A 144,179-nucleotide genomic window follows, 5' to 3' on the forward strand; every position below is an offset into this window, starting at 1 on the left:
TTGAGAAAGGTTTCTTGTAGAATATGGGATTTTTCAAGAAGACTAAAAAAAAGAAAAGGACCTTTGAGTACAAAATGAGCTCTTTTAGAGGTAGCCAAAAATAGAAATTTAGAGTGGCTAAACCAAAAGGTGTATATGATTGTGATGGAATACTTTTGTACTTTAAGAAATGATGAGGGGTGGCTAGGTGGCGCAGTGGATAGAGAGAGCACTGGCCCTGGAGTCAGGGGTACCTGAGCACAAATCGGGCCTCGGATGCTTAATAATTACCTAGCTGTGTGGCCTTGGACAAGCCACTTTAATACATTTGCCTTGCAAAAACCTAAAAAGAAATGAACAGGATGTTCTCAGAAAAACTTGAAAAGACTTATATGAACAAATTGATACTGAACATAGTAACAGTAATATTGTAAGATGATCTATCATGAATAATTTAACTATTCTCAGGAAAACAATGATCTAAGACAATTCTATAGGACTTATAATGAAAGGTGCTGTCCATCTCCAGAGAAGAACTAGTAGAGCCTGAATGTAAATCAAAGATATTTTTCCTTTATTTTTCTTAGGGGTTTTTTTTGTCTGTTTTCTTTCACAAATAATTTACATGGAAATGTGTTTTGCATGAGTATACATGTATAACCTGTGTCAAAGTATTTGCCTTTTCAATGGGGGAGGGAGGGGTGACTAGGTGGCACAGTGGATAGAGCACCCACCCTGGAGTCAGGAGTACCTGAGTTCAAATCCAACCTCAGACAATAATTACCTAGCTGTGTGGCCTTGGGCAAGCCACTTAACCCCATTTGCCTTGCAAAAACCTAAAAAAAAAAAGTTCTTCAATGGGGGAGGGAAGAGAGAGAACTGGAATTCAAAATTTGAAAAAAAATTAAAATTACTTTGACATAAAATTGAGAAAAAATAAAATATAAAATAAGATAAAAAAAAAAAGATGACAAGCAGAGAAAATGATGAGATGGGATGTGTTTTCTTTAGAACAGCCAGGAGACCAGTGCCACTGGATTAAAGAGCTCACGTCTAGCAGTAAAGGTATAAGAAAACTGGACAGGTAAAGAAAAGGAGGGTGAGATAGGAAGGGTTTTGAATGAAAGATTTTATATTTGATCTTAAAGGCAATAGGGAGCCACTGATGTTTATTGAGTAGGGAAATGTTGACATCAGAACTGTGCATTAGGAAGCTTACTTTGTTAAGCAAAGTGACTTTGACCACATCCTTTCTCATCTCCAAATTTTAGTTTCTTTAGGTAAAAAATGCTAGTGTTAGACTAATAGATTTCTAAGGTCCTTTCCAACTCTAAACTTCGATTCCAAAACTAAGTGAAATTTGAGCATGATTTACTGTCATCTCATTCCAAGCATGAAGACTAAAGATAAATTTTTTCAAAAGTTACTGGGAAGGTGCAGCTAGGTGGCACAGTGGATAGAACACAGGCCCTGGAGTCAGGAGGACCTGAGTTCAAATCTAACCTCAGACACTTAATTATTACCTAGCTGTGTGGTCTTGGGCAAGCCACTTAACCCCATTTGCCTTGCAAAAAAACAAACAAACAAACAAACCAAAAGTTACTGGGGAGCAAGGACAAGGCAGGGGATGATTTGCCTGATTGTGCCTAATCAAATCAACCAGGTAACTCCCAAGCCTCCATTTCATTTGCTGAAAAGTTCATAATTAAATCTAACCAGTGGTGATGAACACATTCATTTCTGAACAATGTCTCTAATACTTGAATTGTTCAAACAGTCTCCTCTCTAACTCCTGGTTCATCATACAATTTGCAAAAAAATCTGATTGGATCTGGAGCGAGAGGAAATGAGTTCAAATTCTGGCTCTGGTATTTCTACCTACAGAATCTTGAATAAGTCAAATCCCCTCAAAGGACCTCAGTTTCCTTATTTGTAAAATATAGGGATTGGACAAGATAGTCTCCAAAATCCTTTCAACTCTTGATCCTAAAGTAATATACATCATATAACTTCCCTGCTTTCCTTTCTATAATCTTCTGACAGGTTTTTAGGACCTTCTTCATTCTCCGAGGCAGTGAGATGGCTCAGTGAATAGAAAAGCAGCCCTAGAGTCAGGAAAACCAGAGTTGAAATCTAGTCTCAGACACTTCCTAGCCGTGTTACCCTGAATAAGTTACTTAACCTGTGCCTCAGTTTCTTCATGGGTAAAATGAAGGTATTGATTGCACCCACTTCTCAATGTTGTGAGAGTAAAATAAAATAATATTTGTTAATTAGCACAGAGTTAGCATTCTGGTTTCTTTCCTTCGAATTCCTGCCTCCCATTCATTATGTTGTCCCATTTATAATAATGTCTTCCTTCCTTTTGTCTATTCAAATCCTACTCAATCCTATCTCTTTCATACACATGTTTTATCTCTTCCAGGAAGCCTCCAAACTTTACTGATATCTCTTTCATCTAAACTCCTATAGTACTCAGTAAGCACGTTTGAGATTTAATATAAAGTACTAAATTGCATGGTGTGGAAACTGAGCTGTTAGTCTTGCCTCCCTTACTAGATTACAAACTTCTTGAGAGCAGTCATATCATCTATTTCTAAATTTCTGATAGCATGTACCATAGGCTGCATACAGAGTTGCTCAAGCACTTGTTGGTTGATTGAAATTGAAACTGAAAAAATAATTAATTTTATATAATTAAATAATAATTTTAATATTATAGGATATCATGGATTGTTACATGTTAAATATTAATATTATGTTATTCTACTAACATATTAATCATTATTATCATTAAGATAGTATAAGTCTTCCTCCCACACCCTCACTCTCTCTCTCTGCCTGCCTCCATTTATCCCCTTACCACCCACTCATTCTTCCATCCCAATCTAATTTGGTTTCCATTTCCACTATTCTAAAAGAAACAGCTCTAGCCAATGATAGCAATTATCTCCTGTTGCTAAATTCAATTTCTTTTTTGGTTCCCGTCCTCATTGATCTTTCTGCAGCATTTGATACTGGGGAGAATCCCTTAAATTTAAAGCATATTAAAAGAAACAAGCTATATGACATGGGATCAGTGTTTGATATACAATTCCCCTCCTCTGGCCTTCTTTGTATAGAAATGTTGATGTTTGTGCTTAAGATTTTTCATAATTATTTTTTAAGTTTTAGATATTCATTTTTTTCTTCAGGTTCCATGACACTAAGCTTTCATAATTCTCTTTCTCTCTTTTACTATTCCTTCTCTCCTTTGCTAGTTCTTCTTCCTCCTTCATTCCATCTCTTAAATGAAGGTGTCCCCTTAAATTTTGATCCTTGGACTGCTCATTTACTTCTTCACTCTCCTTTGATTGTTGGTATTTCTGTGGTTTCAACTATCATCTCTATACTATGACTCCCCAAACTACATCTCTGCCTTCCAGAGCTTTGCTCCAATTATCTCCACCTAGATAGTCTGCTGGCACTCCAAACTCATTATATCCCAATCCAAATTATCTCCCCTCCAAAAATGTAACTCCTCTCCCTAATTCCACTGTTTTTATGACTTGCATATTCAAAACTTAAGGCTAGCCTTGACTTCTCCCCTCTCTCTCACCACTCATACCCAATTAGTTGCCAAATTGAATGGACTCTCCTTCTTCAATAACTATGAATAACTAGACTCTAAAGTATGAACGGCCTGTGATTCACTTTGGTGGAAAGAGTTTGCACACCTATGAAATTGCCAATCTCTTAGTATATTGTAGTATTTAAATATTTTTACTACTAGTAGTACACTTTTTCTAGTAGGAAATTCTTCAAGACTTTCACAGATGCTCCCATTTTTTTCATAGGAATGGCCCCTATTTGGTGAATGCTTTACTGGGGCTTATATAGAGATAAAGATAGAATATGAACATATTTTACTTTCCTAGATTGTACTTCTATTTTCTAGAATGATCATTTGTAATTAATATGATCCTTAAAAGATGGTATCTTTAATATTGTATTGTAAACTTTGCTAAGCTACAACTAAAGATACAGTCATTTTAAAAAAAGAGCAAATGGTAAATGTGTTGATTCTGGCCATTTTTATACTTTTCTTGCTAAAGTTAAGATTATGGAGGGAAAATGGTTAATTAATATTTGTTGTTCATAGTATCTGAGTCTTTTTTTGATCCCAAATGGGATTTTCTTGGCAAAATTACTGGAGTGATTTGCCATTTCCTTCTCCACCTCAATTTTCATATGAGGGAACTGAGGCAAATAGGATGGAGTGACTTGCCCAGAATCATACAGCTGGTAAGTGTCTGAAGTTGAATTTGAATTCAGGTCTTCCTGACTTGTATTCTATCCACTGTGGCATCTACCTACCTCATTAAGAAACATATTTTTCCTTTATTAAAATTTTCAGTAACCAGAGATGAAGCCATGAAATGCATTGTTCTGAGAACAAACAAATAGTCTAGAGAAAAGAAGGCACTTGGTGCTGAGGGACCTTACAAATCCCACTCAGACACCAGTAGTTATATAAGTTAGTCACAACTCCCACACCAAAAGGTCCTAATCTGTAAAATGGGAAATATAATATTGGCACTATCAGTTTCCCAGGGCTATTGTTAAAAACACACCTTGCAAATCTAAAAATGCTATAGAAATGAGAGCTAGTTAAAAAGAAAAGAAAGAAATGTGAACTAGATAAAAGGAAAAGAAATAAATGTGAGCTGGCAATAGTAGCAATAGTAATAGTAGTAGTAGTAGTAGTAGTAGTAGTAGTAGTAGTAGTAGTAGTAGTAGTAGTAGTTTAGTTTGCTTTTATGTCCAGACCTGTGATTTCCATGGCATGAGAAATGCTGGATACTAACAGGTCTGCACCTGTTGTATGACTAATGTCCTGGTTCAGACAGCCAGTATGTTAGAGGTAGGAATCATCAATATCATCAACAAAGACATTTACATAGCTTACTATGGTCCAAGCACTGTGATGAAGGTTTTACCACTGTTCTCTCATTTGATCCTCTCTACAACTGAAAGAGGTGGATGGGAGCCAAGATGGCAACATGAAGGGATCGAGTCTTAGGAGCTCTCTGATAAAAACTCATAAACTAAGGACTCTAACTAAACTTTCGAGAGACAGAACCCACAAAGGGACCCAGTGAGGCAGTTCTCCTACTCAAGGTAAACTGCAAAAGAGCAGAAAGGCTCTGCTCCCGGGGCGGAGGGGCAGCCAGCCAGAGGGGTGGCCCGCCAGAGCCAAAGAACTTCAGCCTCCCAGAGGCAGCCCCAGGGTGCTGGGAGGCTCAGCTCACAGCAGCGGGGGAGTCTCCTGAGCTGCACCCCAGGGAGCACTGGCACAAAGTGGGGGAACAGCGGGGACCTCTGCCAGAGCAAGCACGCGGAGCCTAGCCCTCAGGGCACACAGCCAGCAGCCTGGTCTTTCAGCAGCCTAGACCCGGAAACAGAAGCAGGCGGAGCCGGTAAGCAGGAGCCCCCAGGGCATGAGCCCATTGAGCTGAGGGAGGGGAGTGAAGAGAGACTGCCCAGCTCTGCCCCTTGAACAGGACTCTGGAGCTCTGACCACATTCAGATCCTGATCGAAGTCTAGGGCCCCCCATAGAACAGCAGGGCCCCCCCCACCTCAGCCCCGTGGCAGAGGGGGGTGCTTATGTTCATTCACAGACCAGGAGGGAGGACAGAACCTCACACACTGAGACCCTTGTGGGAGTGTCCCAAAAGCTCAGGAAGCACCCCCAAAAAACAGGCTTAGGCTGGTAAAATGAACAAAGAAACAAGAGGAAGACCATTGAGAAATATTTTGCATATGAGCCCAAGAAGGATGAAAATACTCAGTCTGAAAATGAGGAAGCACAAGCTCCTGCATCTAAAGACTCCAAGAAAAACAGAAATTGGGCTCAGGCTATGATAGAGCTCAAAAAAGACTTTGAAAATCAAATGAGGGAGTTGGAAGAAAAACTGGGAAAAGAAAAGAGAGAGATGCAGGAAAAACATGAAAATGAAGTCAGCAGCCTAGTCAAGGAAATTCAAAAAAATGCTGATGAAAATAGCATGCTAAAAACCAGCTTAGGTCAAATGGATAAAACAGTTCAAAAAGTTATGGAGGAGAAGAATGCTTTAAAAAGCAAAATTGGCCAGATGGAAAAAGAGATAAGAAAACACTCTGAGGAGAATAAATCCTTCAGACAAAGAATAGAATTCAGGGAGATTGATGAATTTATCAGAAATCAGGAACCAATACTTCAAAACCAAAAAAATGAAAAATTAGAAGAAAATGTGAAATATCTCATTGAAAAAACAACTGATATGGAAAACAGACTTAGGAAAGATAATTTGAAAATTATTGGAATACCTGAAAGTCATGATCAGGAAAAGAGCCTTGACATCATTTTCAAAGAATTACTACAGAAAAATTGCCCTGATATTCTAGAAGCAGAGGGCAAAACAGAAATGGAGAGAATCCACCCATCCCCCAGAGAAAGAGATCCCAAAAAACCAACCCCCAGGAATATTACAGCCAAGTTGCAGAACTCCCAAGTCAAAGAGAAAATATTACAAGCAGCCAGAAGGCCACAGTTCAAATATCGTGTTGCTGCAGTCAGGATTACACAGGACTTAGCAGCAGCTACATTAGAAGCTCGTAGGGCTTGGAATACAATATACCGGAAGGCAAAAGAGCTTAGAATGCAGCCAAGAATGAACTACCCAGCAAGGCTGAATGTCCTCTTCCAGGGAAAAAGATGAACTTTCAATGAACCAGGGGAATTTCAAAGGTTCCTTTTGGAATGGCCAGAGCTGAACAGAAGGTTTGATCTTCAGATACAGGACTCAGGTGAAGCATGGAGATTGGAGGACAGGGGGGAAATATGAGGGACTTAATGAAGATGAACTGCATGTATAGAAAAATGATACTGATAATATTCATATGAACCATCTCAGTTAATAGAGCAGGTAGAGGGAGCTTTTATAGTTGAAGCACAGGAGAAAGCTGAATTCGAAGATAAAATATGGTGTAAAAATGGAGTCAATAAGAAAAAAGGGAAATGGAATGGGAGAAAGAAAAAGGAGAGGGGGGAATAGTCCAAGCTATTTCACATAAGATTTTTTTTTATTACAATGAGCTATTGCAATGATATGGAAGGGGGGAGGCAAAGGGGGAATGAGGGAACCTTTGCTCTCATCAGAGATGGCTAGGAGAGGAAACAGCAAATATACTCAATGGGGTATAGACAACTGCAGTAAGAAGGAGGGGGGAGCAGGGGGAAGGGAAGGGGTGGGGATGTGAATAAAGGAGGAGAGGATGGACCATGGGGGGACAGTGGTCAGATATAACACATTTTCTTTTTTTACTTCTTGCAAGGGACTTAGATTGGATGGCCTGCCCAGGACCATAGGGCCAGGTAGATTCTGGGGCTAAGGGGTGGTATGGGGGCTCAGGGCTTCTTGGCCCCAGGACCAGGGATCTGTATGCTGTGCCACTCAGCAACCCTACAGCAGAGTCAGAGTGAAAGGAGAGAGAAAATATAGTACATGGTAGTGGAGAAATAAGAAAGGAGGGAGTTGCGATCAGCAATGGCAATGGTGGAAAAATATGGAAGTAACTTTTGTGATGGACTTATCATAAAGAATGTGATCCACTCACGACAGAGTTGATGGTGTTGGAACAAAGACTGAAACACATTTTTTGTTATTATTATTTGGGGGAGGGTGCAGGGCAAGTGGGGCTAGGTGGCCTGCCTGGGGCCACATAGCAGGGTGATCATTGGGTGTCTGGGGCCGGATTCGGACCCACGTGCTCCTGGCTCAAGGGCCAATGCTCTGTCTGCCACACAGTCACCCCTACTATTATTACTATTTTATTTTGTTTTGGGTCTTTTTTTTGTTCTTTTTGGTTTTTGCAGGGCAGTGGGGATTGGGTGGCTTGCATGTCACATAGCTGGGTGATTATTGGGTTTACGAGGCTGGATATGGACTCAGGTGCTCATGGCTCCAGGGCTGGTGTTTCGTCCATTGCACCACCTGGCCATACCTACAATTATTACTATTATTTTTTTTATTTTAATTTTTTTCTCCCCTTTACTTTTTTGCCCAAGCAAGTCTATCTATATTCATGGGGGGGGCGGGATATTTTGGTTACTTGTAAACAAGTATATTTTATTAATGTAAAGAAAAACATTTGTACAAAATGAGAATAAAAAATAAATTTAATAAAAAAAAAAAGAAAGAGGTGGATGCTATTCTTATCTTCATTATTCAAATGGGGAAACTGAACAAACAGGCTAAGCAACTCACCACAGTATTTGAATATAAGTGATTATCACCCTAATCTTGGTCCCTCCACACATCTGTAGTAGTGGATATAAATGCTTAAATTTATTGCTAGATTTGAGGCAGCTGAGTGGTACAGTGGATAGCGTTCTGGGCCTGAAGTCAGGAAGACTATTCTTTCTGAACTCAAATCGACCTCAGATACTTACTAGCTGGGTGACCTTGAATAAGTCACTTAGCCTGTTTGCCTCAATTTATTCATCTGAAAAATGATCTGGAGAGGAAAACGTCAAAACACTCTAGAATCTTGGATAAGAAAACCCCAAAATGGGATCATGAAAAATTGAACATGACTAAACAACAACAATAAATGTCAGTTCAAACTCAACTAATACTCTAATACTACCTATACAGAGATGTCCTGGAATCAGCTCTCACTGGCTTTAAAGAGTCAACTGCAAGATTTTACTATGAAAATTTATACTTGAGAAATTGACAATAGCTACAAATCAGAACTTGATTTGCTGTTTTTCTGATTGTATAGAACTAAGAAAGTGCTAATAATGTAAATCAAATTTAAATCACCTCCATTTACACCAAAGAGCCAGGTTGTTAAACATTTACCAGTTCGCTCCTGAATATCCCTATAAGAATTATTTGAGCTCAACAGTACAACAAAAGACTGAGAAGTAAAGTTTTCATCGTATTGGAGGCCTGGTGACCTGAGGAGGATAGAGGATGGAGGAGGAAAAGAAAGGAGAATGAAGATGAAGATGATGGTGGTGATAGTGATTAACTTGCATTTACAAGTACTTTGAGGTTTACAAAGTGCATTACATTCATCATCTCATTTGATTCTCACAATAACCCCTGTACCAGTAATAACTTTGAGCAAGATAGTTCCCCCTCTGGAACTTTGTTTTCTTATCTGTAATTGAAGGGATTAGAAAAGAAAGTTGCTATGGTTCCTTCCCACTTTATGATTTCACCAGTAACCCAACTCTTATAAACTAATGTTTATGTACATTAGTCATATAGGGATAAGTATCCCCAATTCCTACCTTCTGTTCTTTCATACTTATCCTCCTTCAACTGACCATAAATATGTCCTATTCTTATCCCATTTACTTTCCACGGTTCTTTACCATAATTCCTATTCCATTATGAACAAATTTTCACTCATCCTAGACTTCCTTCTCTCAAACTTTTTCCATCTAATAGCCCTCATTGAAATTAGGCTTCTGCTTAATCACAGTGCATCTCCAGTCATCTTCTACAGCACTGCTGTGTATCTTATCTCACATCCTATCAACAACACACTCCTCTTAGAGTTGAAGTCAAAATACTCCTTGCCTCCCCACTGTCATTGCCAGATTCTTCCTTCATCACTTCTCATTATACATCTACTTGATCCACATCTCCTCATCCTCAAGAGTTTAGCAACAGCCTCATCATCTTCCTCTCCTCTGCAACTTCTGCCTTTTTATTAAAAGACTTCAACAGTCAATTGATGTTCTTTCTAATTTTTTAACCTCCCAATTCTTCAGCCTCTTTAAATCTCAAAATTCACTCTACTTCAGCCATACATAGTGATTGTCACATTGGGTATCATCATTACCAACTAGCATTCCACTTTCGAGGTTATAGACTCTGATATTCCTTTCCCTGACCTAAACTCCTATGGGGGAAGTTAGGTGATGCAGTAGATACAGTCACAGATGTGGAATCAAAAAGACCTGAGTTCAAATATGAATTCAAACATTAGTTGTGGGGCGGAGCCAAGATGGCGACAAGAGAGGATCCTGTCTTAGGTGCTCTCTCATAAATCTTCAAAACTAAGGACTCTAACTAAATTTTCGGGAGACAGAACCCACAGAGGGACCCAGTGAGGCAGTTCTACTAAAGGTAACCTGGAAAAGAGTAGAAAGGCTCTGCTCCCCGGGGTTGGAGGGGCAGCCTTCCAGAGGGGTGGCCCACCAGAGTGTCAGCCTCCCAGAGGCAGCCCCAGAGTGCTGGGAGCTGCGGCTCACAGCAGCAGGGGATTTTCCTGACCTACGCCCGGGAGCACCAGGCACAGATTGGGGGAACAGCAGGGGGACCTCTGCCAGAGCGAGCACTTGAAGCCCATCCCTCAGGGCACATAGCCAGCAGCATGGCCTCAGCAGGGCAGATGCAGGAAACAGAAGCAGGTGTGGCCAGTAAGCAGGAGCCCCCAGGGCATGAGCAAATTGAACCTAGGGAGGGGAGTGAAGAGAGAGAGAAAGAGACTGCAGAGCTCTGTCCTCTGCCCCTGGAACAGGACTCTAGGGTTCTGACCACATTCAGATCCTGATCACAGTCTAGGCCCCCCCCAATAGAACAGCAAGGTCCCCCCCACCTCAGCCCCATGGCAGAGAGGGGCGCATATGGTCATTCACAGACCAGGAGGGAGGACAGAGCCTTACACACTGAGACCCTTGTGGGAGTGTCCCAAAAGATCAGGAAGCACCCCCAAAACAGGCTTAGGCTGGGAAAATGAGCAAGCAGAGAAACAAGAGGAAGATCATTGAGAAATATTTAGCATATGAACCCAAGAAGGATCAAAACACTCAGTCTGAAGATGAGGAAGCACAAGCTCCTGCATCTAAAGACTCCAAGAAAAACAGAAATTGAGCTCAGGTTATGACAGAGCTCAAAAAAGACTTTGAAAATCAAATGAGAGAATTAGAAGAAAAACTGGGAAAAGAAAGGAGAGAGATGCAGGAAAAAACATGAAAATGAAGTCAGCAGCTTAGTCAAGGAAATCCAAAAAAACGCTGATGAAAATAGCATGCTAAAAACCAGCTTAGGTCAAATGGATAAAACAGTTCAAAAAGTTATTGAGGAGAAGAATGCTTTAAAAAGCAGAATGGGCCAGATGGAAAAAGAGATAAGAAAACTCTCTGAGGAGAATAAATCCTTCAGACAAAGAATAGAATCTCAGGGAGACTGATGAATTTACTAAAATTCAGGACTGAATACTTCAAAACCAAAAGAATGAAAAATTAGAAGAAAATGTGAAACATCTCATTGAAAAAACAACCGAAATGGAAAACAGATTTAGGAAAGATAATTTAAAAATTATTGGAATACCTGAAAGTCATGATCAGGAAAAGAGCCTTGACATCATTTTCAAAGAATTACTACAAGAAAATTGCCCTGATATCCTAGAAGCAGAGGGAAAAATAGAAATGGAGAGAATCCACTGATCTCCCCAAGAAAGAGATCCAAAAAACCAACCCCCAGAAATATTACAGCCAAGTTCCACAACTCGCAAGTCAAAGAGAAAGTATTACAAGCAGCCAGAAGGACAGTTCAAATATCGTGGAGCTGCAGTCAGGATCACACAGGACTTAGCAGCAACTACACTAAAAACTCATAGGGCTTGGAATATAACATACTGGAAGGCAAAAGAGCTTAGAATGCAACTGAGAATCAACTACCCAGCAAAACTGAATGTCCTGAGGGTGGCTGGGTGGCCCTAGTGGATAAAGCACCGGCCTTGGAGTCAGGAGTACCTGGGTTCAAATCCGGTCTCAGACACTAAAAAATTACCTAGCTGTGTGGCCTTGGGCAAGCCACTTAACCCCATTTGCCTTGCAAAAACCTAAAAAAAAAAAAAACTGAATGTCCTCTTCCAGGGAAGAAGACGGACTTTCAATGAACCAGGGTAATTTCAAATGTTCCTGTTGGAATGGCGAGCTGAACATAAGGTTTGATCTTCAAATACAGGACTCAGGTGAAGTATAGAGATTGGAGAAGGGGAAAATGAGGGACTTAATGAGGATGAACTGCATGTATTCCTGCACAGAAAAATGACACTGATAATACTCATAAGAATCTTCTCAATTAACAGAGCAGGTAGAAGGAGATTTTAGATGAAGCACAGGAGAAAACTGAATTCAAAGATAAAATATGGTGTAAAAATGGAGTCAATAGAAAAAAGGGAAATGTAATGGGAGAAAGAAAAAGAGAGGGGGAATAGACCAAGATATTTCATATAAGATTTTTCTTTATTACAATGAGCTATTGCAATGATATGGAAGGGGGGAAGGCAAGGGGGAATGAGGGAATCTTCTCTCATCAGAGGTAGTTAGGAGAGGAAACAGCATATATACTCAATGGGGTATAGACTTCTGGAGTAAGGAGAGGGGGGGTAACGGGGAAGGGAGGGATGTGAATGAAGGAGAGGAGGGACCACAGGGGGGGGGGTGAGTGGTCAGATATAACACATTTTCCTTTTTTACTTCTTGCAAGGGGCTGGGATTGGATGGCCTGTCCTGGACCATAGGGCCAGGTGGATGCTGGGCCTAAGGGGTGGTATGGGGGCTCAGGGCCTCTTGGCCCCAGAGCCGGGGCTCTGTCTGCTGTGCCACTCAGCTACCCTACAGCAGAGACAGAGTGAAAGGAGAGAGAAAATATAGCACATGGTAGTGGAGAAATATGAAAGGAGGGAGTTGTGATCAGCAATGGCAACATTGGAAAAATATGGAAATAACTTTTGTGATGGACTTATCATATAGAAGGTGATCCACCCACAACAGAGTTGGTGATGTTGAAACAGACTGAAGCACATTTTTTATTATTATTTTGCGGGGGGTGCAGGGCAAATGGGGCTGGGTGGTCTGCCTGGGGCCACATAGCAGGGTGATCATTGGGTGTCTGAGGCCAGATTTGGACCCAGGTGCTCCTGGCTCAAGGGCCAGTGCTCTGTCTGCCACCCAGCTGCCCTTATAATTATTATTATTACTATTTTGTCTTTTTTTTTCTTTTTTTTTGGTTTATGCAGGGCAGTGGGGTTGGGGTGGCTTACATGTCACACAGCTGGGTGATTGTTGGGCCTACGGGGCTGGATATGGGCTTGGATGTTCCTGGCTCCAGGGCTGCTGCTCCGTCTGCTGCGCAACCTGGCCATACCTACAATTATTACTATTATTTTTTATTTTCATTTTTTTCTCTCAAGTGAGTCTATATTTTTTGGCGGGAGGAGGTATTTTGTTTACTCTTAAACAAGAATATTTTATTAATGTATAAAAAATGTACAAAATGATAATAAATATTAAATTAAAACACATAAGCTGTATGACCTTGGACAAGTCAGTTAACCCTGAGCCAGGCTTTTTTTCTCTTCAATGTTTTCAGGAAGTCCAATAATTCTCAGGTTGCCCCTCTTCAATCTATTCTTGAGGTCAGTGGTTTTGCTGATGAGCTATTTTACATTTTCTTCTATTTTTTCTTGGCTCTTGCTGTCTCATGAAGTCATTAGTTTCTGCAGACTCCATTTTTTTTAAGGTTTTTGCAAGGCAAATGGAATTAAGTGGCTTGCCCAAGGTCACACAGCTAGGCAATTCATTCTTTTTTTTAAGAGGAGTTTCCTTCATTTACCTTTTGCAACTCCTTTTCCAATTGGTCAATTCTATTTTTGAAAGAGCTTTCCATTTCACCAATTGAGGTTTTGAGTTATTTTCTTTTTGCATTTGCCCAATTGAGGATCTGAGAGAATTATTCTCATTTTGTACTTGTCCAATTGTATTTTCAAATGATTTGTTTTCTTGTTGCAAGGTGTTAATCTTCTCTTGGGTTTCTTTTCCCGAATTTTCCAATTGATTTTTAAACTCCTTCCCTATTTCTTCAAGGAGGTCTTTCTGTGCTGGAGACCAGATCATATTCTCCGCAGAGGTTCTAGGTCTCTCTGAATTATGAGTCTTTTCCTTCCAAGAATTTTTCTATGGATCCACCTTTCCACTGACCTTTCTTCATTTTGCTAAGACCTCGAATTGGGGAGGGGCTGGTATTGGGATCCCTAGAGGCTTTACTGAGTGCAATACCTCCAGCTGGCCAGTAGGAGGTGCTGGTTGCTTTCTCTGTAGTGTGACCTTGATTGAGCACCTCTCCCTTGGCCTGGAGGGAGAAATTAAAGCTGTTAAAATACTTGTCTTCAATCAATGGTGGGCTTTACCCTGGGCTGAGATCATTCCTCTCCCTATTGTCAGCTGAGTTGGTTCTTCTGCTCACCCACCAGTGCCCAGCACCTCAGAAAACAAATCCTGAGGTCGATATTTTCTCCTGGATTTTCTTTCTGGGTTTTGTGGATCTGATTTCTGTTAAGGTTTGTTTCATATCAGTTACAAAAAGATCAGGAGACTTTAGAACTGTGCCTGTCTTCTCTCCGCCATCTTGGGCAGAAGTCCCTTGCTTAATGTAATTCTCTCCAGTTTTCTCCAGAAGATTGAAACAGTAAACATTCTTTCACTTCCTAAAAATAGGGTTTTTCCTATTTATCTCTTTCTCTTGTTTTGTTTGTGCAGAAACTTTTGAATTATGTAATCAAAATTCTTTTTGTGATCTCTATCCTGTTTAGCCATGAACTCTTCTTGTATCCACAAATAAAAGCAATTCCTTTCTTGCTTTTTTTTGTATCACTTAGATTTTTTTGTCTAAGTCATGTCTTTTATGTCTAAGTTATGTCCCCATATGGAGTTTATCTTGGTATATGGTATAGTATTTTCTATACTTAATTTCTAACACACACTGCTTTCCAATTTTTCCAGATAGACTGTGGACAAATAGTGACTTCTTAACTGGTATCTTTGGGCTTATAGCACAGGTGGATAGAGCACCAGCCCTAGAGTCAGGAGTAACTGAGTTCAAATCTGGCCTCAGACACTTATTAACTAGTTGTGTGACCTCAGGCAAGTCACTTAACACCACCATCTTAAATAACAAATTGTTTAGGTTTTGGCAAGGCCAGCATACCAAGGTTATTTCATTATGGTGATCAGTTTTCCTTGATTTGTTCACAAGTAGAAATTGGGACAGAATCCAAAAACTAAATGATAGCTTTCCAGGTGCTGAGTGTGGTGGACCAGACTAGGCCCCTTCTTAAGGTGACTAAGAGCTCTCTAGACACCAAAACCATTCCGATAGAGGCTCCTTTTATCTGTGCTGGGTTCCCAACACAAGCTTCAAGAGGCTTCTGAGGCTGAATTTTGCTTAGGGTCTTTCTGTCTCAGCTTGACTGGGGCTACTGGTGCCTCTCTATGCTGGCCTCAACACTGAGGCTGCTGCCTCTGCTAATCTGCAGGTGGGTTGGTGACATGATGGGATTGGCCTAGTTTGAGGATCTGCCTCAGGGACTATCCTGAAGGGTTCCTTTTTCTTGAATATCCTTTCTCCCTCTTTTTTACCTACTAGATTCCTACTTATCTAAAGGGCAAATCAAAAGTCATACTTTCACCTCCCCAGGCATCTTTTCCTCTGCCTCATCCTATCTTCTCCCTACCAGACTGCAGGTAAAGTGTTTTTATCTAAGCCCCAGCCAAAGAAGAAAAAAAGGTAGAAAAGAAAAATAGAAATGGAGAAGCCTGGTGTAATTATTAAATTGACTTTCAATTCTATGCACCAATAAAAATATTCTGTTAACATTATCAAAATTATTCATTTCTATTGAACTCTTATGGTTTTTAAAGGCACTTTCTGAATAGACCTATATACTTAAAGCATTATTACCCTACAAAAGTTTATCCAGTCTCATTTTGAAAACTTCTAGTGAGAGGAAATTCACTATTCTATAGCAGTCTACTCCACTTTGGGACAGTTTTAATTGTTGGTTTTGGGTAGCAAAGTGCCTGGCCTGAAATCAAGAAGACCAGAATTCAAATCCAGTTTTATGATCCCTACTAGCTGGGTAATCCTGGGCAAGTCACATTTGTATCAGTTAGATTAGAAAATGGTAAACTGCTCCTATATCTTTAGTCAAGAAAACTCCAAATGGAGACACAGAATTGAACAATAATTGTTGATTTTTCGTTATATTAACCATAAATCTGCCTCTACTTCCATGTTTTGCTCCCACTCCTGACAACTTCATTGGGAAGAGCATTGGATTCTGAGAAGAGAACCTAGGCTCAAATCCCAGCCCAGTCACTTAAAAATCTCTGAACTCTCTTCTAAGCCTTATTGGCAAGAGTTGGTGCTTTAGTGACCTGGGGAAAGTCACCCAACCTCCCTGATCTGTTTCCTTTTCTGTTAAATGATCCAGCTTTTAACCAACAGCTCTTAAAATCCTCTTCCCAATTCAACACCTCATTTAGTTTGTCCTCAAAGCCCACCAGGGTTTGGGCCATCCTCTGGTCAAAGAAGACTCAAGAATCCCCACTTTTTTGGGACACATTAATCTTAACAGTTAACCTTCACATAGCACTGTAAGTCTTGAACATTGTTTCCCAATGTCTTATTTGTTCCTTATAACATCCTTTGAGGCAGAAAAAAGAAGCAATCATTTTATAAAACAAACCCAGTGCAATGACTTGAATATTGTCATATAATCATCAGAAATAGGATTCAAATTCATGTCACTTGATTTCTCAAAAGTGCCTTCAATGTATGTTCCATTATATCACTTTCTCTCAATGTAGTTTAGTGTCAAATTAGCTATTTTGCCGTCCATGTCACATTAACTCATGTAGTGCTTATATAATTTACTAAAATCTCCAGATCCTGTTCAAATTTCTATATAGCTATGATACCTGCTTCACTCCATCTGGATGTGCTTTTTAAAAAATTTAAATGTAAAATTTTACATTTATGCCTATGTAAATTCCATCATATTTAAGTTCAGCCAGTCATCTTTCAGGATCCAAGCATTCATTTATTATTAGCTATCTCTCCCACTTATGTGTCATCTGCCAGTTTGGTAAAAAAGATTTTCAATATTCTGTTTACATACAAACAAGTTTTTTTTTCTCTTCCATCAAAAGTGAATTCAAACAAAAACACAACTTTTGCTTAGTCCTGATCTATCATTTTTAAGTAGAAATTGAGAAAAAAATAGAAATCATTATAGTGCTAAATAAAGACCAGAAGCCAAAATTGCAAAACACCAAATCTATATTTACATCCACATATAATAACATACCTTGACTAAACTGAAATATATCATAAATTAAACGAGTAATGTCTACTGCTTGACAAACTTAAGTTTTAACAATTAAAATAAATCAAACTGAAATGAAATAAATACAAACAAAATTTCAACAAATTGTACCTCTATATAAATGCACTGTTATCTTAAAGGAAAAAAAATACAAAACCAGTAGTATCCCAATAGTTAATACTGATGGGCAAAAAAGTACTTTGAAGTACAGGGCTGTGGAATTATTGACATGTTATGCATGTAAGAAATAATGGTTAAAAAGTAAAAATCTGAAAACCCCTGAAAACTGCAGCATAACATGAATTGATTGTTTTCGAATAGATTTGGTAATTTTTTTTTAACAAGTTTAAATTTCAGCCCTCTGTCACACAACCCCTTAAGATTTGAATATCCTCATGACATGCATTCTGTAAGACTCAGTAAATCAGGCAAATATTAGGCCAACCACCTTCCAAATGTGTTCATTTTGAAAAATAGGCTATAAAAAAGTGCAAAACTATGAAAACAAAATCTAGATTATGTACATATGGCTCAGCTTATGAACAGGAAAAAAGGTAAAAAGTGTACAATTTCCTGATACACAGCACTTCATTACAATGCCAGTTGACTGATGTCAATTAGGTCCCCTTTAACACAGGAGTTAAGACATATCAAGGATGTCTTATGTTGCATAATGAAAAACAGTATTTCTAGGTTTTGCTACTATAGGACATTTACACTTTCTATGTGGAAGAGAACAGGGTAAAAAAACCTAACAGTGCAAAAATTTTGAGACAGTTTCTTACTAAAATACAGCATGGAAGCCAAAGCCATGTATATGCTGAATAAATCTTCAGCCAATAGGCTACAAGTAGAGGTAACGATGAGCAAAAGTTAAAATATTCAATAAATCAGTTCTGCTGGCTGGTGGCTGCCCTCCTTTTAAAACTCAAGTTGAATGAGCATAGAGGAAAAACCTTGTCATTTCAAAACAAACACACACAAAAAAGGATGGGAGTAGGGTTGTGGTAGAGGAAGGGAAACAATATATAATCCCTTCACCAACCCTCTACACAGTGGGCAATTTCTTATTCAGAATCAATGTGTCTACAATTAACTTCAATGTGTCTTCAGTTAACTAAGATTCCAGAAATACCAAAAAATCTCTAAATACAAACATAAGATGCACCAAAAGTCTTTTATTTTAAAATTGCTGCCCCATATTGTAAGATTATATATATATATATGTATATACATATATATAATTTTGCACTCAAACTTAACCAGTCTGAGTAAATATATGACGTCAAATTTTTTAAAAAATGATTTTAGTTTGCTAGAAAACAAATTTAAATAAATTCCACATATTACTTTGTTCACTATTAGCAAAGATTTGTCTGCTCAGAGTAAAGGGTTCTCAGTAGAGACATACTTAAAAAATTCCACAAAACCACCATACCCCATCAATTTAAAAAAAAAAAAAAATCACCAAATAAAGTAGTCTGGTGGTTCCAGGACAATTTACAAACCATAAAATAGTAACAAGTAACATAACTCTCTCAGCTAACATGCTGAAATAATTTGAAATAAAAGAGAACTGAAAATTCAGAAGTGATCTTATAATATGCAGCACAAACTGGTAGAGAGGGTCAATACTTCAGTTAGGTGTACTCACATGAATTTGCATAAAGACAACAATGTTAGATTTCCTAGGATTTGATATCCACACAAATCATTGGAAATTAGTTTTAAAATGAAACTTATCCTAACTGAAAAAAGCACAAGATCAGAAACTGCTCAAAATGATGAGCTATCTTGGAAGTAGCAGGAGAGATGCGCGAATAGAAGAACCACAGTATTTAAACAAGTAGATATTTACAAAATTTTACCTGAGGTGCAAGCATTATATACTCCCTCCCTCCCCCAGTTACTTTTCAGCAGCTCTCAAGTATTCAAAAAAACTACTTAATATTTGGTCAATTCTAAAAAAAATATTATTTAAGGTCAAAATAGAGATATACATTCTCCACTTTTACAACCCAACTTTTCCAACTACAATTTTTATTGCTATTTGGTACAAATTTTAAACAGAACCAACATTATAAAACTGTAGTGTTCTTTATATGTACAGTACAATCACAGCTTATTTCAGTAGCTTTCACCATTCATTTTCTCAAAGGATGAGCTGAGGGTAACTCCACAGAGAATATGTATTTATGTCCTTATAAGACCTGGGAGGGTAGAAAAAGAAAACTGATTAAGATGAAATTACACAATAATAGTTCAAAAAATCTAAAACTGAACAAGACTAAGAAAAGTAGTAAAAAAAAAATTTTAATGGCAATCTAAGCCCAGGTTCTTACAAATGAATAATGAAAGATGCAATTAGAAATTTGTAAAGTAGCAGTGAATCTTATGTACAGAAGTGTTTTGTTTCATACTCAAGTTAGTTACTTAAGTGGTTAAAGAAAGATTAAGCATCTAAGAGTACAGTATTGACAGAACAAAGGCCAAGGGAAATATGCAATTATCCCCCAAAGTGCACTTTGAAGGTATAGGCATGAAGATACAAAATTTATAGGATGAATCAGGGTTAAGTTATTTAACTAAAAGAATGATATTAGAGGAAAAACTAGAACTTGGTATAATCTTTCTTAAAAGAATGGAAGCTAAATGCTTCTAAAACCTAGTATTTCTAAAACTCTTTCTACTAGAGTTGGTAAGAGGGCCAAATAACAGCTGGGTACAGTAGAATACTATTCTAATTGACAGAGAAGAACAAAGCTAATCACTTGCCTCATAGGCTAATCACATCAGAATGACTATAGAGTATGTTTCATGAGATGTAATTTGAACTGCTATAGCTACATCTGTGTAACTAGTCATATTATAGTACTGTTCTCCACACAGCCCTCTTCAGTCATTCATTCTCATTGTTAAACGAATCCTTAAGAAGTTTAAAGTAAGTATCATATCCTCTGTCTTGTTAAAACACCACTTGAGGTTGCTCTTGGACTGCGCTTTACAGGCAGCATTCATTATTTGATTAATATTAACCCCAAGAAGAAAAGTAACTCAGATTTTACATAATTTTTTTTAAAAACCTGCATTCTAATTACACAGAGAATTTTATAACTTGGTTTAATTTAAAGAAAAAGAACTGAGTAAGGTAAAGGAGAGCTCTTGGCAGTCGGTACTGCTCAGAAAGGGCAGAGAACTTGAAAGAAAGGCCTGACCTAATTTCTTAAAATTTTTCTTAAAATCCAATTATTTAATTTAAAAATGAGCATTAATTAAATAAAACTGGACAGCATAAATCATAATGGGTCTCATCCCATTGAATTTTGAAGAGAAATCAACAAATATATGATTAAAATATATGCTTACCATTTCCCCCCCAAAAAAATCAAGTTTTCTTGTCATTTGGTCGATAATGTGTGTTAGTAATAAGATTCTCATAGTTTCTTTTTTGCAGCATGCTGTTAGACAACTGTTGATAAGACATAGGCCTTTTTCCTAATTGAGGAGAAAAAAAAAAGGTTTGAAAAGGCATTTAGTATTAATGTTAAGTAAATCTGTTCTCTTACAATAAAGTTAACGGATTTTGTAACTATTTCAAAATAATGCTGACAAACAGTTGCAAACACTTCTAAAAGTAAAAATTAAGAGACCTGGGTTTCAGGTTCCAATACTCATTATCTCAGGGCCTTGCTAAGTTTGGTCATTTGCAAAATGACACCCAACCTAAACTTCAGATCTCACTAAAGATGAGTAAAGCACTACATAAATTTCAAAGTATTTTAAAAAAGCATAAATTATTATTCTAAGTCTACATCCTTGATACTGGAAATGTTAAAAACTGGATAAGCTACTAATCTGTTGAGTTGAAAAAGTCTCAACACAAAATAAAGCAAGTCTTTTTACAACAAAAGCTAACAAGAACTCTGAAAATTTTCATTTCTCCTTGGGTTTAAAAAATGATAATGCTAATAAAAAGTCCTCTAGGTTCAAGTTAATATCAACATGAACTGAAAAGTCCAAAAAAAGTTTTCAAGTTTTAAAATCCTTTATTACAAATATGCAATATACACTGATTTAGTGGATCATGAGAAACTGAAAATAGAACTTATGTAAAAGCAAAGTTTATACATTACTGAACTACAGACATTACAATGCTAACATAATATAGAAAACACAACAGAAAATAACATGAACATGACTTTAAAAAAATCAAAACTATCTAATCTCAATATTAAGTAGTTCCTTGTAATGAAAAAGGTAGAGCAGGAAAAAAAAATGATGGAACCAAAGATATTATTGCATAATACAACCCCACTGACGTAACAAGTAGAATGGAATTTGTTGTCATTGTTCAGTCATGTCCAATTCCATGACCCTGGACACTATACTTTCCACAGTTTTCTTGGCAAAAGATACTAGAGTGGTTTGCCATTTCCTTCTTTAGTGGATTAAGGCAAACAAGAGGTTTGAGTGACTTGTCCAAGGTCATACAAAACAGTTATTACATGTATCTGGGACCAGATTTGAGCTCAGGTCTTCCTGACTCCAGACCAAATGAACTTGGAATCCCCAAGCCACCTAGGAGCCTCTAACATTAATTAAAAGTTTTCTTTTTCTTTTAGTACTGGGAACAAGGATATGTTGATCATTTCAAATATCTCATTGTCAATAGTTTTAATTTCCAAATAAAATCTGTTGATGCAAAGCCAATCATTAGTTTCCTCTCTTCATCCTATCATTCCCACTTTTGCAGGTATGAGAGTGTTGGGTATGATGGGATATTCAGGGAAATGTAGCAGCCATGCTGCAAGGGCTGTTCCCTCACCTTCAGCATCTACTTCCCCCACTTCTCTCCAGGGCCTCCAAGGAGCTAAAAGCACATAGAGGCCAAACACTAGGAAAGGTTTCTAATATACCTGAAGCTAGCAGACAGTTCAATTGTCAATCAACATTTATTAAACAGCTACTTAGCAACCTAGGACAATGGCTATGTACCAATGTACCTAGGATACAAAAAGAAGGGAAAAAAAAACCAAAACCTCACTTCCTGACCTCAAGGAGCTTACAATCTAATAGAGAAGACAACGTGCAAACAAATATATAGTAAGCTACACACAAGAGAAGTTGCTAGAATTAAGAGGGGTGGAAGAAGGCTAAACTTTTAACTGGATCTAACAGGAAGCTAAGGAAGTCAGTAGTCAAAGCAGTGGATGTCTCCTGCAGGCACACAAGACAAGGAACAAGAATGCCCAGAGAAGAAAGATGGAGCCACTTCTTAGTGGTACAAATAGCCAGGAGAGAATGTGTCAGAGAGGAAGGTGTCAGAGAGGAAGGTGTAAGAGGACTCGAGGGAGGGATTAGCAACACACTGAGGAATGAACTGTATTTGAAGCAATGGGAGTCACTGGAATTTATTTATTTAATAGAGTGACTTGATCAGATCAATGTTTGAGATAAAGTCCATTAGTGGCTGAATGAAGGATGGACTGGAGGCAGGACCATCCCTCAGTGACTTGCAATAATCAAGATATGAGGTCCTGAGAGCTATATCTTTGGGTCAAAGAGGAGGAAGGGATGGAGGGCCAAACCCCGTGGATGGTTCCCCAACAATTTGGATATAGAGGGAAGAGTGGGGGATAAGAGATATTAAAGAATCCAGGCTGACTCCTAGGTTGAAAGCCTGTGGGATCGGAGGATTGTTGGGAAAAATTGCCCTAACATCTATTTTAAACAATTAGTAAAAAAGTAAAAAGAAATGAAAGCTTTAAATTAAAAGACAACAAATTAATATTTCACCAGAACTCAAAAAAAGCAAAGTCACTGGAGAATGTTAAAGCATTTGCTCTTAATTTGCTATCTCCACCAGATCAACTGGTGTCATGTTAGACTTGATAGAGTGTTTTCACTGTAAAGGTTCCTTCCCTTGAAACTAACACAAAGTGAGTGATTTTAAAGCAAGTCTTTATCTTCAAGGTAGCACAGTCCAGTATATGTTATAACAGAATTTAATCATGTTTACCTAATGGAACATGACCCCTTCACTCCTTCCTCCCATTTTATCTGCAGAACCCCATGATATCCTGATCTTACATTTAACATGCTAGGGGAACATGTTCAAGAGTCTCTTCCTTATGCTACAATGATATAATACTAGCTCTGAAAATAATTTCACTTAAAAAAAAACAATAACAAAAGCCCACCCTCACCCCAAAAAAAAACCCTCTACCGTTAAGGAAATTCCAATATATTCTGCAAGAACACAATAGTAGAAAGTTCTTTCAACATTAAACAAATATCATCAATAACTGCATATAAGATACCATTCAGAATATAAAATTCTATATAAGGACCACACTTTAGTAAAGGATAAACAGAGATGCACACATAAATACCTACTCTATAGCAGTGTGTGATGTGTCATGAGTCCAGCTTAGTACAGAAAAATATTGGACATAAAATCAGGACTTGTGATCAAATCATGATTCCATCACTAAATGGCTAATTAGGAACAAAGTTATTTTACCTCTCTATGCTTCAGTGCTCTATTTTGTAAAATAGGGGCGTGTGCCTAGATAATGTATGAGATTCCTTGAAATGGCTTTAGATTTATCAAACTTGAACTTATTCTCTTTCCCACAAAAACCTCCCCTCTTCCTAATGTTCCCATTACTCTCAAAGGTACTACCATTTTCCTAGCTGATCAGACACACTACCTAGACATCAATCCAAATACATATACATATATATATATATATATACACATAGACATACTTACACACACACACACACCCACACCCACACACACACCTAGCCCTCACCCTCCCAAAAACTGTTGCTGAGGCCTATTGATTTTACCTTTGTAACATCAGTCACATATACTCCCTTCTCTCCGCCTACCTACCTACCTACTAGTCTGATACAAGTCTGAACTACTGCAAAAAGCAACTGGTTGCTCTACCTGTTGCAGATCTCTCCCCATTCTACTCTTTCCTCTATTAGTAATCCAGCTGACTTTACTAAAATTCAATCCTGTCACCACCCCCTCTCCAATTCAATAAATACCAAAGGCTCCAAGATCAAATATCCCTCCCACATCCCATTTTCCCAGTGTTCTTATACCTTCAACCCCACTACCGCAAGGTATACTTGGATCTAGTAACACTGGGGGAATGCTGTTGTGCTCTAAAGTAATAGGTAAGGGAATAGGAGATGAGAGAATCCACCATTCTACAATACCTTCTATTGCAGAGCTTGATGCTTGACTACCACTAGATCCACAAGAACTATAAAGTGGTCCAGGACCAAATGGCTCATAAGACTTGAGGACAGTCAGTACATTTGGAGAATCAACTTCATTTGAATTCAGGAGCCCTTGTTTGGTTGGCAACACTGATGTAGGCGGACATGGACAATCCTGAGGTAATAGATTTGCAATTCTGTTTGCGACACGGTATCTGTTTATATCATATTCTCTTCTATAACTGGCTACTGTTGCAGAGTCAAGTTCAAGAGTAACAACATTAGATTTCATTCTTTTTGAAGATGGTTCCCCAAACTCCACATTAACATTGCCAACATTTCTATTGCAGAAATATTCTCTTCCTTGATTACTAGACCACGGAGAGTCACTCTTAAGAGGATAGTCAAAGGAACCATTGACATTACTGCCTACTATGCCAGACTGAGGAGATATGCTGAGAGATTTTATCTTTGTCTCTGGTCTTTTTATTCTGTCAGGGCCTGGAGAAGCACTGGTTTTAGAATGCATCTCTGACTGCTGTTTAATCACACCTGCTTGAGCTCCAATATTCTGCTGTGATCTGTGAGACTTCAGGTTACTTGGGGCTAAAGTGCTAGAGTCTATTCCTGAAGAAAGCGGGACTTTACTTGGCAACGGTGGGCACTGCTTAGCTTTCTCCGGTTGCAGTGACTTTGACTGAGTTGCTAGAGAAATTTTAGATTTATGTGAATTGGTAGATAAAGGAGGCACATCTTTTCCAAGTAAAGCTGGAGGGCATCCAGTACGCCTACTTTTGAGTGAAGATTTATTCCTACCATTTTTATGAATGTCAGGATTGTATTTGTGCATTAATCTCTGATGCATCATTAGTACTTCTGGATAAAATGTTCTATAAGTACAAAATGGGCAGGTGCTTGTTGCTAATAAACCTCTGCTGATAGAAACAGCTGCACATTCTTGTGCAGATCCAATAGATAAATTCAAAGGCTTTTCCTCCAAGTCCATGTTTGGTTTATGTTTGCAGTTAGGAGTACTCTCTTTTATTTCGCCTATGTTATTTACTTCGCTTTCATGAATATTATCTCCTCTGCCAGAAAGAACATCCTTCTCCGTTTTACAAACAGGGTTATTTGCCTGAGGTTCAATTAGCGATTTCTTTTTTAATTTGTCCAAGTATGGAGTAACTACACTTTTGTTCATTTTTTCAGCACTGTCATCAACTGTGTTTTTACTAGAATCCTGAGTATCCTTGTTTATGGTTGAATGTACACTTCCCAAAACATTTTGAAAGGCAGAAGGCATTTCTTTATGTTGTTTTGCAGGTGTACAGCCTTTAGTATCTTTGGCACCATCAAAAAGCCTTTTCAAATTTTTGGTTTGAGCACCATCAGTTGCTAATAGCATATCTTCAGTTTCCCGACTCAGTAGTGAGCTTTTGCCATCATTCTTTACTTCAGTGGTAATATCTATTTGCTTGTCCTTGTGATGTCTCTCCAAATGATACCTCAGAGAGGTTTTCTGAGCTGCAGCATATTCACAAAATTCACATTTGTATGGTTTTTCACCTGAAAATTGAAAAATTTGAAAAACATTTTTTAAAAAACCTTGAAAATACATTTTGAAATAGATTATATATTTTAAAATAGAGTTGTTGTATCAAAAAAATAGAATTATTTTTCTTTCCTATTCAATAAGAATTTTGTTAAGCCTGACCAGATATGACTCAGAAGACCAAGTTTTTCTTATCTTGTTTTGTTTTTAGGTCAATTATATTGAGTATTTGAAATCTTGCATAAAACCTTCAAAAAGAAACAATATCCGGAAGAAGACAGCCAAAGTCATGCGTATTTTTGCCCTTTCCCTTCAATCTGAATTATCTAATATGTTAAAAATGAAATATTTTAGTTAAGTAATTGAAACTGACTAATATGGGGGCGGCTAGGTGGCACAGTGGATAAAACACCAGCCCTGGAATCAGGAGTACCTGGGTTCAAATCTGTCTCAGACACTTAATAATTACTTAGCTGTGTGGCCTTGGGCAAGCCACTTAACCCCATTTGCCTTGCAAAAACCTAAAAAAAAAAAAACTGACTAATAGCTTAATCTAGGGCAAAGTGGCAATTTGGAAATAGTTTGAATGAAAGAGATTCTCATTTCATATTAACCTAAGACTCACAAAAGTTTACATTAAAATGTTTGAGGCTAAAAATATTAGAAAGAATTAATGTGGATTATAGCTGGGATATAGATTTAATAAAGTTGTAAGATAATTACAAAATATATAACGTAATACAATTAAGTTTGTATTCATACTAAAAGAAAGGACATCAAATGCAATGTGAAATTAAGCTAACATTTTATAAGTCAAACATCATTTTTGGCAAAAGTAGTAAAAGAACTTGATCAAAACAGACTATTTTTACCAAAAGTAACAACTGATTCGGTATTTATGAAGAAAATTCTAGAAGTTACCTGTATGAGTTCTGAGATGAATATTGAGGTAATAATTTGAACGGAAATACTTTCCGCAATAGCTACACTCTCTGGATGAAGCAAGATGTTTAATTTTCCCTCTTTCCAAGCCATCTTCATTTTTATCTTAAACAAAAATATTTATATTAGTAAGGAAATAGCTGAAGCACATTATTAATAAAGTATGTTGATAAATTACAAACTGTTCTAGATATTACTGGTAATTTTCATTAAAAAATTCTTCTATTAGTGTAAGTGTCATTAAAAAACTAAAAACTTTATAAATATTATTTTGACATTTTACTACAGGAAAATATAGTGGGTATGTACATCTGAACTTATTGGTTAAGTGTAATATACATAGTACACAACAAAAAAGACGTGACTGTTTTTTATAAGTATGTGACACAGTTAATGGATTTTAAAATATATATAACATATATATATATATAACTATATATAGTTGTTGATGAGATCTGGCAAAGAGATTGTAGGAAAAACTGTGACTAGAAAAGAGAACAACTTCCACAGAATAACTAATTTAGAAAATCATGCCAATAAATTATCAATTCTTCCTTTCCCAGTCATAGAAGAAATCCATTTCTTATTTAAGATCAACCAATAAGTTTACCACTAGAGGGTAGTAAGTACAACTTAATCTTTAGCAAGAATGAAATACTAATTTATGTTAAGCAGAACATGGCAGAATTTAAATAAAAATTTTAAAACATTGATCATCAGGAAGTATCATTCTGCAGAAAATATAACTCACTAAACAAAAAATGGTTTCCAAAATGAATCACACATTTTGACTTTTTTCAATATATTAAACTGTAAAATTGAAATAGTAGTCAGCAGAAAACTATTCTAGCTTATTTTTTCCTGCAGTAAGTACTTCTTAAAAATAGAACTATTTACTCTATATATATTTAGAGTCACTCTATACAAAGAAATGTCATCAATTACAAAAACCAATTTGTTCAGGCTTGATCCAACCTCAGTTCAACACAAGCTTTTCCTCCCTCCTCCCTATAATAATTCTCTTGAGCTCTAAGCAATTCTCCCCTTCTCCCCCCCTCCAAATCACAACTGATAAAAACATTCTACTATCATAATGATAGGTCAAATCCCCCAATACATAACCACTGTAACAAAATTCTTCTTCAAGTTACAGGGCTCATTTTGCCTGAAGAAAATTTATTTCTTTGATATCGTAACTCTGCTTTACACTGATGTAAAAGATTTTCAACATAAAATATATATCCAAAACATTTTATTATATAAAGTAATATTGAGCAACAGTGAGAAAATCAGGCTAAAACACCATTCAAAACATTACATACCAGGGGAGGCTAGGTGGCACAGTGGATAGAGCACCGGCCCTGGAGTCAGGAGGACCTGAGTTCAAATCCAGCCTCAGACACTTAATTACCTAGCTGTGTGGCCTTGGGCAAGCCACTTAACCCCATTGCCTTGAAAAAAGGAAAAAAAAACTAAAACATTACATACCAAAAATATGTAATGAAAAGAGACCTGATGTAGTCAGAAAACTTCAGTTTGATTTCCTTGCTACTATGAGACCCTAAACCAATCATCTCTAATCTCTCTGGGTCTCAATTACCTAACTAGTCAAATAAAGGAGTTAGCCTCTTATAGTATGAAATTAATGACCTTATGAAATATATTAAGATTATAAATATGCTTTGGGTTTTTGAAAAGACCACATGAATCATGGGTTGATATTACAGTTAAGACTCATAATTGAAAGCATCACTTAGTATCACATTCTTGGAGAATGAAGTGTTCTATGGACACAACATATTCTACTGGTATCACATAAAATTATAAAGTTAAATTTCTGTAATTTCTCACTTCAAGCTTTATATCAGGATTTATTTACTATATATTGCAATATATACAATATTTAATATGCTATTATTTTTAAAAATACAATATTGGCTACTAGGATTTTTAAAAACTATCACTTTATATATAATGTTTCAATTTTTAAGAACTCAAATACTTAGTGCATACCATTTCATGTCAAAAGTATCAAGTATCATTGATCCTATTTTACAATTGGAGAAATGAAATTCAGGATATTATGTCTTCATGCAGGTCATTAATAAAGCCAACAGTAGAACTACAACTAGCATGAAGTTCTTCACATTATAATCTAGTGAGCAATTCACAAGGCAACCATCATAAGAAATGATGAGATAAATTTTTCTTCCATACTCACTCAGATGTTAGCTTGCAATTGACTTATTTTTCAATTATAAGTCTTCTATGTCATTACCAAAAATTTTGCATACAAAATACACAAGACAAATGGTGCACAAGCATAAGGAATACTTTTTGAAAAGTTGTCACTAAGTAATGTACTTTCTGTTGTGGTGGCTTAAGGTTCTAAATTTTTAAATATTTTTTTCAGATGTGTACAACAGGAGACTTAAACAATATCTAAATTTATAGTCAGGTAATATGCCTACATTAATTACAAATTATAGAATTGAGAACTGATTTTTTATCTTAATTTTGTTTCTGTTTAAAGTATTTCTCTGTGGCACTAATTAAGATTACAACTTAGGCTCAGAATGAAGGAAAACAAAAAAAATATTTTTCTATCAATACAAAAAACTTTGAAATTGCAATGTTCTTTCTTGTAAACTCACATATTCTGAGAGAGAGAGTGTGTGTGTGTGTGTGTGTGTGTGTGTGTGTGTGTGTTTGCACGCGCACGTTAGGCTTTTGCAAGGCGATGGGGTTAAATGGCTTGCCCAAGACCACACAGCTAGGTAATAATTAAATGTCTGAGGCTGTATTTGAACTCAGGTACTCCTGACTCCAGGGCCAGTGCTCTATACACTGCGCCACCTAGCCACCCCCCCATTATATATTTTTGATTATTATAATACTCAACTCAGAATATTAGTGACATGATGGAAAGGTAATTGTATCTTAAAAGTCAGAACACTGAATTCAAAAGTCCTCTATTTAATATCTTAAGTTCTATTATTTAATATCTATATAAAGTTGTGAAAGTCACTAAAACAGTTTTTATGATTTGGAAAATGAGAGAATTGGGCTACATTATCTTTAAAGCCCTTTCCAATTCTAAATCCTATGAATACAATTATTGCAGTGCTAATGTCAGGGCTGTTTAACTAACTGACACCTCTCCATTTTTGGTGGATAGTCAATTATTAAGTGTTTACTAAAAAGCTAGGAAAGTAATTCTTTGCTGTTTATAGTTGTTTACAAGTTAGTATAAAGTTTTAATAAATACCATTGATTAAAAATTGAACTGATTTGTCAGCTTTTGACAGAGAATGAGTTCTCAAATATCTACCATATTTCCCCTCATAGACAAAGGATGGTGCTAGTGCTTTAAGTTGTTTTCCAATAATGCTGCTATATTTGTGCTGACACTTTAGTCAATTCTCATCTTGATAAATGTCACATATTTGTAGGACAGCTGGCTGAAACTGGGACTGCATATAATCTATTAAGGAATTTCTTTTAAAAAGACAAAATCATGAATTCCAGAAAATGCAAGGAACATTGTCATCCCAAAATGACACTGATCTTACCCATGCTTTTAATCCATATACATATATGTGTGTGTACATATGTATGTACACACACACACATACACACACACACCAACAAAATAAAAGAAATAGAATTTCAGACCTGGAAGAAATTAAAGACATTCATTCTATAAGGTTCATTCTATAAGTGAAATTAGGTCTCAAAAAGTCAAGTGATGATCTATTTCATAAGAAATAGATCTCCTATGGGTTATCCTGTGGTACTTTATTAATCCTCAAATAAGCAAAAGCAATATTTAAAAAAAATTTTGAGTAGGAAAATATTAAAAGCTGCTACTTACCTAAATGAAGTACTTCAGAAAGTCCATCTTCTGATCCATCTTCAGAACCACCTTCCACTCGATCCATTGTTCCATTTTCATCTAGAGCTGTGGCTAAATCTGGAGAATATGTTCTGTGTTGCCTTCCCTCAATAGAAGTTGGAGATTCAGCATCAGTTCTTCTTTCTCTTTTATGAACTCTTGAATGAAGGACTAGTTGATGGTATGTTCTAAAAACTTTGCCACACTCTGAGCAATGTGTAGGTTTCTCTTTATTATGTGTTAATTTGGAATCCACATCCATTGAAGGCACTTCACCACTAGTGTGTTTAATCTTTTCTTGTGAAAGACCAATTCCAGCACAACTGTTTTTATTTGTTTTGGACTTCCCAGTGCTTTCAGTATGGCTTTTATTGGCATTCCAAATCTCTCCAAGTTCTTCTTTATCTGAACATGAATCATCATTGTCTGTACTTCCTTCTTGTCCTGGTTCTTTCACTTCTCCTCGGCCAATAGCAACTTTGCCTTTGGTAGCCAACTGCCATGCTTGATAGGTATTAAATGGATCTAACTCAGCTATCCATTTTGCAGGTTTCTTAATTTTCTCAGGTATTGGGTTTGGTCTCAAGTTTAGAAATTGAAGAAATTCTTCCCGCTGAGATGACATTCCTCCTTCACTAGAGTCAACAATTTGTGTTTCACTAGTAGAAACAGACTCTTTGGTGTGTACTTTACTGTGCTCAATTAGGCTTTCTTTATTTGGAAATAGGAAGCCACAAACCATGCAGATTTTGTAAGGCGATGTGATAATTTCAGTTACTTGCTCCTGTACCACCTCATTGATTGTTATTGGACTATCTAAGCCTTGCTGTAGTTTGTTTCTGGATCCAGGTTTGCCAGTGTGTGTCCTCATATGATTTTTAAGGAACCAAGGTTCTTTGAATCTTCTTCCACATACACTACACCAGTAAGTGAATGAGTCCTTATGTTTTTTCATGTGGGTCTCAACATCAAAGGCTCCACCAAATGTTTGCCCACAGACTTCACAGCTAAATTCTTCATTTTCTTTGCCATTCTCCTTTAGAGACTCTGTTCTCACTTGACTTTTGTCAAGAGGACTAAGATACTCTGCTTCAACACGGAGAACTGCTGGTTCACAAAGTGTGGGTCGATGTTGCATTAAGACATGTTTACTAAGATCTTCAGGATGTTTAAAAGTCTGTTCACAAAACATACAGTCCAAAGGCATACATCCTTCTGCTTGTATTAAAAATTTATCCTGTGGGTTCTTGTAAGAAATTGTGTTGGTTCCTTTTATTGATGCATCATTAATTTCCATACGGGAATCAACTGTACTGGCTATAACATCTGGCCCATCAATATAGGCTAAAAGAGGTTGAGTTGGCATGTTTCTGACACTTTTCTGGTTCTATTTAAAAGGAATAATGTCAAAAATCCCTCAGGAAACTTCTGGGGTTATAATAAGGACACTTTTATGACATATAACCTAAACCAGGTGTCAATATTATGGCAAATGTTACAAATGTCCACAATCAATTTTATGCTTATTTTTATATGCAAGAGGAATCACTGCCGTAGGTGAAGTTATCTCCATAAACAATGTATAAAGATTCCTAAGAGGTTTCAAACTTGTTTTGTATCAAATCAGCATAAAAATTAGTTCTATTTATGTTTCCATGTAATTTGAATGATCCAGTTGAGCAGGAAGAAGTCAATCCCAACAAGGTTGATAAAGAATTTCTAATACCTATTAAGAGGAAAACAAAGGGAAAGATAAGTTTATAGTAAACCATTCTTTAAAGTAGAAAATGTAAAGCTGCTTTAAAAATCTATACATTCTATCCTGTGAAGACCATTTAATCTTCCTAATATATTTGTAAAACATAATATATGGTCATAATACTGAAATGTTAATGGATTGATAATTCTTTTTATTCCAACATTTAGTATTACCTTTCTGACTATAACCCATAGTTTTGACATTCTAATAACATTAATTTTTAAATGATGCAACAAGTTAAAAGTATTTACACATACTGCTTTAGTTTTATTAAGGAAAACCAGTTAAGTGGTTTGAGCTGCTCAGCATTCAAATCAAGCAAAGTATATTTAATATAAGACTGGAATATAAAGTTTACTTTAACTTTTAATAATATCCTAAAAAGCTACCTAGAAATTCAGATGCTTAGTCTTACCTATACTTTACAGATGAGACCAGACTCAGAACCAGATCTAGCCCAGAAACTCTCTAAGTGTTTACTTGGGTTGTTTTTTTTTTTAGATTTTGCAAGGCAATGGGGTTAAGTAGCTTGCCCAAGGCCACACAGCTAGGTAATTATTAAGTGTCTGAAGTCGGATTTGAATCCAGGTACTACTGACTCCAAGGCCGGTGCTCTATCCACTACGCCACCTAGCCCCCCCCCCCCCCAAGTGTTTGATAGAGACATGGAACCCACTTCTACTATCACCCTCCCTCTCCTTCCCAGGTATTCCTAATGTGCAGCAAAGTAGAGACCTAAAACCTATCCTAGTCCTATACTACTACATAGTAAGCAATCAATTGCTTACACAACAGACTGATCAATATGGAACATCAAGAATACCTCTCTCCATTAAAAAAAATTACCTTTACTCAAATATTCCACTCAAGGGGGGGAAAAAACTGAGCAGTTTTACCTATTTTCGTCAAGTTGAAGCCTATGATTGACTCAGGTTACTATGTAACCCTATTATAATTCTAAAAGTTTGGGCACTAAAGAATGTTAGAACTAAGCAATGCCTAAAATAATGTACTATTTTTGTAAAGTGACAACTAACTTTTCTGGCAGAAGTGTCAGAGACTCTTTAAGCTTAACCACAGACAAATTGTGAAATAAGTTGCTTTGTAAAATTATGTTTAAAATAAAATGACATATGGTAATTCACATTTATCAAAATTGTGTTCAATTTTCCTCCATTAATTAGAAAAGTAACACCTCCCTTCAATCCATATTGTGTACTGGTTAGGGGAAATAATTTTCTTAAGGTCATTACTACCCTTGGATCTGAAACTCTTAGGTTAACTTATCTAAACATATAGATTCAATTCTAATGATTCAAGCTATACATTTATTATAGATATTGGAAAATTTTATAGTTCTCTCCAAATTTTTTAGATTACTGGAATAGACATTCCACAAGAAAAAAACTTCCAGTTTGACTCCACAAGAAAAACTCATATTGACTCCTATCCTACTATTCCACTTGTTTCTATGACTTCTAAGCTAAGAGGCCACTCAGATTTTAGCATCTGAGCAAAGTACATATTGTTTTTAATTAGCCTTCATTCCCTCATTGACACTGACCATAGGCTTCTTGATTTCTTGGGGGTTTTTTTCTCAACTTTTTTAACTCCATCCCTTCCTTTTCCTCTTTCCCTACCATTCTGTACTTAGTCTGACTTTCTCTTATTTCTCTAGACCCACTAAAAGACTCCCAAAATTTTAATTATCTCTTTTTATATAAATAACTCCCAATGTACATTTTTAACTCCTGAGTTCTAGTCCCACATTCCAATTGCCCGGTATTTTCCAAATACCTTCACCTGAAGGCCTGCACTAAAATAAATCCACCCCATTTCCCTACTAAGCCTGCCATTTCCCCCCTAGGACATCACTATTTTCATAGGTATCCAGGCAGAAAAATCATTGATTCTTTCTTCCTCCTCTTCACATTTAACAGCTGTGAAGTCATTTCAACTCTCCTTTGGCAATATCTCCACCAGAACTTTCTACTTCCACCATTGTGATTCAGGGTCCCTCTTCATCTCTCACTTTTAACTATATTAAACAGTCTATCTGAGCTCCCTGCTTCCAACCTTTCTCCTATCCAATTCATCCTTCATATAACAAAAAAAATATTAGTCCTAGTGAATAAATCTAATCTTGTCATTTCCCTTGCTCAAAGACCTTTAGTCTGGCATTTAAGGTCCTTCATAGTCCCATCTATCTCTCCAGAGAAATTGTAATACTTCAAAGATTTCATGCAATTGAAGCTTTTCACATCTCCTTTCTAGTGAATGCTCCTTCAAGTTCTAGATCAGGTATCACCTCCTTGAGGAAATAAATACATCTTGACTCTCTCAGCTCCAAGTGATCCCTCTCCTCTCCAATCTCTCACCTATGTTTGACCTCTTTCACATTCATCACAAACTAACTTGTAATGTTGTAATGAGTACCTTAACAAGCTACTAAACTGTTAACTCCTAGAGAGCAAGGACTAGGGCATGTTTATTCTTTATTGCCCAATGCCTTGCACCAGTGCACTCACAAATGCTTACTACCCTGAAAATGTCTGTCTAAATTCCTCAACTTTTACTTTATTGTAATCTCCAAAATAAGCCAATGATATATAGTCAACGGTTCCAATATAATGGAGAATATGTTTTATCTAGTATTCAGTACATAATATACAGGACATGTGTTCTACTTTTGCTTTGTCATAAACACTTGGAAAAACATTATGTCATGTGCCTCAGTTTCCCTATCTTTCAATAGGGAATTTGGACCAGACATTTCTGATGTTCATTCAATTTGAAAATCCCATGTTAATGTAGTTCCCTAGATCAAACCATTAAAAAAAAAATCACAATTATTATGTACCCTAAGGTTTACAGTGTGCCATCCCCAAAATATCCTTGAAAAAGGAAGATTAATACCCAATAGGTATCTATAAGCAACACAACTTATTAGAAGAACTAGAATTTGAACCCAAGATCTCTAGAATTCAAGCTCACTGCTCCTTCTTTAACAATTATTTTATGTTAAGAGTTGACAAACCATACTTCAGATATAAGCCTTTTAAGGATGCACAATTATTATGACATGGGCACTTCTTTTTATAAGAGGCAATTAGGTGTAATGGATAGAGGGTTAGAAGAACCAGAAGACTTGGGTTCAAGTACAACCTCTGATACATGAGTGTTTTAAAACTATGGGTAAGACACTTAATTTCTCATTGCTCCAGGGTCAGTGGAATCCAACTCAAATAGAAACAAGAGCCACTAAATTTTATATATGTGTGTATATATATATACATATATATATGTATATGTGTATATGTATATATGTATACATATATATACATATTTGGATCATTGGCTGCATGACTTAGAAAACTACATAGTAACATTTATGTCTTATTGTATTTATTTTGTTAACTATCTCCCAATTACATTTTTTTTTTGTTTTTGCATGGCAAATGGGGCTATAAGTAGCTTGCCCAAGATCACACAGCTACATAATTATTAGGTGTCTGAGGCCAGATTTGAACTCAGGTACTCCTGACTCCAGGGCCAGTGCTCTATCCACTGCACCATCTAGCCGCCCCTCCCAATTACATTTTAATTTGATTCAGGATTACAGGGATATTGTCTGATACCTCTACTCTAGACTAAACTGCCTACATTGGCAAAAAGTAATTTCTTCAGCAAAAACTTCTCTATAGGAGTGGCTAGGTGGTGAGGTGGATAGAACACTGGCCCTGGAGTCTGGAGTACCTGAGTTCAAATATGGCCTCAGACACCTAATAATTACCTAGCTGTGTGGCCTTGGACAAGCCATTTAACCCTACTTGCCTTGCAAAAACCTAAAAAAATAAAGTAAAATAAAAAACCTCTCTATGGAAGTGAAATTATGTATCTGCTCTCTGTCCCTAAGTGTAATTTGAGCATATATACTAAAGCCATGAGCACTCTTTTCAAAATTTTGTGATAATTTAGATCACCTATATAAAAGCAGTTTAAACAGGATCAGATGCTAAGATCTTGAACAGGTAGCAAAATAAAAAACAGTTGCCCTACTTCATAAATTGGTGTAATAGGAGAGACTATAGAGCATTGGACTGTGGGACATCAGTTGCAAGCTCCCCACCACCACCCAAGCTCCTTAATTAACTAGTAATATAATCTTAGGCGAGAGTTAACTTTTATCCTCTGGGCCTCATTTTGCTCATCGGAAAAATAAAGGAGGGAGATGCACAAAATTATTTTTAAGGTCACCTCTAGCAATCTATAAAAATCTAAATAAACTGGTCACTCTCTGCTAGTTTCATATCATCTAGGTTAACTGCAACTGAAGCAATCAATTTAAAAAAAATGGCCAACCTAAAAACAAGGGTGGGGGGACGACCTTGAAAGGTACTTCTGAATCCTAGTGTATACCCATTTATTTTTTTTCTTTAAATAGGCTCCCCCCCTTTCTTTTGGGGACGGTTGTCAATGTCAGACTGACACACTATGCTGATACTTATTATTCCTAGATTATAAAAAGTCAATCATACTCTGAAGCTGCTATAAAATAGCTTACCATCAGGGTTCTATCAAATTCATAAAGACAACTCTCCTTCCTCCCAATCTCATGAAATACAGAATACACATATTCCTCTAGTCAGTATAATTGGATATGTGTTTGTGTATGTGTGTGTATGTATGTGCGTGTGTGTGTATATATATATAAATAAAAGAAGTTAATTCTTTGAATTGGAACTATATAATATAGTTTAAATTTCATACTAATGATGTGTGGAAGACCAATAAATATTGAAGATTATCTTTAACAATTTGAATGTCAACAGAACTTCAAGAAAAAAAGCTTAACTGATTAAAAATAATCTGTAAATTCCATACAATTAATATGCTACTAAATGATGGCATGTGCCCCATCACCTTTTTTCAGATTCAATAGGTTTTCCACATGTGTAATAAATAACTTTAATTGCATAAGTCTTTCATGATAAACCAAATGGTCTTTTTGTATAATTAAATAATTGGGAGGAAAAATCAATGTAAAAATATTTTATATGCTAGTTTAGGATTACAAACAGGTAAAAAAAAGTATCACCATGTCTTGCAGGTAGTAGGTGCTTAATGTTTGCTGAAGAAATATAAACATAAGAAAAAGCTTCCCCAATTACACAAGATTCTAAATAAGGTTAAAGTAAGTGAAGGCACATGACCTTTAGCCTTATACCTTATGACACCTAAGGTGTGTGGTTAACCAATATAACAGCATTATGTGACAGAGTTTACTTAAATACTAACATAAACAAAAAAGAGACAAGATTTTGCTCATTACAATATTTGAAATCTAACATTAATATGAAATACTTGAAAAATAAATCTGCATCTTTTGGATTAATTCTTTATAAATTGGTATATAACTAAATGTAATACCAGTAATTCTGAATCTGTAGATCTTAAAAATCAACAAATGCAGGATTGCACAATGTTTGATGAAAAGCCCAATTTGGGCAGGTCTTAGTATAACAAATTAATCTGATTGCCACATTGCTGACACCTGCTGTATTTCTGAAGCACAGCTAAGCAGATGTAATGAAAAGGATGGGGGAAAAAAGGTAAGTAGAACATGGGGTAATGGAAAGAGCCTTCAACTGGTATCAGGGAAGCTTGGTTCAGATCACCTCAGACAATTGCTAATTATGAGGTGTTTGAACAATTTGTTTAATTTCTCTGAGTCTTAAATTCTTCAATTTGTAAAAGGGGATACCACTACCTGTAAGTACCAGCCTGGGGTGATGTTAATGAGGTTATGTAAAATGCTGCTACAAAAAACACTAGAAAAAGTCCCAGAAGTCTTCATGCAATTTTGACTAAGACTTTTGGGACCACCCCATACCCATATTATCTTTCATTATTCAAAATACAAGAGATGTTAATGTTGATTTAAGAATTGTTAAACACAATTTTTAAAAAATTCTATGCATTAGGAAGCAAATCCCATCTGAACCTTCTCATCAGAAAACAAATGATCATGAAAAATTCTCATCTTTAATTAAAATTGCCATCTAGGATATCATTGAGATTCAAAAAATCTGGACACAAGAATCCAGAATTTCTGGAGCTGGAAAATGAGAAGACATTAAAAAGGACTAGTTTAAAGTCACAAAGGTAGTGTCAAAGATGGGGAATGAACACAAGTCCTATAAACTCCAAAGTGGGTGTTCTTTCCTTTACCATACTGTGGCCCTTAGAAAATCTATCTTTTATACAATGAAAATGAAATTGACATCTGTCATTTTCAAAAGTGACAAGGATGTAGGTAAGACATGCTCATTTTTAACTTAAAAAAACTTTTTATTGCATTCCATCTACTTTAGCACTAGAATTTAAAAAATACTTGTATTTGAAACCTGATCCAATTAAAAGAAAAAAATACTATGAAAAATTTACCTTATTTTTAAATTCAAGAGCCAGTTTCAATAAGTTACAGCAGGGATGTCTTCAATTTCTATGATAGGGAGAATTGGTTTAGCTATCAATATAGAGCATAAGATTTTTATCAGTATTAATTGAAACACTAATTTTTTTTAGAAGAATGTTTAAGAATATTATAACTTTCAGGGCACCTAAGGTGGCTCAGAGGATAGAGCACCCACCCTGGAGTCAGGAGTGCCTGAGTTCAAATCTGCCCTTAAGACACTTAATAATGACCTAGCTGTGTGGCCTTGGGCAAGCCACTTAACCCCATTGCCTTGGGAAAAAAATATATCATATCTTTCTATAATTTAATTTTCAAAATAAACTCTTCCAAATGTACTCCCACGTGTGACTAGTGCTGCATTTTTATTTTTAAAAATTCTATTAAAAATGGTCAATTTTTAAAATTTTAAGATGTATTTTTAAAATTGCTATCCATAAACACTACTCCAAAATTTGTTCTCCAGTTTGAAATATTAAGAAACTACAATCTGCATTTTCAAAATCACTGAAGAGGCTAAAATGTATCATATAAAAAGAAAAAATCACAAAATCAACCCAAAACTGTTTTATGTACCAAAAACTAGCTAAGACTAATATTATCACTTGACATTAGAACATACAAATTTATCAAATTGCTTCCTATAGCAAACATTGTAGATTCAGACTTGGAAGACTAGGACTTTAATAAAGTGTCATTGTTTGTCCAACTATCTAATTTTCAACCGGAGTGTAAGAATACCTACAAGTTCTAGTTATGAGTTCTGCAGCTTCTCCAAATGTAGTCCCCCTTCTTAGAGTGACTATAGATTATGCTGTATATATTTTTCTCTGAGAAGTGGAAAAACTTCTCCATAATCTACAGTGGCAATCAGTAAATTTATAACTTTAAATCATTCACCACTATTTCAAGGAAATTACCAAGGTCACAACCTACGTACGGACTAAATGGGCCAAGCTCACATTCCTAATGTAGCCATCTAAGGCAAAATATTTAAGATTAAAAAAAAGAGAGAGAAATGCAGAAGTTCAAAGCTGATAAAGGACAATATAATTTATTCTATCAGATCTAATGGAGAACTAGAAACATTCTTCAGAAAGCATGTGTATTTTCCTGAAATTACATGCAAATACATTTCGGTTATAAAAAGTTATTTGAGGGCATAAAATATTTTTACTATAATCATACTAATAAAATTTGGAGATAAGATTAGAGACAGTCAATTGTTACATACAGATTGTAAATAAAGTTCACTGTCATCTCAAATCTGATCTTAACTAAATCATTTTTAAACATTAATTTCCTACATTTTATTTTGTTTCCTAACTACATAGCCAATTTCTTAATTTTGAAGGCATTACTATCTAAACTCTTCAAAACACAAATCTCTAAGGAAAAAAACCACTCTAAATTACTGAAAAGTCAAGTTTACTTAAAAAAACAAAGATAACCATTTCTGGGAATAACCTTTATTCCACTATTTAACTTGTTTACTCTAAGAATTAAGAAGGTTGGATGGGATTAAAGGGAAGTAAAGCCTAAGGGCTGCTTTAACACAAAGCAATATAGTGATTTTTTAAATGGCTCTATCTCCATTTATTTCTTCTCTCCCCACCAAAATTAAAATACCTATGATAAGCAAACCACAAGATGCAAAATTTTACAAACTGCCATTCATGAATTGCATTATTTCTTTAACATAACTATTCCTTTTCAGGAGATAATGTAACTGTAAAAGAACTGACTTAACTAATATTTCAACTTTTTAAAATATTTAAACAATACTCAAACAACACAAGTTAAGTTGTTTAGTTGTTTTTTTTTAAGTCCCCAAAGTGCCTTCACTTAGTGGGGGAATAGCAAGTACTGTGAAGACAGTGTCTTGACCCCTTTTCAACTCATTTTGAAAAATAAGAAATAAATGAGTCTCTTTTCATGTAAACAATCACAGAATGAAAGCATTCTGTATAAGATCAATATATAACTCTGAAAATGCCCTTCCTCTGGTACACATAATGAAAGGAACTGTTTTTAAAACTATCCAGTTTACAAAATATTATCTCTCTCTGCCCTTCACCAGCATCATAAAAATGTCTACCAACAACTGGAATTTTACTGAGGGAAATTTAGAAAAATTTAATATAAATCACCCAAAGAAAACCTCAAAAGGGAATTGAAAATATATTGTAGTTACCAGAATTTTAAAATAATGTGTATTAGAACCAGAAAACTTATAACTCTGGTTTTAATAGTTCTTTCATATATACATATATATATAATTGATAAGTACATTTATAAATCTCAGTTATAAATGACATAAGTCATCCACTCAGTTGACACAATTAGTTTTTCACTAGACTATTTTAGCTTGAGGTGAAACTGGAATATGGAATGACATTTAGTAGAATCCATTCTATCATTACTTAGTGGTGAATAGTGAAACTGATATGGGTTCTATCTCCAACAAATGTATCTAACAAGGTACTTCTTAAAAAAAAAAAAAGCAAAATGAAGAACTAAAACAATGTAAATGCCAAAACATAAATCTAACATTTAAAAAGATATCTGCCTCTGCATTATTTGAAATATACATAGATTTGCCTCCAAAGATGTAATGAAAAACAAGGAAAATAATTAGACAAATTTGTTTAATTCTTTCAACAGCTAACTCTTTTTAAGTAATGTTAGGTCTTATACAACTATCATAAAATGACCAAACTGCGGACCAAAATTTCCAACAGTCTTCCTTTTGTCTTAACCCCCACCCCATGGAAGGAAGTAATGAGGATGTTAACAATATTAAGCTAATAGAAGTTATTAACATGAAGTTATCTGAACACCATAGTTATGTAGTGCTAGAGAGAAATTTCTGATGGTAACTGGATCCATGGGACTTCCCCCTACTTACTAACAATTCAGTCTTATTGCAGAGGAAGTCAACCTGTTCATGCTGGATGGTGGCTTTGATGGCTTTATGAAAGAATGGCTTTTAAAAAAAAAAACCCTCTTTTAAGTTAGTTTTCTATATACTCCACAAGTCTGATTTTTAAGTCTCTTTCCCCTGCATAACCAGATCAAGTTGCTCGTTAAAAAGGTGTTTTCACTAAGATGTAAAAAATTCTCAGTTATCCAACTGTTATAATTTTGCATTTTTAATTTTATCCAACAGTTTGAATACTGAAATCTCCACATAATCAAAATAGAATCATAATGTGACATACAACTGTTTTATTTTCCGATGCCTAAATTGAGAAAAATTCTTATGTGCAATACATATTTGCTGCCATAGAAAAAAAATGTAAAAATTCCAGTTATATAGCAATTTACATTTCTCCTAGTTAAAAAAGATTTTGTCTTGAGATAAGCAAAGATGTGTAAAATAACTACCATTAGTAGTCACATGTTTGTTAGCTCTATTCATGCTAAAAGTATAAGGAAAAAACATAACTTCACTTTCCAAATTTTAAGGGTTTTTTCCCTGAGGGGAGGAAAGAGAATGAGGGAGAAGGCTGTCTTAATAGTAATTTGAAAATTAAGTAAATCAGTTTATATTTTCCTATAATTGAAATCACCAAAGGCTTAAATAACTGCTTGCCTACATCCAATTCTCATATTTGCTTGATGAAACAATAATAAAGCTTAAGCAGGGATTTAAGTTACTAAAGGAAAATTGCTTTGTTAAAAACTGGGGAAAAGGCAAAGATTAAAGGAACTTTCTTCCTAACCCTCAACAAGGTGTTCACAATCTAGTTCCAAAAATACATTTAGTACTCTTAGTACTCTTAAATTTACTTGTCTCACCATCTTTCCAGTCCACTTGCAAAATATACAGTTAAAGGATTAACCTTAAATAATATAGGAATATGTTAGGATTAACCTTAAATGGAAAGTCAGAAATATGCAGCCTAACAGTTGGTATTATCACACTTAATCAAGTTCTACCCAACAACTCTTAAAAAAAAAAAAAAATCACAATTTGGAGTATGCCCTGGCATCACTCATTCAAGTGGGTGTGACTACTTTAACTAGGGAAGTTTAAATACCAAAAATGTGATTAAGTAGAAACAATGTTAGAAGCTTTACTCAGAACATTAAATTATCTGCTTTAGGAAACAAGCCAGATAAGTAGATGCTTTTTTTTAAATATTGAAGTATCATTAAAATTGCTCAAAAAGTTCATTTTCAACCAAATGGGTTTTTTTACAACATAGTTTCATAGAGTGGAAAAAAGTAAACTTTATAAGATTCTCTGATGTTCTAATTAAGCATCTTAGAATTAATAAAGCTACAAGGCTGAGTAAGAGCAGTCCTGCTGGATCAAAACTATATCCCTTTATATTATAAATATCTTTCTCAGCACAGAAAGATGTTGATGATTTCCTTTGTTATAAAGGAGGGGCAGGAAGTATGTATCTGAAATTGAAGAAGTTCTATTAAGTAACTTGATAGATTACTATAATCCTCAACTATTTAACAGGCCTAACTTTTAAAAAGAAAAATCAAACTAAGAAGGTAAATGTGAAATACTATGTGCTAAAGGGACCACAGGCCTATTAAGCTAATAGTAACAACCTCCTTTCTTTTTTCCCTCTCTCCTTTGCCCTTCCCATCCCCTTAATAGTTGAAAAAGTATTGTATTTAAATAGAATTCTTTAAAAAGAAAAAACACTTCTAATCAGAATTTCTGGATGCTCCCCCCCCTTTAGAATATAAGTGAAAGACAATTACATAAAATGCAACAATCCCTCAACTTTGAACTCAAATATATAGTTACACACAAGCTAAGAATCAGGATAGGAAAGGTGTTATAAAAGGTTTAAATGAAGTTGAAAACTAAGGGAAAAGTATGTGTACTTTACCTATAAAATCAGTCTTTTTTTTCCTACTTCCTCCTCCTACATGCAAATAGACTTGCAATTCTTTTCAAAAGGCTGTCTTCCTCTTCAAACCAATATTCAAAATCCAAACACACAGAAGGTCATTAAACTTGTTTTTTCAGTCATTTCACATAAATAATGAACTTGTTTTTTGCATGTAATTATCACCAATTGAACTTATTTTAAGCAACTCACTGCCTTTTAGAAACTCTAACAGCACATGTAAATGAGAAAAGGGCAGTAAATTCATTTTTCCAAGACTTCAAAAAGAATTTTCCATTACAATCAGATAAAAATTTGTCTTAAATATTAAATAAAACAGAATCCAGAATAAACACGACTACTCAAGAAGAAGGGGGTGGGGGGGAACTTAAGCTGCCATGAGGTGGACACACCTTAAATGTACTTAGCACATATTAACTATGCAAGTACAAACTAGTGGTGACTTCGTCCAACTTTTTGACTAAAAAGCAGTTAAGATATTACTATGCACTTGTCTTTTCATGTTTTTTTAAAATTTGAAAACACTAAACAACTCAGTTGTTTTCAAAATATTATAGGGTATATAATATCTTAAAGTAACATATGAGATCAATATAGCATTTCCTTACATAACAAAGTACAGTATAATGGTGAACATTTAAACTCACTACTTGACACCAGACAAAAGAAAAGGTAAAGGGCCTTCTAGCAAAGACCACTGGTGTTCCAGTACTGGAAGGCAGCTGTTGTTACCCTGCCTTTTCTTTTGTTGTGCTTAATCTCATGTCAAGTCATTCAACCAACTCAAAAGCGATGAAGACATAATTGAATCAACCTGAACTAAATCAGATCTATGGTTCTTAAATGGCTATATACAGTTTAATGATTCCAAAATACCTAGAAATATATTAAATGAGATACTTTAGTACATGTAAGAAACCATTTAATTATCCCAAAACTAGTCAATCTATTAAGACTGCTATTTATTTCATACATGTTAAAGAGGGCAGTTTCAGTCCTTACAGACTGACTCTCAAAAAGTCAAATTTTTAGGCTTACAATTTTACAATGTAACTGTAGGCCAGAATATTGAATCTAAAACGTAACTATCCTCAAGAATTTTTTTTTAGTTGGCTAAAACTGTAGAGTAAATAGTCTATAGATAAAGTAGTCAAAACTGGCAAAATAACACTTGGCAGGTCTTTCTTACTCATGTAACTAAAGTTTTAGGAAAAACTCCCCCGCTTTCCCAACCCCAGCCCCACCCTCACCCCTCCTTCTACCCGCGGAAGAATGTAGTTCACCCTACTTCATTGGCCCTACCCTTTAATCGTAAAATATTGGTTCAAACTCGAGGATTTGGCTTCTGCCCAGATTTGCCAAAAAAATGAAACTTTCCCCAAAGTGAGGTGGAAACATTTCCAAGGACCGTCCGAGCCCCTCCAGGACGACTCTGGATCAACAGACAACTGAACCTTTAACAAACAACAGTGTGCAATCATTGGCCAGCAAGTCACTGCCTGCTATTCAACTTGTAGTTAAACGTTTTCTTCCTCTCAGCCTACCAGATGATCTCACACTTGCATTTAAGCCTCGGTAAAGTATGAATAAAGACCATTTCATCTTTTATTTGAAGTTGGGCTATTTCATGTACCCTTCACCTCCTCAAAGAACACTTCCCTTTTCGCACTTTTCTGCTAACATTTCACTGTGCCTGAAGTTCCCATTTCTATTTTCAGCTTTCTCTCTATCACTCTGCTGGTTCTGCCTTTCTCCCCCCCCCTCGCTAGAACTGGAGTTGTAAAGTTATTCTTTAAGCTCTCAAGGTCATTTAGAGAGAAAAACGTGCGTTTCCTTAAAAACCTGCCTACACACGTACAGTAAGCGAAGCCTCTTCACGACGCCTTTCCTTTCATCAGTCAATCAATAACCCGCATAGCCGGGTGCCCGGGACCACTTCAGAACTAGGACTGCGAGGCGAATACTTACAGGGAGTCACGGGCACCAGATCGGACGGGGGCTCCCTAGAGCCCCCGCGGCAAGGTTTCGGGGTCTCCACCAACACACCCGGCCGCACGGCGGCGGGGAGCAGAGGCTAGCGAGCTCTGCCGGGGCCGAGCCGCGGCCCGGGACCGGCGCCCGTCCGTGGAGCGCCGGGCGTCCCCGGGTTTAAAGAGCTCTGCCCATTGTTGCTGCGGACGCCCGCTCCGGCTCATTGTTTTGCTTGCCCAACTTCCTCCCGTCCACAGTTAAAAGGCCGCCGCACGGAGGCTCGGGAGAGGTGGCACAACTCCCGGGGCGCGCTCCCCCGGGAAACACAAAAGGGGCGCAGGGGCGGGCGCTGACAACGGATCGATAAAACTTTTCATCGATGCCCCCCCCACGAGCCGCACAGCGGGCCCTGCCCGAGGATCATCGTCTCCCTTACAAAGAAATGGGGGACTCTCCCTCACGACCCCCCCTCAGAAAAAGCCATTTTGAATATTTGAACCGGGACGAGTGTACAAATGTGTTTACACACGGCCACGCAGAGCCCTCGAGGGCACTCGGCCGTCCAGACGGGCCGGGGGGGCGCCGGAGGGCAGAAAATGGGCCAAGTGGGGGCTGTGACCCGATGGGGCGGGGGAGGGGGCGGAGAGGGGGGACGGGGGAATGGCAGAGGAGGAGGAGGGAGAAGTTGGGAGGAAAGGCTGCCCCCGCCCCCGGCCCTTTACCTGCCGCTCCTGCCCCTCTGCCATCTCCTCCCTCGGCGGCCGCCAGGATTAAACTGACACCACACGAGTCGAGGGTTTGAATGAGGAGCCGGGGGGCGGGGGGCGGGGGCGGAGGCGGGCGGAGGGCGGGCGGACCGGGACTCGCTCTGCCTTTTGTGCCAACACCTCATGGAGGGCCGGGCCGGGCCGGGCCCCGGGCCCCCTGCCCCCGGCTGGCCCGCGTCCGGGCCCCCCGCCGAGACCCCCCCCCCGACACGCGCAACTTCTCCCGCGGCGGGGGGGGCCCCGATCTCCAGCCCCCCCCGATGGCCCCAAAGGGTAAAATGTGGGGGGGGAGTGGGGGTCCCCCGCGCGCGCGCAGACCCACGGACACGGACACGCACACGCACCTCCCCCCGGCAGGCTCACCTCAGGCGGGAGGAGGGCGAAGGTGGGCCGGGCCGCCCCGCAGGAGGGGGAGCGAGTGCGCGGGGCGCGCACAAGGGCGCCCCCTAATCCTCCACACCGAACTACCGGCCGGGGGCAGCGGGGCCGGGGGGCCGGGGGCAGGAGGAGGGGCGGGAGGCGGAGGCGGAGGCGGAGCTAGCGGAGCGGCCGCGGCGGCGGCGGAGGCTGCGGAGGCTGCGGCGGAGGCTGCTGCTGCCGCCGCGGCGGAGGCGGAGGAGGCGGCGGAGGAGGCGGAGGCGGAGGCGGAGGCGGAGGCCGGGCTTCTCCATTGCAGTTGGGGATTGTTTGTAAATTGTTACGGTGCAGCTGTTGCGCCCTCCGCGCCCGGGCTCGCCGGCCCCCGGCCCCGCCTCCTCGCCCCCTCCTCCCCGCCCGCCCGCCCGCCGGCCCCGCCCCTGCTCCCCCCCACGGCCGCCACGTGACGGGCCGCGCGCGCGTTCCTTCCCCACCCGCCCGGGACGTCGCCGCGCGCACCTTCCCGACTTCGTACCTTCCCAGGGAGGAGGGGGAGGAAGTGCGGGGGGGGGGGCGAGCGCGCGCCGAGGAGAGCCGGCGCGCGCCCCGGCGGTTCAAGTGACAGGTAGAAGCGGGGGCGGGGCGGGGGAGAAGAGAAAGCGGGAAGGGGGTTATGGAAAGTGAGTTGTGCGCAGACTCAGAAAGGACCCGTCCCTCCCCTCTCCCCCCCCCACCCGCCAAGGTGTGTCCGCCGTGGTGGGGACGGGACGCGCGGGAGGGGGAAAAGGGATCCTGAGAGCCCCAACTACTGTTAGAGTCCGTGCAATGCCGGGCGCCGCAGTCATCCGTTCCAGGCTCTGTTGAGGTCCTCGGAGCCGGGCGGGAGTTTGGTCACGGCAGTGAGTGATGAAGCCGAGCACCGGGGATGCCCACCTGGAAAACCAGAACCCCTCTCCCGCAGGGCAGCGAGAAACTCAAAACCAAACCTGGAAAGGGTGTTCAAACGTGGAATTAAAGTTTTTTTTTATTTCATTCGGCAAAAAATCTAGGGAATGAGCAGAGCTTGAATAGCAACTGAAGTCTCACTAGTTTGAGGAATTAGATATCAGTTGGCATGGCCAGCAGCTCCCCATTTATCAACCTGGACAATAGAGAACAGATTTTATGCTGGTAGGGCTACTTGATTTCTCATCTATGCTAAGTACCCAAGATGAAGTGTTTGCTTTTTAATACATGAGATATTGGTCCATCTCTCCCAAAATCCTTTCTAGATAAAGGCGGGAAGGGTAAAGTGGGGAAGGCCCCCTCCCCCCACAAAAATGAGCAAATTTTCTTTCCCCATGGACAGAACCTATTCTAGCCTAAAAAGGGGGCACTGAATCTGACATTATGATATTCTCCCATTTTGAGCCCTGAAGAGAAACTATAGATCAGTGTTCCCTCAGTTTCCCCATCTGTAAGATGGGGGGGGCTGTATTAAATAATCCTTCTGGACCCACTCAGTCCTAAATCTTTGTTCACACCTTTCATTTCAGATATGAAGCAAATGCAAAAAATGAAGCATATGGCTTTTTTCTTTTTTGATCAACTCAGAAAAAAAGATCACTTAAGAAAACAAGTTCTCATTTATTACCAAATGAAGAGGTTTGTTAGGCAACGATCGACTTGTTACTTGATAAGATGATTTCTTCATTAAAGTAAACAAATGAATGACTTATTTTTAACTAATCAGTAACAATGAAGACTGGATTCTATATCCCAGATTCTTAATTCTGTCCCATTCCAAGCCACCCAGTCAGCTACCAAAATGGTTTTCAAGCTCAGTTTGGACCTGTCACTTCCCTCTCAAACTCCATTACATCCCTATCATATCTAAGATCTGATTAGTTCAAAGCTCTTCACAACTTGGCTCCAATTTACCTTTCCAGCTTTATCCATATTATTTCCCCTTAATGCCCTCGAGTCCAGCACACTAGGCTTTCTTACAGTTCCTATATAAAACACTTCTTCATCTCCAGGAAATGCACTCCTTTCTTTACCCCTCCCCCACTTAGAAATTCTAGTTTCCTTTGAGACTTACCTCAATTACCACCTTCTACTTGAGGTCTTTCCTGATATCTCCTCCCCTCTCCCCCTGTCCTTCCCACCCACCCCAACCCCAGCTGCTAGTATATTTCTCCTTCAAAAACTACCCTCTACATTCTTTTTTTAGGCACATGTTTGTCTCTACATTTAGACTGAAAAAAAAAAGGGACTTTTGCTTTAGCTGTCGCCAGCACCTAACCCTTTGCTTAGCCCATAGTAGTAACTTTATAAATTTTGATTGACCGATTCAAGTATTTTAACCTAATTTAAATATAGTGACCATGAAGTTTTCTATTATATTTTTTCATTTGTTTAATTGTTAAAATGTTATTACTAGAGTAATAAAATTACTGTGGAATAAGCCTCAGGAATAGGCACTGAGGCTATGATTTCACTGGTGTAGGTGAGGTGCTTCAGGAGCTGGAACCTTCTACCAAAGCAGATAGGTTCTCTATAACTAGTACTAATAAAAAGTTGCCTACAGCATTTAGAAGTTGTGACTTGACCAGGATTAACAACCAACTAGTATCAGAGGCAAAATTTGAATCCAAGTTTTTCTAACTTTAACTTTGGACCTCTATCAGTTCTGCCATGCTACAAAAAATGATTACATAGGTAAATATATTTAGAAGCCACACTCTTAAAACTGCCATGAGTATGAAGTCATAAAGAAGTTTCATAAAGAAACATGATACTTGACTTGAAAAATTGCTTTATGGAGATTTAAAATATCTGACCAAAATAATAACCACTTGCATTACAAAGACAAGGAAATAAACAACAAAGGAAACAAGTGTACTGTATGCATTAATAGCCAACCTTTGAACTCTGAAATTGTAAATGCAGTAAACAATGCTCTACTAGTTAGGAAGAGTAGTGTCAAAATTAAGCAAAAAATCAAAGCCAATAAACTTTAAAGTAAAGGTTGGTTAAACAATCAAATGTTTAAGCAAATAATTGTTTCACTAAAGACATGGAAATCAAAAGTTATGTTTTTCTGAGCAAAATACTTCTGTTTTTCTTTATCCCTTCCTTCCCTAAACTATCTATCTTCCTAGTAACTCTAAAAAATTCTCTTTCCTCCTCCCTAATAGATAGATGTATGTGTGTGTGTGTGTGTGTGTGTGTGTGTGTGTGTGTGTAGATATATAAAAAATTTTGGCCTTAAAATAGAAAGTTAATTATATTAACTGTTTACTCTTTTCTATTGATCTTTGTAATTTAGCCAAGGATCACAAAGAGCCTTCTTTTGGGAGTAGTGCCTAATAAAACTGGAAAATCATGGCAAGGATAGCAAATGCCTGACATAAAGAGAACTCAGTCTGGTGATTCTTTCCAAGGCATGTGCCTCTTCCAGCATCTGGAAAAGTATCATGATTCACTAAACACAAATGTAAATGATTATTGATTTAGCATTTAACATTAATGGTGAAATCTTAAACATTAAATCCCCAAAACATAATTTTATATAAAAAGCTAAGAATTCCATTCCATTAGTTTTTTACAAAATGGAAATTGAGTTTTTAAGACCATATGACATAATATATGTAAAGGGCTTTGCAAACCTTAAAGCATTCTTTAAATGTTATCTATTGTTGTATGTAAATCCTTATTGAGATCTCCTACCTTCCCTGGCTGTTTCTAAAACCAGTAGAGTGCTACAGAAACACTATCTAAACAAATATATGCACTTTAGAAATTGAACAAACATAAAATGTGTTCCCTTTTTGAGAAAGTAAAAGTGATATTAGGACAGAAATTTTTAAGAGGATATTGTTTGGAGCTTGATGTGTAATGGAAGAAATGTCACTAAAACTTTTAAGCCTCAGTTTACTCATTTCTAAAATGGGAAATTGAACTAGAAGATCTTTAAGGTGCCCCTTCCAAGTTATGTCTATAATCTTATTAAATCACTTTAGTTACTGCAAAAAAAAGTTTCACTTTTTAAATGTGATTAAGTATCAGTTTCCCTTAATTTTTCATAATTATCATAACAGACAAGCAATCCCAAAGACATACTTCAGCATGTGGGAGATTATGAAATCGACACCATTAACTGTGATTTATCCCTAGTGATACACCAAGCAGCCTAAGTTAGCTATAATAATAGTTATCTCACTAAGCACTTTATAGAACAGAAGCTAGTGTCTAAAACAATATTGTCTTTGCCCACTTGCTGAGTTTAAAATTTACTCGCTTCTTGAACAAAATCTCCTGTGTACATATTAGCATATTTAATTTGTGATGAAATCATTACAGAAAGCATTTTGGAAAGTGTTTAAATCCTTGGAGTCCTTAGACACAGCCAAAATAGGAACAGAACTTGCAAGAAGTCAGCATTCAGAATAGAAAAAAGCTCAAAAGCAACAGAGAGAAATAGGAAAAGTAAAATGAAAACTTAGGTAAACCCCTGTCAGTGTTTGAAAACTACAAAGGATATTTGAGAAGGAAACAAGGACAGCCCTTTAACCTAGCAGAATGCACCAAAATAAGGCAGGACTAACAAATGGGACACAAGGGAATTGGAAACCTAAAGCCTTTTTTCTTCAAATTTTTCCTTCATCCAATCATTCATTCAACAAACATTTACTGGAAGCTTTTTCTATAAAACACTCTATCTCTCTCAGATACACATATGCACGAACTAAAGGAAATATCTTTGTAAGCAAGGAAAATCAAAATACTCACAACAGTACCAGGAACAATGAAGCAGATGGGAGAAACACATCCAGAGGCAGCTTCTTTGAATGCAAAGGAAAAAGGGAGGGACCAGAGTTTTGTCTTTCAACTTTAACACACTTAACAAGTAGGAAAGGACTAAGTTCACACCTTAAAGGACACCAGTTATCCCTTAAAAGTCACAGGGATTCTTAATATTTAGATACTAGCACTAGTGCAAATATAACCAAAGAAGAGAAGAAAACATATTTTCTTTTTAAACAACAAAGTACTGTTGTGTAGTTGGATACCAGGAAAACCATTTCAAATCCTTCCTCTGACCCAAACTGGTAATGTGACCCTGAGCAAGTCATGTAACCTCTCGATGCTTTATGCAAATCTTGAAAGACTAAATTGCAAAGGTGCCTGCCTAGGTCTTCCATGGGGAAAGTTCCTTTGTTCAAGAGTTCCCTATAGCAATGAATCTCCAAACCAGTCCCTATCCCTTTTTAAATGGCAAATACTTTTGGAATTAAATCAGCAAATTAAATTGTTATTCTCCAAGACAGAAAGAAATACACAGTTTATACCCAAATATGTTATTGCCTGGGGGGGGGGAACATTTTCAAGAAAAAGCTATAGAATACTATACATTGAGTAGACACCACATATGCTAATTTAATTATTTGGGAATGTACTTAGTAATGTTGAATTAATTAACCATCAGAATAGTACATAAAGAACTCTTGTAGAGAAATATTGAGAATAATCCATTTAAATCTTAAATTTCCAAACAATTTTTCAATTTATTGCCCTTTGGGAATGTGCATACTTATTTCTTCCTCCTCTCCCTCTCTAACTTGGTAGTACCTCAAACAGAAAAAATGAGAATAATTGGTGATGTATTGCAATAAGAATCTTCTAAAAGGAAAATTGAAGAAAAATTTTCATTTTTTGGTATTAAATTCTTTTTCTTCTAGATGGCATTTGAGTTTCTTTGGGGAGGTCAGGTAAACATATGTCAAAAATACTTAGACAATTGTGTCATATAAACAGATAACACATTACATGACCATAGGGGAAATAGCTATTTTTATGGTGTATAATGACTCACAAGTGATGCTTCCGAGAACATGTTTCTCCGGCATTTTGGAAGGAAGAAACAAACAACAAATCTGACATTCTCTTCTCTTGTAATTCAGGCCACAAGACTTGTTATCCTGTGGCCAGCATACACACACACACACACACACACACATATATACATATATATATATATATATATGCATTATATAGTCTAAAACAGGGGTGCTTAACATTTTTATTAACATTTTATTTGGACCCTTTCCCTGAAAGATGTTTTTAAATGCATAAAATAAAATACAGAGGATTACAAAGAAAAATAATTATATTGAAAGACATACTTTAAAACATTTAAAAGAAAAAAGTTCATAGATTCCAGGTTAAGAACTACTTGTGTAAAAGATTGGAAAACAGTGGCCCCCAAATCAGGAGACTTCTCATCCTGTGACCCACTGTGAATCAAATCATTTGCAGGTGATTGTTTCACAACTTTTCCCTCCCTTTTCCCCTTCCCCCCATCTCCCCTTGACCCACCCCTTCTAGTTTGGTTTAATCATCTTTTGCTCAGGTTTTTCACCCGATAATCAATAAGCTTTTTTTGTTCACATAGGAAGTACAATCCAGAAAGTGACTAGGGTGCTTAAGTAAGACTAGCTGTAGGCTAAATGTATTATAAATGTATTATATAGAACTAATAATAACAGTAATAGTAATAATAGTAATGAACATTTTGTAGCACTTTAAGATTTACAAAGTCCTTTACATATATTATTTCCTTTGATCCTCATACCAACCCTGTGATATAGTTTATGTTAAGTATTCCCTTTTTCAGATGAGGAAGCTAGGATTCAACAAGATTAGGTAAATGGTCCTCTGCCTTACAATTTACAAAATTAATTCCAGGTTTTTTACTGAGTCAAAATTCACTATACTTTCCACCATACCAGGCTATACCTCAACTAGAGTAAAGGCTATTACCCTTATTGACATTTTGCCTCAATTATTACATCTGAATAATTAGAATTATATGCATACACATATACTATCACATAACTTTTTTGAATGTCCATCCAAATATTTAATGCTTTCTGTGTAAAAGATTTTGAATGGGTATTGAAGGAATGAAAAGATAATGGTCCCTGTCCTCAAAAAAAATATATCCTTATCGGTAAGAAAGGATTCAAGAAGAAGAATAACCAACAACATCCCCATTTGTTTAAGTCAGGGTATACATAGGAGTAAGGGAAGCTCAGCATTGCAGTGAATAGAGTACCAAGCCTGGTCTCAAGAACTGAGTTCAGATCTGGCCCCAGACACTTAATTAGGTGTGTGACTCTGGGCAAGTCACTTCACCCTGTTTGCCTCAGTTTTCTCATCTGTAAAATGAGCTGGAGAAGGAAATGGTGAACACTCCAGTATCTCTGCCAACAAAATGCCAAATGGGGTCATGGAGAGTTGAGCACAACTGAAAAACAACAACCACCACAGTAGTAATGAGATGTGTCAAGACATCAAAGCATCTGTGATAGGAACTCCTCGCCTACAGTAACAAAGTGAGCCTCAATAAAGAGAATTTGAATTCATATCTTTCTTAATCTAATTCTCCATTCATACTACAAGGTCAGAGTCTTTAGTCTTAAATGAAATGTTCAAGTTATATTTGTATTAAATGACACAACAGAGATGAGAATTTAAGGTATATTTGGTTTCTTTTCAAGAAATATGACAAATATCATACAACACATGAGGACATGATCATCTTTTTAGGACTTGTAAAAGCACAGCGTATAAAGAACTGGGTGTGAAATCAGGAAAGTTCTTGAGTTCAAATCCAGCCTCATGCACACACCAACTGTCAGATATAGCAGAACAACAAAAACAATAGAGGAAAAATACAAGGAAGAAAAATGCTACATCAGTCCCCATCTTCTAGTCTCTAAAACAAATATAATAAAGAAGAAAAATATTCTGATTTTTTTTTTGGCATATTGACAGCTATAATGGACTAGGGAAAGCAAAAAGCAGTGAAATACTGCAAACACTAAATTTGGAATCAGAAGACCTTACTACTACATAATTCTGGACAAGTCACTTCTCTGGCCCTTAGTTTTCTCATCTGTAAAATAAGTGTTAAAGGAAAATCAAGTCAACAAACATCTATTAAATACCACCTTGTATGTGATTAGAAAACAAAATATATATTTTTTAAAAAACACTATGTGCCAAGGTTATATGCAAGCTCTGGTCTGGTTTTAAATCTCAGGATCCTATACTACAGTGTCAACATGATTACTATTGTTGTTCTGTGGCTCTTCCCATGCCACTGGAAAGGGCATGTTATTCAAATTCCCTATGAGTTTACTCACCATTCCTGACTTCTCAAATGAAAAGTATTTCCCTGGTCACAATTCCCCTATGTCTACTCCCTCTATTAAAACATAATCTCTTTGAGGGGAGGGACTGTTTCTTTTGTATTTGTATTCCAAGTGCCAGTACTTGACTTTATTAAAAGTCTCAAAATAACAATTTTTTAAGCTATTCATTCCTTTCTTGAACCATATAACCCAAAATGACTTGTAAGATCCTAAAAATATTTGTTTTTTCTATCTTGTTCTTTCAAAAAATTTCATATGACCATACCTTGGGATCTCTTGTCCCTTGATTTATTTACTAAAAAGGTAGCCAGAACAAATTAACACTTAGGAGCATATCATTGGCAGCAGTATAGTCTAGTCCTACTAGATAGAATGTTACAGTTGAAATCAGAAAAATCTGAGATTAAGGGTACGACCAGGAAATCCTTTGTCCAGTTTATAATCAAGCCAACATTTATTAAGTGCCTACTCATTCTTTACCAGACATTGAGGACCCAAGACAAAGATGTAACAATTTCTGCCCTCAAGGAGTTGACATTCTGACAGAAAATAACATGTACTTTGTATAGTTATATGCAAAATACACATAAAGTAGAAAGACGTATTTATACTATGCTATAATTTTTTGGAAGCCAGACCCAAAAAGTCCTAATTGCTAGGTTGAAGGGTTCAAAGCTGGTATAAGACTTCTCCACATAAGCCTTGTCTACCACATGAACTATAAATATTATATTTAAGATATTTTCTTGTATGCCTCTCCCTAGGATAACATTTCATCCTAACAATAAATTAAAATTATCATAGAACTGAGAGCCAGAAAATGCCTTAGAGCTCATCAAATCATTTAACAGAATCTTACAGAAGGGGAAGCTGAGGCCTAGAGATGCTAAGTGCCTTGCCAGAGGTCATACAAATGATAAATGGCAGAATCAAAATTTAGATTTGAATCCTTTGACTCCAAATTCACAGTTCTTTCTTCTTTCTTTCTTCTGCACACAGCTTTCTCAGACTTTTTTTAAAAGTGATTTGCACATATTGTTGACACATTCTTACTAATAGCAATCTGATGTCCTCTTAAAAATATTTCTAAGTTATGTTTTGGTTCCCACTTGCTTTTGGTAAATGTTTTAACATAATAGACAGCCATGTTAACACATGGGTTAAAAGAGTTGAGAAGTGAGTGTGAATAATAGTGTCATCTCCTATACCATTCAGAACTGCAAGTGCTATTTATAACTCTGAAAACAAAATATGAATAAATGTAATTGTTAAAAACCATACCTTATAAAAATCATTGAGGTTAGATTTTTTTAGTTACTATATTCAGTGTTTTTTCCCTTGAAATGATCCTTCTTTGTGTTCTCTTTACATTAAATATGCATCATGGGATGTCAGTAAAAATCAAATTAATGAGATAGTCTTCCCCAAAAAAAAGGAATTTTCCATATAAACTCCTTCAGGGCTAATACAGATGGATTTTCTGAAATAACTAATCTAGTCAGAATGGTAAAAACATAAACATTGTAGATGTCAGTGTATTTGCTCTACTGAAAAAAAAAGAAAGTAAAAATCCTATATACAGAAGTACCCAATATTTTCTGAGTCACTTTTACTTGAAATCTACAAATAACAGCATTCATTTCCTCAACAAAGCCAAGAAAATTTTAGAGGATCAGCTAAAGTTTCTCAGTCTTAAGCCTCTGTTAGCATAACTATAGTACCTACTACATTTACAGGAAATGCCTGCCACTGGCATAGACAATTTTTAGCTGGTCGCAAGACTGAGTATCTAACAGTATTTTCATGCGTGATCAAATCTACTAAATGAAGACAAAGTGCTCATAATAACCCATTTAAAAAAATCCAACAAAAGAAGCTAAGAGAAGGTTGGCCTCCTCCTACCTTCTTTATGATCAGTAAACATGAATGTGGAAATACAGGCACCCATCCCCCACCAAGAATGTGCTTTACTGCTGGCTTGGTAACTATCTCATTACCACATTTTCATCAAGTGCACCCGTTTGACTATATAATTAAAGTTAGTTTGTTCTTGTTTAGCAATCTTATAGAAGATGTTTTTATAGTTTTAGAAGATTCCTCTTTTAAAAATTTTTTGAAATGAAAATTACTTTATGATAAGATTAGAGTAACCCTTTAAATTCTGAAAATCCTCAGAATTCTTTGTGATGGGCTGTGGGTCTTGAAACATAAGCTTATAGATGATCCAAACCCTTTGTTCAGGGTTGCCCATAGTACTTCTGATTACTCAATCAACATGGCTAGATAAAAGTACACATTTTAAAGTCTAGGAATCTTGTCAAAAATCATTTTGAATGTTAAAAAAAATAAAGGGGAAGGGTGGGGGTGGGGGTGGGAAGACTTTTTCTGGCTTCATATAATAACCACAGAAACAAAAGAATTCTATAACAGCATGCTGACTCAGAAGGAAGGGTTCTACATTACTTAATTACCAGTATCATGAAGCACTATTTCCTGTAGTGCTTGAATTTTCCTTTCTCCTCCAACTACAGAGTTGGTTCAATCATATTCACATTATCATTTACCAGATGAAATAACAGATTGAAGCAGATCCGCTAAAGGGGTCACCAACCTGAAAATAAGAGTTTTGTTTGTTTTCTTGTTTCATAAAAATTGTACCTGGTCTTATTAGTAAACTTTTGAAATGAACAAATTATTAGGTAGATTCTACCATTATTTATAAACAAGGAGAAAATACCAGGTAAATTTCTGAAATAGCATTATTTTATAACTTGTCATTTTAAATTATGTTTAAGAACACACTGGCAATTTTCCCCAATGTAAATTTATTCAGTCAAATGTCAATTGTTATTAGTAAATATATTTCATTTAAATATTTAACAGATATAAAAAATTCTGAAAATTTACTTAAATTAGTAAATTTTGCTTTTCCTAGGGGTTTGCTAAGTCTCTCTCTGCGTGTCCTAGAATTAATTCTTTGAACTTAGAATCTTAGCTAGCTAAGCCCTTTCATTTTACAGAAGAAACTGTCTGGGAAAGGTTAAATGATTTGATCTAAGTCATGCAGGAGAGAGAGAGAGAGAGAGAGAGAGAGAGAGAGAGAGAGAGAGAGAGAGAGAGAGAGAGAGAGTGTTCATTTCTCCTCTCCTTTTCCATGGAACTTGTGGATTTGAACATTATAGCTATATAAATCGAGGATCAAACTTAGACTTCCCAGAGATAATCACACACTAGTGCAGTGTTCTATTCAGCTGTCTGTTGAGACTTCTCATTTGTTGATAAGATAATTCTTTTAAAAGATAATCAGACTGTCCCGTTTTATGGAGGTGGAGCCCAGGACAATTGGAATTTCCACTTCCCTAACAAAAAAGACTGCCACAAATTCATTTTAGTTCATGAAGCTTCTATATCATAGAATTATACAGGACAAGTTTTGATTATTATTTTTTCCTATTATAAAATACAAATCCTTAAAATGGCAATAGTGTTATACTCCAAAGAATTAAAATTACCCAGAATCAAAGACAACTAAACTTTAATTCTTTGTTGAATTATTTATAAATTCATTGTTTCCATGTTTCAATTTTCTTCTTATATTTTTCAAAAGCATTATGAAGATGACAGAAACAATAATAATTTTATTTTCATAAAACACTTTATCATTTTCAAGGTGTTTTAGAGTATATGTACCTCTATTTTACATGTAAAGGAAATTAAAACCTAAGTAACTTGTTCAAGCTCACATAGCCAGGAATTGGTAGAACTTGGACCATAACTTAGATCTCATCCTCAACCCAATTTTTTCCCCATATACTAATTCATGTTTTTGTAGTTTTTATAGTGGTTTAAGTCTTTCAAAGAACTTTCTATTCAACAACCCTCTGATGTAAGCACATCAAGGGTGACTGACTCTGTTTTGAAGAGGAACAAATTGAGGCTCAGGGATATTAAACAATTTGTCACATACATTGCATCACAGTTATTATTCAAACTCAAATTTCTTCTATCCTTGATTCCAGGGCCCTTTCTACCATACCACATTGCCTTTCATTGGTCATAATGTTAACAAGTGCAGTGTGACTAGTAATGCCTTCATCAAAATATTAAAATATAATGACCTTTTTCAAGCTACTTTTCTAACAAGATTTTTGAAAGTTTTATCTTCAATAGTTTTCTTATGAAAAAAGTACAAAGAAATTAAATCCTATCTAAAACTCTGAAGAGATCTGATTTTTCTCAGGTCATTAATGATCTTTACAATTTCTAGTGTACATCTCACATAGTTTGTTTTGTAACTCTTTAGTGTGCTTGTCACATCATATGATTTTATGTGAAGTATATTATACAACTATATCTTTGATGGATTATTCATATATTATAGACCCATTTGAGTATAGTTTTCATTGTTAATAGTCTAAGTCTTTTGAGGGCAAGGACATCTAAACTTTGTATACTGCAACCATTCCTCATGCTGTGTATGCACACAATGATGATACTGATGATGATGTTTTGTCCTCAGTCCTTCCTTTTCAAAGAAGACCATGACATCAAGGAGGTGATACCATAACAAGTACATGAACTGGATTCAAGTGAGGGTGTGCCACCAACTTTATTTTTTCCTCAGGAGCCTTCTGAGTCCAGTGGCCAGATATGAATCAAGATGACTGGAAATAGCTCTGGATATGAAACAATCAGGGTTAAGTGACTTGACCAAGATCACGCAGCTAGTGAATGAGACAGGATTTGAACTCCAGTTCTCCTGACTTTAGAACTGGCACTTCACCAACTGGGCCATCTAGTTCCCCATATAATCTTATATCCTGAGAAAACAAAATCACTTTTCAGATTTAAAGGAAATCTAAAAATCTATCATTTGTCTATAATTGTTTTAGAAAGTTTTTTTGTTGTTGTTGTTAAGGAGACTATATGACGAGATACCCTTGTAATACCTGCTACTAGTATACTCAGGAGTTCTGAACAGTAGAGGACAACTGATTTCCTGGTATTTTTATTTGTACACATTGGGAACTTAATAAATGATTTGCCAAAAAATCAAAAGTGAATGTAAAAAATATGCTCAAACATGACTTGAATTTAAAGATATTAGAATACACCACCAATATACCCCTTCATGAAGGAAGGAGATCCACAGGCATTATACACTTGTACATGTTCTCTTATTTTTTTCAGTTTTTTGGTTGGTTGTACTATTTTTCCCTCAACAAAAAAATTCTACTTGTCATGAGATGGCTTTCTGGAAAGGGGAGGAGCATGTAGGAAACAGAAAATATTAGCAAAAACTTATGTTTTTAAAAAAATGACTTGTGGGGTGGCTAGGTGGTGCAGTGGATAAAGCACCGCCTTGGAGTCAGGAGTACCTGAGTTCAAATCCAGCCTCAGACACTTAATAATTACCTAGCTGTGTGGCCTTGGGCAAGCCACTTAACCCCACTTGCCTTGCAAAAAAAAAATGACTTGTATAATTTATTATTTGAGTATATATCTCATGAATTTCATATGAAAAGAAAACTGAAGAATAAATTGTTTTTGAAATTGTCTTTTACTCCACTTAAAAAATGACTTTTCTACTTTTCCCAATATTATACTGATAGATTTGTTTCCTTTCCCTCTTTTTTTAAAAATGAACATATAAAACACCAAAACTTTCTTAGTATTGATTAGAAATTACTATATCAATGTATAGTGAGAATGCTTAATTAATAACAGAGCCAAAGTCATAAAATATTTTAAATGGGGTTAGCCACACCCACTTCTTTCTCCACATTTAGTTTGGCCTTCAGCCTGATACCACACTGTAGATAGTGTGCTAAGGGGCATGTTGGCCTTTTTGATATGCCTTTTTACCTCTTAAGTCTATCAGTGCATCATTAGATATTATAATTCCTTAGTCACAGAGATCAGCAGTTTATTCAAATGTCTTCAGAAGAATCTATATTTAACAATAATAGTATTTATTTTGACTTTTTTGCAAATTAAAAAAATCCCTACTTTACAGTTCCTTAGATTACAATTATTACCTTGGAAGATAAAATATAAACCACTTAAACTGATATCCTACAACCTAATTTCAGCCTACCTTTCCAACCTTACTTCACTCCTTCCCTCCACATGTTCATTCCTCTCCAAAGATTCTAAGTTTCATCCAGTTAGACTAGTGGTAGTTGCTCAATCTTGTTTTTCCCTATTGCACCACCACCTATGCACCCAGTACATTCTCTGTGCTTAGAAGGAATTTCCTTCCATCTTCCACCTGCTGTAATCCTTTGTCTTCAAAGCCCAGTTCTTCCTCCATAAAACCTTTCTTGAGTGTACACCTGAAAATCTCTCCTTCTTCAACTTTTCAGAGTATGTTGTCTTATATTTCTCCTTGTCCTATCATAGTCTCTCATGTAATATTTGTATATGTGTGTGTGTGTGTATTTGTGTTTGGGTGTGTGTGGGTGTAGTTTATCTATTAAATTGTAAACTTTTGAGAGTAGGGTGTGTATAGACCTTTTTATTTTTGTATCTATCACTTAGAATTATACTTTTTGTACATAGCAAATGATTTTAAATGTTAACTAAATTTATTGTTGAAACTGTAGTACTGTATATGAATATCATTGAATACTAATACTCTGAAAAGAATTACAAAAACAAGACACAAAGAAAAATGGGAAGACTTGTATGAACTGATATACAGAAAAATGAACAGAACCAGGAAGACAATATGGTAAACAATATACAAAAAAAAACCACACAAAACACTATAAAGAAGTCTAATGCAGATTAATTGCAGTGACACACCTCAGTCCTGTAGAACAGATGATGAAATATATTTTCTCTGTCCTGTTGGGAGCTTACAGAGAGTTTAAAGTTGTGTACATTTGATTTTACTTAAATGTTTTTCCCAGTTAAAAGGGAAGATTCAATCATAAGGGTATATCAAAAATAAGTGCAACATAAAAACAAGAGTTATCATATCTTTAAAAAAATGGAATAAATCTCTTATTGAATTTGAATTTGATTTTTCCTCAAGATTCAAATATATATATATATATAATTTTTTCTGCAATGAATGTCAGATTTTGTAATCCTTGAATATTTTTCCAAATTATTTATATTAAATTGTGAAGATTTATATTTCTTCACAACCTGACATACTATATAAAGTTTATAGGTTTTTGATGTTAAGAAATAGATTATAAATGAGGGCTAGTAAAATATAATGATAATGAAATGACTTTGTTGTAGAAATAATCAAGCCAAAATCCTTAGAATTTTTAAAGGAGCTTTATTAGCCAAAAGAAAAAAACTTATAAAAATACAGTAATGTTCAAAGTAGTATAGCTTGTGATAACAAGAAAGTGGAAACAAAGCATATGTCAGATAATTGAACAAACCATAACATTAATATAATTCAATAGTGTTGTGCTGTAAAGGAATGATATGAAGAATTCAGAGACATATGGAACAACTTGATGCAGATTAAAGAAAGTGGAACCAAAAGAAAAAAACTACACAAAAATGATAACAATGTAAATAAAGTCATTATTTAGAGGCAACAAAACTCTGATCAAATGTAATATCAGTGTTGACCCCATACTGCCAAAATTAAGAAAATGTCCCCTTTTTTCTATTAAAAATCAATACTGGGTTTTCCCCTCTAAGGAGAATCCTTCACTTCCTTCTTAACATTAAAAACTTTTTAAAAAATCATAAAGGTTATCATAATGCAAATGATATTGTTTAGATAATTGTTATGAAGTAGCTATTACATTAAAGCAAAGTATATCAATTTACATATTCATATTTTAAAGAATACATGCGTTCAAATATCATTAGAGGATTCAAAATTGATTAAAATGACTTCAAATTTATTTTTTGTTTTTTACACAGATGTTTAAAAATATCACATTCAAATTTAGGTGGTAAATCAATCACTTTTTCTTAGATCTTGCTGGAAGGGATCTTAAAAGCAGATTGAGGGGTGAACATTGTCTATAACTCATTTTCAGGTTTATCACAGACATCAAGACCTAACCTTAAACAAAAGCAGATCCACTCCATGCATGAAGTTTGGTGAGAGAGAATAGATTAGCATTCAATTAATTCAATTCAATGAATATTTATAGAGCTCCTACAGGGTGCACAGCACCATGTTATGCCTAGAGAAGCATCTTCCAGCAGTGTGGGAAGAAGTGTCGGAACTATATCTATAGAGATATACTTTTTGTACAGAAGATAGAATGTGGTACAGACCACTATCATTAAGTGAAAACCCTTCAGGCACAAAATAACACTAGAGATTTTTGTATTAGGATGCATATTCTCACTATGTTTCTATTCCAGAGCCTCTAAAAATGTTACATTAACATTAAAAATCACTTCAGGAGATGATGTCATATTTAGCATATATTATAATTAATAAGCAAAATTCCCAAATTGTCTTCAGTGACATCTCTCCAGGTCCCAGTTTCCTCTTCTCTTAAATGACAGGTTGGACTCAGTATTTTTAAAATCCCCTTTCAGTTCTTTTGGTCTATAATTCTAGTGGAACTGAGGTGTCAGAATTATATTTTGGAGAATATCTTTGAAAACTCTAGTATAAATAAAAATATAATAATTTCAATTGCTAATACTGATTGAACTGGAAACCATAAATGTGGAGACTCTCAACCCAATTATTATAGCTGCTTTTTCTCTCAGCAGTTGGCAGTGTATAATCAAGGCAAAAGACTGCCTCATACAAATAGTGTCTTTCACACACAAAAACACCAGCATTTGTTAACTTCGGTAGAATTGCTACACTCTTTCTAAAGTCACCCAATTTAGAAGAAAGATGAAGCCACAGTTATAAGTGTAATTACATCACTGCTCTTTTTTGAACCAATATTATTAAAACATACTTGCTATTAAACTCAAGGATAGCCCTCTATCCCACTCCCTTCCTCCTTCGGAAAAATCAGCCTTTTCCAGTGCAGTAATTCAAAAAGGACACATCATTGTAACTACTCCATATTGGCTCTGACTTCATTCAACAGTATACCTCTTTATATCAATGAAAAAGCAGTTGTTAAATAAATTGTAAATATGTCTCAGGCTTATTTCTCATCTTTTTTTTATGTTTGCTTGCTTTTGGCTTTTGACTTAAAAATGCAGAATTAAAAAGAACTGAACTAGGGACAAAAAAAAAATGGAGCAGACATAGCTAGGTCAATGCGTATGGATAGTTAAGTAGACCCTGATTGATACTAGGATTTCTACAATGCCAGCAACCTTAAAGTCATGTGTTTCAGAGGAAGGAAGCTTCACTAATGATATCCTCTAGGACTTCCTCATAGTACAACTCACACACATGATAAATTTTGATATTCCTTAAAGTATTTCTTTAAACCCATTCTGGCCATGAGTAAGCATATACTTTGCTCATCCTTGAAATAGTCTCTTAACTGGAATAAGCAATTAATTATATCATAGTAAATGTTTTTACTATAAATAGTACCTTAAACAGCTATGAAATCTGGATAATTCTGTTTTCATTCCACAAAGATAATGAGCAAATTGGGTATTTTAATTCATTGAATTAAAAGTTCTTCCAAGGTTTAACATTGGGTACACATGTTTGCCATTTGGCTTTTCCTTCTCTTGGTTTTTCTTTGCTATCTTTAGTTCTCCTTCTATATTTGGCTCTGGGTGACGTAGAAACATGGATGTCTTTTTCTAACATCTGTAATAGTCCTCTGCTATTCAGGTAAGGCAGACTTCTGTAACAGGAGTAGTAACAGGCTCAGCACTGCCCTAACACAACAGACATGAGTGACAACAAGTTTGATTGTGTAATTTTCTTGGTAAAAATGACCTGAGGCTAGTCACATGTTTTCTCTCTACATTCTACAAACTGTTTTCAATGTGTTTCGAATTTTGCTATAGTAAGCACTTTTACTTGTTAACTTTACTGAACAGTTGTGCTTTATTATGAGAATTATATTTTTTAAATGTGAGGTGAAATTTCCTTCTTTAAGAAAAAAACCAACCTGAAAATACAAATATGAGGTAGCCACAGCAACATTCTTTACTTTATTTACTGATTTAATGTGTCTTCCTTTACCAATTAAACCCTATTTGCATGCCTTTACCATGAGAAACAACATTTATTCCAGTAATGAGTCAGCTGAGACATCTTCAGTGTTTACAATTCTAAGACTGGATACCACAGGACTAATGCATAGAGAATGGATATTTTTCTACGTTAAAAAAAATCAGGATTGTCCTTATGTAGTAAAAAAAACATTGCCAAGAAAAACTTCAATATTCTCAAATTGAAATATATGCTGCAGGTCTCTCCCCTCCCCACAAACTTGGATTAGAGGTATTCATTTTTTAAATGCTTAGTTAGGTGTTTTACACACTCAGGACATTCGAGTTAGATTCTCAATCTATGCAGCTGAATGAGAGGGAGGTCTCACCTATACTGCTCCCATATTATGTTACATAGGATGTATAGTTGGGAGGGGATTTGGGGAAGGGCACTGCATTTTTTTTTTCTGAAGAGGGGCTGGTAACAATATAAATACTCAAAGTTAAAACAAAACAAAACCCTTATACTTCCTCCTCCAGACTTCCTGTTCCTTAAGTTGGAGTTTATTTATCACAGTTTATTTTTCAACAAGTACACATTGTCTACTGAATGAAATTCCTTTTAAGCTATAAAAATAAAGAGTGTAAAAGGTTGCATTATGGCAACATAAAGAGCTCCTGAATGTTACATGTACCATTTTAAAATGACTTCTGATAACAGTATATTGCATTCTTCCAAAAGGAAACACTGAGTCATTCATGAAATGGCCTAAGATTTCGAAATTTGCTTGTGTTCTCTCTCTCTCTCTCTGTCTCTCTCTCTGTCTCTCTCTCTCTCTCTCTCTCTCTCTCTCTTGCAAATGCCTAAAGCCAAGCAGAAGCTGCCTAAATCCAGAAAACTGTCAGAAGATAGACTTCAGCTCTGGAGGACCTGGGCACAGTTCCCTATGACAAAGGCCAATGAGAATAACTGCTTGCCAGAAGGTGTAAGGAATTTAGTTAACCTCCCATTTTGTATTCACTGTAGTTGAAGGCACCAAATTACATTCACACCTGCAGGACTAAGCCACAAGTGAGCCTTTGCCTCTTCCTCTTAGGAGCCTATGATTAACCTGTTCTGGGGCGGCAATTATTTGACCTGGGAGCTGGATTTTTTCCAAGTTTCTTTTGGAACAGCAGTGGGTGTGGTCCTATAGATAGGCCAGTCTTCCAAGTAGGCAAAGAATATTTCTGCCCAAAGTTCCACAGAGATTGGACTATAATAAGTGTGGTACAAATAAACCATTCTATGTTTGGCCCAAAAATATTGACTCCTCATTCCATTTTTCAGGAGCAATCTGGCATAAAGACTAAGGCTTTGTCCACAGGAGAGTAAACAAATATTTTGGCTAGCAATAAATAAACCTGTGTGGTTGTGTCGAAATCTGGGGATGAATTCTTTTTTTTCTTGTCATACATGACTGGTTAGGAAATGTGTCCTTGGTGGGGATGAAATACAAAAAGCCCCCTCACATTTCTATAAGATATAACAAAGAACTCACACACACACACACACACACACACACACACACACAGACATAATAACTATGTGAAGTAGTTATTACAGACAATGTTTTCCCTTCCTTTTCCTAAATATGTGAACTTTTAATAAATCACTACTGGCTAGATTCACAAAGACTTTTGAATGTCTATAAGAAGACCCAGCTTCCACCCAAAAATCTATTCTATTAGTGCATATGACTAATTAAACACTACAGATGGTGGAATGATGTTTGGAGCCAAATCAATATAGTTTAGAAATGTGACTCACATAGACCCATGCCACATTGGGTAATCCCTTTGGAAGCCCATGATTTTATGATTTATTCCTTCTTCATGAATTTAAGAACATTGAGTTTATGTTGTGTTTCTGGCTAATGAAATTCAAAAGGCATATTCAAGGTATGTTTCCATTTCTTAGTTTAGAAAGCCTGCAGCTTTTTTAATGTAACCAAAACATTTACTATCGTGAGAGATAAATGATACGGTTATTAATATAGCAGTTTTCTCTTCCTCTTTTTTATCTGAATTTTCTCAAGCTTCATTTTTACTAAGCTAACTTGGTAGATATAAGTTCCCTGGGCTAGGCTGGGCCTTTTTCATTTTTTTGTCTGTCTAGGGCTTGGCACATACCAGGGGCTTGATAAATGGTTGATGAACTGAATTGATAACATTTAAGTCCCAGGTGTAAATTTCCTAGACCTTTTACAGGGAATTGTTCAAAGGCTAGCTCTTAAATATTCAGAACATAACTTGCACCATGGGGTACTCATGATTAACTAGATAAGTAAAAGTATCTCACTACTTTGTGAAATGACTGCAATTGCTCAAGACCTATCTATCTAATAGTATAAATAAATTTCATGAAAGTTTTGATTTAAAATTGTTGATCCTACAGTTTTTCCTCAAATATTATTTTCAACATTGTCTTAACAGTTAGAGGGCTGGAGATAAGAAGTCTTGTGTTCAAGACCTACCTGGTCACAGAAAGACTGTAGATAACTCTCTTAACCTCTTGGTGCCCTCAGGCAATTCTCTAAGATTTCAAGTTACTGCTGAGTAGCTGAAGTGAATAGGTTGGGGAGTTTCCACTCTGGGAGTTCCCCACCATGATTAAATCACAGTCCTAAGTTCCACTAAAGGGGGATGGGAGAAGGATGAAGATGGGATGAGAGTGGCTGTTGTCTATGAAAAATCACTCTGACCAAAATCCCCTTTGTCCTGCCTTAGTCAATGTTATGGGTCGCTAATAAACTACCTTTCTCTTTTACCTTTAATGTTCTCTTTGGAGAATTCACATACAAGCAATATTTTATGTAAACTATTCAATCTTCACATTTTTTTAAGTTTGTCTTCAGGAGATGATATTTTAATTTTAATAATTCAAACCCCCTCTACCTTGTGTAATACAAGATTGCAAGGAGGATTTCATTTTTTGACCCTGGTTTCTACCCTGTCTTCTAGAACTAGTAAGATCTGTAATTTCATTAACTTGGGGAAATTCCTTCCTCTTTTACTTACAGTTAATAAAATTCAAGGACTTATTAAGGAACACAGAGTTTAAGTAACCAGTCCAGATTCAAACAGATATCACTTATCATTACAAGGTGGAATTTGAACACAGGCTTCCCAGTTCTAAATCCAACATTATATACTACATCATGCTCTAGCCCTACAAGATTTAAACTCCCCTTTTCAAGAACATTATTCTAACATTATTCTGAACTTCTTGTCTTTGTTAGTGTCACTGTCTGAAAAATATAGGGAATCTTGCATCTTTAATAGTGCTGTGTTATGCATTCCATTGGCATTAGACACAATTTATTAATTTGTTGACTGAGGCAGGTATAATGGAAAGAGCATTAATTGGACATGGCAACTGGAGAGCAACTGTGTTTGAATTCTGCTCCTGTAATTGAATATTTAGGACCCTGAACTAACTACTTAATCTTTCTGAACAAGTTTTTCTCATTTATAAAATGAGGGTGATAATGCCTTGCTTATTCTCAGAGATGTTATAAGGATTAAATGAGATAAAGTATGGGAAACTCTTTGTAAAATTAAAAGCACTATATAAACATCCCATTGTTGTTATTATTGACTAATCACCATCATTTAGTAGGAACTCTGAACTGATTTTGTCTTTGAGCCTTTAATACAAAATAGTAACACCATCAAGAAAGAATCTGTGACATCTGGGCCAAAAATTTATTTTTACCCTTTTTTATCTCCTGTAAATCTGTGTGTTACTTACTTCAGGTGTTGAAACATGAAAAACTATAAAGACACTATCTTTAAGTCAGTTAGTAAGGTGATTTCTCTTCATTTTTCAAAATGAAGGATTAAATTAAGCTACATTAAATATGAAATGTCTTTAAAGCGTTTTCTATTTAATAATCTGGAGCTCTCAGTCTTTTTAACTATAATAGTTAATAAAAACATTTAATTGAAATGTTCACTTAAGGGTGATATTAATTGCTAGACAAGAAAACTTTTTAATCTGAACCCTTGTTGAAAATCTTTCTAAAATGTAATGGAATATTTTCCCTTTTTTTAATGATGCATGATTTTATAGTGCTATCATTCTAAATATGAATTATTTAATGGGAAGAAGTAAATAATATAATTGCAAACTACTTATACTGATATATGCAGGAAATTTCTTTTTTTTTAAATGAATACCTAATAATACAGTGGGGTTTTTGTTTATTTTTCTAATGATTTGTCCCTTCATTCTCTGAATGAGTGAAGAAAACAGATTTTAATTGAGAACTTCAAGTTAGCTGAGTTCCAGTTGCTTTGATGAATCCATCAAAGCATTTTCATGGATACTCACTTTATTACTACAAATCTCAGCCTTTCCAAACTTTCCTATTCTATGTATGTTTCACTCCAACAAGCAATTTTTAGGAGCCAGAGTAGCAGGACAAAAATACATTTGAAGCAGGCAAGTCTCCCTCAAATCTATTTTTTAGGACAAAAGAATTGTGGGGATAGAGGAGGACTGGGAAGAGATCTTCTACCTCAGGACACAAGACCCAGTTTGTGGAAAGATCTGGGATATCAGGAGGTGGCTACTGCAGGTTGGGAGTAGGGCAGGATTAGTCCAGATAAGGGAGTGGCTCATAGCACACCACCTGATAGCCTCCTCTTTTAATTAATTATTTTTACTGAATAATTGCTAAACCCAATCTTTTCTAAGTACTAGTTCAGGTCATCTAGATTTTTTCATACCCTAAGGAAAAACTCAGATTGCTCTGCCCTAGGTAAGAATATAGACCACAAACCTACCCTTATTCACGGCTTTCCATATCTCTTGAGGGCCTCATCACCTTTCTAGTCACCCTGATCAACCACTCAGTCATTCTCAATTACTAGTTTTACTCTCCTCCACACTATGTCCAATGTAGTTAAGTCTCATTTCAAGCTCCACAGCATCCTTGTATCTATCCCCTTCTCTTTGCTCATCACCTACAGTCTGGACTGTTATAATAGCCTCTTCATTGATCTCCCTGCTTCAAACGTCTCTCTTATTCTCCTAACGGATTCTCCAAAATCATTTTCCTAAAGAACAGCTCTGCCTGATTATATCAACTTTACTACTCCCTTATTCAGTAAATTAATTCTAATGGCTTTCTATTACCTGAAAGGTCAAATACAAATGCTTCTCTTTGGCATTTAAAACAAATAAATAAATTAACCCCATTAACAAACTTCCTCTAATCTAGTTTTTTTTTTTTGCTAGGCAATGGGGTTAAGTGACTTGCCCAAGGCCACACAGCTAGGTAATTATTAAGTGTCTGAGACCGGATTTGAACCCAGGTACTCCTGACTCCAGGGCTGGTGCTCTATCCACTCCACCTAGCTGCCCCCTAATCTAGTTTTGCAACCAAAATTATGTTCTTTTCGTTTCTCACAAAAAAATATTCCATTTCCTCTCTCAATGTCTGGATATGTTTTTTGTCCCCCCATGTTTGGAATGTCTTCCTCTCCCATCTCTCCCACTTAGATTCAGCTTAGCCTTCTACATGAGGCCTTTCAAGATTCTCCCAGTGCAATGCTACCCCCCAATAGTTTAATTTGGGTCGGTTTTATGTATTTACATTTGTGAGCATGCATATACATGTATATACACTGGTTTTACCTGGTAGAATCTAAGATCCTCTAGGGCAGAAACTTTGTCTTTTTTGTCTGTGTACCCACAAAGTCTTATACATAATAAGTGCTTACCAAATACTTGTGGATTGTGTAGCTGAGAGGCAACCAAGTGTCCTAGATGGAATTATGGATCTGAGATCCAATATGCCTCATATACTAATAAAACTGTGTGACCATGGACAAAGAACTTAACTTCTAAAAGTTTCAGTTTCCCCATGAGGAAAATAATTGTAACTACCCCATAGAGTAGTTGCCACCATCATGTGAGATAATATATAAGTACTTTTGCAAACTTTAATACCCTATTTAAATATAAACTATTATCATTAATAGATTGGTACCTTAAAGGGCCCCCAGAGCTTTTTTGTTGTTCAATAATTTTCAGTTGTCTCTTTCTCTTCTGTACCCTATTTGAGGTTTTATTGGTAGACATACTGGAGTATGAAGAGAGTGAGACAAAAAGGGTTAAATGACTTGCTCAGGGTCATACAACTGCTAAATGTCTGAAGGCAGATTTGAACTCAAAAAAATGAGTCTTTGACTTCAGTTCAATATTCTATCTACTTTGCCACCCCTTAATATAACAGATAAGGAAGCCAAGGTATTAAGGCTCAAGTTGCTTCTGATCAATGCTTTTTGTTCCTATCAAATAGTGCTTTATAAACATTTTATGTAAGTGAAAGCTATTAGTTTAATATTGAGGACAAATATTTAATAAGACATACTTTCCTGAGTGAACTTCAATAAAATTGTCAGCATAGAATATTGTTTTAAGAAAATAGAGAAAACATATCTCTTGGAACACAATTGGTGTAAAATGGAAGCTTATGTAGCTTATTAAAACTAGCCTTCATTACACAGTTGTTTAACACTGAGTGGCATGTGGAAATGCTTATGACAAATTTAATTTAATTATACTTTCCATTATGTGTACAGTAGGTCCTTCAAGTTCTAATTGTATGGACTGCTTAATGTAAGCCATATATTAAGAAAGCTAAATCATATTATTATATGAGAGAGAATTTGGTGGTCTTTTGTTTTCTTATCCAGCATGATATATTTATAGTCATAAATCCAATTATAAGAATGACCTATGCAAATTCCTTTTACTCTGATGAAAAATGGGCCTCTGGTGTGTTTTAATACTTGCTAACAAGACCTTTCTTAGGGATAACTCACTAGGTTAAGTGTCTTCAAAAGAAATGTTTCCCTTTTTCATTTTGAAAACTCTTTAAAGACTTCTATATGTAATCTTTTGAGATTTGGGCAGCACATTAATCTCAGATAGATAGACTTTAAAGTTTATAAAATGATTAGACCAATTATGCATAAAACCACGTGCCTAACGTAGTTAGGAAAAGATTTTGTATGTCTTTTGTATGCTTGTATGTCAGTTTAAAAAAAAAGAAAAAGATAACATGGTTTATCATCTTCCATTAATCAATGGCAAACTTGAATTAATGATCAAAATGAATCTTAGGAAAACTATTTTCAGAAGATGAGCCCTTTCTGCTTAGTTCCCTAAAGAGTACCTCTGGGGTAGCTAGGTGGTGCAGTGGATAGAGCACTGGCCCTGGCCTCAGTCACTTAATAATTACCTAGCTGTATGGCCTTGGGCAAGCCATTTAACCCCATTGCCTTGCAAAAAACTTAAAAAAATAAAAAAAGAGTACCTCTCACAAAAAGGGGGAGGGGTACCAAATTTTTAGTTTTACTTTTATTATTACTCTACTTCTGACAATCTGCAAAGTGACTTATTCAGTGAATCTACTTGAACCTGATGGTTCACAATGAAATAATAAATGATTCTTTCTAGTTATTTTTCTTGAAGGAAAAAAGTACTTTGCTTAAATTTATTTTGATTTGTATTTCTAGAAAAAATTGTAAATATTTATAAGCTGAGATCTTTACAATTGAAGTGAAAACTATGTAATACCAATTATCTATAAAAATCTCAATGTTAACTCAAGAAGGTCTCTAGAGATAATAGATTAAAATGAAGGTGATATTAGGTAGAAATAAGCATAAAATAAAATGATTAAATTCCATTTTCTGCAGTTTGAAAATATTAAGACCATGGTCTTGCAATCTACTAATACCTCCAAATCTTTTTATTTTTCTTTTTTAGGTTTTTGCAAGGCAAATGGGGTTAAGTGGCTTGCCCAAGGCCACACAGTTAGGAAATTAAGTGTCTGAGTTCAAATTTGAACTCAAGGTCCTTTTGACTCCAGGGCAGGTGCTCTTTCCACTTAGCCACCTAGCCACCCCCTCCAAATTTTTTTCAAACAAATTTATCTAGTTACGTCTTTTCCATCTTAGAACTGTGAAGCTAACATTTTGAGCTAAAGTAGAACTTTACATCTATCCTTATAAAATTTCATTTAGTTGGGTCAATTGATCTAGGCTTTCAGGGCCTTGTGGATTCAACTTGTTAGCTATTCAGTTTTGTCTTATCTGAACATGATTGTCATTTTAAGTCATTGTTAAAAAAAAATACCAGTAGACACAGCTCTAATCTCAATTATCCTGGAGGCTGAGGAGGATTGGATCCCAGGAGCTTGGGAATTCTTAACTGTAGTAAGTTTGGTACCAATGTGGTGGGACCCTACTGGAACAAGGTACTTTTAGGCTGCCTAAGAAAGGACAAAATGGCCTAAGTGAAAAACTGAGTAGTTAGGCTACTGCACTTTTAGAGTGGATGAGATAGGAGATCCATTCTCTAAAAAAAATTAAAAAATAACTGACAGACTCCTAGAACATTACAACAGAGTTCCTTCCAAGCTGACATTGTCATTAATGACTATTTGGGGGAAGGGTCAACTAGTTCTAAATTAAGTACAGTATGAAGGTCTTTGGATGCCAAGCTAAAAATTTTATTCTTTATCCTCCTACCAAATCATTAGTAGTTTAATTATTAGCTTAGCTATTAATTATGAAAAGAAAGACAAAATCAAACTTTGCCTTTATCAGAGGGAAAAAATACTAAATTTAGTAATTGTTTTGTTACAGATAGGGGGCAATAAATATATTAAGTTCATTTAAATTCTACAATTCATTTTGGGGCAATATTTGGTGTCAGAAGAACAAAATAAAAACCCTGGTTGTGCTACCTACTAGTTAAGTGATTTTGGGCAAACAATTTATTTGATCTGGGCCTCAATTCCCTCACCTGAGAGGAAAGAGAAGGGAGTGGTCTAGCTAATCTCTAAAATCCCTTCCAGCTCCAAATCCATAATCCTATTAAGTACCTACTACATCTAAACAATGTGTTAGGCCATTTAAGTAGCATTTTTCCTAGGGAAAAAATCCATAAAATCTATTGGTTGAACTTTAAAAAATATTTATCAATCCAAATACCTGAAATGAACAAATTACTTTCAAAGCCAGCTATATATGGTTTTATGCATGTTAGTATGCTTTTAACTTCTGTCATTCCTAACTATACATCTTCATCAAAAATATCTGAGTCAAGTGGACTATGCTGCCCCTGGCAGGAGTTTGAGTAAGGATATATAGCCAAAGGGACAAGGTCATTATTACAGAAACTTTTCAATTCCAGTCATTGCATGCTCATGTTAAAAATCATAGGAGTGGATTTTCATTTCTTCAATATAAACCCACAAAGAAATAAACAGACACGTGCAACTATGGTTTTGTTTTTTTAATAAAGAGAAAAGTATTTATCCCTTAAAAAAAGAGAATCATAGGGGGAGGCTAGGTGGTGCATTGGATAGAGCACCGGCCCTAGAGTCAAGAGTACCTGAGTTCAAATCTGACCTCCAACACTTAATAATTACCTAGCTGTGTGGCTTTGGGCAAGCTACTTAACCCCACTGCCTTGCAAAAACTAAAAAAAAAAAAATCATCATGGAGAAGAACCAAGAAGGATCAATGAAAACCAACAAAGTCATATTTGCAGAACACTGGATAATAGAAGTACCCATGCTCTAGTTCCAGTTTTGTTACTAATTCTAGGACAAATGCTACATCAGCTTCCTTTTCTTCAACTGAAAAATGAAGGTCTTAGAATAAATAATCTCTCAGGTTCCTTCTAAAAGTCTCTGAATGCCTGGGGATTGAGATCATGAAGCTAGGGATAAGAAATTTCTGAACTACAATGTGTGGGAGAGGGGCAGAAGAGGGAGAGTTATTCTTTTTTGTGGTTCAGTTATATAGCACTTAAGTCGTAGTATTCTTTTTTGTGTGTCTAGGGACTACAAATGGGAAAAAGCTAAGGGACCTACAGGAAGTACTGTATAAGCATAATTAGCTGTCATTTTTTTATGGTTTTTTTTGCAAAAATGGAAAATTGTACTTAATGTGTTTGTTAGTTACAAAAATGAAAAAAGAAAAAGAAAAATTACAATTAATTTTAAATAATCACAATTTCCAAAGGAAGTTTGCTGAATAAAAAAACCCAAACCCCAAAACAAACAATTTTAAAAGGCTCAGCAGTTAAGAGTACAGTGCCATGCAAAATAGTGAAATAAACATAATTTCAGTTAATTGCAAACATTAAAAACAAAAGACTATAACAATATATTTAAGAAACTACCCATTGCAAAATTAAATGCTTTAGTGCAAATTTTTATTTAAGTATTGATTCATTATGTGTTTGCTATTGTGTGTTTGTTTTAAATTCAAATAATGTATTATCCCATTGGGGGAGGGGGAGAAGAATCCCTAGACAATTGAGACTTCAAAAAAACAATATCAAATGTTTCAACAACTGAAAGAAGCCTTACACTTCCTGTATTTCTGTAACTCAGTTTTCCCTTCCTTTTTCTCTTAATTTGTTAATGATCTCAGTCTATAAACTCATTCTTACACACTCCTCTAAGTAGATCAGTGGATCAAAGGTGACCCTTTTCTAAATAACTGCTGTAATTTCTTCAGTTTAGCCAGCTATTAAAAACAGACCTGTTGTGTTTTTTTAAAGACAGCCAATGTGATATTGATTTGGCAATCAGAAAACACTGTAGCACAAGCAATAATATACAAGTGCCAGTATTTCCACATAATCTCTACTCACTCAGTCCATGTGTGAAATCCTGTGAGTCTCAGCAAATGCAAATAGACCCAACCCCCACTCGCCCTGATTCTGCCTTCAGGAAGGAATGTCATTGTTATAAATTAAACTGGAAAGAGAAACCTTCTTATTTATTTGATAGTATTTCTGATTTTTAAACTACTTATCTTAATCACAACCAAGGACTACACATGTTTATGTAGATTTTTTAGAACTAGGTATTCTTAGTTATTTTCATGTTCTTAAGTAAATATCTTTATTTTTGTGTTATAGTCTATACTATTGTGATTATTCTGTTTACTAATAAGGAAGGACATGTATTTAATCCCCTGCACATGCTATTTGGTATATTAAAATCTAAGTCCTTTTTATGTGTTTCAAGTATGAGGAACTTTTTCCTCTTAAAAACTGGTGTTAAAATATAGCCGAGGCCCTCATATGATTGATCACCAGGGGCTGTAGAAGGAAATGATTCACCACAATACTGTAACTGAAACTCCTCTAGCAGCAAATGCTGGGCAAGGGAGCTAATTAACAACTCTACCTGCATAAAGGGTCAATATGTATGGAAGGACCCCCAACCTGGCCCCTAAATGTTGTCTCTCAAGTTGGCATTCTCTTTCAAGATATTCCATCTGTTAGATTTAGACAGTTCCATGTGTTAGTTCTGTTCTATGTCTGTAAATGATTGTTCATGCAAAGCTCACACACAGATTGCTGTGGGGTTACATACTGGAATGCTTATTAAGAAAGAACCCCCCCCCCCCAACTAAGGATTTTCATAATGCATCTCTCCCTGTAGATCTGATTCCAGATGGGCCTTTCCACTACTGTTGTTTTATTATTTTGCTGTTATTATTCTTTTGTAAACTGAAAGCATGCACCAAATAATGTGTGGGATAGTTTAAAGCTGAGCACATCTGTTAGTGATAAAAAGATGTCAAACAATAAAAATAAATACTAAGAGGGAAAAACCAAAATGAAAAACAAGTATTTTCTTTCCCTGGTAATGCTTTCAAATGCCATGATACAAAAGGCCAGGAGCAAACATAGCTGTGTTAGAAGGGCCATCCATTCATAAGTCTTTTCTCTAATACCAAACTGATGTTTTTATTATCTACTTAAAAAAAGGCATTTATTTCAAATGATCTAAAATGATTTGAATGTTTGACATATTCAAATTCACAAAAGATGTCTATTCTCTTCCTTACAAAGAATTCTAGAAACATGATCATTGTAAAGCATGGTAGCTTAGGTAATTTTTAGAAAATTTTCCAGGGCCAGCAATATTAGGAAAACATTGGAAATGGGAGGACATGTCTTAGAAGCAGATATTTAAGTTAAACTTGCCATACCATTTTACCTCAACTTAAAAAATATTTGAATGACACAAGGAAAAATCTTTTTTTATTGGAAAATGAGAAAATATTAATTCAGATATGGTAAACACATATAATTTTTTTTGCTATTATCTGTTTTCTAAACAACACCCTTGGAAAAAATTAGGAAAACTTTTAAAAATGGAGTAAATGTGCTTAGAAAAGGAATAGAAATGCATAAATTTGTTACCATTTGACACAAGTTTTATTTTTAAAAATAAAAATAAGCACGTGAACATTCCCAATATGTTCCCTAATCACACCAGGGACAAAGTTCATCTAGCACAAATCTTTGGATCATAACTTAAAAAAGAATTTGCTTAATACATTTAATCATATTTTCCATGCAAACACTTTTAAAAATAAAGTTGTCATCAAATGTCCAAATAGCACATTTTTAAAATTTAGCACTCACAATCTAATATTTAAAGGAAATCTGCAAATCATGAAAATGTAGGCACAATTCCAGTTAAAAATTGCCTAAAACATTTTTTTAGCCTTGACAAGTTTTCTAAAGCACACACTATTTAACTATTGAGAATCAGATAGGCATACAGCTATTAGGCATTTATATGAGTGAAATGTATCTGATCATCCTTCTTTGTCTTTTCAGCCAAGCCTTAAAGAAGGTAATTTATGTCAACATAAGGTAAGATTTACTTATGTTCCATTTTTTTTTTTAAATAGGACAAGACCTCTACTCAAACCCTGCTCCAACATTGTAGCATGAAAATGACCCTGGATTCTCATGGCTAAGCCAATGGAACATAAATTGGCAAGTCCAACCACAAAAGAAAGGCTTTGTGCCTAGTCCTAGCAATGGAATGGACTGTGGGCATGACTGTCATTAGCAGACCAGGTTAGCAAAGATTGGAGAAACCCAAACATCACTGGCATCACTGGTTTTTGATTAGCTTGATTGTACCTACATTTTCATGATTTACTATTACCTGTTTTCTAAACAGTTCCCTTGGAAGTCATTTATTTTAAACTGATGCTGAGGGCAAGTAGGTCTGAAGTCAGGAAGACCTGAGTTCCAGGTCAGTCCCAGACTCTTAGTAGATGTGTGACCTTGGGCAAGTCATTTAACCCCATTTGCCTCAGTTCTTCAAATGTAAAATGAACTGGAAAAGCAAATGGCAAACTGTTTCAGTATTTTGCCAAGTAAACCTCAAATGGTATAATGGAGAATCAGACAAAACTTCCAAAAGTGACTCAACACAATACTAATTTTGGTACTTAGCAACATGCAATAGAGAGTGCTAGCAATGGAATCAAAAAAGACAGATTTGATTTCAGTCTCTGACTCTAAGTGTATAGGCACCAATATGCCATATAATCTCTTTGAACCTCAATTTTTCAGTTGCACAGTGGGGATAATAATAATCTGTCTTGCAGTTTGTTGTGAAAAATTAATAGAAAGATTATATGTTATAAGATACCTTATAATCTTTAAAGTGCCAAACAGGGTGTCCCAAAAGTCTTATGGCAGTTTTAAGTGTTAATAGTTTAAAACATCAGTAAGAATTTGAGGACATCCTTGTTTAAGTTATAAAGGCTATCCAATAAAAGGATAAAGGGTTTACAAGCTACATCAATGTCAGGTCCCCTAAGTATGTCATAGGAAGTTAAGTAAGATTGTGTGTAAAGTATCAACATTTATTGGGTCTCCTTTGGACACAGAATATTATTTTGGGCCCCCTGGGGAGGTAGAAGGGAAGCAGAAATAGATGAAAAGGGAATATAATCTTTATTTTCCTATTGTACTTCTTGGGTAGATGGCCTTCTGATTTTGTAAGGAATAGGGACTGAAGAAGAAGCTTGCTTTGGAGTCTTGCCAGGTCTATTGATTACATGCATGTAATTAGAAGGAATACTGTTTAGAAACTTTTTTTTTTTCCAGGAAGGATTTAACTACTGGTCATCTTGATTCTGAACATATAAATTGTTCATTCTGTGGATTTTCTGCAACATACTGTTGACCCCAGAACTGACTTTCCCCACCATCCAGTAGGCTTTCTAAACTGCCCTTCCTCTGTCAACAGCCACTTTGTGTTCAGGGAATGCAAACACATCTTAATATCAGGCTAAGCCAAACAGAATTAGGAGGGTAAATCTGCTGCCAGACAAGTCATATAATGCACTTCAAAGCCAAATATAAAGGGTTTGAGGATTATCCAGTAGTTTTAGTTTATCTGAACCCCTGCTTCACCCAATTAACACAGATAATTGAGAGTTGGTTAAATTAATGTGAGAACATCAAAAGAATCCAGAAAATTAAAGGGCCACTAATTAGGACATCTCAGCTCAGTGAGTATGAAGCATAATGGTATGAATTAAAGACTGTTTACTTCCAAAAGCTTGCATCACATTAGTGAGTTTTAAAGGAATTTCTGTAAAGATAGATTTTTAGTAATTGTGTACCAAAACTAAGATGTAAATAATTCCTAAATTTCATTTGAGTTAACAGTTTCTGTCTTCTCCAGAGTTGACCTTTAAACAGGGATGATGAAAGAGAATAAAACTTGTTCAAATGTTCTCTTTTATTTTCCTTGGGTGTATATAGTTACAGAAGGAAGTGCTAACGAGCAGTGAAATGGAATAAAGGCAAGTGGTAGTGAACCTGGATAATCCACATACTGAATAGTCAGCTCTGAAACAATCATGCCAAATTCTCTATTATGGCTATAGAGATACAACAAGAAAACAAGAGCCACCTTGCAAGAGCAAGTTGTAGTTTTAAGTTAGCAAACCTAAATTTGAGAGTACTTTCTCTACCATTTACTAGGTGTGTCAACAAGAACATATCATTTCCCATTCTGAATCTCATGTTCCCATCTGTTAAATGTGGATATTAAAATATGGGCTACCTCACCAATTTTTTTTGAGAAATGTATTTTGTAAAGCATAAAATTATATAAATATGTTTTCATTTTATTTGGGGTTTTTTTTTGGTAAAACTAGGCAGTATAGCAAAGTGGATAAAGAATGGGGCTTTGGAGTCAGGGTAATATCAAATTCTGACTGAGACTTAGTTGTGTGACCCTGGATAAAACATTTAACCTCTTACCACCCCCAGGCAATTCTCTAAGACTTCGTAAATTCCATTCATTCAACAAGAATTTATTAAATTCATATTATGTTTTTGGCATCCAGTAAGATACTAGTATTACAAGGACAAAAACAATTAAGGAGTATACATTCTGTTGGATGGTTGATTCGCCATTAGTGTTTAATTCAGTTATGGAATCATCTATAGCTTCCCCTTTCTTTGAATGCATATTTTTATAAAAGAAGTGAGAAGAGGAGAAACTGTTTAAAAACAGGATGAGATTTAGTAAAATGTAAGTGTGGTGATAAGATCATTTCTTTTGGCAAGGCAATGGGATTAAGTGACTTGCCCAGGGTCACACAGCTAGGTTAATTATTAAATGTCAGAGGTTGAATTTGAACTCAGGTGATCCTGATTCCAGGGCTGGTGCTTTATCCACTGCACCACCTAACTGCCCTGAGATAAGAGTTTTATCTTAAATCAGTAAGGGGACAAACTTTTATTTAACACTTTCTATTAGGCATTGTGCTAAGGGCAGATTATATAATGAAAGGCAAAAGCAGTCAGTGACCTCGAGAAATGCATATTCCAATGGAAGAGACACCAAGTAAATGATAAAGTACATACAAGATTTATGCAGAGTTAAGCAATTCCAGTGGATAACAGTTACTGACCCCATGCAAGAGAGAATCTGAAGCATCAAGCTATAAAAATAATCATTGACTCCTTGTTCTTTGTGGATTTAATTGCCTTAACTTTCAGTTCTGTGGAAGACAGTTGTGGGAAAAAGAGCAAGGTGAATAGAGAAAGAATATGGGTGAGGAAATTCTGTAGGTGATTTGGACTTACAAAGAAGTTCATATATTATACTTGAGAAGGAGAAATTTTAAGAAATTGAGGTCAATTTGAAATATAAATCTAGAAGTCCCAATTCTTATAGATTCTATGGGAGAGAATTAAAGGATCAGTGGCAAGCTCTGAAGAGGAAGTCTGGAGTAGAAAGAAAAGGAGAAAGTAGTTGGAAAAAGCAGAGTACATAGGACAAGTTAATGGAACAAATTGGAATTTAAAGCAAACGAGGAAGAGAGGATTAGTGGGTGGGGCTAATTGGTGAAACCAGAGATTTGTGCAAGAAAAGAAAAGAGCTAGGGAGTAGCAGTGGAGTTGCAGAAGCTAAAAGAATGAAAGTTGGATGAGTTTTTGAAAGCAAAAATTTTAGGTAGTAAAAGTTACACATGTACAAATAGTTGTTGTTATTGTTTATTTGTTTGTCTTTCTGAACACAGTAAACCCTTGTCTATGGCAGAAATAAAAACATAGCACACAACTTGTAAGTTACTGCAAAATTCCCTTTGATCTCCACAGGTTTGAAAGTCTTAAAATTTAGGGTTTGGGTTATTTCATAGATAGTGTCATTTGTATTCATGTGAATGAAAAGAAACCGGTACTACTAATATGTTTTTTTGGAAAATTTTTTATGTTTCCCATACAGATCCTAAAAAAGACAAAAAGATTTCTCTACTGTTATCAGCATATTTTTTCAGAGCACCCAGTTCCCTCCTCTTTAAGAGCAACTACAAATCTGTTATTAGTTCTAATTATATAACCATCCTTTTCCTTCTCTGTGTAATATTTTTAATTTCCAACCTGACAGGGTCAAGTCTCTAATCTTCCAAATTGGAATGTGGAGTGGTATTCCTCCAGTTCTATCACCTTCTCTTTTAGAAACTGGTGGGAGTTCTGGAGAAGATGCAGTCTGTCCTCCAAAGAATGATAATAGTAGACCTGACAACAACTGAGAAGTCTTTTTTTTTAGGTTTTTGCAAGGCAAATGGGGTTAAGTGGTTTGCCCAAGGCCACACAACTAGGTAATTATTAAGTGTCTGAGACCCAATTTGAACCCAGGTACTCCTGACTCCAGGGCTGGTGCTTTATCCACTGTGCCACCTAGCTGCTCCTGACTGAGAAGTCTTTAATCTTTTTAGGGTTTGTAAGGGATGCATAATAGAAAATTTCCCAAGAATTAAAAAAAAACAACTGATTAGTAATACTCATTTCTCTTGATGCATATGACTACACTTGATACTACCTGCAAAATAACCCAAACCCTAAAATTATTGCAAAAGTTAAATATTGGACAAGAAACTGAAGACCATAGAAGTACATGTGTTTTCTTCACTGTTTTTCTTTGTAGGCAAGAATGCAAAAGAGAAAAATTGATTTGGGAAGTGAACAATTGAATTAGAAAGATGGTGTCTGAAGATGCAATTTAGACTTTTTCAAACATAGGTTAAAATATAGAGATAACAGATTCCTGGTCAGGGATTTGATATACCTAATTAAAAACTAGAAAGAATTCACTTGCCAGGTATCTTAGAAATCTAAGAAAAAAAGTCTTTAAACAAAAATAAAAGTAGGAGAGAGGAACTGCCTATGTATATCTAAGCTAGACACTTTAAAAAGCTGGCAATATGAAGGAAGACTAGCAGCTAAGACATCACAGGAGAAAAAATTCATGATCTTAAATGACTACACTCAAATACCCTAGATATAGGAAACAGACAAAAGTACTAATACAAGGAGGCAAATTTTAGTTCATAGATATCATTGAGGATTGGTGGAATCACTTCCCAATATCCCTGAACAGTATTCTGGTGCCTAGTTCCCATATACCTATTCAACAAAAGCCTGATACCTGTGCCTGATTCAGTAATGATCATGAAATCCAAAGAGAAAGTATAGTAAATGATTTATTTCATTCCAGAACTGCTCACTCTCAAGTGCTCATGTTTGTGTGTGTGTGTGTGTGTGTGTGTGTGTTTGTGTGTGTTTGTGAGATCACATCATCATCATCATCCAGAGGCTCAAAAGAAATAGGGAAGGGGACTTTGTCAATAAAACTAGTGGCAGCACAGTGTTGTTTCCTAGTTCAAGGGTCACTTGTAACTTGTAAGTCTCTGTGTCCTGATTCAGCAAGTGCAGAGCAGTCCCCGAGAACTCCCAGAGAGGTCACAAAGTCCCAAGGTGGGTACCTTAAGAGTACAGAGGAGCAGTAGGCAGGGGGCAGTGACTAACGTGGTGCTACAATGTTTAAATAGGGATAACCCAGGTTTCCTGGATTCTTGAGTTTCCTACCATTCTGAAAAATCAGAGAAGGGGATGATATAGCACTCTGAAACCCAAGGATTCTAAGAGGTGATAACCTCAGTGAAGGTAAGCAGAGGAACCCAGAAAACTCAAAAGAAAGTCAGTAGGACCAGTCTCCCTACCTACAAAGGAGCAGGGAACAGTGCCTGGTCCTGCTTATTTGGAATTAAAGTCAGAGAGATAAGAAAATCAAAGAAAATATCAACAAATAGTAAAAATTATTGTAAGTCTAGAGCTCCCCCAAAGGAGTAAGTAATTCTGTAACAATTGCATAGGAAAAACAGATTTTTCTACGAGGACTAAATACCTAGAAGAAATGAAGCAAGAGAGCAAAAAAAAAAGTTTAGAAATAATGAATTAGGAGAATATATAGCTGATAAGAGAAAGTGTTAAAATTTATCCAAGAAATTGTTTCCTTGAAAATTATCTTAGACCAAATAAAATCAATGGATCCCTGAGGTAGCAGAAAAATTAGAATAAAATCAAAAGATTGAAAAAATAGAAAAAATATAAGACATCCAGCATCAAAAACAACTGCCCTGGAAAGAGGTCAAGGAGAGGTATTTAGTATTCCCTAAAAAAGGACAGAGATTCTATTTCAAGAAATCATAAATGAGAATAAGAATGTTTCCCAAATTAATAAATGATCAAAGGCTATGATCAGATATTTTTCAAAGAAAATACAAGCCACCAGTAACCATATTTCTAAAATGTCCCAAATCACATCCATTATACTGTCAAAGTTGGGGGAAGGGGAAGAAAATGAAAAATATTGAAGATGCCTTGAGAAACAGGCACTTTATGGACATGAATTGTCCATCATAAAAAAACAATTTGTAAATATGTTCCCAAACATTCTAAAATAAGCATAATCTTTGACCCACTGACACTATTAGGTCTATGCCAAAAAAAATTAAAGGAAGAGGAAAAAGACCTATATGTGAAAAAAATTTTTTTTATGGTAACATGAAACTAATGGCATAGCCATCTACTGGGGAATGGCATAGGGTTGTATTGGAATACAATTGTGCTATAAAAAATGATGAGACAGTTTGAGAAAAACCTGGAAAGACTTGTATGAACTGATATTGAATGAAATGAAAAGAACCAGAAGAATAATTTATATCATAATAAATTTTTAAAGCCAAATAACTTTGAAAGCTTTAAGAATCCTGATCAACAAAATGACCAACCAGGATTCCAGAGGACATATGATCAAACATGCTATGCATCTCTTGTCAGAGGGGTGATGAAGTCAAGGTACAGATTGAGATATCTTTTAGACATAATCAATGAAGGAATTAATTTTGCTTTATGACATAAATATGTTACAAGAATTTTCCTTTTTTTCACCACCACCACCCCTGCCACCCTAGTAGTTTTACTAACTTCATTTACTATCCAAAATTCTCTGAAATTATCTTTTTTTTAATTCTTATAGGACAATAATATTTCATTGCATTCATATATCACAATTCTCCAATTGTCTAAGGGGAAATCTAATGTATGTCTTTATAGTCTAGCTCTTTACTTTTTTTTTAATCTCTTCCCCAATTTGTAATCTTCTCTTCAAGATCAGAAGGTGATTGTTTCATCCTCTATTATACTTCTATCTCCATCTTCCTTTCCTTCTCGAGCTAGCAAAACCAGGAGAATAATTTAAACAAGAACAGCAACATTGTAAAGAAAAACAAATTCAAAAGACTTAAGAACTCTGATCAATGCAATGACCATTCGTGTTTCTAGAATGCCAATAATGAAACATGCTGCCCATCTCCTGAAAAAAGTTTAGACTCAAGTTGTAGAGATATACATTTTTTGGACCTGGCCACTGTGTGGATTTGTTTTATGACCTTGCTTATTTGTTACAAGTTACATTTTTCTCCCTCTTTCATTGTTCATTGTTCTCTCTCTCTCTCTCTCTCTCTCTCTCTTTCTTTCTTTCTTCTTCTTTCCCCTCCCCTCCCCTCCCCTCCCCTCCCCTCCCCTCCCCTCCCCTCCCCTCCCCTCCCTTCCCCTCCTCTCCTCCCCTCCCCTTGTATTGGTGAGGCAATTGGGGTTAAGTGACTTGACCAGGGTTAGACAGCTATTAAGTTTCAAGTGACTCGCTGCATCTGAACTGAGATGTTCCTGACTCCAAGGCCAGTGCTCTATCCACTGTGTCATCTACCTGCCCCCAGTCTCTTGGTTTTTAAATGGGAGAGGGGAAGGGTTTGCAATAGTAATACCCCTCCCCCCCAAAAAAGTGGTTATAACATTTTTTAAAATGTACCAAAGAGAACAGAGAGAAGCAGGGCAATGTTATACTTTTTATAAAGCTAGTGACTTGAAATGGGGATTCACAGTTTCATTAGGATCCTTTTATATTTTTTTGTTGTGTATGGAAATGCTTTTTGATTTTTTAGTATTTAAGTATGCAAAAAAATTTTTAGAGGAGATTATATAGGTCACTAGTTACTTAGAATCATCAAATAAAATGAGGGTTTTTTGGTTGATTCAAGAATGGAAGGGCATGAATGAGCTTGTAAGTAGCAAAAAAAAAAGGAATGGATAGATGGACAGAAACTGAAAATTAGAAACAGTAGGGACAATCTGCTGGAGAATACAGGATGGGTGGGATCAAAAGTCTATATAGAGAGGTGTGCCTTGGCTAGGAAAAGGGCTATTTTTTTATGAGACAGGCAGGAAGGAAAAAAAATTTATTTTTGTAAATGACAGTAAAATTTTTCAGTCTGTGTTCTGAGATTAGCTGTCAAATTGCATGCAATTACCTTATTGATCTTCAAGTATTTGAAAGGCTATCATAAGGAAGAAGGATTAGACTTTTTCTCATTGGCCTTAGAGGGCAAAACTACAAAAAATGGTTAGAAGTGGCAAAGAGGCTAATTTAGGGTGACAAATACCTTTAGTTTTAAGAAAGCAGGTTTCTAGATGAAAAATCAGCTGCGTATGAATGTGAAAACATTAAGAAAGAAATTTTTAAGCTGGAAAGAGAAGCAGAGAGTAGCTCCTTCCCTCCTTTCATCATCAGTGGTATCTTTTTAATATAAATATTTTATTCATTTTCCAATTATATATAATAGTAGTTTCTACCAATAATTTTTTGCAAGGTTTTGAATTTTACAGTTTTTTCTTTTCTCTCTCTCTCTCTCCCCAAAAGAAGGCAGTCTGATAGCCTTAACATTGTTTCCAGGATATGCATATATCAAAACTGACATCAGTGATATCTTTTAACAGAGACATAGTCAGGAAAAACTTCCTAACAATTAGAGCAAACCCAAAGTGCTATGAGTTGCCTTAGGTATTAGTTGGTCAATCTCTTCTCTCTGAAGACCATCAGAAAAAAGATCTTTGACCATTCATTGGAAATGATTGACCACTCATAGAGGGATCTAGTTTTTTAATAGATTTCAGACTAGGTGATCTATGAGGTACCTTCTAAATCTGAGAATCTGTAATACTTTATTCTTAAAGTCAATTTTTAAAATTCTAGAAAACATAAGTATGGTTTTTGAAATAGCATAATCTTAATGTCTCAGTAAGGCTTCTGGTATAATTCTTTCTGAATCAAAACATACAAGAGGAGCTATGAAAACTTGTTCAACAAAAATATCATGTGCATATAACTAAAAGATAATTGTTATTAACTGTTGGTTGGAGATGGACAGAAAGGAGAGAGAGAGGAAGCAGAGGAAGAAGAATAAGAGGAGGAAGAGGAGGAAGAGAAAGAAGAAAAGGAAAATGAAATAGAGGGAAAGACTTGGTGGACTGAAATCCATTATTAAAATATGACTCTGGATTGGTATACCTTATTTAAAATAAATAAGATGGGTTAAAGGTGTTAGGAGTGAATAGCATTTTATATTAAGAAATGTAGAGGGGGTGGCTAGGTGGCACAATGGATAGAGCACTAGCCCTGGAGTAAGGAGTACCTGAGTTCAAATCCGGGCTCAGACACTTAATAATTACCTAGCTGTGTGGCCCTGGACAAGCCACTTAACCCCATTGCCTTGCAAAAAAAAAGAAATATAGAAAACAGAAGGGGGGAAGTATGAAAGAGAGCATTTGGATACAGATTAATGGAGGGAAAAAACAAATGATTTTGTTTATTTCTGATTTTCTGGACTTTGCCAAACTATCCCTCAGCTAATGTTTAATCCTGGAACTTTCATCAGCTCCAGGGAACATCCTTTTTTCCCTGTGTGCCCTTCTTATCTTGAAACATTCTTCCAAGATGCCAGGCTCCTTCTTCCATTGGTGAGTTCCTCCCATGGCTTCCATTTTAGGGAAGAGCATAGGTCAGTTAACCATCATTTCTTACCTAGATCTGCTTCTAACTTTCCAGATTTTCATGCCTGGGTACTTGCACCCAGCTCCATTTTTTTAGGGTATTACTTTCTTCCATAAAGATGTAATCTCTTCAAGAATAAGGATTGTTTTCTTTTTGCCCTAGCATGGGACCAGACATAGATTAAGTGCTAAATAAATTCTTATTGCCCTGACTTGCCTTGTCACTCCACGCATCTTGAACAGAAAGAGGAATTGATGAGGAATTTGTGAAACAGAACAGAAGGCTGAATAAGTGTAATAAAGTACAGTGATACAGGGCATTCATTTACCCATATATTTCCTGGAATCATTTTTCTGCAAAAAGAAGATAACCTAATAACTTCTTTATTTCCTTTACTGATAACTTTCTCTTTCAAAAGGTAGAGGAATCACAAGGCAAAATTCTCTTGTGAATTTAATTCTCATTAAGAGGAAGGGGAAAATTACAAGGGTGAATGATGGGAACCTTTTGAGAAAGTGATCATTCTTTTCTGGAGTTTGTGATAGATAAGGAGAGGAGGACCAATTATAATTCAAAATAAACCACAGATTTTAGGAAAACAAATTTCAAAGGCCTTAGGGAAGAGCTAAGTAGGATCTTATGGGCTAAAATTCTAAAGGAAAATCAACCCAATATGAATATGAAAATCTTAAGAAAAAAATCCTGAGATCAGGGTATCTATCAGTGACATCATGTCACAGAAGCATGAGACCATGGGAGAATTGTCCAGATAGTTTAATTAAAGTTGAGCAGTTGAGAAGAATCAGTCTGGTGCTTGGAGCTAGAATCCTATTCAGAAGATAGCAGGCTAGATAGATAGCTAAGACTTTCAGGGAATAGAAAAGTGAAGTCTCTGGTTGAATGCATTATATGAATGCCAATTCTTTCCAGAAAAACATTCCATCAGCACCCTAGAGCAAGAATTCAGTTGACCCTGAAGCTGGGAATGGTGGAGACTTAAAACCAAGCAGTAGAAACATTGCCAGGAGAAGGCCACAGGGTGCAGCAAAACAGCTTGTTCCCTTTGAGGAAAGCACAAGGATTTTATGAAAGGATAACAGGGGTCCTTCATTATTAGAGGTAAGTATGACCTTTCTTCTGTTTTGGTGCCATGATCATATATTCCCAGAGAATACCTTTCTACTCATAAACTCAACAAGTATTCATTTCTCACCACTGCTGTTAGATAGGTCCCAGGCTTATGGAAAGTATACTTTATTTCTTACTCTTCCACTTCAGGAAATGCTTTTGCTTTGAGTTAATTATGTCACCTGGCTAATGTCTAAAGATAATCCCATGAGTGGGGACTCATCAGCTACTATTTTATGATTGTGGACCCACAGTCTTCTGAACATCTTATTCCAAAGAATACAAAGAGTGAATGAGAATGGGAAGGGAAGGTAATAAAGAGGAGTTACTATCTGAGAGAAAAAATGAGGATCAAAGAAAGGAAAGGATTTTTGCTTGGAATTAATGAGACCATGATAAGAAATAAAAAGAGATAGCAACACTACTCTATTATTTGACTTTAGTAGTCTCTGCTTAGGACAAAGACCTTTGCACTGGAAATGACAGAACAAAAATGACTAAGAGGAAGCTAATACAAAATCTGCAAATTGCAGAGGCCAGTGAACTTGACTTCAATTCCTAGGGAAATTCTAGAATTGATCATTAAATTTGATCAACAAACTTCCAGTAAAGAAAGTAATGATCATAAAGGACCAGAATGACTTCTTCAAAAACTGGAAAACTTTTCCTAACAGAGCTGTCCAAAATGAAATGGCCTACTTTAGGAGAAAGTAAAGTCATGCTCACTGGAGGTCTTCATTCAAAGGCTAGAAGTCCATTTATGATTTATGTTATAGCACAGAATCTTTTTAGGTATGGTTTAAACTGAATGACCTCAGAGACGCCTTCCAATTGTAAAATTCTGTATTTCTAAAGCTAAAAAATCTATTGATATTTCAACACTGTCAAAATTACCAGAATATTTCTATACCTCTTCATATATATCTGCCATAATTTTCTATATATCCATATAATATTAATATGAAGTGTTAAATTATATTTAGTGAATAGCATTTGGAGTCAAGGAAAATGGATTTTATTTTCTTGATTTGCTGCAGTATTTCCTCTGACAGTCCATGTCCACAATTATCTCAGGACTGGGATAAGACCTGTATGAGTTTTGCCAATATATTTTAAATCCAGAAGTACTTCACATTAAAAGTAGTTTGGGAAAGATAATCTAGTCCAATTCCCCTAATTTCTTATCCAAGTAATGAAATTGAGACCCAAGGAGGTTAAATGACCTACCCAAAGTAACAGAATTAGTTAATTGTATAATTGGGACTAAAGATCAAGATTCTCTGGGTTTGGATAATCTATAAACTAGATAGTCAGCTGTGAAAAAAAATCAAACAATGGTCAAATTCTCTTTCTACTCTATCATAGTGAATATGGGCTATTTGGGTCATGAGCCTCAAAAAAATCACTCACTGGATTTGGTAGTCCCATTCAATTAAACAAATGTGCCTTAAGAACCTTCAATATGCAAGACACTTCCAGAAGCTAAAAATGCAAATATGAATAATGGAATAGTCCCTTCAGCCAGCAAGTTTAGCTATTACTGAGGGTACACAGATAAGAACAAGAGGAGGGAGAATGTGAAGACTAAAGAAGAAATCTAATGGAAACATTCTTGAAAAAATTGAGGAACTAGCCGCTCACTTGCAGTTGAAGAGATAAGGGAAGGCTTCATAGAGGAAGTGGCAATTAATTTACAGGATTTTAACAGGTAAAAATGAGAAGAGGCATCTACTTCCATTAAAGCCCAATTAAAATCCCATCTATCCCCATTCCTAACCCCTCTTAATTTCAGTGCCTTACCTCTTCTAATTATTTCCTATTTATTCTGTATATGGTTTGCTGTGCATTTATGTATGTATATATACATATAAATGTATACATAACACATATATCTTTGTATGTTGTCTCCCCCATTAGATTATGAACTCCTAGAAAGCAAGGACTGTCTTTTGCCTCATTTTGTATTCTTCCCCCCATCCCCCCCCAACACTTAGCACAGGGTTTCTGAAACATAATAAGAACTTAATGTGTTTGAAATAAGTTAACTTGTTTCAAATAAGAGAAATGAGACCCAAAAAATTTTAGTGGCCTAACCAAGCTATAAGGAACCTTCTTTTTCTCCAGTTGGTTATATTTATTAAACTGTATTTATTTTTAATCCTTTTTAATTGATGATGACTTTTATAGAGATAGATTACAAAGGTAATCAGTCAATTTATTAAATGTTAATTATGTGCTAGGTACTAAGTTCGAGAATACAAAGAATGGCAAAAATAGTCCCTACCCTCAAGGAGCTTGCATTCTAGTGGTGGACACAACCTGTAAATAATTGGGTACATGTATACTATATACAGAGTAGATGGAAGGTAATATTGGAAGGAAAAGTTTCAATTAATAGATGGTAAGCAATGAATTAATCATCCTTCCCCCATTGTAAAACTAATTTTTTATTGTCTTTGAATTTCTAAAGTAATTTTACAAGGCTATATCGGCCAGTTTTTTCTTTCAAAAGGTTTTACTGAAATCACTTTAGAATGGGATCACAATTCCACTGTTGAAGTCTCTGAATTCACATTTTAGATTTCAGAAACATTTGGTAAATAGCATATTGTGCCTTCCTTCCTTCCTTCCTTCTTTTGAAGAGGAAAACAGGAAAAAAAATACCCCCCATGATGAAAGAGCAGAACATAAACCATCTCCTTCCAGTTTTTAATGTATTTTGACAGTTGAAAACAGGTGCTAATTCAGTTCATTCACGAAATGAGAAAGATCAGTATACACTTGAAACTCCTGTTTCTTTAGAGCAGAAAATTGTGAGCAGAGAGCTAAACAGAAAACAGAGACCTTTACTAAATATAGCAAAGTCATATGACCACAGTCTTCTTTGTGCTCAAAGTATTAAGGTATTAAGCACGTTGAGTTTTGCAGGCACTATATAATTATACATGGGAAGATGTAATGTAACAAAATAGCATCAATAGAACTATTGAACTTGGTAGCCTTTCTTTTTGATCTAAGAAAATAGAATTTAGAATGTTGCTTAGAACATTGCCACATAACTTTGTTGTTTTAGTAAACTTTCCCACTGATCACAGCAGTATTGCTTCTATCCCTTCAGTTTTATTTTTATAGCCACTTACAAAACAACCTATGTTTTTGAATGCTTTTCACATAGGGCTTCTTTTGTTTATTTCTTCTACTATGAGGCAGAGGTACAAATAGAAACTGACATTTATTCAATTTTGTCCCTGGTTATCAACAAAACAACCTAATCTAACTCTCAGTTTAGTGTCTTTTCAGATATTTAAAACAATATGATTCAGAGCACCCTCAAAGTCTTAGTACGGTTTAAAGATTTAGTAGCTTAAAGCTTCACTTAGACTTTTGGGATCCTTCAAAGAGCGTGGCACTTAAATAACAGGGAATGAATGGCTCCTTTATAAGATTATTCAAAAGTAATTTTAAAGTTTTCAAGATCTTCTATTTCCTACATTTTTTTGTGGAAGCATATGACAAGTTAAGGCAGTGGTTTATAGAGAAATGCATGGGAGTTAATGTCAGAAAACCTAAATCAAACACTACTTTGATATTTTAATTATGTGATCTCAGTTAAGTCCCTTTATTGGGTCTCAGTTTCCTCATCTGTAAAATGAAGCATTTGCTTTAGATGCTTTATAGACTTCCTACTCCCCCTACATTATGTGGCAGCCATTTCATGGAGAAAGGAGGCCTGGATTTGGATGTCAGAGGTTCAGGTTTGAATTCTGGCTCTATCCCTTACCCTCTATTTTCATACTGTATGACCTTGCAAATGTTGTTTAACCTCTCATTTGTAAAAGGAGGATAATAATATCTGTGCTAACTACTCCCCAGTGCTGTTAAGAGTATGTAGTACAAAAGATATAATGGACACACAGTACTTTGGAAATCATAAAATACCATACTAAGGTCAGCTGTTAAGTATATGAGTATGAAGACCTAATCCAGGGCAGTAAATTCAAATGATATATTTATATTTTTGTTTTTGTTGTTCAGTCCTTTCAGGTGTGTCAGACTCTCTGGGACCCTCTTTGGGGTTTTCTTGGCAAAGATACTGAAATGATTTTCCATTCCCAGTTCTTTCTCCAGCTCAATATACAGATGAGGAAAGAGGCAAACAGGTCAAGTGACATGTCCAGAATCATACAGCTAATGTCTGAATCTGGATTTGAATCCAGAGGTGACACTCTATCCACAATGTCACCTAACTTCCATGATATATTTATATAGCAGTTGTTACTGTTTTTCAATCACTGGGTTCCAATATGGCTCAATCATTTTAGTTTGTATATTAAGCCTATGAATAAGGAAAATATTTCTATTTAATAAACTTAATTAGATTAGTAAATATTTATTCAGTATCTGTTATAGGCAAGGCATAATAGTAGATGTTGCAAAGGAAATGAAGATGAGTAAGACTGCCACCATGGTGGAGCTTATAGATAGGAATAAAACAAATGACCCAAAATTGTTATATGAATTAGTATGTACTAAGTACCATAAGAGAGGTCAGAATACTCTGTGGGTTTAAGAGTAATGAGCTCAATTGGGAAGTGGTATTTTGAATTTGGGTAGGATTCTGTCAGGATGCCCAGAAGAAGATGGAAGAGTTAGTGGAGAACTAATATAGTTTATTTTGATGAAGTTCAAGGGAGGATAGAGTTTCAATAAGGAATAGGTAATTACACAAAGAAACTGAGGAGGAAAAGTACTGAATCTGAATTATGAATAAGCAGGTCCTGTATCTTGTTCTTCACAAATCTGGATATGATAAGTATTGCTCTATAATGGATAGGGATCAAGACAGATGTTAAGAGAATAGTCTATCAAAATTGAAGACATAGAAGCAAAAACTGGTGGAAAATCTGGGATTATCTAAGCAAAAATTTTCATCTCTCTCATTTGCTGGATCTTCTCAATTGTTTTTTTGTCTAGAACATTATTTATCATGCCCCTAATTGGCGATATTGCCACAATCTGGGTTTCTGTTTTAGGATTCTTTTTTTTTCCTCTTTCTTCTCTTACTTGATGACCTCATCACTATCTATGAGTTTAATGATTATCTCTATACAGATGACTCACACCAATGAAATGAGCCCTAATCCCTGCCCTGAGTACCAGTATTGATCTCCAATAGTTTAGTCCATATTTTGAACCTGATGTCCCATAGACATCTCAAAGATGTCTAGTCAAAACCAGAACTCATTATCTTTCTTCCAAAATGCACCCCTTTCCAACATTTCCTATTACTTTCTAAGTCATTGACATCATTGAGGATAGTAACCTTTTTATCATCATTGATTCCTCACTCTCCTTCAGCCCACATATTCATGAAATAGACATATCATATTTCTATCTCTATGATATCTCTGGAATCTATCTTCTTCTCTTCAATCACAAAATCACCATCTAAATCAGACCTTCAGGGGTGGCTAGGTGGCGCAGTGGATAAAACACTGGCCCTGGAGTCAGGAGTACCTGGGTTCAAATCCGGTCTTAGACACTTAATAATTACCTAGCTGTGTGTCCTTGGGCAAGCCACTTAACCCCATTTGCCTTGCAAAAAAAAAAAACACACCTAAATCAGACCTTCATTACCTCCCATTGCTAACTATTCTTTTTTTTTTTTTTTAGGGTTTTTTCTCACAATCTTCATTTGTTCTATGAGCATTCCTATATTTGCTGCATCCTCAAAAAACCCTGACTTCATCCATCTATCCCCATTAGTGATCAGCCTCTATCTCTCCTACCTTTTGTAACTAAACTCCTTGAGAGTCTATATTAATAGGGGTCTACACTGTCTGACTTCCAACCTCATCATTCAACCAACTCTGCTCTCTTCAACATGAACTTTTCTCAAACTTTATCTCTTTTGACCTCTCTACAATCTTTGATATACTTAATCGTCCTCTACTTGACATTTTTGATAAGTTTTCATGGCACTACAAGCTTCTGGCTCACCTCCTTTGACACTATTACCATCCTGGTACAGGTCTACAAGCTTGGAATACTGCAAGAACCACTGGTTGGTTTCCCTGCTTCAAATCTTTCCTCACTTCAGTCTATCCTCAACTCAACTGTCAAACTGATCCACCTAAAGCATAGGTCTAACTGATCATATCTGACACATGCTTAAAAAACTCCCCTATTACCTCCAGGTTGAAATTCAAAATTATCTCTGTCTTTTAAAGTCCTTCATTGATTGATCCTTTTCTATCTTGCTAGTCTTCTTATTCCTTACTCTGTGATCCAGTGATACTGGCATTCACATAAGACACTCTCACCCCCTGAATCTGAGCATTGTCTGTGGCTTTTCCTCATGCATGGAACACTCCCTTTCATTCTTTCCACTTCCTAGTTACTCTGGCTTCTTTCAAGTCTCAGCTAAAGTCCTATCTTCAGCAAGAAGCCTCTCTTAATTGTTTTTAATTTTAATGTCTTTCCTCTGTAAATTATCATCAATTTATCCTTCATAAAGCATGTCCCTATTACACAGTTCCTTGCATGTTTTCTTCCTCATTAGACTGTCCATTCCTTGAGAGCAAGGACTGTTTTTTTTAATCCTTTCTTTGTATCTATTGAGCTTAGTTTATTGCCTGTAAATAGTAATTGCTTAATAAATGGTAGTTGACTGACTGGTTGATATGAAAATTAACCTCCCTTTATTTTTCATTCTCCCTTCATTTAGAATGTTATGTCCTCGAAAGCAGGAATTGTCTCCAGGATTTTCAGTTTTATCCCAAGTATATGTCACCATGTTTGGCATATAATAAGTGATGAATAACTATGAATAATGCTTTTTCATTTTCCATACTATATTTTAGAGAGGAAAAGTTGACTCAACTGTCTAGTTGTCTCAACTAGTTGAGACAAATTAAATCTTAGTTTTTTTAGCTCAGCCTTAGGGCAAGATTTGTGGGACAGCAATGATAATTTTGGAGCTAGAACTCATCTATCCACTTGAGACTGGAAAAGACCTAAGATTAAACAAAAGCATTACTTGATTATATCCATAATTTGACTTCAATGAGCATTTCTGGATTCAAATGTATAACAAAACATAGCCTAATTTCACTTCCACTAAAGTTATCTTCTGTATTTCTTTGTAGTAATGAAGGTAAATCTGGGTTCTCAAAAGCAGCAAAGCACAAACTCCATAAACTCTCAGCAAACTGGAAAGATTTTGAATGTCCAAGGGTGTGTCTGCTAGCTGAAAAGCAAGTTGGTCCCATCCTCCTTAGGTCCTACCTTCCTCACTTTAAGATTGTAAGAAGGTGATGAATTTTCCCAGCCACTTCAAAGATAGTCTGCCAAATTGGCAAGGGTCTGCATTGGTGGAAGGAGTGCCCATTGTGAGGAAATCAGATATCTTTTTTTTTTTTTTTAGTTTTTGCAAGGCAATGGGGTTAAGTGGCTTACCCAAGGCCACACAGCTAGGTAATTATTAAGTGTCTGAGGCTGGATTTGAATTCAGGTACTCCTGACTCCAGGGCCAGTGCTCTAGCCACTGTGCCGCCTAGCCACCCCCCAAGACTTTAAATTCAACAAGAAAAGAGAAAATGACAAAATAACATTGTTCTTGTTCACTGACTTGAATATATATAGAGTTGAACTCAGACATTTGTACTTCTTCCCTCATAGATTAAAAACACTCAGACCATCCTTTGGAAAATAATAAATCATAATTATATCAAACTTCTTTATCCATTTCCAAGACAAAAATACAAAAGTTCAACTAAGCTCAAGCTCTTTGCATGTGAAATCTAAAAGATACCCCTCCTTTCCAAACTATTTTTCATAACTCAACACTTAGATAAAGAACAACTAAAAGTGTCTAAGTTGTTTTTTTTTCAACTTTTAGAGCAAATGTAAACCCTCAACCAAAAGAAAAACCTCAGATGGTACAGGATGCAGGCAACTACTGGGGCTACAGGGAGTAAAAATACAACCTGAAATCCCTTGATTCTAAGACACCCCCAAAGAGCTGCTTACTAACATGCCAGAGTTTCAGATGAAGAGCCTCAAGCTCTTCCAATCAAACTTCTATGATAGTTGAGCATGAATCACTTGGAATTATCAGGACATTGATATTATTTTGTATATATGACTGATTCTGTTCATGAATTATATTCCTGATTCTTTGACTTGAGACCACCTTTCTCCATCATACTAAATATGCATCTTTATCTGGGAAGATTGTCCCCCCAGGGACCTGCAAATTCTCAATTTCTCCAAGGTCTTGTGAGAGGCTATGACTGCTCTCTTGACCTGTGTTCCTGGTCTTTGGATGACCACAAGCACTTCCCTCTGCTTTGGAACTGTGAGAAAGGTCCCTGCTCCACTCTTCCATTTCTTTTCCCAAGACCTTAGAAGTATCCTTCACCACAGAGTACTTCTGATTGGATGACTCCTCTCAGTACTTCCATTCAAGGAAGGTATCTAGGCCAGGCAACCCTCTGGACTTCTTTATCAAACCCTTCTCTCCACTTTTGAGCTGCCTTTTATGTGTTGTTCTCCCTTGTGAGAATGAAAGCTTCAGAAAGACAGGGATTATCTTTATTTCTGCTTATATTTAAATCTCCATCAGTTAGCTCATGGTACATGAGCTTTTTTTTTTTAAGGTTTTGCAAGGCAGTGGGGTTAAGTGGCTTGTCCAAGGCCACACGGCTAGGTAATTATTAAATGTCCGAGGCCTGATTTGAACTCAGGTACTCCTGACTCCAGGGCCGGTGCTCTATCCACTGTGCTGCCTAGCCACCCCAATAGTTCTTAATAGTCAGACTATTGACTATTGGCAGAGGAACTTGTTGTGGCCATTTGATAATGGTCACTCCAGCCCTGTTAATTGCAAAGGACTAGCCTGCCTTGGATTGTATAATGGAGAATTTCAATGAGAAACAAGCAGGAATTCATTTCTATGAAATAACTGTCCATATAAACTTCTCTACCTTCTGCATATGGGGAGAATGTTTGAGATTTTTGTTGCTACATAAAGATATTCACATTTTCCAATCAAAGAGACTATGGATTCATTTTGGTCGCTGCTGAATTTGCCACAGAGTTAGTTTGGAACAAACAAGGTGGTTGGTTCTCTAGTTCTTACTCTGAAAATATGAAGTTCCTTAAGAAGAATGAACATCGGGGTGGCTAGGCGGCACAGTGGATAGAGCACCGGCCCTGGAGTCAGGAGTACCTGAGTTCAAATCTGGCCTCGGACACTTAATAATTACCTAGCCGTGTGGCCTTGGGCAAGCCACTTAACCCCCTTTGCCTTGCAAAAAAAAAATTAAAATAAAAAAAAAGAAGAATGAACATCAGAGGTGGAGCCAAGATGGAGGAGTCAAGGTAGGGATTTCCATGAGCTCTCCCCCAAACCACTCCAAATACCTTTAAATAGTGACTAACCAAATTCTAGAGTGACAGAACCCACAAAGAGATTGAGAAAGGTCCCACAGAACAGACAGGCTCCAACCATTTAGAAACAGCCCTAGGGTCTCCTGGTCCCTAAGAAGTCCCTGCTCTGAGACAGCAGTTGTGGTTTCCAATCCTCTCAGCCAGGAATTGCCAAGAACAGTTGGGAAGCTCAGAGAAAAACTATCACATCAGAGGGAGAGGCAGCCCAGTCCAGTGCAAGCCTCAGCACTGACCCAACCCCAGGGGACCAGAAGCAGGACTGGAGAGCCACCTGGCAGCTGCTTCCAGAGTACTCAGCCCATGGAAGGTAACAGGGGTTGGGGAGATTGCAGAGGTCTCCTTGCTTTTCCTGAGGCAAGACTCTGTGGCTTTGACCATACTCAGATTCAGGTCATACTCTGGGGCCCCAGTCTCAGGAAAAGAAATGGAAGAGTGGAGCAGGGACCTTACTCACAGTTCCAAAGCAGAGGGGAGTGCTTGTGGTCATCCACAGACCAGGAGCACAGGTCAAGAGAGCAGTTATAGCCTCTCACAAGACCTTGGAGGAATTGAGAACTTGCAGGTCCTTGTGGAGGGGGGTATCCCTGAAAACAACTGCAAAAACCTTCAACGGCTTGGAGCAGTGCATCCTCCACCTTAAAAACAGAGGCTGAACTTAACAGAATTAAAATCGAGTCATAAACTGGGGAAATGAGCAAAAAACAGAAGAAAAAATCTGACCATAGACAAATACTTGGTCCTGTGAAGGATCAAAATACACACTCAGAAGATAACAAAGTCAAAAGTTCCTACATCCAAAGACTCCAAGAAAATTGTGAATTGGTTTCAGGCTATAAAAGAGCTCAAAAAAGAATTTGAAAATCAAGTAAGGGAGATAGAGGAGAAACTGGGAAGAGAAATGACAGTGGTGCAGGAAAATCATGAAAGTCAAGTCAGCAGACTGCTGAAGAGAGATAAAAAAAATACTGAAGAAAATAACATCTTAAAAACCAGTTTGGGTCATTTGGGAAAAGATGGCAAAGGAGATACAAGAGCTCTCTGAAGAAAATAATTCCTTAAAATATAGAATGGAACTAAAGGAAGCTAATGACTTTGTGAGAAATTACTAAATAACAAAACAAATCCAAAAGAATGAAAAACTAGAAGAAAATGTAAAATATCTCATTGGAAAAACATCTGACCTGGAAAACAGATCCAGAAGAGATAATTTAAAAATATTGGACTACCTGAAAGAAATGACCAAAAATAGAGCCTAGACATCATTTTTCCAGGAAAACTGCCCTGATATCATAGAAAGGGAGGGTAAAATAGATATTGAAAGAGTCTATCATTCACCTCTGAAAGAGAACCCAGAATGAAAACTCCAGAAATATTATATTCAAATTTCAGAACTCCTAAGTCAAGGAGAACATATTATAAGCAGCCAAAAAAGAAACAATTCAAATATCATGGAGCTACATTCTGGATAAACACAAAATTTAACAATTTCTACATTAAGGGCTCATAGGGCTTGGAATATGATATTTCAGAAGGCAAAAGAGCTTATATTACATCCAAGAATCAATTACCCAGCAAAAATGAACATATTCTTTTTTTTTTAGGTTTTTGCAAGGCAAATGGGGTTAAGTGGTTTGCCCAAGCCCACACAGCTAGGTAATTATTAAGTTTCTGAGACCGGATTTGAACCCAGGTACTACTGACTCCAGGGCTGGTGCTTTATCCACTACGCCACGCCACCTAGCCACCCCAGAACATATTCTTTCAAGAGAAAAGATGGATATTCAATAAAGTAGGGGACTTTCAAACCTTCCTGATGAAACAACTAGAGCAGAACAGAAAATTTGAGTTTCAGGACCCAGGAACTCAAGTGAAATATAGGGAGGGTGGATGATAAGGGCAAATCATGAGGGACTTAAAGATGTTGAATTGCTTATATTTTTGCATGGGAAGATGTTACTGATAACTCATAGGAACCTTCTCATTTGTTAGGGCAGTTGGAAGGAGCATATATAGAAAGGCACGGGGGGAGTTCAATTTGAAGGTATAATATATTAAAATGATATAGTTAATGGGGGAGAAAGGAATGGAGAGGTAGAATGGGGTCAGTTATTTCACATAAAAGAGGCAAGCACAAGCTTTTGAAGTAGAATGGAAGAGGGGGAAGGTAAGGAGAGAGTGAACCTTGCTCTCATCAGGAGTGGCTCGGAGAAGGACTAATATACACTCTCAATTGGGTATAAAAAAGTCTATCTTACCCTAGAGGAAAATAGGAGAGGAAAAGTATGGGAGAAAGGGAACAGGGGGAGGGGAAGGGGGTGTGTGTAGGTGATAAAAAGAGAGGGAAGACTGAAGGAGAGGGTAGTTAGATGCAGAATACTTTGAGGAGGGACAGGGTGAATGGGGAGAGAGCATAGAATAGATGGGGGTAGAGGAAAATAGGATTGAGGAAATATAGCCAACAATGGCAACTGTGGGAAAAATATTGAAGAAATTTCTCTGATGGATTTATGATAAAAAAAATGCTATCCACCCTCCTCCCCCCCCAAAAAAGAAGGATGAACATCCCAGGCAGAACTGAGTGGCAAAAGTTTGCTATCAGCTCATAACACTTTCTGACATCAGTTCTGATCAAAATGAATCCCTTTAGACAAGAGATAGTAATGAATCTGCAGACTTCCAGGATGTTTTCAAAGAAAGACTCACTGAGCTCAGAATTTCATCATTTATTTTGAGCAGGAGCCAGTCATTTCTTTCTTAATACAAAGGTGTTAAAAAGATAATGAAAATTTTGAATTACAGGGAGGAGTTTAAAATAAATTTTATGGGGTTCTATTATTAGTTCAGTACTAATTTTAGCTAAGTCTCTCAAACATGAATAAAATAGAACTCTCTAGAGTTTTTTCCCCAGACAGAAAAAAGTCAAACTATGGTAGATAGAAAGGGAGCATGAGAAAAATAATTAAAGTTAAATATAATATCTTTATGCTAAATGACATAATTATAAGTATCTTTGTTACTAAATTAAAGAATTTGTGACCAATCTCTATATCATCATCCTCATTAAAATTTACTTCAAAATTTTTTATTTATTTAGGGCAATAGGGTTGTGACTTGTCCAAGACACACAACTAGGCAATTACTAAGTGTTTGAGTTCAAATTTGAACTCAGTTCCTTCTGACTCCAGGGCCAGTGCTCTATCATTTCATAGTACTTTGTTCACACCCCCTCCCTGATCTCAGTTCTTATGAAAATGAATCCTTTGATGCTAAGGATGGTGCAAAATTTACAATCTTCCAGGATACTTTCATAGACTAACTCATTGAACTTCTCTTAATTTGATCATTTATTTTGCATGTGAGTCAATCATATTTTTCATAACGAAAAGGGGTTAAATATTTAAGTCTTTGAAATAAAGGGAGGATTTATTTTTTCTTTATGTTTTTCCATTAATTTCCTCTTAATTTTATTTAAAGTATCTCAGTGAAAGTCAGCTAGATAACACAGTGGATGGAGCACTGGAATCAGGAAGAATTGAGTTCAAAGTTTACTACAGTCACTTATTTGCTATGTAATCTTGGGCAAGTCACATAACTTTGAATTTCCTCAAGTGTAAAATGGGGATAATATTACCTACTTGCCAGGATTGTTATGAGACTCAAAGGAGGTAATATTTGTAAAGTGTCTAGCAAAGTGCCTGGCAAATGGGCATTATGTAAACACTAATAACTATTATTATTAAATAACAATCATTATCTTAGCATTAAATAAAAATTAAATAATACTAAGTACAACTATTAGCATTACTACTACTAGTATTACTTCTAATGATAATCTCTAACTTCAGTTCTAGAAGGTAAAAAGAAGATTGGAAAAATATGGATGTAGGCCATAAAGTATTTCTATAGAGATTAAAAACTGACCCTGAAAAAAATAGAAGTGCTCACCATCTGGACACATCCTTCTTTTCTAGGATTTAGTGACTATGGAAACTTTGTAAAGAATTACACTATCAATGCCAGGCCAATCAATGATCTCACTAGTTGGGAAAACCAAAGTCTGAAAGGGCTCTTTTGAAGATCATACTTTAGAACTGCAAACATTCAAAGTCTAAAACAGGAACATTCTTATAATTCATTATATGATACTTATTGTATATACACTTCACATGGGATTTTTCAGTCTATTAAGGCCATATTCTTACAAGTATGGATGGTCTGGTAAAGTTTTTACAAGTGGAAAAATTGATTATGACACATTTTTATTATCTTATTAATATTTTATTTTTCCAATTGCATTTAAAGACAGCTTTCAACATTCATTTTTGTAAAATTTTGAGTTCCAAATTTTTCTCTCTTTATCCCTTTCCTCCTCCTAAGATAGCAAACAATCTGATATAGGTCATACATGCACAATAATGTTAAATTCATTTCCATATTAGTCATGTTGTAAAAGAAGAATCAGAACAAAAGGGAAAAACCATGAGAAAGAAAAAATAAACATTTTTTAAAGTGAAAATAATATGCTTTGATCTACATTCAGACTACATAGATCTGCATCATTTATATATATATGTATATATATATATACATATATATATATGTTTAATCTGCATCATTACTATTTTCCCCATCACTTTCTTAAGGCCATACAATCAACAAAACAGTAAATCAACCCTGGATTGTATTGCTGATTTCTGAAGTGTTAATTCTGTCACTAAAAATTTAACAATCAGATCTCAAAAACTAGAGGATTTGGCTCCAAGCATACCCCAATTTACAAGAAAATTAAACTAGAGGAATTCAAATATACCTGAAGTTGAAATATCAGCTCTTTTTTTTTTTATGGCAATGTCTCAAATGCCAATACCCCCTTCTAAGATTACCACTGCTTGCTTCTGATTGGTGTCAGAGCTTACTTGTTGCCCACTCACCTTGATCAGGAATTGTTAGAAGAAGGCTCAAGAGCAATTAAGATTGCAAGTAAAGGGATTGAAAATGGGACAGAGATTATAGCACTACATTATTCAAATATCACCATTTCCCTTCTAGAGATCATTCACACTGTTTTAAGTGTTTTACATTCAAGTTGGTCCATTGCCGCAGGGGTGCTTCAAAAGGTACTTGCTCAGTCTAGCTAGGTTCTTATGATACCAAAGCTACTGGTCAATTCAATGGAAAAAAAAATCTGTCAAACCAGTTGAACTGCATGGTTTAGGCCAATCAACTTGCTGATCAAGTATTTAATTTTCTCATTGGTTGTACAGGTAGCATCAGGACCCAGGTTCCAAGGTAGTGGGGCCTAGGTCATTTGCCTATATTTCTTGGACTCATACAAAACATTTTAACTGAAAATGAAAAAAAATGAAAAATACTAATTTATAGAGTTATGAACAAGGAGTCTGAAGACCTGGATTTAAGTCCTAGTTCTGTCTGATCTTACACATGTCTCTTGAGAATTTCTTAAATTTCTTTTCAGTGAAATAAAGATGGTGGATTAGATTATATCCAGGGTCTCTTCCAACTCTTAAGAGTCTATGATTCTACAACTAGTGAGCTTGGAGTGGAAGGGAGAGAAGAAAAATGTTCTATGACAATAACCAGTGTGATGAATTTAAAAAAAAAAAATGTCTCTCTGCCAGTTATTTTGAAATCCATTAAGTATGGTATGGCCAGAAGGGCTTGGTGGTAGTAACTTTGGTTTCCTAACATTTGCCTTCTGGACATTTTTGCCATCCTTTGAATCAGGATAATCCAATTAAAGCTGCTTCTTTAAGATACTGGTATTTCCAGAATTGTCAGATTCTTGTTTCCTGTTTTGTCAGTGCTGGTTCCTTCTATATTCTTAGACAATGTTTTTCTGTTTTGCCAAAGTAGTTGTGCACTTTTGTATGTATTCAATAGTTTATAATTTAATAAACTTGAATACCAAGATGTTAACCAAGAATAATATTTTAATTAATCAATCTTTAATTGATGAGGAAAAGATATTTTATAAACCTCCTTTTTTAAGACTCATTTGCTATGTTTCCTACTTATGGTATAGTGGAAAGTGAAGTCAGAAGACTCTACACAGTCAGATCCTAATTCTATCACTCACTGCTTATATGACCTTAGACATTTCAGTTCTATAGATCATTTTTGTCTCCTCGGTAAAACAAGAAGATTGAATTGATTTCTTTTTTTAATTAAGAGTGTCCAGCTATTGTGTCTCCATTTCAGATTTTCTTGGCAGATACTAAAGTGGTTTACCATTTTCTTCTCCAGCTCATTTTACTGAAGAGGAAACTGAGACAAACAGGGTAAAGTGACCTACCCAAGGTTACACAGTAAATGTCTGAGACCAAATTTGAACTCAGGAAGAGGTTTTCCTTACTCCAGGCCTGGTACTACATCCACTATAACACCTAGTTGTACTAACACAATTGGATTTCATGAAATCTAAGGGCTTTCCTAGCTCTTACAATGCTATTTTTATTAATTCAAGTTAGTTACAGTGGATGCCTTTTTCTAATGAATAAATCAATCACAAATTGATCTTACTATAATGAACTTTAAAGTTCATTATTGCCTTATTCAAAAATAGTGTCCAAAGATAATGCAGTCATTTGATGTAATTTTTTCTTAAGAAAGAAAGCAGATTGAGTAACACTTTAATTCTGAAAGATGTTGCTTAATTTGTGTCCTCTGAAAATGGCAAGCTGGAGAATGAAATTATAAAACAGTAAGTGGATGTATTCCTAGCTCCTGGTTGATTTCACATTTATAATAAAGCTCACATTACTATAAAGGATTTTGAATGTCATATATATATATATACAGAGCCCTTCAGAGATAAACCCCTCTCTGAGGTTGCAGACAGTGCTAAATTAATGAAGAACATCCTTTACAGCATTATGGGGAAAGCCAAATTATATCTGTAGAGACACAAGGGCAGACTGCTTCAAATTCCCTAGAGAAATGATGAAAAATATGCAGGTGGATCTTTTTTTTTTTCCTTGCACACTTAAGAAAGGAGGACAAGTTATTGAAAGATCATTTGAATTTTGGCTAGATTTTCTGCAAGGTCTGAATTTTCCTCATCCCATTTTAAAGCGATAAAAGATTTGTAAATACTGGCTTACTAAAACTGAAAGGATGTGGAAATCACTGCTTTCTCCAGGTTAACTCTAATATTCTCTCATTTTCAGATAGAATTTCACCACTCCTTCTCTACTTCTGCTAAGAGAAGATTAGTTAAGCAACAGGTAGTTATTGGATGCTTTAGGAAGCTAGTCTTGTCTTCTTTTCTTCCTGGGTTTCAGTTTTCTTTTTTTTGTAAAATGGGGATGAAAATTCCTATTCTGCTACCTACACAACCATGTTTGTGAAGATCAGAAAAAAAAGGATAGGGATTTTCACTCTCATTTTACAGATATAAAAACTGAGACCCAAGGAGATAGTACTAAAGTATTTACTAAAGTATCCAGTAAAAAATTCTACTGTCTAACAATCTTAATAAGAGTATGAAGGAGCAGTGAATTCTGTTTGAGAAGCAGAGATCTGTTTGGAAATGTGTTTTGTAAAATGCTAAGCATTATACAAACATAAAATATTATGAATTTACCTTGATTTTGTAAGAAGATACCTTGATTTTTTGATACCTTGAAGACAAGATTTCAACAGTATCACTCCTTTCAGATTTACTCTTTTCAGTCATTGCAAATCTCTATCCTTGTCTTCCCATGGAAGTCCTCTATAGAAGATTTCCCTTGCTGGTCTTGTTGAAGGTCTTTATTTTTGTCCTTTAATATTTCAGAACTCAGGCTGTCTACCTGCTATCTCTCATGTAGTTCAGTTATTATATACAGCTCTTTATGACCCCATGGACTTGTCCATGTGTGTCACCATTTTACCGATGAGGACCTGGGGCAAATAGGGGTTAAATGACTGACCCAGGTCACAAATTCAATAATTATCTGAGACTGGATTTGAACTCAAACCTTCCTGACTTCAGACCTAGTGCTCTATCCATTGTACCATCTGGTTCTTATTCTGGTTCTCCTCTTTTATTGGTCATAGATGTTCTCAATCACATCCTTTTAGAGTACTTCTTCTTCCAAAGGCATCATTGGAAATATGCTATAGCTTGCTTATGCCCATCATGTGGCTTTACATTATCCTCTGTTTTACTTGTAGTTTTGATTCTTCAGAGATCATGTGGTACTGTGATCCAGCCACAGAGTATGATTTGTAGCCTTCCCACCATCTTTCACATTAGTGAAATCCTACTTCCATTGCCTTAACAAAGGCCCTCCTTACCACCAGAATGACTAATTTAAATAGACTTCTAACCAGTTTTCCTCTCTACAATCCATTCTAAATATAAAATTTATTATATAGCTGTTTCACTCTTTGCTCAGAAGTCTTTAAGTGGCTTACTCTTACTTCTAATTCAGAATCCTCTACCTGTATTCAAATCACAATCTGACAACAGCTGCCCATCTCAACCTTTTCTCTTATTGGGGTATTCTGAAATATATTCTATGCTTCAACCCAATTATACAAGATTCTATATAGCAGATATAGAGGGAAAAAAAGAAGTAAATATTTATTTACCCAAGTATCAGGCAGTGGGCTAAGTGCTTTACAAATGTCATTTCATCCTTGAAACAACCCTGCTATTGTTATCCCCATCTTACAGTTGAGGAAACTGAGGCAGAGGTTAAGTGACTTGCTTAAGGTCATAAATTAGTATCTGAGACTACATGTAAAATGAGGTGTTTTTAACTCAAGATCTGACCCACTGTCATAGTGCTACATTTTGGACTTTTCTGTCTCTACTCCTTTGTTTATACTGTTCCCTATGTTTAGAATATCATCTGTTTCTTCCTTCACTGATTGAATTCCTGTTGGTCCTTTGATTCCAATCAAATATCACCTCCTCCATGAAAACCTTCCATGATTTCATCCTATCAGTAATGACTTTTTCCTCCATGTACATCATGCCTGAAATAGTATTTGTTTTGTACTTCCCTAATGCATTTATAATATATCACTTTGTATTATAATGATCTGTTTCTGGACTATAGTTCTGTCTGGGTAGGGACAGCATCTTATCAAAGCTTTGCATCTCACCCAATGCCAGGCATCAGGTTTTGCATCTCACCCAATGCCAGGCATCAGGTTCTGTAACTGGTAGATCTTTAATTAGTGGTTGTTGAAGCAAATTTTATAGCATTTCCAGGAAATTAGTACTGTTAAAGAAATTTTAGCTTAAAGCAAGAAGTGTAGGAAGCAGTCTGGTAGAGTAGAAGGAGTCCTGGATTTAGAGTTAGGAGTACTGGGTTCAAAGTAAACATGTTTAATATGACTTTGGATAAATTATATAATCTCTCTGGATCTCAGTTTCCACACCTGTCAAATGAGAAAAATTGGATTAGATGATTCCTATGGTTGGTTCTAGAACTTGATTCTTTGAAATGGATTCTGAGGCAGGATGTAGTTTGGGACTTGATATCAACTTTCTTCCTTCTATGCAAATCTGGGTTCAGCCTCTTGTCCATCTGCAGTGTCAGACTAGTATATGTGGGCTTCATTTGAAGGAGTCTGAAGGGATACCTCCTACAAATGCATATCTTAGTCTGAACAATGTGAGCTCTTCATCCACTTTATTTTTCTGGTATGAATACTTAGATCAAATCCTTTTGAGTTGCTATATATTTCTCCAAGATTGATTAAGTGGTGTTAATGGACTGGATATACTGAATTACAATGTCAAAAGGAACCTATAAACAATTTTTTAAATAAAACTCAACTTACTAGTCACAGCTTTTCAATCATGATACTTTTTCAAGAACAGAAACATTTGAATTAGAAAACTAGATCATTCAACAAATATTAGACTATTTAGCCTTGATTGTGTCTACTTTCTCTCATCTAATACTGAAGATTTAAGCTTTTATTTTCGTCTTCCCCAACTTTAAGTATTTTATTGATGCCCTTTCTTTACTGTTTTAATTATTGATAACACTATCCCAAAATACCTCAAAATTAATAAAATTCTTCTATATAATAATTAACCACAGTCAAGCAACACAAATCAACACATTGGATGTGTCTGAAAATATGTCTCATTCTGTATCCATAGTTCATCATCTCTCTTCCAAGAGAGGGTGGGCATCAGTAATCTGAAGTCACAAGTAGATGTTACAGGTACAATTCTAAACTTTCTATGTTTTCTTTCACATTAATATGGCCATTGTGTAAGCTATCCTTTTTGTCCTGCTTATTTTATTCTGCATCAGATCATACAGGTCCTCCCAGCTCTCTGAATTCTTCATTTATTACAGCCAATCAACATTACATTCAATATTACAATTTATTCAGCATTCTTCATTTAGGCAAGCACACATTCTCCTAATTCCTTGCTATTAAAAAAAAAGCATTGCTCTAAAAGTTTTCAGTATATGGAATCTTTATATCTTCCTGCTCCACTTCAGAGGCATTAATTAATGTAACCTATCTTCCTATAGTCCCTAGAACGTTTACTATTTTTGCCTTTTCCCTTTGATAACCTGTTTCTGTATTGTCTCTTTAGTATTTGTAAATTGAGTTTTCTCTCTGATTTTTTCTAGTAGTCAATATATTTTAGAACTGGTTTGGAAATATATTCATTCACTACAGGTTGCCTTTTGTGCAAACCTTTCTAAAGCACAGTGGAGATATTGGAGGAAATTAAAGTTTTCCATATTTGGGGTATGGGAGGTGCATGAAGAAGAAAGAACTAGTGATTACAATAAGGGTGATCTCCCTTAATTAAGAAAAGCCACTTTCTAGCTGGGTGGTACATACACACACCAGGTGAATGGTTGCCTGGATCTATTTCAGTATTAAGTAACATCAACTCTGAAAATAATAGTGATAAATCAAAATAAATGAGAAGATAAAAAGTTTCTCCATTTGGTGTATGTGCTCATGGTTTTATTAAACTGGAGATAGACTGATTTCCCTGTAAAAGCATGCTGTGAAATAATACGAGAAAGAGAAATATGAAACTCAGTTCATGTGTTTTGGAGAGCTTAAAGACACAGCTCATTATTATTTTGATCCTTTGATAAATTCATTTTCACCAAAATGTGTTGAGTGATTCTTAGAGAGGAAAGTTATGTTCCTGTGGAGAAGATTTTTTTTTTTCCAGTCCTATGAACTTGTTCCTGGATTCCCATCAATGCTTATAAGATTTACTTTTCTTTTAAACCAAACAATTTGTTTCCCTCCCATTCTGGGAAATGCTTTCTGGATGTCTTTCAAAGAAGACTTTGAAATTTTTCTTCAGCATATAGATCCTTAAAAAGACATTTTGAAAGGTGACAGACAGTCCCTCATTTAAATAAATACTTTCACTTTACAAATACTGATTAATCCCTTTGAAAGTTTTATTTTAGTATCCCAAATGCTGAGCTACATTACTAGATGCAGTGTTCTAAAAGTCTAGGTTCACTGGCTCCTGGCAAAACTATGTAAATGTATCTTTTATTGGAAGTGATGGAAAATGGAGAGAAGAGACATCAAGTTTTGTTTTCAGTGTTGCCCATTCAGACCTAGATCATCCTGGATTTGAGTAGATTGATTTTTCTTTTAATACTTAATAGTATTTTTTATTTTTAAAATTACATGTATAGATAGTAAATTTTAGCATTCATTTTTGTAAGATTTTGAGTTCCAAATTTTTCTCTCTCCTTCCCCCCCTCCAAGACAACAATCAATCCGATATAGGTTATACATAAACAATCATGTTAAGGGGGTAGCTAGGTGGCGGTTAGGTGGTGTAGTGAATAGAGCACCAGCCCTGGAGTCAGGAGTTCAAATCTGACCTCAGACACTTAATAATTACCTAGCTGTGTGACCTTGGGCAAGCCACTTAACCCCATTTGCCTTGCAAAATCCTAAAAAAAATAAAATAAAAAATAAAAAAAATCATGTTAAAAATATTTTTGAGTACTCTTTACATTAGAAAGGATTTGAAAAATATCTTTAGTTTATGCATAACTAGGATTTAAAAATCAATATAGTTAGTCCATACACATAGAATATATATATAAAGAGAATTATAAAGTTATAGCTATATATACTTAGTATATATTCAGTGTATATATATACATATAACAATGTATATACACACAAATGTAAAAATGATACATATGTGATTGTGAAATATATATATACATATATGTATATATATATATTTGTATTGAGGATCTCAGAATTCACAAGACTAAAGTGGTTAAATCCAGGGCTTCCCAGTTTTGGCTGTTTCACTTTCCTATTTGGAACATCTTCTATAGATCTTTGCAGGTGGGTCACCTGTTCTTACATTAACTGAGAGTTCAAGTCTATCTGTAAAGAATGAGATTGTTTGTTGAACACAAAGTGACCTTTAATTGTCTTGGAAAATGATGTCAGATGAACATATGTTTTCATTTATACAACTGAGGTTACTACATTTCAAGCTGTTTTGTGTTAGTTTCAAACATTTAAATAAAGTATTTTCTCCCTAATATATTTGATGTGGGACAAAGAAGCCATTTTCTCATCCTTATAGAATTCATTGTTTAATTAGGTCTGTTCCTCAAGTCCATCAAAGCTTCTCCCCTTCCCTTTAGGACATAGATTTCATTCTTTTTAAAACTCAAAAGACTTCATTTCACTGTAAAGAAGCATTTTATTTAAAGATGTTTAGTTAAGAGAGTAAGGATTTTCATGAAACTGAATAGCTTTCTTCTTTTGTATTATATTCACTATTGAAAGAGGGAGTTAAAAGCATAAAATCTGGCATACCCTATTTTGAATATTTTGGTATAAAGGCTTTTTAGAGTCTACTCTAAATATGTAGTTTTGAAAAACAAAAATAACAAAAAGGAATAAATGATCACTTTGGTTTGCTATACAAATGAGGAATGTTAGAAGGACTCAAATAGTGATAATCTAACAACCATGCAGACTTATAAAATGTTAGACCTCAGAGAGCACTTCTAGTCCAGTTCCCTGATATAATAAATCAGAATACTCAAACCAAAAGAAGGGAAATGATTTGTTCAAGGTCACTCAGTTAGCAGTTGGTAGATCCACAGACACAAGACTTCTTGACTTCTCTTCTACTGTAATGGTGTGTACCACTGTAGCAAGGTCCTCAATCTTTACTATTATGTAGCACTTTTAGAGAAGTCTACATGGAAAATGTATGGGTACTCATGGACTAGCCAAGGTAGAATATAAAATGAATATAATTATTGAAAACATTCAACCCAAAAGTCCTTCTCCCTTTGAAATATTTGGACAATTATCTCAATTCTTCCTCTTTGTTTCAGTCATTTAATTTAACTCTAGTCACAAAGTCTGTATTTTGCAATTTGTTTCTGGACAGGTCAGTCAAATAATCAACTGATTATTTAGTAGAAAAGTGGTTGAACAAGGACATTTTGTGTCATATGTGCTAAACATGTTCCTGCATGAAAATTTCAAAGCTCTCATCATATTCTTTGATCAATCAATAAACATTATTAACTTCCCACTATGTGCCAGTCACTGGACTTAAGAGGCAAAAAAAAATGGTCTTTATTTTCCAGGAGCTCAGAATTTAATGTAGGAGACAACCTACACACATACACATATACACACAGACACACAGACACACAGACACACACACACACACAGGCTATATCTATGATAAACAGGAAATAATTAATAGAGGGCAGAGTAGAAAGAAGAGGGAGTTGGTAAAGGCTTTCTGAAAGAGATGGAATATCAGTTGATACTTAAAGAAAGTCATTCAAGGCAGTATGAAGAGATGAGAAGGGAGATCATTCCACACATGGGAGACAGCCAAAGAAAATGCTTATTCTTTTTTTTTTTTTTTTTAGTTTTTTGCAAGGCAAATGGGGTTAAGTGGCTTGCCCAAGGCCACACAGCTAGGTTAAGTGTTTGTGACTGGATTTGAACCCAGGTACTCCTGACTCCAGGGCTGGTGCTTTATACACTGTGTCACCTAGCCACCCCGAAAATGCTTATTTTTAATAAACACCGTCAATTGTTTCAACTTATGCCAACCTATTGCTTGACTTGATTTTTTTTTGGCTGACAAATTTAAGCAGTTATAAAATCACATTTATATTTGTATATGGAGACACAGTCTATGTTTTGTCCTTATTAGTGGGGATGCCTTGGGCACAACATGTACTTTTTTTCTTTATTTTTTTCCAATTACATGTAAATATAGTTTTCAACATTTATTTTTTATAAGATTTTTGAGTCCCACAATTTTCTCTGTCCCTCTCCTTGACAGTAAATAATCTGATATAGATTATGCATGTATAATTGTTAAATATATTTTCATATTAGTCATGCTGTGAAAAAAAGAATCAGAATCCAAATGGGGGGAGAGAGAAGAAAAGTCATAGGAGAGAAAAAGTCATAATACAAATTTAAAAAATTCATGTACTTTTGAAGAGTCCATTAATTCATTCATTCAACCATTTATTCAACAGGTATTTATTAAGTACTATATGGAATACAGCAATGCTAAGCCTTAGGAATATAAAAATAAAAACTAAAACAATATCTGCCCTCAAGGGGCTGACATTCCATTAGGCTTCTGGGATAAAACATGTACACAGTTACATTCACAGAATCATTTTGTGCACAGTTGAGAATGCTAATAACCGTGGGCATCTGAAAAGACCTCATGTAGAATGTCATACCTAAGTTAAGCCTCGGATAAGGTTAAGGATTCTAAGGTAGGGAAGAGGGGGAAGAGGAAGAGCATTCCAGGAAATTGGGGAGCAGCCTGGGCAAAGGCATAGAGAAGGAAGATGAAATGGCTTCTGTGGAGTCGGCACATCCCAATGTAGTGATTGACTATCCATTGAATGTGAACAGTTTAGAATCTATTTGCATGCACAATTAGATCATTCAAACCACAATTTTGCATGTGTAACTGTGGAGCTCATAATTAATTACATGTGTAAAATATACCAGCTTTTTATAAGAATAGGAATTCAGGAAAATGTATATCCTGATCAAAGCAAGATGACAGTGGATTAGGTTTTTTTTTTTTTTGAGGACAGAATACCAAAATAATAAACTTAAGTTCAAAGCAATTAATAATAGTTCTCCTTCCTCCTGACATATTCTCAAGAAATTCAATCATGGCAGTCTTCTATTTCTAAAAGGAAATGTGAATTATTCAGCTCAAGTGATTTTATTAAGAATAAATGAATACTTGAACAAGGTACTTCAGAGATCAAAGAGGTCAAAGTTCATTAATTACAACAACAAATAATGATAGCTGCTATTTACAGAATATTTTAAGGTTTGTAAAGCACTTAAATATCCCTGTGAGGTGGATAGCCCTGGTATCATTATCCTCATTTTACAGATGAAGAAACTGAGGTGCAGAGACATTAAATGATTTTTCCAGCAAATAAGAGGAAGTATCAGAGGTTAGATGCTAATCCAGAATGCTCCTGACTTCAAGTTCAACCTTTCTACAGTCTGACAGCCTCTGTTGTAGACACTTCTATTGGGCAGGGGGGGGGAGGCAATAACAGAAAGATTTCCAAGTCACAGGCAGTGGAGCTAGTTAGGCTAAGTCTGGATCATTTTTAGGGTCCCTAAAATCATATTATCCCAAGAATATGGCATTTGAATGTGGCTTTAAAAGATAACCAGGGATTTAACAGATGAAAGGGGATGGAAAGGGAAATCATTCCAGGCACAGGGAACTATATAAGCAAAAAATACTAGGTGTGGTCAAGGAGTTAGAAAGTAGTTCAGTTTGTCAGGAAAGTGAAATATAAATAGCATTCAGTATGCTATTTTTACATACATATACAGCATACATATAATAGTAGACTTGATTGATGTCAATTCATTTTTAAAAAATTCTTTATTCTCTCTTTGTTCTTTACTATTTTGTTTTAATTCTCTGACTTATTAGAAAGGAAAAGGGGGAGAATATAAGGTGAAATGTACATCATGTGAAAACAAGATCACTTTTTAAATAAAAAAAACATCCACTTGAGCCCTAGTTTATGGTTACCTATGGGAAGAAACTCCTCAGCCCCAAGGACACTGTTCTGTGGAATCAAGAATCTAACCCAAAAAAGTCTTCAAAGACTTAGGAGTATGCTAAACAAATAGTTTTACATTAGTAATGAAGAAGAGTGTCAATTTGGGGTCCTTTTTCAATTTGAATGAAAAATCTTTTATTCTTTCTCTTCAGGAAAAGGAAAGAAGTAAATAGTCAGATTGTCTTTCATGTCCTGAGGCATTGGGGTTCCATGAAAAGAACACTAGAGTATATATGTTTGGAGTCATATGACCTAGTGAAGGGGAATGAGTGATAAACTCCAAGTCACAGGACCTGAATTTGATCTCAGCTTTGATCATGTGAACTTGGGAAAGTCACTTAACCTTTCTGGACCCCAGTTTTCTCACATGTAGAGTGAAAGGGGAGGACAAATTGTCCCCTAAATCTCCTTTTATGCTCCTACTGCACATGTGTAATCTATATTGAATTTCTTGCCTTCTCAATGAAGGGATGAATGGGGAGGGAGGAAGGAAGGGAATTTGGAACTCAAAGTTTTAAAAACAAATGTTAAAAATTGTTTTTACATGTAACTGGGAAAAATATTAAGTGAATAAAAGAATTAATTAAATAATATGCTCCTTGGACAAATCTGCTTATTTGTCTTGGGTTCAATCTCCTCATCTGTAAAATGGGGACAATGATACTAGTACTACCTACCCACTTTACTGGATTGCTGTGAGGCTCAAATGACATGATGGATGTGAAAATAAAACTATACTCAACTATGATGTAAAATGACCATTACTATTATCATCCTCACTCAGTAACAGTGAAGCACTCATCAGCAGCAGCTCAAAAAACATCAAGATCATTCTTAGCTGAAGAAAGGAACAATAATGGGGCAGGAGATGGGTAGGTGGAGGTGGGGGGCAGGGAATTATCGAAGAAATGGGAGGCTAAACGCATGGATATATGGATATATGTATGTATCTATAGATCTATAAATATATATTATTGTTATTCAGTGTTTGTGACCCCCATTTATGGGTTTTCTTGGCAAAGACTGGAGTGATTTGTCATTTCCTTCTTCAGCACATTTTAGTGATGAGGAAACTGAGGCAAACAAGATTAAATGACTTGCCCAGGGTCTTACTAGCTCACACTGCTTGTGTATAACACTTATCATATAGATAAGTATAGCTATAGATATACCTATTTTTAGATAGATATAGATATAGAAAAAACTTGTTTGGAAGTGTAGTTGGAAGAAGTCCCTTCCTTTCTCTGGACCTTATTTTCCTTTTCAGGTTTTCTTTTCCTTTTTCCTTTTTCTTTTTTGCCCATTGAGAATGATTTTATTTACATACAATGTTATAGAAACAACTTTGTACAACAAAGTGTTATTTAAATCTCTTAAATGCTGCTTCTTAGATACTCTTGCCAAAGACTACCTTTTACAATAAACATTTAAGTTTTAGTCTTTCATGTAGCAATCTAATACTGTTTAAAATAAATGCTTCAAATTATCTGAAAATATTAGTTTAAGTAGAAGATGGAAAGAAAATAGGCATAGGTCTTTAGTAAAAGAACTAGTTTCTAAGTGCATATGCTTCTGACTGCATTCCTTTCTTTTCTTTTTTAAATTATTGGTTATACTGTAGCATTCAGTTCAGAAGGAAAAACGGTGTGTGTGTGTGTGTGTGTGTGTGTGTGTGTGTGTGAGAGAGAGAGAGAGAGAGAGAGAGAGAGAGAGAGAGAGAGAGAGAGAGAGAGAGAGAGAGAAAGACTTGGTAGTTTCTTCTTTTTTACTAATTACTCTTGTTAACTACATGTTAAGCTCAGTTGTTTCTACCTGATGAACACCTCCTAAATTTCTAATTCCCCCACCTCCACTAAATTTTTTCCCTCTGTTAAGAGGCAGTTACTTAAGGGAAAAACAGAACTATGAAAAGCAAAATATTGGTAAGACAATTTTTCTTTTAGGTTCAATGCCAAAAATAGTGTTTTAAGAAAAGGAGAGAGAAAAATGGCACAAAACTAACTTATTTTCCATTGAATTAAATGGTGATCTAATCCTGAGTTTTGCCTCTGCAAAACAGGTAGCCATTACTTTGGCATCCATCAGATCATCTGCCTAGAGATTATGATTAAAACTTCCCTAACATTTTGGGGCTCTCTGATGCCATTCTTATATAACACTCTGTCATAATAAGCCTCTATGGCTTTGGGGAGTTTGTTTTGGTTGAAAAGTTATGAGTTAAATCACAATTGTGTGCCCCCAGATAGGAAAATTCCTAACATTTAGACAGAGGTTGTACTGTCTTAATTTACATTTATATTTACTTCTAGTTATTGCCTGATCTCTTTGTGTTTGATGTAAAAATTCAGGATACTAGAAATGTCTGTGTAACAACACAATCGATTCTGTTAGAGGGAATGTGAATAGACAAGCATTTGGAGAGAAAGGTAGGGGGAAGGGCATACCTTGTTTAGAAGTTCCTTCTGTCCATGAGTTAGTGGGTATATCAGTGGTATCAGACTGAATCTTCTGTTCAAGATATCTTTACCACAATCCAGTCCTTTCTCCCCTTTTGCTAGCTGTTCTTGGGCCCTTAGTTCCTTTTGACTCAGTTCAGTATGGTTCTTTCCTCTTACCCTCAGATTTCTATCTGGTAGTAAGTCAACTCCTCCTTTCTTTTTTTAAATAAAAATTCTTTTGGCATGACCACATATTTCACATTCTTTAACACAATGGATTTGAGTGATTCGAAAAGATTTACAGATCCAATTCATACTCAGTTCTGATTCACTGATTAAATAGTGTTCTTACCTAACAAAAGTAATTACTTTTAATTGGGATGGATTATACTTACACTGCTATTCCTAAATCCATGTATTTCAAATGTTGAATACCCTCAAATGTATGCAGATAGATAACTTGCACAATTATGGGAGATTCATGGCATCAATCCTGATAAATAACTAGAATTTACTCATGACTGGACTAGAAAGATCAATTTTCCATTCCATACATAAATGCAAGTTCTTTATAGGGCAATTGTCAAAACTATAAAGTTTTAAATAGAAAGATGTGTGGACTGATTGATGATGGAATTCATCATTTGTTTTTGTTATTGAATACATCATCTCAATTATTCCAAATGCGGAATATTCTGAGCTAGGTAGAAAACAAGGTATTATAGAAAAAACACTGAGGATTTTTAAAAACCATCCTTGTGTCTATTTTATGATGATAACAGATAGTGGTTCTTTAGCAGCAACCTCCTTCTAAGATTGTTATAATGAAAATACTGTAAACTGTAAAGTGCTATAGGAGTGTTAACTCTTTCCTATTATTTATGGGCATAATTACAATATTGCTGGTCACAAGGGGAACCAGTCAAAAAGAGAATTGTGGATTGCTCAACTCACATCCATTTCCATGCTTGGAAAAACAATCTAAAACCCACACTTCAGTGATGCTTCAGTAATAATAATAATAATTATAATAACAACAACAACAATAACTCATATTTACATAGAACTTTAAGGTTTTACAAAGCACTGTCCTCACAACTTTGAGAAGGTATTTAAGATAACATATAAAATACTTTGTAAAACTTAAAAGCACTATATAAATGCCATTTAATAGCAATAGCTTCTATTTTTAGCCTCATTTTTCAGCTGAAGAAACTGAGGTTCAAAAATACAACGTGATTTGCTATTGTCTTAATTTACATATGACCTTAAAGCAGTATTTGAACATAGGCCTTGTCAATGTCCAGAACTGTTTCCTTTCATCATTGTTTGTAGTAATTTGGAATTTTGCATATCATGTCAGATTGTTGAGGTTTTTAAAAATGTATTGATTAATTTTGCTGAATTAATTTCACTTTTTTCCTTTTTCTTTTCTTTTTCTAAAACAAATTCTTTGTTATAAAGAATAGTTCTTTAAAAGTGGGATGGAAAAGGATGCAGAGTGAAATCAAGGCCAAGTAAAATAAATGCTAGCAATAAAAATCTATTAAAAACATGCTATGGTCAGTAGTATCACTGTGTAATGTACAGAGTACAAAACTTTTGACATATAGGCCATATCCCACTTTAGGACACTTTTTTTTTTTTGGAGGCACTTCTAGGTAATAGCGACCAGACTCCTCTGTTTTCTAAGATAGCAATTGATGTTTTGTCAAAGGATGTTTTGTTAAGCTAAGTCCCCTGAAAACATTCATCATTTCTCTACACAAAGATTAATTCAGTTCAATTCAAGAAACATGAATTAAGTACCAAGAGTGGGCAGAACATATCCCTAAATGGGAGGCTAGCTTCCATATTGAACATTATGTGTAAATGAGACACTTTAATGGAATACTTACTGTGGTGATTTCTTCCCCCTCCCCTGGATGTTCTGGAATGTGTGAAGTCTTTGGTGTGTTTATGCTACTAAAGGTTGACCTGTGATAGTAACTTCTTATGGATAATGAAGAACAATTTTTTTATTTGTTTATTTTGAAAAGATTAAATGCTTTGATTTGGAGAATATAGGAGCAGTCAGACACATAGGCTATAGTAGTGAGGAGAGAAATTTTTAAAAGAAGAGTCAGAATTATAGATTCTAGCCATGGAAGAGATCTTGATCCCCTCACTTTACAAAAGGATTTTAGCCAGGTGGGAAGACGTTTAGTACAATATCACCATGGCTATTGATGGGCAAAACCAGGACAGGAAATTTGAAGACTAGAGTTCTAGTCCAATTCCATTATATTACAATTGCAGAAACATAGAACTCAGATTCCTCTGGTAAGCATTAGGGACAGGATTCTAGACTAGGCAAAGCAGAAATTTTAGTTTCTTTTATCTTCAGTTAAGTGCTTAAAAATTATTGTGAATTTTCTTTAACTCTCCCAGAACCACTAGATTCATTCAGTCACTAGTTCATTCAATAAATATTTATTGATCTACTATGTACCATTATCCCCTTCCCTAACTTTATAATGCTGGATCCTATGTTATATGAAGTATAACTAGGTGGTGCTATGTATAGAGTACCAGGCCTGAAGTCAGGAAGACCTGAGTTCAGATTCATTCTCATACATTTATTAGCTATGTGACCTTGGGCAGGTCACTTTACCCTGTTTGCTTCAGTTTCCTCATTTATAAAATGAGCTCAAAAAGAAAATACCAGACTACTCCAGTATCTTTTGCCAAGAAAAAGCCTAAATGGGGTCATGAGGAGTAAGACACATTTAAAACAATTGAAAAAACAACATTCTATGTTAAGAGGTAGATACAGGAATGACTAATTTTAAAGCATTTGATAAAACACATCTGGATGATAATGACACCAATGAAGATTCAATCCTTAGAACATCCACAGATAAACTTATATTGAATTCTATGTGTGGGTCATGATGACTGAGAGGCTCATCCTGTATAGTAATAAAAAAAAAAGTCTTAAGTGGCTGCAGAGTCTGAATTCCATGTCTATACGAAAGGAATGACACCAACCTCCCTTTCCAAAGGTCTCATCTCTAGTAGCTTTCAAATGAGAAAAATTTCACTGGGGAGCCTGATGGAAAAAATTTAGATGGTCAGAAAGCCCAGTTCTTAGAACATATTCACATTTGCCCATACTGGTGGGCTATACTGAGCATTCACAGTATTCTTTGCCTTTAGTCAATGAAACCCATGGAACTTCAGGCATAGGTTTGGGATGATGACTCAGAATTAGTCCTGTGTGATGATGAGAAGTCTTGTTTGGCTGATGGATAGGAAGGACTGATGACTCAATAGGACCAGAGCTGCCACTCAAGATGCATTCAAAGGTCAAATTATCTTCTTGCTTTTCCCTGGCAGCTGGGTGAGGGTGGGGATTGAGTTTGTCAGTGCCTTTCTCCTACTTAGTAGCCCAGAGTAGTTTCCTCATTTGAAAGTTCCCTAGAAATCAAGGGGCAGATAATACCTCTTTACTTTTCTCTGTGGAGTTCCAGATCAGCAGCCAATTAAATGTTTTTTTTCATATACCTTTCCCAGTTTGGTCCTCTTGGTCATTATGATCCATAGGAAATAGTCAGTTTATCTGTAGATACTCTAAGGACTGTGCCTATATTGACTGGTCCTCTCTTTACATAGAGAAGTGAAAAGATAAATAAGATATCTTTCCAAAGCAACTAGTCCAGGACTTTCCAGAGAAAAAGTAGATTTTTTGGGGGGGAGAATTCAGATGAAATGTCGATTGACTAAGAATATATTATTCAATGGACTGTTGAATGAACGAATACTATTCAACAGAAATGGAGTCTATCCTGGTTGGATATATATTGCTTTACTTGCAAATAGTTAATATTTGTCTTTCTCTTCATTCACTTTACAGGTAAGCCATTTTATTTGGTTCTCTGGCTCACAATGGGTTCTCATTGCTGAAGAAAACTCTCAGAACTTCCAATGTGTAAGTTCCTCTTCAGTTAGAGTTTGGGGGTGGCTAGGTGGTGCAGTGGATAAAGCACCGGCCCTGGAGTCAGGAGTACCTGGGTTCAAATCCGGTCTCAAACATTTAATAATTACCTAGCTGTGTGGCCTTGGGCAAGCCACTTAACCCCATTTGCCTTGCAAAAACCTAAAAAAAAAAAAAGAGTTTGACTGTTGCCTAGACACTGAGATTAAGTAACTTTCCCAGAGGAGACAAAACTAATATATATTTATTAGAGGAAGGATTTGAATCCAGGTCTTCCTGGATTGATGGGGCACTCCTTCAGTAACCTTTTGTATTTCTCAGTCCTTATATTTTGCATTTATTTATCCGTGTGCCTGTGTTTCCCAATGTATTAAGCTTCTTCAGGTCAGTATTGTTTTGCTATGCCTTTTTAACCTGAATGTCTAAAACAGTGCTAGATATCACACAGAGGATGCTTAATAGTACTTGATCAGTGGAATCAAATGGAATTCCTGACTCCTTCTACCTCTTCCCCAAATATATTGTCCTGGAGGTGAAAGAATACTTCACCTTTTGACTTTGTAATTCTAGCACCTAGCATGAAGTCTGGCATAGAGTGGATGCTTAACAAATATTTATTGAATTATTAAATTATACAATTTAAAAATGTTAATTGGTGTCCTTTCTTTTGTTTTAAAACTGTCATTGCTGCTTCCCCACACAGAACCCTTCATTGTAACCAAAAAAGACTCGTCAGGTAGATCAACTCCTTGGTCATGTTTCCAAATGCCATTCCGATCTACTGTTGACACTTCTTTGTTCAGAAAAGTCATACTTTAATGTCAGGTCTTTTGACCTGATTGCTGATGTCATTGATCGGGATGAAATTATCTGAAATTATCTGGAAAAAAAGACACTACCTCTACCCTTTTGGAGCTTACATTCTAAAAGAGGAAGATAACCCATACAAAGAGTTGAAAAACTAGAAAACCAGCTGCTAGGTAAGAGATTGGAAAGACTAGAGTGTCAGGAGTGCAGCTCATGTGAGTTTTTGATGGTCTAGACACGACTAGGGACTAATCTGTCCCTGAAATCCTTCAGTGTTGTTTTCCTTCACTTATTGTGGGTCATTATATAAACTGTTCTGGCTTTTCTTGTATCGTATCATAGGATTCTTTCAATTCTTCAGAATTCTGAAGTGTCTCTGGCCAACATTCTATTCCATTTCATTTCATTTCATTTCATCCAATGGCCTTCAAGGATTTCTAAATAAATCCAGGAATTTTCATACTTAGTCTAAAGTTTCTGATGGATCCATTCCATAGAGACTGCTAGACCTTGTTCACTCTGAGTTCACATCTCTTGTTGAGTATTCTTACTTGACAAATGTATCATTTTTTTCCAGTGTTGAAAGTTTGTCTGTTTGTTTAGTGAATATTATTTTATACAAGGGAGTGCACTTACTTTGTCCTAACATAATCAGAAAATTATTTAGTGAACATTATTTTAGTGAATATTATTGTATTTTAGTTAATATTATGAGATCTGGTGATGGTAGGGGTCATCCATTCTTACTTTTCTTGTCATGATTTTCTTGAGATAATTGCCTTTTTCTCCTTCCAAATGTATTTTCTTTGTATTTTAGCTAGTTCAATAAAGAATTTACTTGGCAATTAGGTTGATAGAGCATGAGGCTGAACTATGAAAATTGCATATCTTTCAATTATTTATCCCTCTTAATATCTATAAAGATTATTTTAGCTGTTTTCATCTAAGTTATGAGTGTATTAATAGACTGTCCCACTTTACAGAGGTAACTCTTTTGTTCCTCCTACCCTCTATTTTGTTTTATATTCATTGACATCCATGTAATCTCTCTCCTATTAGACTGCTGCATTCCTTGAGGACAAGGATTGTATTGTCCATCTCTGTATCCTCAGTTTCTAGCTAAGACCCATACATAGTTGATGCTTAATAAATGTTTGCCCTACTATCAAGAGAAATTTCAAAAAGAAGTAAGATCACAATATTTAGAGATGAAAGAAAACCTAGAAATCATCTTGAGCTACTCTTTTATTTGACATTTTTAAAGTGTCTCCTATGTTCTAACATTCATAATTGCCCAGAGTCAAGGAGTCATTAAGTGGAAGGTCTCTTCTGGTTCTAACATTCTCTGAGTGTCTGGAATTTGAGGTTGCAAAATTACTGAGAAACATATCTTCATTTTATACAAGAAAAAAACTGAAGCCTAGAGAGATTGTGACTTGCTCAGAGTCACACAACCAGCAAGAAATTCAAACTCAGGTCTTTTGATTCCCAAGCCTGAGAGTGTAAACTATAGGAGGAAGTGACTACAGGTTCTTAGGTGATAACAGCAAAGGCAGGGACCTAGCAACCAGTAAGCTGCCATGTTGGCATATGTCCTTACCACCATAGACACATACATGCTCCTGATTTCACATTTGTGTCCTGGACATTTCCATCTCTTTGTCAGCTGCCTACTCATGCTGAATATGCCTTCTCCACTGTGGTATTCTCTATTGACAGATTAGTCCCTGGTTGTGCCTAGACTATCAAAAATTCACATCACTATGAGCTGCACTCCTGAAGTTCCATTCTTTCCAACCTCTTACCCAGTATGTGGTCTTATAGTTTTTCAGCTCTTTTTAATGGGTTATCTTCCTTTCTTAGAATGCAAGCTCCTAAAGGGTAGGGGGATGTCTTTAAAAAAAAAAACACACTTATTTGTGTCTCCAGAACTAAGTGCAATGCCTTTCCTCTATCTCTATCTATAATGTATGTAAATAGCATGGGTTGTTTTATGGCTTGCCAAGTCTAAAGAATTCCTCCCCAGTCAACCAGCCTTGGGCAGAAGAGGCTGGCCCTTGGAAAGCAGATGTTACCAGGACCTTGTGTCATTAAGATAACACTTAGAGAGCTCTCTGCAAGCTCCAAAGTGCTATAGAAATGTCAGTTGTTGTTAATGTTATTGTAACTGATAAAACATTTCTGGTGTGGCAGAACCTGTCAGAGCCAGCACAACCTTTGAAAATCCAGGGCTGATATGACTTCAATTAATGCAATGGAATTATAAAACCCTGGAAAAACACTGTAGATGGAACCAAGTTTGTGCACAAGCAGAAGAAATGAGGACAGTAGTTCTCTGCTCTGGAATACCATTAACCCAAAGGTTAGACCTACAAAAAGCCAAAACAAATGGTTGGTTTGGCTCATTTCAGTTAAAATGGTTAATTCAATGTAAAATCAATTCAAACATGTGGTTAAGAACTAATCTCTAGATTTGGAGTAAGAAGCTGCATGTTCCCTTCCTTCTTCCCTTCTTCCTTCCTCCCTTCTTTCTCCCTCCCTCCCTCCCTTTCTTCCTCCTCCCAGCACCTCCTCCCTGCCCCCCCATCACTTTCTTTTCCCAGACTAAGACTCCCTATCTTGCTCAGACTGAAAGTATATCAGCTCTTCTGGACCAGACCCCAACACTGCTTGGCATAGAAGTTTTAACCTGCTCTGTTTTTTTAGACCTTGCCTCCTTAGGCAGCTTGGTGACTTTTCAGTCCCTAGAGGTTTATCATATTGCTGTTGAACTTCGTTCAGACACTTTATATACTTTAGTTCCAATGTAGCTTTAATTCCCACACTTAAATCAACCTTGGGCTCTCCTAGAAGCAGGGATTATAGATGTGTACCACCATACCAAGCTAAAGTTTTCTTTATGACAAGTAATTTCTTTATTTTATCACATATTAAAATGCTTAGTAAACTTTAGATACTTATTTCCTTTCCCAATGAATAGGTGGCACAGGAAAGTTTATTGACAATCAAAGGGTGTGGAAACTAAAAAAAATCAGAAACCTGTATGTGCTTGAAGCTGTCCAAAGGAGGTTTAGTGGATAAAGTATTGAACTTGAGTCAAAAAGGCCTGAGTTGGAATGATTCCATTGACACTAGCTCTGTGACTGCCAGCTCTAAAATTTGTGATTGTGCCAAACAACCAGCTAACTAAATTGGAATTAGAGATTGTCAGATCAGAGCTGGAAAGACTTTAAATCATAGGATGTTGTAGCTGGAACATTAGAACACAACATGTCATACATGGAAGGAGTCTTAGAACACAGAATTTAGAATTGGAAGAAAACCAAGAAGGAAGAATATCAGAGCTGGAAGAGACTTCAGAATACAGAATATCATAATTAGGATGGATCTTAGAATATAAGATGTCAAAGTTAGAAAGGATTTTAGAACACAAAATGTTAGAACTGGAAGGGAACTAAGAAGGAAGCATTTCAGAAATGAAACTTATCTTAGAACATAGAATACCAGAACTAGAGGAGACTGTAGAAGATAGAAAGTGAGAGAGATTGACCAGAACTTAGAGCACAAAACACTTGATCTAGAAGAAATTTAGAACATAGAGTCAGCACTGGAAAAGACCTTAAAATTTCAAATGTTAGAGTGAGAAGGGACCTGAGAAGAAATAATTTTAGAACTGGAAAAAAAACATAGAACACAAATGTCAGAGTTAGAAGGCACCTCAGAACAAAGAGTGTCAGAGATGGAAGAAACCTATTAGAAAGGGAGCTAACACTAGTACTCTCTTAATCAGGTTCAGTTTTAGAATGAAAGGAGACAGTTCTAAGTCTTGAACAGCTTAATAAGGGAGTGTACTTACTTTATCCTAACACAACCAGATTATTTAGTTTCAGTTTTCATATGGACATGGTCTCTTCTTATAAGAACACATCTGGTAATCAGATTATCAAGGTAGGGTATGGTCACTCATGTGGTTTCTGGCACCCACCAAGTCTGAAAAGTCAAGACTCCATAACTAGGAATTTTTTTTTTTAATGCTCCTAGATGATTAAGAAGTTGTGCCAAAGGAAGCAAAGGTCACTCAGATCCTGGGGACAGCTTTTTGTCTTTTAGGAAAAATTAATCCCTGTTGTAGGAGGAAAGAAGATCTGAACCTAACCCAAATTGTGGGAAAATATTGGCAAATATTGGTCCTATAATAGGACTTTGGAAATGTCAGAGATGTAAGAAATCATAGATATTCTTTTATTCTAATCCATTGATTTTACAGACAAGAATACTTAATGATTCAATTCTAAACCAAATTTTGTCATGGTATGTTGACATAGGCTCAAAAAGGATAATCCCAAAGTGTTAAAGGCTTTGCCAAGTAACTGGATCCCCCAAACAAGGGTACAATTTTTAATAAGTGCAGCAGCAACATATCTCTTTTTAGTCACCAAGTGATAATGTGTCATCAACTTCAAATAGAAAGGAAAACTACTGTATACATCACAGAATAGTGTGTATTTTGTATGGTAGTGTTCTGATTCAGCAAATGACTTATAGTCATGAAGAAAAACATTAGATGACACACCTATTAAAGGAGGTCATTTGGAGCCTATCATTTTCAGATATGCCACTTAAAAGAGTATTTTATACTTGAATATCTCACCATAGTATTTATTTCCTAGATAAGGAAGAGTCCATTCTTTTGTAAAGTAGGTTAGAAAACCATCTAGAGTAATCACCTGGAGAATTGCCTTGAACAAATTATTGAAAATATTTTTCTTTCCAATATTTTTTCTCCTTCAGATACCTTTTGTCTAAAAGGTAATTCTGTCCATAATTCTTTGGGCTTTCTTTTTTCTATGAATTAATAGTTTGAGGTGAGGTGGTTTTTGTTATAGCACTGGATAGTTATACTCAGAGCTCCTCGACCCAAACCATTTACAAACGAAATTGAGTCCAATCATTAACTATTTGTTTCTGATTCTGTGTGTGTGTGTGGAGGGGGGTTAGTAGTTATAATAGTGATAAGTTGCATTAAGGGGGGGCCATATGAAATAGTGGCAAATATAGTGTCCTGATTCTAGTCAAGAAGACTTGAATTTAAATCCTTCCTCAGAATTTTACTAGCTGTGACATCACAGGTAGCTAATTACTATCTCTGACTCATGGACAACTCCCCAAGATTCAGATGTAAGAATTTTTCTTTACCTCAGTAGATATAGTTTCCATATTCATGAAATCACAGATACTTGATGTAATAGAGGAATACCTACAGAATCAAACACTATATAACTAATACTAGTATAGATTTAATTACTCTGCAAATGACAGGTAACTTTATTTTTTAAATCCTGAAATGAATTTAAATCTAATACAATAAAAATTTTGCTAAAATACAATTTTTTTAGAATAATTGAGCTAATAGATTCCCCCAGTAGCAATTATTTTATGTCACCATAGTTATGTTTTCTCACATTAACAGAACTTATTAGTCAGGTTCTGATTTCTATCAAGGAATGAAATCTTTAGGTATGTTCTGAAATGTTCTTTTAGTATCTTTGTACTCTCCCTGAAGGTTTGGAATGTACCTCCTATCTCTTTAACTTGAAAGAGTCTTTCATTGTAAAGAATGTACTTCTTTTCAATTTTCTTGAATTTTAATAATTTACTATTGGTTTGTCTTGAATAGTGACCCACACTAGCAGAAAGACTGAAGATCATACTGTCCCTCCTTTTTTTTTATTACATTTTTCTCTCTTTGAGTCTTCCAAAAATTAGACTCAGATATAGTCTACCCTCCAGGAAAACTTTTTGTTCTCCCAAAACATGTCCAATGTTCACACTGTTTTCTATACCTGGAATGCCTTCTCTTCCCTCCCCCCTTTGCCTTTTGGATTTTTACTTAGTTTTGAATGCCTGACTCAAATAGCACCTCCTTCTGGAAACCTTCCTAGATTCCTTTGATTGTTGATAGCAATAGGCTCCCTCAGGCCAAACCCTGTACTTTGTCCAGTGCCTCATTTAAAGCACTTATACTGTAATGCTGCAGATTATAGCAGTTTGTGTTTGTGTCCTATCCCCATTACTAGACCATAAGTTCCTTGAGGGCCGGGATCTTGACATAGGATCATTGGTTTAAGATTTAGAGTGAAAATCTGCCCTCAAGATTCTAGTACTAATATCTAATTGGATAAATAAGGAATATTTAGCTAGGTGACAGGAGTTTCACACAATGTCTTGAATATTACCTAGTCCCCAGCACAATGTTCTGCACATAAACAGGGATTTAAATATTTTGTGTTAAGGTTAAAATCTACTCACACACATATACATAGAGAAGTGTTTTAGATATAGTTAGGTGGTGCAGTGGTTAAAGCACTGGGCTTGGAATCAGGAAGATTCATTTCAAGAGTTTAAATTTGGCCTCAGATACTTAGTGGTGTTGAACCCTGGGCAAATTTAAGCCTCTTTGCCTCAGTTTTCTCATTTATAAAATGAGTTTAAGAAGGAAATGATGAACCATTCCTGTATTTTTGCCAAGAAAACCTCAAGTCGAGTCATAAAGAGTTGGATGTGACTTAAAGTTCTAAAAACTATATATATGCATATTTGTGTCACTGTTACATTTTAATGTGTGAATTATATGCATATTTCCAGAAGGAAATTTGCTTTACCAATGCAGTCTCACAACTCCTCTGTAAGTTAGGGGCTTCAGAAGTTGCCTGAGTCATTAAAAGATAAGTGACCTGCCCATATTTACTTCACCTATCATTGATTAGAGGTGGACTTGAGCTCACCTGTTCCTGAATCTAATGCTTTAGTTACTACAGTGTGTGGCCTCTAAAGCCGGGCCATCCATGACAAAATACACTTCAATTAAAAATGCGACCACTTAGTCCATATATGTTTTGGCTTTACCAGTTTTAGATGAGGACCAAGGAGACTAAGAGCAGTAGGACAATCTCTGTGTTTCTGTATATATTCATGTATGACTACTTGATTGCTATACTGTTGCCCAACATTTGCTTCTTGTGTCAATCAATAGGTATACCTTTGTCACCGGCAATAAATAAATTTGTTTTAAGCTTATGTACTGGGAGCAACATTCTAACTCTCCTTCCTCCATGCAAATAAGTCTAGTTGGGTTTTTCCCCCCTATAAGGTTTTGAACCCATCCTTGAAGCTTGATTGGCTTTGGGGAAAAGAAGTTCAAAGTATTGACATCACTTGCTGGTTACCTGAATGCAAACAGCCAGGAGGATTTCTAAGTGTTCTCTCTGATACTTGGCTGATGGTCAAGATGACTCAGCTGAATTCATTCTGGTGTTCTTGTTGAATATCCTTCTGCTATGACAGGAAAATTCTCTTTTTGTTAATTCTTAAAATTTCTTTTTAATTTAGTATGTTATTTTTCCCCAATTACATGTGATTTGTTAATTCTTAAATGACCAATAACTGTGTCTAATTTTGTTCTGATATCAAATCAGGGAACTGTCCTGGGTCAGACCCAACCCAGAACAGCTTACTTCACATTTTATAGACTCAGAATATCATCATTCTGGGCATTCTGGGCAGGTTAAAGTCCCTCAAGCTTTCTTAGTTGCTTTTCTTTATGAGATATCATGGTCCTCTTCAAGAATGAAGAACAAACAAAAACAGACACTGCCACAAACATCTGTCACTTGGAGGACAATCTTCTAGCAAAGATACCTCCACAGGTGCTAGACTGGTCCTTGGGTGCTAGTTTATCCTGGGCAATACTTAATATCATTACAGTCTGGTAGGACCTACCAGAGTTTAGGGTCTAGATCCTACCGTATAGGGATGAGGCATGATTTTAAACTCTTCTGAACCGGTGTAAAGTAAGTTATTATGATTTTTTTTTAGGTTTTTGCAAGGCAAATGGGGTTAAGTGGCTTGCCCAAGACCACACAGCTAGGTAATTATTAAGTGTCTGAGACTGGATTTGAACCCAGGTACTCTTGACTTCAGGGCCGGTGCTTTATCCACTGCACCACCTAGCCACCCCAGTTATTATGATTTTTAAGAATTCACTGTGTTGATCCATATATGGCTTTTATTTCACATATAAAGGAAGCAAGATGTCATGGATATAGAGTCAGTGACTTGCCCAGGATTACAAAGTCAGTATCTGTTAGAGGCAATACTTGAACCCAGAGGGGTTAAACTTATTAAGAATCATAGAATTTCAGAATTATAAGGTGGAAGAAGCCATAGGAAATATCAAGCTACTGTGTGGTAGAAAGAGCCCTGGGTTGAGAGTCAGAAAACCCCATTTGGAATATACTAACACTACACCTCACTCTCTGTTTGATGCTAGACAAGTTGTTTTCCCTTTCTGAACCTCAGTTTCTTCCTTTGTAAAATGAGGGCTTTGGACTAGATGGCCTCTGAGGTTCCTTTCAGCTCAAGATAGAAGATCTTGTTTGATCCAAAATGTTTATTTGGAAGTGAAGAAAACTTGCCCATGATCACAAAGCAGGAAGTGGTGAGCTGTACCTCAAATACAAGTCTTCCATTCTACCATTGCAACTTCATGTATAATAAATAGATTTCTTTGAGTCAGAAAAGATAAAAACTAGACCTCATTTGTATCTGAGTTAGACTGAAGCACTCTGTACTGGTGGGATTTTAAAAATGACATGAATTTGTTGGTTTGTGAAATCAAGTAAAGTGAAACTTCTCAATTAAATTTTATTTATTCACATTTGGTATCAAGTAAAATAAAAATGTTTCCTTGTTGTCCTGGTGATTAGTAGGCACAGCTTTAATTTTTTTTCCTTGTAAGGAATTCAGTTTGCAAAAAAGAAGTCTCCCCCCCTTTCTTTTTAGGGAATAAGAATTCAATAAAGTAGTAAGTGACTAAATTCTTTTCATTATAATTAAGCATCAAAAGGAACAGGGAATTTTTTCTGCTAGAATTAAAGATATTTTAGACATGTTAGACTATTGTCAATTAAATGCAAGATAAACACTCCAAATTATGTGAGGGTTTTTTTTTCCTCCCATTGAACTTTTTGCTACAAAACCCTGAACAGCTGATCTGCAGTAGTTTAAATTGCATAGATGTTGCATTTGGCTCTCTAGATGCTGTTTTGGTGACTATGTACTTTTCCTCAACTATAATGCTTCTGATTCTATTTCTATTAATTTTGCTTTTTTTTTGAATAATACAGTATACACTGGTTATTATTTAGTTTGACTGCCTGCTGGCCTCATGTTCTGCATTTTAATTTTAGTGTAACTGTGCAGGAAAATGCAAATCTCTTCTATTCAAATTCAAAAGAAAATAAATGGATTTTTTATGGCCTAGAGGATCTATTCATTACCAAATCATTTATCTTTTCAGGAAGAACAGTTTATATATCCAATATGCTCCTTCGCTTTCCTCATTTTCTCTTTTGATAAATAGGCCCCCCTTTAAAATCTTCCTTGAATCTTGGCCGATGGGGCTTGCATTTACGAGACTGCACAAGAGTATAATTAACAACATTAAACAAAAGGCAAAGGTTACAGAGAAAGCTTGGACATGTTATGCCTTTCAAAAAAAAATGAAACTTGGATTGAAATGTAAAAACAGCATACACCCTTGGGATTATCAAAGGAGTATTGCACAAATCGGAAATAGAATCTAGATGCACATGACCTTTAAACAAACTAGCTTTTCCTTGACTTCCCGAAAATATTCTTAAAGGGTAGATGCTCTAATGTTGATTCAGGGGTCCCTGTGATATACTTCTGAACTTGCCTGCATCTAGGTTTAGTGCTATTTGAAACCTGACAGTGTATTTTTATCTTGATTAAAGAAATAAGTTTGGAGGAGACTGAATCTTACAGGGTTTCAGAATGTAGGGATAGCTGAGCTAGACAAAGCGATTTCCTATAAATACTCAACTGCATAACAAATAGAACAGGCTTCCTTTGAAATTAAGAACACTCAAGATTTAGAAAGAGTAGCATGGCCAAGTTTAAGTGTATGGCATTTTGAGACATTTGCTTTCCATTTGGCCCATTGCACTTTCAAGATCACATGATTAAGCAGTTAGAGTGAGATGGAATGTTAACTTCGCCCATTCATGTTTATATATTAAATGAGATTTCAGGACCATTTGAACAGATTTCTTTGTTATGATTAGCTTTGGTCCAGATAGATTATCTAGTTGAATTATTTTTTTATATTGTTTGATCAGTGCTTAATTATATTATTTACACTAAAATGATTTTAATAGCTATTTCCAAAGAAACAAAATATTCATATTCCAACTTTTTTCAAAAAAGGAAATGATCACTGAAGACCATGCCTAAGTTTTATTCCTATCATTTAAAGCTTTCGCACTTCAATTTTTGTGTGAGTTGTTACATGACAGAAGATATATTTTTATTTTATACAAGAACATTATTATATCCAATTTAGTCAATTAAATTCAAGAAGCATTTAAGCTTTATCTTACTTTTATTAATGCTTTTATTTTTATATCACATTCATTCTGATACATCTAGGGATATGCTGGAGTCAGCTCAAATAGGCTCCCAAGAGTAACTGTTAAATTTTCAGTGGGAGAATTTATACCTTGGAAATCGGCAAATGCTACAAATAAAGGCTTGATTTATTGTTTTGTTGACTGCTTAGACTTTAAAAAGCAATAGAGAAAATCCTAATGATATGGATTAAACTTAAAAATGACTCATGCATACTTCTCTTTTTTGGAGGGAGGAGGGAGTATGTTGTTAAAAATATACCAGTATATCCCTGGATATGTCCTTCCCTTCCACTCTCCCTAACCGCCCCCCCCCCCCCCCCCCCCGCAAACACCTAGAAATCATCCTTTCTAATAAAGTTTTTTAAAAAAAACAAGTTAGATTGGCAATACCTCCGAAGGTATCTGACCTGTTTTCAATTTCATTCTTCTCCACCCATAGTCTCCAGCTTGTACAGTGAAGTGATTACTCTTCACTGGAACCAGCATTGGCAATTACTGTTACACAGCATTAGGTTTAACTTTTATTCATTCTGTTTATAGTTCATCAAGCATTTAAGTGCCTACTAAGTATGAATAAAGATAAAAACAAGAACAACCCATATTTAAGGACCTTACATTACATTATATTATGTCTGCATGTGGACTTTTCCCTTAATTTTTTAAATTTGTACTGATATCTTAAAAAATTTAACATCTCCTTTATCTCTAAAAGAAGGAGTGTGGTATTATTGTAGGACTTGGAGCCAGAAAGATCAGAGATCAAACACTGCCTCTGGTACCTGTGTCTGTGTGACTCAATCTATCAGAGCTCTAGCCAATTCTAAGATTATAAGAGGCAGAGAAAGCCAGAACCTGCTGCAGGGACTCTTCTCACTTGTCAATTCACTATCGGTGAACTTTCAGATCTAGTCTCCATCCCTATTTAATTCATATTCAAATATAGCACTTTTTATTCCCCTTCTAGAGAGCTATTCCTTTTTTTTTTTTTTTTTTTTAGGGTTTTTGCAAGGCAATGGTGTTAAATGGCTTGCCCAAGGCCACACAACTAGGTAATTATTAAATGTCTGAGGCCAGATTTGAACTCAGGTACTCTTGACTCCAGGGCTAGTGCTGTATCTACTGTGCCACCTAGCTGCCCCAGAGCTATTCCTTTTAACAGAAAAATAAGAATAAAATCTATTCCAGCAAAAAATTAATTCAGAATGAGTTTAATATTACTGGTAATATCCTTCATCCATTAATCCCAATCTTTGCAAAGAGAAGATGAAAGCGTATTTTAAAAAATCATCTCTCACACAGAACTGAGATAGCTAGATGGTACAATGAAAAGAGTGGCAGACCTGGAGCCAGGAAGATTGTGTGACCCTGGGCAAGTCACTTAACTTTTGTTTGCCTCAGTTTCCTCATCTTTACAATGGGATAATAATAGCACCTACCTCCAAGGGTTGCTGTGAGGATAAAATTAGATACCAGATACAAAACACTTTATTTTTCTAAGGAGAAAGGAATAAAGAATGTGGACCTCTGCCATTTATGAGGACTTTTAGCAGGAAGAATTTATTAAGGTAAGTCTAGTTCAGTGACTGACTAATAAAGAGAAAAAATCATTCATGTGATAAAAAGTAATTAAGATTTCATTGGGTTCTTTTATATATCATGCTATTTTTGTTTTAATAAGAAAAAGTAGGGTAGGAAAGGTAAAAGGAAAATATTGACTCTTAAGTAACTTAGTACAGATTCATGTAGGTAAATTCTTTCTGGATTCCAGAACTGATGGTTATTTTAATTGTTTTCCATTTCATGATTTATTTGTGAAATTCCTAAGGTGGGGGGAGAGAGTCACACCAAGGTCTTGGCCCTGTGTTCTGAAGCAAACAACACATTAGAATATATTTAGCAAATGATAATGCAGCAAACTAACAACCAGGCTGGCTATAATCATAATTATTTTTTTAAGCAAAGTTGTGACTAAAAAGTGATTGAGAATGTTGGGCAAGGAACAGAATTCCCAGTGAAGAAACTTCCCAGTCTCTTTCTCAGCATCCCCTTTTTTCCATTCCTCTTCCTTTCTGTCTCCAAATCAATCTTCCTCTGTAAAACCACTGATTACTTACTCAAGTTCTTTTTCTTATGCAGACAAATAAATTAACCTGTTCTCTGCCCTCATCATCATTTTAAGTATAAAAAAGATACTGAAAGGTAGTTTTATACTACATGCATTTAATACTCAAATAAGAACAATAAGAGATATACACAAAACTAGATTATGTTATATTATTCACAGTAAGCAAAAGCAACTACATGATGAGAGCAACCAGTGTTGGAACATACACAGAAACAAAACTCATTCTACCTAGTCTATCTGCCCCCTACCACTTCCATGGCTTCTAAAATGGGCGATAAGATAACCCTTGAAATCTATATTCCTATTGGTTCATTGTGTCCCAGTTTCACAGTTCAGGGAACACCAGCACACTCATAATACCTCGGGGCAATTTTGAGGGTAACACAAAGCAGAAACAAATGACACCTTATCACCCCCTGGTTGTTTGGCACTTTTTCTTTTTATGTTATATGTTTGCTTATTGAAATAACAAAAATAAGTGAATTAAAATGTAGCATTTCATCAAAGATTTAATGGAGTTTCAGAAATGAATAAATAAATATTACAAGCATAGTTCTGTCAATTTTTTCTCTCCTATGAACATTACTATGGGCACTTAGAAAACATTGTTGCGCAGATGACCAGTAAAAAAGAGTAAGGAATGTAAATTTGTGATTTCCACATTGGGCAGCTGCCCAATCACCCACCTTAGAGAGAACCTGATTACAGGTGCCATTTCTTTTTTGTAAGGAAATGGGTTTAAGTGGCTTGCCCAAGTCCACACAGCTAGGTAATCAAGTGTCTGAGGCCGGATTTGAACTCAGGTACTCTTGACTCCAGGGCCGGTGCTCTATTCACTGCAGCACCTAGCAGCCCCTACAGGTGCCATTGTAACAACAGGTTCACCAAACTAAACTTAAAATTATGTATTGGTTCTGCTGAATTCCACCACTGATATCTGTTTGATATTAATTTGGAGAAAGGAAGGAAAAGGGAATAGAAAGATGGAGATACTGAGAAACAGAGACTAGGAAGTTTCCTTACTGGGAATTTTACACCAATAAAATCTTAGACCCAATTATACATGCATCTATGTATATATGTTTGTGGATATGTGAGTATGTGTGTATAAACATATTCAGGAATGTGTTGGAGCCAACTTTAACTGAAGAGAACTGATAGATTTTTATTGTGAGCATTTACATCATGAAAAGCAACAAAATCTATAAATCGGGCTTGATTTATTATTTAATTACTGGAGAAAATACTAATAATGCAGATTATTCTTAAAAATATGTCCCATATACATTTTTTGGGAGGAAAATACTAATAATGAAAATAATCCTTAAAAGTGTGTTCTATGGGGTAGCTAGGTGGTGCAGTGGATGGAGCACCGGCCCTGGAGTCAGTAGTACCTGAGTTCAAATCCAGCCTCAGACACTTACTAATTACCTTGCTGTGTGGCCTTGGGCAAGCCACTTAACCCCATTGCCTTGCAAAAACTTAAAAAAAAAGTGTGTCCTAGAAATATTTCTTTGGAGAAAATACCAATAATGCAAATTTTTCTTAAAAGTGTATCCTGTATATATATATATATTTTGGAGAACTGGTTGTTAAACATTTACCAGTACACCTCTGTGAATTTATGCTTTTTCATTCATCCATTCATATATAATACATACATACAGAAACATATATATGTGGTACAATGGAAAGAGTACTAAATTAGGAATCAGAAGATATGAATTCTAGTTCTGTCCCTGATATCACCTGTGTGACTTTGATCAAATCACTAAACCTTGCCAAGTCTCAGTTTTTCTCATCTGTAAAATGAGATTTGAGTTTTTCTCATCTGTAAAATGAGAAGAAACTATAATCTTATGATCCTATGAGCTATTTTAATAAAATTGCAAATGTATCTCCCTAATGCTATGATTCTTATCCCTGTGATACTGAAAATGTAGCTCTGACACATAAACTCATATATATATGTATATATATATATATATATATGTGTGTATATATATATATATATATATACATACTTTTTAAGGGTGGGGTCTGGACCTGTGATTTCTTAGTTGTCAATGGAAACTTTCACCACAGATCAGCAGCTCTTTGACTTTATTCAGCCCTGAGAGAGCTTCAGTGATTTGTCCATGGTTACCCAGAAAGTGCACTTATATAGGATTTGAACAGAAGCCTTCCTTGTCCCAAAGTTAGCCTTCTTTCTGTCTATTATACCATGATGCTTCTGAGTTATTATATGTCTTTGTGTGTATATGCTTGAGTGTATAATAAAATGCATTCTAATAAGGATGATAACTGGAAAGAATTTTTTCCTTCCTTCTTTTGGAAGGATTTACTAAATCTCCAACTACCCCTACTCCTCAATTTGCTCTTTTCTCCACTTCTAAAATTATTTAACATTTCCTTTGTATTCTGGATATGTCTTAATTCTAATTTAATGTACTCTTTTTGAGGGCAGATATAATTTTATTATTCTTATTCTCCTGAGACCTTGCATAGTATCTGAAACAGAGGTGGTACTTAATATTTGTTGAATGAATAATAATCTGTACCTGAAAAAAGATACTCCTTTCAGTAAAATAAAACAACAAACTGGAACTGAAAACTAAGGAGATTTGGTGCCTGTTTTTCTTCTGAAAGGAGAAATTACTTACATATTGACCAATTTAAGCATTGTTATTAAAAAACAAATACACATATTGATATCAATATTTGTTTTGTATATTCTCACTATATTTATATAGAAATTTACTTTAAAGAACTCATAAGCTTTAGAATAACATTATCATGAAGCAGGAAGGAAGTAGATTCAAAATTGAGGAAGAAAGCCCTATAATTTCCTTCCCTGATACAAAAAAAAGTGATAGCACACATTTTACTGGGGTTTGTTTCACAGGGACTCCATATAGATAACATTTAGCTCTAGTTTGCTACAGTGCTGGTCCTGGCTGAAGTTGAGAAGCTGGCAAAGTTTAGCTGTGGTATTCCCCTGATTTACCTGGAAGCAGAGCCCTGGTCTAGAAAGGAGGAAGCAAAGATTTTAGTTCTGGCTTTGGTATTTTAAGGGCTGGGTAACCTTTAGCAAGCAAAACTCTTAACCCTCCTTGAATTTCAATTTTCCTAGCTAAAATCGAAGGGTAAAGATACTTGAGTGTCTACTAAATTTTCACTTTGCTTAGAGGATTCTACATTGTAAAAAAGTATTTTATACTTTTATATATATATATATATATATATATATACATATATATATATATTACTCTATTTATTATTTATTTTATATACTTATACATATAAATATATATATCCTAGCAATGACCGTTATGGAAGTCCTAATAATGTGCTAAGAATTTTGTCTCATTTAGGGCATAGATGCTATGAATATAGTTATATTTCTTGAGGATTTATCATAACTATATATATATATTTTCACTCTAAAAATACTTGCATCATCATCTTGAATTTCATGGTAATAATTAAAAGTGTCACATTACAGAAGAATGTCTCCATTGGTTCTGGAATCAGAGGATCTGGATTCAAATACTATTTTTGGTCTTTACTAAATATGTGACCTTGGGCAAATCTCTGGGTCTCAGTTTCCTCATCTGTAAAAGGATAGTTAAACTAGTTGTTTGTTGAAGTTTTATCCAATTTAAGATTGATTATGCTAATTCAGGAGAAATTCTTAGCTTTATTCTTCCTGTTATAGAGTTCACATCCAACTTGCAGTGGTAATAAGACATAGCTGGAAGGTAGCCCAACTGACCAAAATATTGCCACTAGATTATCTGTGTAGCTTCTATAGTTCTGGGATGGGTAAAGCATATATTCTATTTATTTCAGGACCTCACCATTAGTAAGGCCTGCTAATGTGACCAAGGTGATGCCATTTGAGATGGACCACACCTATTCAAATCATGATCTCTTTACCCTGAGCCTCAGAAGCATGACTAGAGAATGTAACAGGCAGAATCTGGAGGTAATGTTTTGCACCTTAGCTTGGTATCTGCTTATCTGCATAATTCCTCTAGTTTTAGCAAAATGGTTGGTTTTCAAAGCAGAGCAGTGCTAAAAGCAAAAAAGTCCTTATGGAGACAAAACTGTAATGTTTTATAGGTTAAAAGTAACATTAGATTTTCTAATCAGCAGTCTTTAATGAGAAGCTTACAAGTTGTAAAGCCCAATGGCTTATCACAACACAGATTTTTCCCACAAATTAGTTGAGTTAAAAAAAAAAGGGCTGGGAATAAGGGAAGAGGTTGTTCTTTGAAAACTCAATTTACTTTACTATCAGAACAGATTATACCAGTCAGTCCCAAATGCTTTTAAGGCTTTGGGACACTTTCATATATGATCATTTTTTTAATTGTTGTTCTTCAGTTATAGTGTAACCAAAGGTGACTTTAGGGTCTTGGAAGTTATATCAGATCTTCCTAAATTGGAAAGAACAGCAATGGGATTGTGTGTGTGTGTGTGTGTGTGTTTTCCAAGAATCAATCTATCTCAAGTTGGAAGGTTTCTTTGTGAAAGGGTTAATCTCCATATGATATTTTGGGGGCCACCAAAAGTCATGAAACCTTTATGAATGGGTAGATAATAGATCCTTGAAGTACTGAAAAAGTGGTTATTAAATCAATTTGTTAATTATATCTTAAAATGATTGGTTTCCTTTGCATTGTAATTTTTTTTTAAAAATTGTAAAGCCTTTTAATTTGATTCTGCCAGTCCTTATTTTTAATGAAAGAGAATGAATGTGTTCTTGATGCTAATATAGGAAGGGGGGAAAAAACCCTCTTTCTGGGTTGTTTCTTCACCTGTAAAATGAGGAAGTTGGACTAAAAATCTCTTTAAACTCCTTTCTGGCTTAATTGTTAAGATAAAAAATATGACAAACAGAAGAATTTGGATTTGAACACAAGTTTTTTTGACTTCAGATTTAAATTCTTTTTTTGTATTCAGCACAATGAGGTGGGAAGCAAAGTTGCACTTGTCCTCTTCTATGTTCTCTTAATGTCTTGTCAATGGTGAATTATTTTATATGTATATTATTTTGATGCATGTTATAACTTATGTCTGTTAACCTATCCACTTGTTAGGTAGGTGACTGAATGGACACCTGGAGCAGAACCAAGTGAAACATAGGAAAGATATATTAGTAATGTAATTTCAACAAAAAAAAACTAATAGAAAGTTTTTGTGAGATATGCAGTGATTTACTTTGTTGATTTTGTAAATAAAAGAAGCTTTCCCACTTGAGAAGAAGTTTTTTTTTTATTTTAAATATAAGCAAATTGTATGGATATTATTGAAGAATCTATGGGTAAAAACCTAGAACCTATACAAGTTTCAGTCTGCAATGATGGAGGGAGTACCTATGTTAATGTGATCAAGGATTAATCAGTCAATAAGTATTAATAATAATAGCTATGATTTATATAATAATAGCTAGTGTTAGTGCTTTAAGGTTTACAAAGCGCCTATAGATAATTTCTCACTTTTTCCTCACCACAACCCTGGGAGGTGGGTGTCAATGTTATCTAAATTTTAGGGGCGGCTAGGTAGCGCAGTGATAGAGAATTGGCCCTGAAGTCAGGAGTACCTGAGTTCAAATCCGTCCTCAGACACTTAATAATTACCTAGCTGTGTGGCCTTGGGCAAGCCACTTAGCCCCACTGCTTTGCAAAACAAACAAACAAAAACTAAATTTTGTAGATGAGGAAACTGAGGCAGATAAAAGTTAAGTAAGTTTTCACAATTACACAACTAGGAAATCTAGGGCTAGATTTGAACTCAGGTCTTCTGAACTCTAGCTCCACCACTCTATCCATTGTGCCACCTAACTTCTACTAGTTATTAAGTTACTATTTGTGATAGACATTGTGTTAGAACATGATGATTCAATGGTAAAAGTGAAACGGTCCTTGTCCTCAGGGAGTTTACATTCTCTACATAGAAATATACAAAATACATACAAGGACATCCTAGGAAGCAATTTGAAAGATTGATCAAATGTTGCTAGACTGTGTACACCATTTGACTCATCAATAACACTACTAGAATTGTCAAAGAAAGAGGAAAATGTGCAGAAGTATTTATATATAGTAGTTCTCTTTGTTATAGGAAAAGGCTGAATGTAAAGAGTGCTCATTGGTCTGGGGATGGTTGAATAAATTAGGGTAGTTTCATGTGATAGAATTTTGGTGAGCCATAAGAAGTGATGAGGGGTTAGTTTTGGAGACACATGGACGGCTTCTATAAACTGATTCTGAGTAAAGTGAGCTGAACCAGGAGAACAAATTATACAGTAAGAAGGACCTCACAAAGGCAAAAAACTCTAAAAGACTTAAGAATTCTGCTCAAGGCAGTGACCAGCTATGATTCCAAAGGATGAAGCATGTTATCTACCTCCTGACAGAGAGGTAATGGACTCAGGTTTCAGAATATGACATATTTTTGGACACAATGTGAGAATTTGTTTTGCTTGACTATGTGTATTTGTTGCAAAGGTTTTGTTTTTCTTAATGGGAGAGGAAGGGAAAAATAGGGAAGGAAAAGGGAAGCAGAGATAATGTTCTCCCTGAAAAAGAAAGAGAAAAAAGAATAGAAAAGAGGGTCATTGGAACATGCTTTTGAAATGCACAGAAGAAAACAAGGAAGACCAGAAGAAATTACAAACAAGCAGAACTGCTTTTAAAGTAACATGTTTAAATTGTTATATACTTGAAAAAATGAAATTGCATATTATGGAAATTCACAGTTTTATAAACAAATCTGTCTCTTCTAGGTATGTGGAAGTGCTCATTTTAGTTGTGTTTGTTAAGTTCAGAACAAAAAAAAACATGTATGTTGGAGTTGGGGGAACTCTTAGCAGCACAGAGGACTGGGAAGTCTCCTATAGAAGAGGGGGCAGTTGAGCTAGGTCTTGGAGAAAACTTGGAATTTCTAATAAGGCTGAATTGAGGCTAAATGAGAACCTAGAACACTAATAATTTTTTTCCCCTTTTTTTAGTATTTTTTCCAATTACATGTAAAAACAATGACAATTTTTACCATTCATTTTTTGTAAAATTTTGAGTTTCAAATTTTCTTCCTCCCAGCTTCTCTTGCCCTCTCCCTTCTGTGTAAGCATAGTAAGCAATTTAATATAGCTTATATATATGCAATCATGTAAAATGTATTTTCATATAAGTCATGTTGTAAAAGAAGAAACAGAAGGAAAAAACTATGGAAAAAATAAAAATGACAATAATATGCTTCAATCTATATTCAGACACCATTAATTCTTTCTCTGGATGGAATACCAATAATATTGAATAGAGACAGGACCTGTAATTTTATTGGTTCAAGATTCCTTTTACTAAAGCAAATCAATACTTTCTAGAGAACTAAAAGTTTCAATTATTGATTAAAGGGGGAACCACATGACTAGAATATTTTAGAAGCATGTCTCAAACCCAAGTCTTCCCAACTTTTAGGCCAGTACACTATCCACTAAGCCATGCTGACTCTCTTAAAGAGTACTTAATTTTTCTGATTTAGTCAATACTAGTCACTTTAAATTAGAACATTTTTACATGTTAGACTTAGTTGCTCTGTGACCTCTGTGATTCTCTGGGTCTCAATTTCCTCAGTAAAATGAGGGGCTTTAGATTAGTGTCATGAGATAGCATGACAAAGAGGTAGCAATGTTGGACTTGGGAGTTGGGTAGACTTGGTTTTAAACCATAAATAACTGATATTTATTAGCTCTTTGCCACAGGCAAATCAGTTATTTGACTCTTAGTTTCCTTTTCTATAAAATGAAGACAATTCATATATTATCTACTTCACAGGATTGTATGTTTTAAATTAAATTATGCATATAAAGAGCTTAATAGGTTTGAAAATGAGCATACAAATGTCAGTTATTATTATAAGGTCTCTTCTAAGTCTAAAGTTGCATAATTCTGGGATATAGACAGACATATTTTTACTAGACTTGCCACATAGCAAACAGTCAACCCTTTTGACGTCTGTGAAAGGAGCTGATTAGAAAACTTCTCTCTGGTATCCTGTATCATACTAAAAGACGCTGCAATCTAGTGAAATGATGCCATCCGCCCACAAAATCGCTTGATATGGTTGAGATTAAGTACACATATGCGCAAAGAGAGGGATATAAGCCATTCTCACAGATGAAGTTAGTTCAGAGGAAAAACAAAATACTTCACTTATAATTATGTTGGCAAATTAAAGAACCTAGGGGCCACCTGGTTCTTTGAGACAAATACAAAACAAAAGAGCTTGAAAAAATGTGGAGACTAACTCAGAACCATTTAACATATCTCAGGAATATATTCAACACAGTCAAGTCCATCATTTTGCCTTTGTAAATGTATTCAAATTTGTTACAACAGATAGAACCTGAACCTATAAACCATGCTAACTGGTACCCTGAAGCATGAATCATTACACTCTACTCTCAATGAATAGTTGCACATTCTAACAAATCACGATACTGGTAAATATAAGCTGGCCACCCAGCTTCTCCAAGTTTACAAGTTACTCCTGAAGATCTGGCAATCATGATTTTTTTAAATGTAAAATCAAATATATAAAATGAAGGGCCTGGTCTAGAAGACTTCTTAGGTCCCTTCTAGTTGTAGCATACCTCTGGGAAGTTTGTGAGCTAGACTTTTCTCAGTCCATTTGGCAGCAAAGGCAGCAACTTGAATAAATAGCAACCAACAAGTCTGCCAAGAGGAAGGGAGGAGCCCCTGCCCAACAGCATTAAGAACCAAGGTGGGGTAATTCCTCTTCTTGCTACAGTCTTGCTCACATTGCCCAAAATATGCTCTTTCTATACTCAGATGCTCCTGAAAAAGAGTCCTGAGACTTCATGCTCCATTATAGTAAGCCATGTTGTTGGTTTAAGAGAGTCAGACAACAAATGTTGGGTTGTGAGAGGTCCCTTCCAATGGAAAGAAATCAAAAGGACATTCTATAATTAGTGTGGAACAAGAACTGCACCCTTTCCACCCCAACAACCCCAATATCCAAGTGTAGAATTAGCAACTTCCACCTTGAGACCAAGACTTGACCTTAATTACTGAGTCTAACCAAAGGGACTGACTCTTCTGCAAGATGATTGATGTTGCAACCTTAAAATCTCAAGATCTTTGACAGCTGTAACCACATTGAAAGCAAGCATGGGTAGCTGAAGCTTTAGGTTTTGGATGATTTGAGCAAGCAACCCTGTGGGTAGATGGCATGGCAAATAACTGAATGGTAAAACTTATTAGTTATATGTTGAATTTTCTGACATGAAAGATGAATGGAGACAGGGGGTTATATGATTCTTCTATATCTTACCTGTATTTTTAAATGAGGAGTGAAAATTTTCTTAGTTTTGAAAATCAAAAAATTAATAACAGGATAGAGAGACTTAACTAAAATATCCCCTTGCCTGCTTGAGGCAGCTAGATGATAGAGTGCTGGATTCTGAGTCAGGAAGATCTGTATTCACATGTGTTCCTCAGACATTTACTAGCTGTGTGACCCTGGGAAAGGCTCTTATCTTTGTTTGCCTCAGTTTCCTCATCTGTAAAATGTTCTGGAGTAGGAATTGATAAACCACTCCAGTATCTCTGCCAAGAAAACTCCAAATGGGGTCATGAAGAGTTGGACACAACACACAGTCCCTTCAGAGTTGAAGAACTTGGGGCAATATTTCTTGAATTTATTTGTCCATGGAACCC

General features: G+C 35.8%; 1 protein-coding gene across 4 annotated transcripts; it reads right to left on the reverse strand.

The window, feature by feature from the left end:
• Positions 1–12,581: 12,581 nt before the first annotated feature.
• Positions 12,582–117,188, reverse strand: ZNF217 (zinc finger protein 217). Of its 4 annotated transcripts, none has more exons than XM_074210274.1 (6): positions 117,042–117,188; positions 30,805–32,551; positions 26,910–27,035; positions 24,434–26,002; positions 20,564–20,692; positions 12,582–19,407 (listed from the first exon to the last, which is right to left on the reverse strand). In XM_074210274.1, exons 2-5 carry the CDS (start codon positions 32,189–32,191, stop codon positions 20,583–20,585), a joined length of 3,192 nt encoding a protein of 1,063 aa, XP_074066375.1. In that variant the 5' UTR covers positions 32,192–32,551; positions 117,042–117,188; the 3' UTR covers positions 12,582–19,407; positions 20,564–20,582. The 4 variants fall into 4 exon arrangements, with proteins under 4 accessions (XP_074066375.1, XP_074066374.1, XP_074066373.1 ...); XM_074210273.1 differs by lacking the exon at positions 117,042–117,188 and adding an exon at positions 47,041–47,482; XM_074210272.1 differs by lacking the exon at positions 117,042–117,188 and adding an exon at positions 46,633–46,722.
• Between the last annotated feature and the right edge of the window lie 26,991 nt (positions 117,189–144,179).

Source organism: Macrotis lagotis, chromosome 1, assembly GCF_037893015.1.
Source record: "Macrotis lagotis isolate mMagLag1 chromosome 1, bilby.v1.9.chrom.fasta, whole genome shotgun sequence".
NCBI classification, from domain to species: domain Eukaryota; kingdom Metazoa; phylum Chordata; class Mammalia; order Peramelemorphia; family Peramelidae; genus Macrotis; species Macrotis lagotis.

What these genes read in the sequence shown, in the direction of transcription:
- ZNF217 (XM_074210274.1), bottom strand. Translation starts at nt 32,191, where the DNA reads ATGCCAACTCAACCTCTTTTAGCCTATATTGATGGGCCAGATGTTATA. An exon ending in TTCTGAAGTACTTCATTTAG is followed by an intron (nt 27,036 to 30,804) that starts GTAAGTAGCAGC and finishes TTTTTGTTTAAG; the next exon opens with ATAAAAATGAAGATGGCTTG. An exon ending in ATCAAGCTCTGCAATAGAAG is followed by an intron (nt 20,693 to 24,433) that starts GTATTGTAGAAT and finishes CTCCTCAATTAG; the next exon opens with GAAAAAGGCCTATGTCTTAT.